Source organism: Zingiber officinale, chromosome 3B (genome assembly GCF_018446385.1).
Source record: "Zingiber officinale cultivar Zhangliang chromosome 3B, Zo_v1.1, whole genome shotgun sequence".
Lineage (NCBI taxonomy): Eukaryota > Viridiplantae > Streptophyta > Magnoliopsida > Zingiberales > Zingiberaceae > Zingiber > Zingiber officinale.
Window position 1 is genome coordinate 46,262,157 of NC_055991.1, and position 144,179 is coordinate 46,406,335.

Here is a 144,179-nt window from a genome sequence, read left to right on the forward strand (position 1 = left end):
ACAGGGTCTCCTCTGGGAGCTTGACAGGCCTGGTGTAAGGGGTTTGGCATAACACAAGCCTTCACCTCAGTGGCATACCCGCAAAGCAACGGCCATACCGAGGTGGTCAATCGTGAAATAGTACGAGGCCTGAAGGTTAAGCTGGATCATATGGGAGGTAACTAGGTGGAAGAGCTGTCGAACATCCTATGGGCCTATCGTACAACACCCCGAGAAAGTACAGGTCTGACACCATTCCATCTAGTTTTTGGGAACGAAGCGATAGTACCTATAGAGATTGGAGTGCCGTCAGTTAGGAGGACGCTATACGATGAAGGAAATGCAGAGCGGCGACTGGCTGAGCTGGATCTCATTAGTGAAACCTGCGAAAGGACAGCAGCCCGACTGGAGGCTTACAGACAAAGAATGAGGCAAAATTATAACAGAAGAGTAATTCCTTGATTCTTTGGAGAGGGAGACCTGGTCTGGAAGCAAGTAAAACCTGTGGGGGATGTGACTAAGCTAGCACCACAGTGAGATGTGCCTTATAAGGTCATTAAGAAATTGTCATCTGGAACTTACTATTTACAAGATAATCAAGGTAGGAAGTTAGATCGGCCGTGGAGTACTAACTACCTGCGACCTTACTGAGTTTAAAGAAGACCTTACCGAGTTTAAAGAATTGTATAAAGAAGAAGAGTCCAGGCTATAAAATATCTGCCTGGTCGGGGCCAAGCGCTGACCAGATAGCATAGTAAAAGGATATGTCAGAGCGGGGATTGTATATCCTAACATTTCTTTCAATAGACAAAAATATTTCTGCAAATTAAAACTCGAAGAGCAAGTGGTTGTGTAGGAAGTAAAGTAATAAAATATTCTACATGACATCGTTAAGTCATTGTCATAATGTGCGTAGACATTCAGTATCAATCATTTAAAGGGAGCAAAAATATTATCCGGAATCTCTTTAATGATTCGATCATGATCCAGAAACTCAGCAGGAGGAGCGGATTTCAAGTAGCCCTGTTCGTAGAGTTGTCGCAGAGCCCCAGCCGCACCATAAATAACAGCTACAGAGAAACGTTGTCCCGCTTGTGTATAAAACTTTGGAGAGCGCAGGTACAAGTCGCGGCTCTGCTTGCAGCAATCATTCTCCCCTTCCTTATAGACGGGCAGGGCTGTGAATATCCCCTCTGCAGTAGCGCGAGCCTGCAATAGTTCAGCCCGGACGACCAGAAGTTATGCTGCTTGAGAAGCCAGTTGGGCCGCCTGGGACTCTAATCTTTTGCTCTGCTCTTGTACTAGGGTTTCTACGGAACGTAGTTTCTGGGTTAACTGGTCAATAGCTCATTGATGCACCAAAGCTTGTTGATCCACGTGTTGCTGGTGCACGACATTAATCTGGCTCTTTTCTGTTTGGAGGCCTTTAAGCTTATGGTTAGCCTGCGCCAGAGATACTTCCAGATGGGTATTCCTTCTGGTCAGGTCTTTTATTTCATCTCTCAGGGTATAATTAGCTTGTGCGGGGTCATTTAATTGAAGCTCCAATTCTATTATCATGTCTCGCAACACCTTATTCTGGTAATGAGCGACATGAAAGGATTGATTTATTATCAGGGATTCTACACAAGCCTGGGACACAAAGGAAATATCTAATAAGAACAAGGAGGATAATAGGTGTTGGGATCACTGAATCTTACCTTGATATACAGCTCTGAGAATCTATCCATTTGGGCAGGTGGCGGCAAGAGTTCCATCTGCTGCATACTTTCTTCCCATAAAGTGGCCAAACGACCTTTCATTGTGAAGGAGCTGGTGGGAATGTCTTGTCGTGACCTTAACCCAACCTCAGAAGGGGCAGTGGTACGATAATGGTGATGAGCAGGTGGTGGTGGTTGTGAAGGCCCAACAGCTGAGCTAGAGGGAGCTGAAGGGGGCACACGGGAAGGCTCTGGAGGTGAGGTAGTTAGTGAAGGGCGAGGGGAGGGGCCAACTTCAGTGCTCTAGTGCTGTTGCAAGGTTGAAGGTTGAGCTAGTGGAGGCTCGGTCGGAACCTTGGGTGGATTAGGAGGAGCATCTGCCTGGCTCGGGATAGGAGTAGTGGTTGCAACACGAGGCGAAGGATGAGGAACAGCGGAAGGGCCCGAGTCTTGGCTAGGATTGGGGGCTCTGCGACGAAGTCTGTGAACCAAAGGCCGATCATCCGAGTCAGAATCCTCAAAAGGTAGCCGAGCCCTACGTCGAGAAGAGGAAAGTGTACCCCAACTCGAGTGGTCATTTGTAGAACATGCCCGATGAGCCGTCTGAGATGCCTCTCTGAAGGCAAGGCTGGCATAAGTCACGTTGGCTGATCTTCGACCACGGTCGTGACCCAGGCTAGAAGTCGGTCGGGAAGGATCAGCTGATTGGATATGAACAGAGGCGGTAGGCCGGGATGTAGGCGAGGTCCGGGGATGAACAAAGGCGGTAGGCTGGGATGTAGGCGAGGCCCGGGGATGAACAGAGGCGGTAGGCTGGGATGCAGGCGAGGTCCTGGGATGAGTAGAGGAGGCAGATCTGGAAGTAGATGAGGCTCTGGGAGGAAGACGGGGTTGGGGGTTTGCAGAGGCAGCCATACCGACCTAGGTTAAAGTCGAGTAGGGGAGCGACCTCCTCTCTAGAATGACTCGACCGCGTCGCATTATCTCCATATCACTTAAAGGAAGAGGTTGGATATATGAGGCACAGGTTAAAACATCAGCTGTACAAGACAAAGTATGAAGTCAGCTACAGTGGGTAAAATAAAATGTATGAAGTCATAAAAGAACCAAAAGAGAAGCTTACCCAGGGAGTGAGGTGTTTCAGAAGTAAGGTGGCTCAGTCAGAAATAGGACAATAATTCCTCAGACAATAATCGCGTTAAGTTCAGCTGCTATCCTACTAAGCGAGATGAAGCCTCTATATAGGAGGTATTGAGATGAAACTCTCCTAGTTGCGGGGTCGGGGGAAGTAGCGGTTGCCATTCTACTTCATGAGGGAATTGAATGAAGAAGAACTTGCTCCTCCAGTTCGTTTCAGGAGGCTGTAGGGGTGAGAAAAAAGTAGTTCGAATGCGTGGCTGGAAGCGGAATAAGCCTTCTTCCTGCCGTCGAAGGGTAAAGAAGCAGTGGAACAAAGAGGCAGACCAGGATAGCTCGCATACTTCGCAGAGTACTACGAATCCACAGAGGAGCCTTATAGAATTGGGCGTCAGTTGACCCAGGGGAATTTTGAAGTAGCGACACACATCAGAAAAGAAGGGGTGAAGAGGGAGACGAAGACCGACCGTAAATTGCTTTTTAAAGAAGGTGCAATAGCCGTTGGGAGGGGCGAAAAATTGGTGCACTCTTGTTGGGATGATCACATGTGTGTTAGCAGCAACTCCGTAGGTATATTGTAGATCATCCAGGTCTAATTCATCGAAGGTGGATGAGCTAGGAAAATACATTGCCGCCAGAGAAGACAGATGAGAGGAGGATGCCATGTGAAAAAAAACAGAAGGAGAAAAAAATTAAGCAAGAAGCTACTGAAGTAAAAATAGAGGTTTAAGAGCAGCAATGGATTCAGGTGGGAGGAAGAAGAAGGCGAGGAAAAGGTGGGAGGTAAAGATGAGGGGGAAGTATGTATAGCCGCTGGGCGGAGAGGCAATTTAGTCAGTTATCATCCACCGGTCCACAACAATTGGCGGGAGCAAAGAGGGTCAATGGATCGTTTTAGAAAATAACGCCTAAGGGTATATCTAGAAAAGTGTCAGTGCGAAGTATGAGGAGATAAACTTTGGGAAAAGACGCAACAGTTATAAGTGTCCTATGAACTCTTAACCCTCGCTTTCCTGCTCTGGTATTATCTGGTACTGGATTAAGATGGAAAAAGCAGATCAGGGTGTTTGGCTAACCCAAGGCGGTCAGCGGGTAAAGGAGAGTGAAACAGAGCGGGGAAAGGAGAGTGAAACAGGTCAGGGTAAGGAAGTGAGTCTCAACCGGGACCAGTTGAAACCTAAACCAGAAACCAGAAGGTTGAAGTATACATCCATAACACCATAGTTCATACCGGTCTGAAAATACACAAGATAATGTCAGGAAATTGACGAGCCAAGGGAAGATCGAAAACGGGTAGTTATATCATAACATATCATGAAAAGGTTAAGTAGTTCGAGACAGCAGCAAATTTGAAATTACATGCAAATAATATTGGCAAAGGTTTGGCCGTGTCATTGTTATATCAAAGTTCAACATCAGTAGGAGACACGAGGAGGAGAAAGAGGTCGTCGTCGTCTTTAAAGGTAGGATACGACCCTGTGGGAAGTTCACGCATCAGGCGGGCCACGCCCAGAAAGTTCTTTGAAGGTGCAGAGTGGAGTAGGCCCTGCTTAAATAGTTGATGAGCCCCGCCGGCCGCTCCGTAACATAACATAAGGTTCATCAAATCCCCCATCTTCCTCAAGAAGAAAGGGGAGGTGACGTAGGATAGCCTGTACGCTCTGAAACGACCGGCTTCACCTGCCTAATAATCCGCCAGCTCTGCCTGGGCCTTCTCAACATCGGCTCAGACAAAAGTCAACTCTTTTTGACCCTGGGAAGCAGTCTCCTGGGCCTTCAGAAGATCGGCCTGCAGTGATTTGAGTGTAGTTTGTTTGACCTCCCAATGACTTTGGATGACTTTCTCCCGGTCGGCACTAGAAGCTAGTTGACCCTGAACATCTGTTAAGCTTTTCTGAAGAGTCTCTTGTGTTTCTTGTAAACTCTTCATATCTGAAGATAAAGAGGTCAACTTGGCATCTTTCTCCTCTAATTCAGCCACGAGCGAGCGACGACGCTCCCCCTCCGAAGCCAACTTGGACTCGCTATTCTTCAGAACCGCCTCCAAGGTCTTTATTTTGTCAAAAGCTGCATGGGAGATGTTTCGGGTAGACTCGGCAGACTCCCCAATCAACCAAAGATACCCCGCCAAGTCACCGGGCGTTGGGTTGAGCGGATCGCGGGGAGTAAGCGGTAGCTCCAATTCTTGAAGATGAGCTTTCAACACCTCATGCTCCCTCTGTAAATTGGCAGCATATTGGATCACGCTCAGGCTGGTGGAGCAGACCTGCATAAGACACGGAAGGAAGGATTATAAGGAGTTCCAGAGGAAGAGCCCTGATAAAAGAAAACTCACGAAGGTAGTCGAAGCGCTAAGACGACGACGGCGGACTGCCTTTAGGGCTTATAAAGGGGACTTTCCTGGAGAGTATCGAAAGATGAGTCGAGTATATTTTTGGGTAAAGCGCCCAATGTCGTCCGATCATAGAACGATATACTCTTATGGGAAGTCGTGTACAAAAATGAGTCAAGTCGGCGGCGTCATACGACGTAAGCAATAGAGGCGTGGGACATGTGTCATCCCCCTAGGAAGCGTATTAATGATAAATATGATAAAGAAATCATGAGAGGAAGCGGGCGTACGGAAGCGTCTGTCATGCATCTTCTCGGAAAGCGGCGAAGAAAATTGGCGTGATATAAATTCGAATGTTGCAAGGCTACATGGCGTCATTTTCCCGAGGGCTGAGTAAGATTTTAATATTTTTTATCTTCACAGTACGTCTGATACTGTATATTTCTTGACTGCAGACGGGGTCACAGTGGTCCCTTCAAGCAATCCCTGGTCGAGAACTCACCCCCAGGTCGGCAACATCTGTTCCCGAACGGGCTTTCTTAAGAAATCTCGGTCGATTGTCCTAGACTCTCGCCCCAGTGTGAGTTATAAGTGAGCATGACTCTCACGCCCAATGACCTTCCAAGTCGCTGTCCCAGACTCTCGCCCTAGTGTGAGTTATAAGTGAGCTATGATCTCACGCCCAATGACCTTCCAGGTCGGGTCCCAGACTCTCACCCCAATGCGAGTTATAAGTGAGCTATGCTCTCACGCCCAACGACCTTCCAGGTCGGCTGCCCCAGACTCTCACCCCAATGCGAGTTATAAGTGAGCTATGCTCTCACGCCCAACGACCTTTCAGGTCGGCTATCCCAGACTCTCGCCCCAGTGCGAGTTATAAGTGACATGTGCTCTCATGCCCAAAGACCTTCCAGGTCGGGTCCCAGACTCTCGCCCCAGTGCGAGTTATAAGTGAGCTTGCTCTTATGCCCAACGACCTTTCAGGTCGGCTGTCCCAGACTCTCGCCCCAGTGTGAGTTATAAGTGAGCTATGCTCTCACGCCTAACGACCTTCCAGGTCGGGTCCCAAACTCTCGCCCCAGTGCGAGTTATAAGTGAGTTATGCTCTCACGCCCAACGACCTTCCAGGTTGGTTGTCCCAGACTCTCCCCCCAGTGCGAGTTATAAGTGAGCTATGCTCTCACGCTTAACGACTTTCCAGGTCGGCTGTCCTAGACTCTCGCCCCAGTGCGAGTTGTAAGTGAGCTATGCTCTCACGCCCAACGACCTTCCAGGTCGGCTGTTCAAGACTCTCGCCCCAGTGCGAGTTATAAGTGAGTTATGCTCTCACGCCCAACGACCTTCCAGGTCGGGTCCCAGACTCCCGCCCCAGTGCGAGTTATAAGTGAGCTATGTTCTCACGCCCAACGACCTTCCAGGTCGGCTGTCCTAGACTCTCCCCCCACCGCGAGTTATAAGTGAGCTATGCTCTCACACCCAACGATCTTTCAGGTCAACTATCCCAGACTCTTGCCCCAGTGCGAGTTATAAGTGAGCTATGCTTTCACGCCCAACGACCTTCCAGGTCGGCTGCCCCAGACTCTTGTCCCAGTGCGAGTTATAAGTGAGCTATGCTCTCATGCCCAACGACCTTCTAGGTCGGGTCCCAAACTCTCGTCCAAGTGCGAGTTATAAGTGAGCTATGCTCTCACGCCCAACGACCTTCCAGGTCGGCTGTCCCAGACTCTCGCCCCAATGCGAGTTATAAGTGAGTTATGCTCTCACACCCAACGACCTTCCAGGTCGGCTGTCCCAGACTCTCGCCCCAGTACGAGTTATAAGTGAGCTATGCTCTCACGTCCAACGACCTTCTAGGTCGAGTCCCAGACTCTCATCCCAGTGTGAGTTATAAGTGAGCTATACTCTCACGCTCAACGATCTTCTAGGTCGGCTGTCCCAGACTCTCGCCCCAGTGCGAGTTATAAGTGAGCTATGCTCTTATGCCCAACGACCTTCCAGGTCGGGTCCCAAACTCTCGCCCCAATGCGAGTTATAAGTGAGCTATTCTCTCACGCCCAACGACCATCCAGGTCGGCTGTCCCAGACTCTCGCCCTAGTGCGAGTTATAAGTGAGCTATGCTCTCACGCCCAACGACCTTCCAGGTCGGCTGTCCCAGACTCTCGCCCTAGTGCGAGTTATAAGTGAGCTATGCTCTCACGCTCAACGATCTTCCCGGTCGGTGTAATAACTATCCCGGGCGATACCCTTTATATTCTCCGAGGTAAAATACAACAAACCATGTTCTCGTGCTTAACCGGTCAGTAAGTCATATATCCATTGTTTCTGCTAAAATATGTAAATTGACAGGCATATTCTCAAGCGTCTTAGCTCCTCAAGCCTGGGGAACTTCTGGTGAGAGGTAAGAGGAAGGTAGGGTAAGCAGGTTATCCTTATTATTTTTGCTAGAAATGTTAGAGGAATGCAGGTGTTTTATAGAAACACAACGATACCAGAGCAAGAAGACATGGTGCTACACCATAAACGGAGTTCGAGAAACATGGTTTATTTCGTTAACAAGGTGGGCCACCTCGTCTTCATGTTTCATCTTCAAATAAATAATTTAGTGAACCTGGCTCTGGAAGTCCGATTGAGCTTTAAACTTGAGAGCAATTTTGGCCCGGGTTCTGGATTTGGTGGCCAGCCAGAGGTTTTCCATTTCATGAGTAAGGGACACTTGAAGATCTTTGCTCGCAGTCATCTCCAGCAAGGCTTCTTCTTTCTGAGCAAATAACTCCGTCGGATGGGCAATTTGCTGACGTAAAGAAGCAAGTTCGCTGGATTCCATTGCAAGTTCCATGGATGCTTGATGCTCTATTAACAAGAGGATAGCTTGAGGAAAAGAGGAGAAAGGTATACTCGGACCTTTTATAAGGAAGGAGAAGGTGAAGGGATTTGCTCGGAACTTGAGTTGACACTTGGAAAATAGTGTAACATTTATAGGAGAAGAGTATGCTCAGAAATTGAAGAATCAATATACACACAGAACAATCCCATTTATCTCCTAGGAAGACGAGAAATTCTGAAGGAGATAGACGGAAAACAGGGTAGTAGAAGATGCGAGAACCAGGTCAGGTAATAAAGGGACTTGGGTCTAGTCAGTCGAACTAGAGCCTCCTTCGACTAGACTTGAGGGGGAGGCTTGTGATACGGTGCATGAGAAGGGGGTCAGGCGGATGATGTAGCCAAAAGTCAAGCACATGGAATGGTCAGAAGTCTAGCCCCTGTAGAGGTCAGAAGTCAAGCTTGCATGGCCATAGTCAGAAGTCAAGCTTGCGTGGCCATGGTCAGAGTCTTAGCTGACGGGGCAGTCAAAGGATAGGATCGCAAGTTGGACAAGATCCAACCTGGATAACAGTCAAGGGTAAGGCCCACAGTCTAGGTACAGCTAAGGACTGAGCCCACAGGTCAGGCAAAGGCGCGAAAGGAAGGGCCTCCGGTGCAATACAGACCTGACGTATAGGTCAGGACGCACAACCCTTGGATAGCAGAGGACAGAAGCAGGTTGGAATACAGACCTGGCGTACATGTCGGGACGTACAAGCCATGGATAACAGAGGACAAAAGCAGGTCGGAATACAGACCTGGCGTACAGGTCGGGACGTACAAGTCATTGATAACAAAGGACAGAAGCAGGTCGGAATACAGACCTGGCGTACAGGTCGGGACGTACAAGCCATAGATAACAGAGGACAGAAGCAGGTCGGAATACAGACCTGGCGTACAGGTCGGGACGTACAAGTCATGGATAATAGAGGACAGAAGCAGGTTGGAATACAGACTTGGCGTACAGGTCAGGACATACGAGCCATGGATAAGAGAGGACAGAAGCAAGTCGTACAAGCCATGGATAACAGCAGACAGAAGCAGGTCGGAATACAAACCTGGCGTACAGACCGGGATGTACAAGCCATGGATAACAGAGGACAGAAGCAGGTCGGAATACAGACCTGACGTACAAGTCGGGACATACGAGCCATGGATAATAGAGGACAGAAGCAGGTCGGAATACAGACCTGGCTTACAAGTCGGGAGGTACAAATCATGGATTACGGAGGACCGAAGCAGTTCGGTATATAGACTTGATGAATGCGTACCGAGGATACAGGTCGGGACTTACATCCTCACGGCATGGGATAAAGGGATCAAAGAGTACAGGTCAGAACTCAAGATTAGCGGAAGCAGACTGAGGCACACAGATCAGGATTTATAGCCTTAAGGCTCAGGATACTTGGATCGATAAAACATACAGGTTGGGATGTGTTAGCCAAGGATACAGGTTAGAATTTATATCCTCATGGTCCAAGTTAAGCAAAGTTGGAGGCAGACATACAGGTCAGGTTAGATGAAGTCAGACGTACATCTTGGGAGTAGGGATAAACAGAACCAAACTAAGGTATACAGGGCGCGCCACGTAATGCCAATAAGAGGCAAGATCGGTCGGGATCTGCAATATGAGATGCATAGGACAAAGTTAGAAGCACAGGTCTGGAGGCGATATCAGATCGGGGTTAGCAAGATATCAGAACGGGGTTAGCAATCATGAGCAGAGGATACCAGGCACTACATGACAAGCAAGCAAGGGAATCATAACTATCTGACAGAGAATAATCAGAGTATCAGGGAATATGCTAGCAGTTGGGGCTCATTACCCCTTTGGTTTTACCGCCTGCCTATGAGAAGGTGTCGCGTGTCATTCACGGCCAGACAAAGCTTGACAACCGACATTCCCTGACATCCGTCAGACCCAGAAACATCCGTTACAGTATAAAAAGGGATGCTTTGTCACTTATGCAGATACGCTCACTTGTCATTTCTTACTGGTCTTTACTTTTCGTCCTTTCTCTGTGCTTCTGGGGAAAAAGTACTTGACTTGAGCGTCGGAGGGCCTGACCCAGGGACTTTTTCCTTGGTTTATGGTCTTTAACGACTCGTGGGCTCGTCTGAGTGTGCACAGGGTCCTCGCGTCATCATCCTGATCATCCTCCTTTGTTAACTGCCCGTGTGAACACTTCCGGAGAGCGCTAGATAGACCGGACTCCGCAGCGACTTTCCCTCAACCCCCAGTACATCGAGGCCAACCTTCATCCGACTCAGCTTCCGGACGGGATCACACAGTAAATGTGAATCTCGATAAATCTCGACGAACAGGGAAGGAGCCTGTTCAGTCGATCGAACAGAGGGATCGGTCGATCGAACCCTTAATAATCATTAATTGTCGAAGATCAAATTATTGTTGAATCTCAGTCAGGAAGGAAGGGAGATGGTTCGGTCTACCGAACATTGATGATTCTTATAAAAGAGAACTCGAGGTCCGAGGCTGAAAATAACGCTGATTGGTTCGAAGTTCATCTCTATTTAAAGCTGCGACTTGTGCTACGACTACTCGTCTACTGCTTCAAGAAGTGCCAACCGAGCCTCAACTTTTACATACTGTCGGTATATAACTTAGTTTTGCTTGCATTGTACTTAATTCAAGTAAGATAGTAGGTTATTACTATCTTACTCATCTTGTTGTACACACTATTTTTTTCTGAGGCTTTCGAAAAGAAGAGACTTAGTGGATTTCCCATCGGTGCGGTCAAGGATCGCGAGCCTTGGAGTAGGAGTCGACCTAGGCTCCGAACCAAGTAACCGAACTGTGTCTTTTACTTTCCGCTGCACGACTTTGTTTTTAACGAGTAAAAGAAAGGTTTTAAAAGCGTGATATTCCCCCCCCCCCCCCCCCCCCTTTATCGCACTCATTCGATCCAACATCATGTTCCTTCCTTCATTCATAGCCTTCAGTTGATCTTGTTTCACAGCATCCACCAACCTAAAGCCCATGCATCTTCCCCAGCTCCTGCAATTTCAACGCCTGAGCACTTACGCCCGAGTCGTGTCCTGAACATCTCTATAAGTACTTAAGCACCCTAGAGGCTAGGGCCACCCCATCACTCCTTTCCAAATCGAACCATGTCTTGTGCACCACAGTAGTCAAATTTTATGACCACCTCTTGAGTACCCAAGTAGCCAGGGTCGCCCAAGCAGTATTCAACCTGGTTCATAAGCAACCTATTAGTTCCAGTGCAACCGAAAAGAGAGGATGAATTATCTATAGAAATAAAACAACCTTTTTCTCGTTCTTTGGATTTTGATTAGTAAGTACAATTAATTTAAATAAAAATAAACTGAACAACTAAAATAAAGAAGAGACGAGGAATTATTTGGTTACAATCTAGGTAGTTATTAATCTAAGACTTTGAAAAAGCTCCACTAAAAAAACTCCTTTGTTGAAGATGGAGTAGCCTCTTACAGACATTGATAGCTCACAAGAAAGATTAGGAAGTGACTACAAGACTTGTAGTTCAGTTGTTGTTAAATTCTTTGCTCTAGGAGTCTTTTAATAGACCCTGGAAAAACCTATCCATTGCTCGGAGACGCCTCCAATAAGATAAGTTTTATCAGCTGAAAATAAAACATTATCTTCAGCTAACGGCTATTGAAGGCGCCACCAATAGTCTTGAAGGCGTCTTCCATGAGCTTGAGAGTGCCTTCTATATCATCGAAGGCATCTTCCATGACCGGATATTAAAAGCTCTTCTACCTCCTTTAAAGCGCCTCCAACAACTAGTATCAGACTTTAAAGTCAACTTAGGAGTTGACTTTTCTTTAAGTGGTTAATAATCCAGCCGTCCGGAGTTGAACTCATCCGAATCTAACTCCGACCTTCTCCTTGAGCAGGCTTCCTCCCAACTTCTCATCCCTCGAACGTCATGCATGTCATTCTCATCCACTAATGTACTCTTCCGCAGCACCTCATCCTTCAGATGCACCACCGAGTCCGTTGACTCACTCCCTATGTCATCCTTCTTGCTAGCTACGTGTTCTGCTTCATTTCTTGTGCTCCTAAATTCCTGCACACTTAGACACAAGACATCAAACACAAATAGGACCTAACTTAACTCGGTTGACCACATCAAAACTACCACGGGATACTTATAATCTCTTCCTTTTTGATGTGCATCAACCCGTGTTAAAGTTAGGGTTAACCAAAAATAAAATGATTGATACTAAGAAAATGAATTACAATTATAATAAGAATTTACAAATAAGTATTGAAAAAAAACCTCCCCTTAACTGACTCCCTATTTCTCTCTCTTTTATCACAAAAAAATAGTAAAAAATAGTTAGAAAAATTTGAAAAAAAAAATCTAAGGGTTTGTGGACAGAATTAACAGTAAACTAATATTTTTTAAAAAAAAATTAAAAAACTTCTCAATTTTACTAATTAATTTTCTATTTTGATAAAAATTATTTAGGTGTTCGAAAAAATTTTGTCAAAGACAAATAGTAGAAGTTAGATCAGTTGAGAATTTTGCACGATAAAAAAAAAATGACTAGAATAATATTTTTAAGCAGAAATATTCATTGTAACAATTAATGTTTAAAAATAGAATATAATTACAAAAAATTATGATAATTTTTCTAAACATGTAAAATTTAATGTTTATCCATAGAAAAAAAATTAAAGTTTTCAAAAATAATGTTCGATAATTTTTAATAGTAAAAATTTTATTTTTGAAAAAATTATAATAATTTAGATAATATTTGAAAAATGTCAAAAATTTTAATGATGATATAGAACATTATGTTTTATCGCAAAAAAGTTCAAAAGTAAGTCTACAAAATATTTTTAATTTTCAAAATATGATTTTCATTGAAAAATTCATAGAAAATAACTTAACGATTAAAATATTTTGAAAATTTTACTGTTTATAGATAATATTTCTATTTTGTACAAGAAAAATTTTGAGTAGAAAATATGACCAGAAAGTTGATGAGATAATTGATTTTATCAAAAATAATAAATTATGCAAATTAATTTTCTAGTATGCAATGACATTAATTTATTGAGCTAAGCATGATTTTAGTATAAAAATAAATTATTTTCTACTGGATTAATAAAAAAATTCATGGTATATGATTTCTAGAGATTTTTCTAATTTGACCCCTATGAAATCTAAAATACTAATTAAGCCTTTCATAATTCTTAACTTTTGAATTTCGATGAATATTCAAATTTTCACATGCATAATTATTTTCAAATTTTTATTTATGCTTTCATTTTTTTTAATTATTAAACATTAATAGAGGAGATGAATTTGCTAAGTTTAATTTTAACTTAACATTTTTATTTTCTAATTTTAGCATGTTTTCTTAAAGCATTTTATTAAATTTAAAATATTCTTCAGGAAGTAAGGCACATACCTCACTTACCTCATGGTTTGATGCTTCGTATTCATTATTGCTTTTTTCTAAAGGTCCTCCCCCTTCGTCGATACTTATTTCTAAGGAACTTTCGTAGTTCCTCCCGTAGTATGCCATCATGGCTAATCCAATGTATCTTCTAACTTTGATTCTGATGATGATGATTCATCCCATATCACCTTCAGGTTCTTATGCTTCGATCTTATTGATCTTTTACCCTTGTCTTTCTCCTTCTTCTTTAATTTAGGACAGTCATCTTTGATGTGTCTTTCTTCTTGACAGCTATAGTATCAAACTTTCCTTGTGCTCCGAATGTGCTTCTTTGTTTGCTACTTATTAAATTTATTAGTTTTAAGAAAATTACTAAAATTTGTTACCATTAAGACTGCCTCGTCTTCATTGATTGATGCTTCAGAGTCAGGATCGTCCGTTCTTACTTGTAGGATAATTGTCTGATTTGGCTCCTTCTTTAATTTTGCACATCTAAAATCATGAGTCAAAAATAAATTTTTTTTAATGAACTGACCTCTAGATCCTTAGAAATATAGTAGGAGTCAACTATGAACATCGTTGTTATGTTCTAGGAAAAGCATTCAAAGCGTACCTTAATGAATCTCGGTTTGTTATCTTTTTCCGAGATTCATGAGTTCAGTGATTATCTCCTTTAGTTTGGTGTGCAGTTATGCTACTGACTCTCCTTTCAGCTAGAGGTTCGTTAGTTTATTCCGAAACATGTTCCGTCTCGCAAGTTTTGCTTCGGACGTTTCTTCGTGTAACTTCAGGAACTTCTCCTAAAGTTCTTTTGTTGATTTGTAAGCGTGATCCTGCTGACTTCTTGAGGTGGCAACACACTTAGTAGGTGGAATTCAGCTCATATATTTGTCACAAAGTCCATTTGCTCCTTCTTTGTCCAAAGGTATTCTTTTTTTCTTCACCTTTTTGATCTTTTGGAACTACAAAATTGTATTTAATTATTATTGAAACCTTAAAGTCGATTTTAAAAAATACCTCCATTCGCTTTTTGTATAGGGCGAACTCCCCCTTGAACTTTTGGGTGTCTCTAAGTAAAATCCGATAACCTCTTTTCATTTCTATATAATTTTGGTTTATTTTTCTAACAAGTGTTTATTAGTTAAAGTCGAAAGTTGTGAGAAGAGTGTATTTGCAATTTCAAGTAAGTCACTCCCTCTTGCCGGCCGCACTGGGACCAACACAGGGTGCCTCTAAGAGAGGCACGAGGGTGCCTTTAAGAGAGGCACGATGGTGCCTCCAAGAGAGCTCCAGGGTGCTTCGAGCACTGTTCATCCGAGAATGAACAACTCCAATTGCTTAGGTGATGCTCCAATCATCCAGAGTTGAGTTCACCTGAACTTAACTCTGATATTCTCTTTGAGCAAGTTCCCTCCCCGACTTCTCATCCCTCGAATACTCTACACACGCCATTCTCATCAGCTGGTGTACTCTTCCACGGCTTTTCTTCCCTAGGATGCACCGAACCTGTTGACCCGTTTTCCGTGCCACCATTCTCACTCGCCTCGTCTTCCACTAGACTTTTTGTTCCTAAGTTCTTGCACACTTTGACACAAGACATCAAAAAAAAATATAGGACCTAACTTAACTCAGTTGATCACATCAAAATCAACCTAGGATACTTACAGTTCCATCTGATTTTGGGTGGATAAAATTGTATTCACAAAGGAATCAACGGATGGATTTATAAATCCATCCATCCGTTATTTTAGATAAAGTAAACAATAGAAAAGATATAAAATCAATTCTCTTATATGAAATAAACGGAGAAAATTATTTTTGCATGGAAAACTTTCTTTAGTTTCTAAATCCATCCTCCGAAGTAAACAAAGCCTAAGAGACGCAAGCACCCTAGTAATTAAGCACGATCGCTTGAGCACTAGTCCCAAGTCAAAGAACATCCAGGGTCTCATAGCAATCGTGGTCAACTCTCAAGTACCCAAGCACTTTAACAGTTATGCCTATCCGAGCTCTGTGTCCTGAGCCCTGAGGCGAATCCTAGCAGTAGACAAGGGAGGGTCACCCAATCATTATTGTTGGGGTTAGTTCTTGTCTCGAGTACTACTGGGGTAGATAATTGATTAACATTAATTTAGAACCATTGGGAGAGCTTATCCATGACCATTTAGATGGATTTAAAAGGAGGTGCAAGGGAGCTCCAAATGTAACAAGAATATAATAACTCTCTAAAAAGCTCTCTATCTTTTTTGTCCATAACAAATTATTTTTATTGTACTTTTGAGCTTAACTTCTTTACCGTTAAGCTCTATTTTTTTTTAAATTCTTTTATTGCACTTATTTTATATCTCTTGTTAGAATTTTGTAAAAGATTTTCTCCCCTTCTAAAAGGTTCAATTAAGAGTGAAAGTTTTGACCTATGCGAACGGTTGAGTTTTCTATTACTTTGTTTACTTATTGTGCATTTACTTTTGTTTTTGTTATTAATCTAATAAATTATTACTTTAGAAAAAATATTATGTTTTCCACTTCTTCCTTTAATACCATATTCGATCTTACATAAAGTTGTAACATAGAGGTATTCAATCTTATAAAATTGTAATATAGAGGTCATAGACCCAAGAACATGCATTAAAAAAATTTAGTTCAAAGATTGACAATAATCTTATCTGATTGCATATATTTATCAATGGAGTTGTTGCTGCGTGCTGCATATTATAATTACATGTGAAGTTGGAAAACCTATGCCCAAGAGTGAAATACAAAATCTGAAGCAACAATAACTTAAACATGAGAGCCAACAACCCCCATAATCATAAAAAGTATAAGCTCAATAAGAGCTGAGGTTAATCATGCCAAAATTAATTGATCATTTTTTTATCCAAACATTAAATTGGATGCAAGTCAATAGGGCTATAAATAAATCGAATGTTTATGAATAAATTTAGTATTTAACTTGGTAAGAGCTTGTTCATGTTCATTTAATATATACAAGATCAATTAAATAAATAAATTTGAATAACTCATCAAATTAAATGAATAAGTTTGAACACATATGTGTTCAACTCATTAATATTAATGAATAATGTTCATGAATAAAACTTTTATAAACATACTAAATAAAGAAAACTCATTTGTCGGTGCAATTATCCTCGGGTCAAGATAACCAGTTTGACTAAGCTTGAGTTGGCTCGAGCTTGAGTTTTGATGTTTAACAATACGTGAGAGAGAAGTCAAGTAGGTCAAGAGAAGACCAGATACTTGTCTGGAAAAGCCCTAACTAGAGGTTAGGTAATGGAAAATCCTAATTGGAGGTTAGACAATAAAAATTCTTAATTGGAGATTAGGCAATGGGAAATCTTAACTAGAGGTTAGACAATGAAAAGACCTGTAAGTACTCCAGGTTAGTTTTGATGTGGTCAACCTAGTCAAGATAGGTCATGTTGTATTTGATCCTTATGTCTAAGTATGCAGGAGCTTAAGAATATGAGAAGTCGAGTAGAAGACGCAGTTGACGAGAAGGATGGCACAGGAAGGGAGTCGATGGACTTGGTGCATCCAAGAGACAAGAAGTTGCAGAAGAGTATATCAACGGATGAGATGGATGCACGCGATGTAACCTGAGGGACGAGAAGCCAGGGAGGAAGTTTGCTCAAGGAGAAGGTCAGAATTGAGTTCGAGTGAGCTCAATTCTGGAAGCCGAAGTATCACTCACGAAGAGCAAGCAGAGGGCTGAAAAACCCTCTCGCAAGTGCCTCCATAGGGGTCAAAGGCGCTGTAATGCCTCCTGATGGAGGCACACTGCCTTGGAGGCACCTCAAGGAGGCCTGAAGGCGCCTTCAAGGGAGGCTCCTTCGGCAGTTGGAGGCGCCCTTGCGCCTCCAAATTTAAATAAACAACCGTTTAAGCAACCATTGTGAAGGGATAAAATCTTATCTACTTAGAGGTGATGGAGGCACCTCCCACCAATGATAACTAATCCCAGAGGCTATAAAAAGCCCTCTAGGGCTAGGAAATAAATAACAACTTGAATAACAACTCTTGTATCCATTTCCTAATCTTTTCTGAGCTTTTCAAAGTGTGTAAGAGGCTTCTCTGCCTTCAACGAAGGAGAATTTTAGTGTACTTTCATCTTCCTTAAATTAGCAACCACCTAGGTTGTAATCAAGTAATTTTTGTGCCTATTTTTATTTTATGAGTTTTTTATTTTATTTTATTTAATGTAGTTTATTTTGATTAATTAAATTGTGCATTATTGCTAAGCAAAAAAGCAAGAGATATTTTTCTAACTCTGATTTCAGGCTATTCACCCCCCTCTAGCTGGTATACCGAGACCTACAATTGGTATCAGAGTCCAACCGCCTCAGAAGAACTAAGCGCAGACTGAAGCAACAAGACAATAGTTAGACCAAGCATCTACCTGCATAAATTTGAGGGGAAGTTTGGAATGTGGAAAAAGCGAATGGAGGTATTTTTCAAAACTAATTTTAAAATTTTATTAATAATCAAATGCAATTTTGTAGCTCCCAAAGATCAACAAGGAGAAGAAAAATAAGAATATCTATGAACCAAGAAGGAATAAGCAAACTTTGTAACAAATGGTCGAGCAAAATTCTACCTCCTAAGTGTGCTACTGCTGTAGGAAGTCAATAAAATAGGTGCCTATGGATCAACAAAAGATCTCTAGGAGAAGAACTGCACAAAGGGTCTTTTGAAGCCAAACTTGTGAAATGGGACTTATTCTGGAATCAACTAATGAACCTTTCGCTAAAAGAAGGAGAGTCGGTTGCTCAACTACACGCCAAACTAAAGGAGTTGATCACTAGACCCACGAATCTTGGAGAAAAGGTAACAAATCAAGATTCACTAAGGTATGCACTAAACACTTTCCTAAGAACACTTGAATGGACATCCATAATTGACTCCTATTATATCTTTAAGGATCTAGAGGTAAGTTCGTTAGAAAGTTCATTTTCTATTTTAGAACATCACGAATGTAAATGTGTAGAACTAAAGAAGGAGCCGAATTAGAATATTGTCTTAAAAATAAAAATGGACAAAACAGACTCTAAGGCTTCTATCGACGAAGATGAAGCTGCCTTCATGCTAAGAAACTTTAGTAAATTTCTTAAATCTAACAAATTTCACAAGTTATAGGCAAAGAAACACCTTCAAAGGAAACTTGTGAAACGAGACCTATTCAGGAATCAACTAACAAACCTTTGGCTAAAAGAAGGAGAGTCGGTCGCTCAATTACATGCCAAACTATAGGAGTTGATCGCCAGAATCACGAATCTTGGAGAAAAGGTAACAAATCAAGATTCACTAAGGTATGCACCAAACACTTTCCCAAGAACACTTGAATGGACGCCGATAATCGACTCCTATTACATCTTTAAGAATCTAGAGGTAAGTTCGTTAGAAAGTTTATTTTCTACTTTAGAACTTTACGAATGTAAATGTGCAGAAATAAAGAAGGAGCTGAAATAGAATATTGTCCTAAAAATAAAAATGGACAAACCAGACTCTAAAGCTTCTATTGACGAAGATGAAGCTGCATTCATTGTAAGAAACTTTAGTAAATTTCTTAAATCTAACAAATTTCACAAGTTGTAGGCAAAGAAATACCTTTAAAGGAAAAGGAAAGTTTGATGCTACAATTGTCAGGAAGAAGGGCGCATCAAGGACAACTGCCATAAACTAAAGAAGAAGGAGAAAGAAAAAGAAAAAGTGCCAAGATGAACGAAGTAGAGAAACCTAAATGCTGCATGGGATGAATTGTCATCTTTTGAGTCTGAGATCAAGGCCTATGTCAGACTGGCACTAATGGTGAACCATCAGAGGGATGAAGAAAGTACCTCATAAATGAGCATTATTGAACGGGGACGTCAACAGACGAAAGAAATGATAAAGGAACGTCAAATCACGAGGTAAGTGAGATGCATTCCCTATTTCCTGAACAATCATACAATTTTATTAAAATACTTTCTAGAAATATGTGCAAATTAGAAAAAGGAAATATAGAGTTGAAATTAACCCTAGCAAATGCATGTGCCCTAGAAAATTTTGATAAACTGAAATTGAAAATGATAAGCTAAGAGAGCAAATGGAATAACTGAAAAAGAATGATGCATGCTCAAAATTTTCAATTTCAAAATTTAGAAATAATTATAGAGGATTAAATTAGTACTTTAAATTTCACATGGGTCAAATTAAAATGTAGCTCAAAAATTTATCTTGTTAATACAGTCAAATTAAAAAGTGACTCAAAAATTTATCTTGTTAATCCAGTAGATAAAAACTTATTTTGGGTGCTCAAATCATATTTAGTTTAATTAATTTCATATGTATGCTAGAAAATTAATTTACTTGATTTATTTCTATTTTGGTAAAATCAATTATTTTATCAACTTTCTATTCACATCTTGCCTAATTTTTTTGTCTGTGCTAAATGGAAATATTATCTGCTAACAAAAAAATTAAAATTATTTTACCATTATATTATTTTTTGTAATTTTTTTCACTAAAATCATATTTTTAAAATGGAAAATATTTTGTAAATAAAAAAGGGGGGAAATTATAATTACCCCGAGTAGGTTTTAATGTGGTCAACCAAGTCAAGTTAGGTCCTATTATGTTTGATCCTTGTGTTTAAGTGTACAGGAGATTAGAAACACAAGAAGTTGAGTCGAAGACGCAGCGGACAAGAAGGATGACACAGGAAGGGAGTCGATGGGCTCAGTGCATTCAAGGAACGAGAAGTTGTGGAAGAGTACATGGACAAATGAGAATGATGTGCGTGACGTAATCTGAGTGATGAGAAGTCAGGGAGGAAGCTTGCTCAAGGAGAATGTCAGAATTAGGTTCAGGTGAGCACAATTCCGGAAGCTGGAGTATCACCCACAGAGAGCAAGCAAAGGGATGAAAAACCCTCTTGGAGGCGCCTCTATAGGGGTCGGAGGCGCCCTAGCGCCTCTTGATGGAGGCACTCTGACGCCTCCTGTAGGGATATTGAGCACAAAAATAATACAAGCACAGCAGAATAAATACATGATCCTATTAGAGGATCTATGTGAAGGTAACCATCACTACAAGAAAATTGAAATTTTACAGCACTCAAAAGACAATGTTTTTTATAAAAAGCGTTGTCTTTTTTTTTACAACGTTGTTAGCGAAAAGCGTTGTCTTTGAACATTTTAATTTAACCAAAGACAACGATTTATGAAAAAACATTGTCTATGAGTAATTTTTTAGGGCTACAATAATACGTTTTTGAAAATTGTTATCTTTGATTAGTTTGTCAAAATAACAGTTTTTTTCCTTCGACAAATTTTTTCCTTTTTGCCGTATTTTTTCCATCAACTTTTCTCCTTCTCCTACATTGAAATTTTTATGTCAACCCTAAAAAGTCTTCCCTTCCTGAATCCCTCTCCGTGAATCTCTCCTTCGAACTCCTCTCCGTCCAACCCCTCTCCGTGAATCTCTCCTCCGAACACCTTCAAACAATGAGCTTTTTTAAGACCAGTCGTGCCTTACCTTGAAAGCCTTCACTGCCATCCGAAGCGAGCAGTGGTACCATGTTGATCTCAACCTCTACGCGTCTTCACCTTGTACAAGCACAGATCGCCGCACGAGATCGATACCCTAGTTACCAATCTAATGGAGGAGGAGGGATGGCTCTCCGAGGACACTGCAAGGGGGTTCCCTAGCTCGTCAGGGCTCTTATGGTCGATCGGTGGTGAGGAGAAGAGCCAATTGGTGAGTCGATCAGCGGCAGCGTAGAAGGTCAAGATTGGATTTTACTTCACCACGTGGTGGGCGCTGAACGTGGTGTTCAATATCTACAACAAGAAGGTTCTCAATGCCTTCCCCTACCCTTGGCTGACCTCCATGCTCTCCCTCGCTGCCGGCTAGCTCCCTCATCTTTTAGGTCAAGTTTGACTTAACCTCTTCAAAGCACACTTTGAAATGACAAAAAAGATTCATGGCAATGCAAATGTCCGTTACGCATGGCTTGCTTCCTCCAAGGATGCGGTGGACGGGATGATGTTTCATGGGGTTCTGAAGCAACCTGTGCAAAAATGACTTTATGGAAATGGATTTCATCTTGCCCCTGCAAATTTCTCTAATATCTACAAATGTGACTACATTCTTCATGTATCTTTATCTTGAGGATTAACACTAATTTTTCTTTGTAAAAGCTGCTAATTGTTTCTTAGTGTATCACCAAGTGCTTCCTCTATTTAGATTTTTTTTCTTTAATAATATCCCATTATAAACAATAGCTCACTTGTGTATGCTGTCTACCGTGCTATTTATGATGATGTCGATGAAAATGGTGTTATCCATCTTATGTTGTGCCGCATAATATGGGGAACGTGGAACTCATTCATCCTGGATCTAAACAGTCTCTTTTCACTAATGATAATTTTGACACTGGCATAGATAATCTTCACAAGACAAAGCATTATATCATATGGGATACTAATATGAATACCCATATCTATGCCGAATATATAGTGACATTTAAAATGACCGACGAACATAAAGGTATTCACATAACTAGTAAATGATTGTGAAATATTTTCCATTGATCTTCTTTTGGCGAACCTGTAATGTTTGACTGTTAATGTGATTTCAGCATTTTTGAATTGGAAAGAAAGTGAATCTCATGCTTTCCAGAATTCTAGTTCATCCAACTGCTTATTACAGGTACCTCTCAATGATTATGCAAGATGTTTAAGTAGAAGATCGATGTTGAGGAATTGTTATACATGATCACATGGGTAATTTCACACTTTATGACATCTATATTATATATGATATTGTCAATATTGGTTACATTGCTGTGACATCCATCGTTTATACATTGTTCATACTTTACAAACACTGCACAGAAAATTTTGTTTTGATTTTTGTTGATCGTTGACTTTCACATGTTACTTTGACATATTTAATTTGTATATGCAATAGAATTTAGGATAATAGATGAATACTAATTGTTACATTTTTTTTTTTTGTAAAATCCATCATAATGTGATAATTGCTACTGGTCTTCTTTCGATTGTTGAGGCGCATGCAGCAACCTTTATCTCTTGTATTCTATATGATCTCTAATTTTAAGTACAATGTGATTGATATTTTTTTATCTAATAAGTAGGAGCTAGGAGAATTAATTAATTAATTATTCTTTATTGATCAGTTTGGGATATGCCAAGCTTGAGGCTTGCTTGAATCTCAAGCATCTCTCAAGCTTGAAATTAGGCATATAATCTGTCTATCAATATGATACAATGTATGTATTATGAATGTATTTATTATGATAAGAATTTTTTTTTGCCATTGTTAATGTTTATACTTCAATTTGTGCTCTAAATTAGTTTTGTAATTTTCCCAAACTTAATTGTCTTGATCTGCTACTACAAGAAACACAGTTAGACATTAGTTACGTAATAGGAAAATTGAAAATATTCATTTTTTAGAAAATGATAAACCTACTATTTTTTTTTTTGGATTTTTATGGAACTAAGTGCCACCTTTATGGGCCAATATATTTGTGGTTTCTTTTCACTGATCCCTAGGTTACCACTGTCACACAGCAAAATATATAAGTCTTCCCTTCTTGATTCTTTTTTACCGAAAATTTATTCCATCTCATTTTTGGTTGCTTGCTACTTATCTTTGATGATCTTGTTGAACCAAAAAAATCTTTGCAGCTGTGAATGCTACATAGGATAACACAAAATCTTTGTACAAAGTGAGGGCAGAAATGCGAAGTGCATTGAACAGTATTTGAAGGTGCTTCTCTAGATTTTACCATTCAAATAATTTTTGAATAGCCTATAAAATACTAGTGATAATCATGTCATTTCTTCTTTGCTTATGAATGCTCTTTAGATTGTGAAAATTTCACATGCCATTTACTTATTCATGTTGCCTTTCATTAGATGTTGAGATTGTGAAAATTTCACATGCAGTGCCTTTTTAGATATTTTGAAGATGAATATAGGTATTCAGAAACTCCAACTAAACAGCTCGAGTATGGATGATTACAGAAGCAGCAACTACATGCTATATGACATTGCCTCTAAACCCCAAGGGTGTGACTAGGAAGTACTTCGATGAAGAACTATCAAGAAGGCTTTGGGATTTAAGCGAGAAGATGGTTAAAGCCAATGAGTAAAGAACATTAAGTCAAGAGGATAAGTAGCATCTATCAAGATCCTTTAAGTTCATGCAATAAGATATAGTCGAGAAAAGTAGTTTTGAGTGTCTCTATATTAAAATTTCTTTATATGCAAGTAATTATGTTTGTTATAGAAGTGTAAGGATGATAATTTATATATTTATCTTGGTTGTTTATCTAATAATATGTTGTTGATTGAACTAGATTCATTTTTATTTATCTTTTATTTGTCTTTGGTATTAAAAGACAACAGTTTAAAAACTCTGGTCTTTGCTAAAAATGATGATGCTTTTTATGCGTTGTGAAACTGTTGTCTTTGCTAAAAAATATAATATTTTTATATACGTTGTCCTTAAAAAAGATAACGCTTTTTATGCGTTATCTTTGCAAAAAAACGACAACGCTTTTAAAGCGTTGCACAAGCATTGAACGACGACACTTTTAAAGTGTTGTCTTTGAGTAGACTTTTAACAACAATACTTTTAATAATGCTTTTTCAGCCACATAGATAACACTTTTAAAGTGTTGTTTATCAGCTTTTTTCTTGTAGTGCATATACTAGTAATGATGAGAGTTATACCTGTCATGCTTCGGGGAAGTCCCTGTCCGAAGAAATTTCGGCAGCACCTCCCCTGTACGGGTGACAATCTGAAACATTTCTACAGACACAATATACATCAGCCATAGGCGGCTGGAACATACACACAACCACGCAGTTTATATACAAATCTAACAACCCACTCAGCTGTACCAAAACCAATCACAGCGGAAATCCAATAGACAACACATACAACTATAAACGAAGACTGCTAGCTGGCTAGGCTTACACCACACAACAACACAACACTCCGGAAACAAAACTGGAACACAAAACCAAATACACACATATCATGTACCAAGATAAAAATAAACAAAAAATACGGAGGCTAGTCTTCTAATGTGACGTGGGGAACGGCAGATAGGATACTCCAAGCAACTCCATAAACAAGCAGGTACATGAAAAAGATAGTGTCCACGCGGGTGAGTTCAATAACTCAGCAGATACCAGTTGATATGTATAGTAAGATATAACAAATAGAAATAACTATAGAGTACAGTCTCTTAGACAAAAACTGGAAATGCACAATAGGAAAGGGCTAAAGAGAACTGTACTCACCGGTGCCTCTTATCAGAATGGTTAGGTCGTCAGACCGAGAGTATCATAAATCTTGTATGTATGTCAAACATATGCATCCATCCAAATGTAGCATATAAGTGCAACAAACACAATCAATATAATGCATATGATGTCAATGACATGGTCACCCCTGATGCTAGTCAGCCATCTCACACACAATGGTGAAACCGAGTGGGTAGGGCTGTGACAACCGTGCACTCTGACGTCACTGCTCCTGATGAGTGACCGAGTGGACGAGATGCTGTCGGAGTACACCTATCCTCCTACCCCAAATCATAAATGGGGGAGTGCAATGCTCTCATCTCCCGGTTCACAAGGGATCCCGGCGTGCTACCACGCTGCAGTACACTACCCATGAGCGTCCCAGAAGAGCACCACCGAGCAAACTGATGTGCTACCACGCTGCGTCACGCTACCCATGAGCGGATTAACGGAGCACTGACAGTGATGAAACTGGCGATGTGCTTAACAACAATGGAGCAGACTATCGCGCAGCATGCAATCATGTGAATGGTGCATGACACTAAGCATGACAATATCCCGAACCAATCCATATATATAAAAATGTGTACCCTAGTATCAATAAGTCAAATCCACAAATCTAGGGTATACAGGTCTGCTATGGTATAAATAAAAACCTAGGTCCTGAACATCATAAGGCAGGGTATGTCACTACCTCTATGAACAAATATATAATCATGTGAGTACTAACATAAAATGCATAATAGGTGAGCTAACAAACATATAACAGGTATCCGGTAGCGACATATCAAAACAAGGACAAACATAATTATTACTAAAGGCTATAACATACTAAACATATCAACATGACATTATCAAAGATAAGTTAAGGTACCCGCCTCCGATAAGAGGATCGTATCCGGTCCAACCCGACGTCGAGATGCTCGTCTCGCGTCAAAGTCCTGTGTCACCAATATATATATTTTTATTTAGCTAAAATTCAATAAATAGCTAAATAAAATCCCTACGACTAATTTAGGGTAAAACACTAATCACATCATCCAACTACAATACGTATCCAAATTCCTACACCATACCTCAAGCTCAACCGCTGTTGACCACAGAACAAGGTGAGCTGATTGCTGTTGGAAACAAGGTATACCACAGCAAGACCTCCTTGCTGAAGTTTTCCCCACAACGCACAACACTTGGCTGGAATCCTACCTACTCAACAGATCAAGATGAGATCAACAGGAAGATCACAGATCAGAACAAGACTAGAGATCATTAATTCAAGCAACAGCCTAATTCCAATAATAACCTGTTCTCACCACCTCTTCCTCTTCAGCAGCTACCAAGGGCCATGGATCGGGCGGAGTCAACAACAAGCTACTGATGCAATGGTAGCCGGAACCAACCTAGGTCACTGCCTTCCAGATAATGAGCTCACGTCAACACCATAACTAGACTTAATACCCAGATAAACGGCTAGGGTAGAACACCTACCTTTCCGCTTAAAATGTAGCAATTGATTACCCCCTGCTCGGCCGTCGATCCACTGGAGAAAAGGTAGGCCGGCGGTGAAGACCAAACTAGGAACAGAAAGATTTTGATCAGGCACCTGAGATGCTAGCCGTCGATGATCGAAAATTTGGGCAGAGCGGGGCACGTTGGGTCTGATCTGGTGGCCGACACTGCTCTATGCGACGGTGGTTCTCGGCTCCCGGCGATCTACGGCAATGGCAGAAGAGGAAGCTCCTCAAATCAGGGAGCTAGGGCATAGAGGAGGGGGCCGGCAGTGTCGGGCAGTAGCGATGTCGCGATGGAGAAGAAGCAATCAGCTTCCCTTGGCTCTCGTCGGCCGGCGAAGATGGATTGGCCGAGAGGAGGCACTAGCGTCGCGGGATCGGGGAGGAAAGTCGACAGTCGGCGTCGCTAGGGCACGACCAAGGCCGAAGAGAAGAGGAAAATCTAAAGGAGGCGGCGTTTGAGATCAACGAAGAGAAAGAGAAGAAATAGGAGGAGAAGAAACCGTCGCATGCGGTTTTGGGGAGGAGACGGCGTCGAGAGATAAGGCACGGGGAAAGGAAACGGGGAAAAGAGGAAAAGAAGAAAAAAAGAAAGAAAAGAAAATAAGAAAATCAACATTTCCTCACTTAAAACGGGGTAGCACAAACAGGCTTTCCCGGACCCCGTTTTTATCCCCGTAACCTGAGCCATACAATCTTCGAAAAATTCCAGAAATTTTTTTAAAAATTCCGAAAAATTCCCTTATCATTATTCGTCATTTTTCGGTATTTTACAATACCTTTGTTGCATAAATATGAACTCCCGATAGCAACTTTATCTTCGTTGGATCTCAGCACGATCAAGTGTTCACGCCTCTTTTGGTATCCACACGAACACATTCCGTCGTCTCACGAACTCACAAACTTGGAGAAGGAAAATAACCTAAGGTTGTGCTACCAACCAAAACTAGGAGGTTTTGGCCAAAGAGGAAGAAGGAGAAGAAGAGGAGGAGGAACACAAGTGTCGTTGTACACAAAATGAATCAAAACCCTCTTTTATATTCATTTAATCAATTGTCTTAATTGGTATTAGTTCTCCATTAATCCAATAAAGTCTTTTGGTTTTTATCGAATGAATTAAAAATTGACCTTTCCTCTTCCTTAGTGAATTTGAGATCACCTAATGAGTCTAGATCATTAATCAATTCAAAATTGACATTCCCTCTTCCTTGGTGAATTCAAGTTCACTCAATGAGTCTAACTCATTGATCCTCATCAATCTAAATTGACTCCATGATTCTAATTCGAATTAGAGTTAATCCAATAGTTGGATCTAGTTGAATCTAACTCAATAAGTCTAATTCGGATTAGACTTAATCCAATGATCTATCATATGAACCCATCTCCAAATTGATATGTTCTTTGTGTGTGTGACCCAATAGTTTCTCGTAATGTTGGCAATGTCTCTAATTTCATTTTAGATACATATGAAATGAGTAACATCTAGCAAGACATCATTGCTATTTGAGTGACGATAATGTCTAGATTTGACCTTACCTTTCTGTGTCTATTATCTTGTAAGACTCAATCCTTCTATCCTTAATATCTAGATTGATTAATGATGCATAGACCGTGTCATCCTCTTATCAATCTTTGTGTTTCTTGATCTCTAAGTAGACACACTTAATCAAATAAGCTCAATATCTTATATTGACTCATTTGAGTATGATCATACATTCTTGTATCCAACCAATCAAGGAACCCACAACTATCACTTCCGTCATATAGAAGAGATATATCTCATCTACACCACTCACATCCCTCCGCATAACTTATTGTATACTCAGTGATCGACTTTATAGTCCACCTTGTTACAAGTGACGTTTGTCATACCAAAATACACAACTTCTTATGTAGGAAACCGTAGTGACTTTAGGTCTAAGGACTATTCATACTAATAGTTTCTATGAGAATATTTATGACACTCATATAACGATTCATAAAATATTTTCATAGTAGATCCTTTAGTACATATTATCTAATATATACTCATGTGTCAACCTGATATTTCATATTTATGACTTGTGAGATTAAGTCATCCGTTAACCTACATGCTAGTCTCAATACATTAATATTATCCTTGTATATTAATATTTGACTAGGAATAGTTAAGAGTAGCATTCTATATATGTATTTATAATATCTCATATCAATTTAACCAATTGATATGTTGTTGACAATAACCTACTGTCCTAGGATATTATTATACTTATTCATTCTACACTGAACTGAAGTAAATATAATAACCAACTTTGTCTTTTATTAATTAATGAAATATAATGCAAAAAATGTTCTTGTTAATCATCTCATAATTGGTACTAGGACTAATACTAACACCTCCCTTGGAGGTACCTCAAGGAGGCCTGAAGGCACCTTCAAGGGAGGCACCTCTAGCCGCTGGAGGTGCCCTCACATCTCCAAATTTGAAAAATAACCATTTGAGCGACCATTGCGAAGGAAAAAAACCTTATCTACTTGGAGGCGCCCTGGACCCACTTGGAGGCGTCTCCCACCAATAGTAACTAATCCCAGGAGGCTATAAAAAGCCCCTTAGAGTTAGAAAATAAATAACAACTCTTGTATTTATTTTCTAATCTTTTTTGAGCTTTCAAAGTGTGTAAGAGGTTTCCTCGCCTTCAATGAAGGAGAATTTTAGCGTGCTTTCATCTGCCTTGGATTAATAACTACCTAAGTTGTAACCAAGTAATTCCTGTGTCTCTTTTTATTTTATGAGTTGTTTATTTTATTTAATGCGGTTTATTTTGATTAATTAAATTGTGCATCCTTGCTAAGCAAAAAGTAAGAGATATTTTTTCTAACTCTAATTTCAGGCTATTCACTCCCTCTAACCGATCTACTGGGACCTACAAAACCCTGGTGAGTGAAGCTAGACAATGAAAGTCTAGTGGGGCTAGGCAGTAAAGACCTAGTTGGGAACTAAGTAATTGAAGTCCTAGCATGACTAAGAAGTGAAGACCTAGTTATGAACTAGGCAGTGAAATTCCTAGCGAGGCTAGGCAAGAGAAACATCTAAGTGAATCAAAGATTGATCGGACACTTGGTGTTCGAAAGTCCAACAGGAGTTGGCACAAGATGGAAAGTCAAAGTAGGTTAAGGGTTAACTGGACATTTAGTGCAGAAGCCCTAGCAGGTCAAGGTTGATTAGATGTTAGGCAATAAAAAATCCTAGCAAATCATGGTTGACTGAATGTTAGGCAAAGGAACCCTTAACTCTGATTCCGGGTGTTGGGTTGGATAATTGATTAGGGTATTTGATTGGTCCTAAGCTAATCAATTAGGGTAATTGATTGGGAGGCTATTTCGCTAAAAACAAAAAGTGTTAAATCGATTTGACAAATTGCTTAATCGATTGGTAACTATTCTAATGATTAGGCTTATTGGAGATTATTTTCATGAAGCATAAAAAGGTGCTAAATTGATTAGACTAATCGATTCAGTACAACCCAATCGATTAGGGTAATCGATTGAGATTTTTGTCGCAATAACATAGAAGGTGTTGGGATCGATTGAGAAACTGATTAAGACCAAAACAATCGATTAGGGTAATCAATTGAGGGCCTTTTCACAATAACACAAAAAGTTTCAGAATCAATTGTCTTAATTGATTAGAGGTTTCCTAATCAATTGGTATGACTCACCAATCAATTAAGCATTAGAAAAAGAGCTATTATTATGTAGGCTTTTGAATGGCCGTCTGCCGTGACAATCAATTAGGGATAAACCTAATCAATTAGAAAATATTTTCAGCTCGGGAGAAACCCTAGAAAAGGGGATTTTACGAGGTGTTTGAGGGACCAGTTTTGGTGGTTCTAGAGCGAAGTGCTGCTATATTTCCGATTCAACAAGAGGCATTTCCTCGTAACAAGAGATCAAGAGCAAGATGTTCATTATATTTGTATTTATTTCCTTATTCTTATTGTATTCTCATGTTCACTTTTTATATTCTCGTATTTGAGCTTGTACGAGGCTTCTCCGCCTCCAGAAAGGAGATTTTCATAGTACATCTATGAGAGTGAGGAGTAGATCCTTTGATTAGTAATCTCAATGAGATAGATACCAAGTAAAATGAGAGGTGTTAGCATTGATTCAAGTTTTTCACTGTAAATCAAGTTCAAAGAAATAATTGAAGCTATTCATCCCCCCTCTAGTTCTCTATATGCCCTAACATCATTAATGTTAATGAATAATATTCATGAATAAAACTCTTATAAACATACTAAATAAAAAAGGAAAATGAATCAATAAGTTTGCATTATCAAGTTTAATAACCAACAAAAAAAGGTAAAATATAAAAAATTTAAACAATCAAACAAACTTAAATTAAGAGCTCGATAACATCTAAATGAACCAATCTCAAACCAAGTTTTAATCAAGGTCAAGTTCATAAAAAAGAAACCAAGTTAAGCCTGAACAATCATTTTAATGACTTGATTCATTTTAAACTCAAACTCATTTTAAACCAATCTATCAAACTAACTTGAACACAATAAAATTTAACTTGGCTTAACTTATTTACAACCCTTTAAGTCGACTCAAGTGTGTGTTAAAAGTTTTATTATCGATCTAGACATAAAGTGTTAAGACAATAAAGTTTTTAACAAAAAATATTCCCACTTTATATTCTTATAAAATTTATTTTAAAAGCTATAGCTATTGCGAGGACCAAATCTAAATGAGATAAATTAAGTTGGCTAAGATAGGGGTGGAAATTTGAGTTCAGGTATTACCTAATGGGTCGGGTAATTAAAAAGTTAGGTTCGAATAATACCATAATCCAAATTTCTTATTGTCGGGTCGGACTCGGGTAGGATTTTTCCTACTTGAAACTCGATCGGGTACCCATCTAGGGATGACAATAAATATGATTTATATTGGGTTGCAATGGTTGCAAACAAAATTCTATATCGAAAATACATGGAAATGATCATGAACTTATAAGGGAAAAATATCTCCATTAGTATGAGGCCTTTTGGATAAAGTCCAAAAATAAAAATCATGAGGGCTTAAGGTCAAAATGGATAATATCATACAATGGGATTGTCACGCCCGAAAAGGAGTCCCTGCCCAACAAACGGACAACATTTCCCATGTAATAGTAACAATATGAATCATATATATAATGTCACACGGCTACTCATAAGCTATAATCAACAGCCCACATGGCTGGAACATACACAACCACACAGTTATATGCACAGTCCACTCGGTTGGAATAAAATGATCATAACTACGTAGTTGTATAATAAACAGTCCATACGACTGTACTAAAAACACAGCGAAAAACGAAAGGAAAGCTCATAAATCAATAACAACAAACTCCTAGTCGACTAGGCTTTACACATAACCATGACAAGACAAATACAAGATACCAACATAGCAAAACTCTAAAACAAAATTGAAGTAATATAATACCAAGCTCACAAATTCGTAAAACAAGTAAAGTAAGAAGCAAAACCCAAAACCATCCTCAGATGTGACGTGGGATCGGCAGACAGAATACTCCAAGCTACTCCACAATCATCTACCTGTTACCTGAGAAAAAGAAAATACACAAATACGGTGGTGAGTGTGGGTCACTCAGCGGGTAATAGATAAGATAGTGCATGGTCTATATAAAACATGGAGATCAAAATATATAGTCTCATCAGGGAAATAAGAACATGATCACAAACTGACATAATGAATGTAACCATGCACTAAGTCTTGTAATTATATAGAGGTCAAGAAAGAAATACCCACCTTTATCTGTAGATCGTGAAAAACCAATCCCACGTCGAGATGCTCGTCTCGAATCAAAGTCCTGTAATTATATGATATACAGATTTAACTAATTACATATGAATTAAATAGCTAAATCAAATTCCCAAACCTATTTAGGGTAACCCTATTCGAAATACGATCAATAATTAACCCCGATTAATAATTAATTTCGATTGCTCTATCCATGAATCTTTTAATCTCTCCAATCATAATTCACAATTCATTAATCAATCCAATACAACTTAATCAATTTTCAATAATCAATTAACCCACCATTCAATCCACAATCCAAATATACAATTCAATCACTTCTCAACAATCCTCAACTAACACAATCATCCTTTAGATTTAATCAATACTAACTTACTACTCAAACCCACCAATTAAATTCGTAATTAAAATTAGATTCAACGATCCCAACAACTACACTATATAATCTGAATCTACATTCATGCATGAATCAAAACACAACTTATCCAAATTTGAGTATCCTTCTGTCAACTCATGGCTAGAGATCTTGCTGTTAGAAATTTATAGTCGGAGCTTAGTGGAAGTTGCAGATGTCTGAACCAAAAATCCTACATTACAAGTATCACAGTAACATCTAAAAATTAGACTCAATTATGGCACAATATCCTCCTTAAACTAGAGATCTTACCTAATCAGATCCATAATGGCTCGGTGAAGAATAAGGATGAAACAGTGAAGAAATAGAACTCTCCTCATCAAATCCAAAGGAAGCATGGCATCACTGATGGTTGTTTTTTCCTCATGATCTGGAGATGCAGGAGAATAAAACTGTGGCCAACGGTATCTCTAGTGACGTGGGGAGCCCATTGGAACATCGAGTGACAAATCCGTACGAGAATGACACACAAGCGCGAGCCTCTGGACAGTGTGGTATCTAGCAACAGTAAGGTCCCAACCATGTGTGGCGACAAAGCGAGTAGGGAATTGGATCGGGATAAGGCTCGCAAAACCATCGGCCCCCCCATCGCCGACTCGAGTGTTTACTGGAAGTGGTGGCTGCTCAACCTACAATGGGTTGGATGAGGCTGATGTCATTGAGATCTGGTGGCGATACACCCGTCGATGCAATGAGGGAGAGATCGGGGGTGGAAAAGGTGCTCAGATTCGACTATCGAAGGTGGATCAATTGCAAGAGAGAGGGAAGAAGGGAATCGAACTTGAAGGGGAACTCGACAGAAATCGGAGACAATCGGCAACGACCGATCTATGGCACAGTGGGGGCAGCGATGGAGAGATCTCGATCAGGCAGAGAAGGAGTGGGAGAGGATTGGGTAGAAATGAAAAGGGATCGACGACATTAAATTTGGGAGGAGAAGAAAGAGGAAAGGTTCGAAAGATTAAAACCTAGGTTAAACCATTAAAACCTAAGTTTATATTTCAATCAACTCCCAACTGAATTGGGTATTCCAAACAGGCTTTCTCTAAGCCCAATATATCCATCCCCTTAAAACATAATCATACGGACTCCGTTTAAATTCAATTTTTTTAAAAAAATTCTAGAAAAATCTAATAAGATTATTTCTCAAATAACCGTATTATTTAATTTATCGTATCTTATAGGGATATCTTAATTCTTTTGGTTCTAACAATTGATATCAGAGCTCGTACTACCAGAAGGACTAATCGCCAACTGCGCAGAAGAGTCATGGTCTAATCGAGTCATGTAGGTGGAATATTGACCTCTAACGAAGGAAATGAAGGCTTCCATGTCTAGATTAAGACTATCATACACCAGGTAGAGAAGTCCTAGTTGTAGCTAGGCAAGGAACACCTACTAAGTCAGTTGGACTAAGGGGCAGGAAAGCCCCAGCAGGCCAATTGGACCGAGGGATAGGAAAGTCCTGATGGGTCAAGGATCAGATGACATCAAACAAGTAGGCTTGAGGAGGAGGTCGTTCATTTGAGGAGGGATTGTTGGATTGTAATGGTTGCAAACAAAGTTACACATTGAAAACACATGAAAATGATCATGGACTTATAAGGGAAATATATCTACATTGGTATGAGACATTTTAGATATAGCTCAAAAATAAAAACCATGAGGACATAAACTTAAAGTGGACAATATCATACAATGAAATATCTTAATTCTCTTAGTCCTAACAATTGGTATCAAAGCATTTGTTGTGTTCAAAGGATATTCTCATATTTCCACAATGACATGATATGGTCCACTTTGGACATAAACTCTCATGACTTTATTTTTGGGTTCTACTTAAAAGGTTTCATCTCAATGGAGATATCTTACATTTTTTAAACTTATGATCTTTTCCATATCTTTCTAACGTGGGACTTTGATTGTATCCCCAATAATCCTCCCCTCAAATGAAGTACCACCATTACTCTTATGGTCCATGCCTTTCCACAAGTATCCGGTCACTCTTGATCTGCTTTAGGCTTCCCCGTGAGCATCCAATCATTTTGACCTGGTAAGGGTCTCCCCGCAAGCATCCACGTCTAGTCACTATTGACTTATTCCGGGCCTCCCTGTGACATCCAATTACTCTTGACCTGCTTTAAGCCTCCCTATGAGCATCCGATCACCTTGACCTACTCTGGGTTTCCCCACAACTTCGTTCAAAGTCATCCCACATGCTATCTGATCTGAACCATGACTCTGATACCATTTGTTGTATTAAAAGGATATTTATATATCTCCATAATGACATAATATTGTCCACTTTAGACTTAGGCTCTCAAGGTTTTATTTTTGGGAACTATCCAAAAGGTCTTATTTCAATATCTTATATTTTTTAAACTCATGATCTTTTTCATATATTTCCAATGTAGTAGGACTTTGATTGTATCCCGAACAGGATTTAGGTCAGAGTTCATAGCTCTCGTACTCATCCTCATTTATTATATCCATTCTTATAGTCATCTCTATACCCATCGGGTATTTAACTTTCATCCTCATTCTTATATCCATCGGAGGATCAGGTATCTATACCTTACCCATTATCTTATTACTACCTATAATTCACTTTTTAAAAAAAAAACAAATTCACTTATAAATATTTATTAAATTTTTTAAAAATAACATTGAGTGAGGATCCTAAGAAAAAAAAAGTCTCTCGCAAAAGGGGTTACTAGATCTCTTATTGAGCATATGGTACATTCAAGTAGCAGCTTAATGAGTAGGTATTGGGTAAGGTATAAATAGGATTTTATCACATATGATTCTATGTTTGAACCTGAAAATATCCATATTTAAATATTTGATTATTTAATAGGGTCTAAAATTTCCTTCCATATCCTCCTTCATTCGAGTTGGATATTAAATTTCCCATCGGATTAGGTGAAAATTATCATCCCTATCCGGGGCTATTATTATATATGAATTAAAATGATGTTGTTTTTTATTTCACATGAAACAAATGTTGTAAGTTGATGATTTTCGTGTGTGTGTATATATATATATATATACACACGTTTATACTTTTATTTAAAATCAAATATAAATTTTATAATTTTTTCTCTTTTTACTTATTTTACCATCCCAATTTTTTTATTTAAATTTTATTATGTTATAAAGTTCTTCTTATTTATTTTAGTTTTTTTTAAAAAAAATATATCAACTACCTTACATCGTTTCTCGATCCAACTTATTGAGTATTCGACCTCATAAGTAATGAACGATTTTTTTCCCTGTCATATGTTAAATATCTAATTAAAATTATCCTAATCCAATAAAATTCAATCCGCACCCGCCGTAGATAAGATCATCCATTCTTATCCAGAGTTGATCATGATTCAAAATATTCATCCTAGTTCAAAATTATTATTATATTTTTAAAATTAAAATTTTTATAAATTAACTAACAAAATTCTTTCAATTAATTAATAATTTATAAATTATTATTATTTACCCTATTAGAAAAAAACTTAATTATTAAAAAAAGTAACTAATAATTATCGATGTCATGTGAATAGGACTTGTGGCTTTGGATTTCACCCCAAAAAAAAATCTAAGTTCAAATCTCTGCATTATTATTATTTTTAATAAATCTCTAAACCGACGGTTCTGATTAATTTACCCGTAAACTATAACCGACTCAAACCCCTAATCGCGCCGTTACGATTCCGATCCGATTATGGGCCGGATCCGATTCAAATCCGGCCCGTGGAAAGATCAATTCCCATCCAACAGCCTGGTCACCTCTTTTTGATTTTGATTTTTAATTTTGTATTTTGGCATTTTCTATATAAATATTTTAATTCAATTCTTGACTATTTAGACTGTTGAAGAGTCAGAGATTCAGAAAGAGTCCCCAAATGAACCACGTCAATGCTCACGTCCACATCACACTGTACGTGCTTACTTCGGGACCACTCATCCGCCGCTTCGTCCCTCCTTCGACACAGTCTCAAGAGTCACCCCCTTCTGGGAAGCATCTCCCCCTCTTCAATTTTCTGATATAAATAAGGCCTCCACAGCCCCTTTTTCTACTCAGACGCCTTACTCTCCCTCTCTTATCTCCTTCCATGGCTTCTGCAGCTGACTGCTTCACCCTCGATTCCATCACCCAATATCTTCTCAGCGACGACGATTCCTCCCATAAGCTGCCGCCGCTCGATCGTTGCCCTCGCCTCACCGTGTCCGTCCCTCCTCGTGTTGTTGCTGCCTTCCCGACCGCCTGCGGGAGCCACGAAGACGACGCGCGGCGGTACCGCGGGGTCCGCCAGAGGCCGTGGGGAAAGTTCGCGGCGGAGATCCGCGACCCCGCCCGGCGGGGCGCACGGCTTTGGCTCGGCACCTTCGACAGCGCCGTCGAGGCTGCTAGGGCCTACGACCGCGCCGCCTTCCAGATGCGTGGCCACAAGGCGATCCTCAACTTCCCTCACGAGATCGGCGGCGGCGGCGGCTGGGTCCCGCCGCCTCCGGTTGCCGAGACGAAGAGGAAGCGAGAGACGGAGGGGGAAGGAGGGGCGGCGGGGTGGAGGGCTGTCAAGAGGGAGCGGTCGCCGGAGACCGAGGGCAGCAGCGATGGGCAAGTTCCGCTGGCGTGCCCCCTGACGCCGTCTAGTTGGAAGGGGGTGTGGGATGGTGAGACGGCGGGCATCTTCAACCTTCCGCCGTTATCGCCGCCGCCTTCTCTGCGATTTCCTCAACTCACCGTCAATTGAAATTGATCTGAGCCGTCGCTCGACGTACGACCTAGTTTTGTTACACGGCGGTCACGGATCAAAATCGGCGGTCCGTGAAGACCGGAAAGTATAGGATTTAAGTTATTATTTTAGTTTTTAATTATTTCATTGCGGAGAAGGAGTAGTTGGCCGTTGTGTAGATATGAGAAAGCAATGACGGCTACCACTTATTTATTTATTATTTTATTTATTGAATAGCCATTTGGTATAAGTAATTGTATAATAAAATAGCATAAGTTGATGTTTATCTCTCCTTATAAATCTTTGGAACGTCTGACGTAATCATCTTTCTCCGATATATAATAAAATATTAAAATACGAAAGTACATATGCATATATATTTGGGTAGGATTTCTTGGATCATTTTTTATAATTCAAGAGATATGTCATTTGTATTTATAATTGGATTATGATTCGATCATAAATGATTGTGATCCCTGCTTAGATTCACCGTCTCCATCAGATTATAGTTTTTGTTTGGAGCGGGCAGTCGGAGGTCGCCCGAAGGGCATCCTCGTCAGATGCCCAGTAACCTGGTCACTTATCCACCACCGAAGGCCTTCGAGCGGTCTCCGATCGTCCGTTCCGAATAAAAATTATAACCTGGTGGGGACGGTGAACCCAGGAAGGGATCGTAATAATTTACGGTTGGATCGCGGTCACAATCCGTCCGTAAATATGAGTGGTACATCCCCTAAATCATAAAAAAGTGATCCAGAAGATCTGTGCTCATAAAATTTACCTTCACTGAATAAAAATTTAAACATTTAAATATTTTTAAACGTCTAAATTTACTTCAGTCGCTTATATGTGCGTAGAATAAAAATATACAAATATAATAAAAAAAATTACTAGATATATTATCAAGATTATTATATTAACTCTTAAATATATGTTTTGATAATCAAGACTTATAGTAATCCACAAAGCTTGAAGATCAGTTCTGTTTCTCTACTAAAGATAAATTTGATCACATTCAAAATTATCTTCTTCATACCATTGACACATTCTCAACAAATCTAACAACTAAGGACATAAAATTATTGTCATTAATGTACTTTCAAACTATTTCTTTACTACCATATAAAAACTCGTCGGTAAGAAATTCTCTTACTATGTAGTTTTCTTCGGCTCTCATACAGAAATATACTTTACTTGAGAAGAAACAAATGTAGTCATACAGGGCTTGAAACATCTTTACTTTAAAGGTTTCTACTCTTTAGAAAAAACTTTTACAACGACCCAAGCACAGCTAAATCCACATTTCTTTGTTAGCACTCTACTTAAAACTCAGAATACCAAGCCAGTTATTTATAGTCCCGATGCTCCACAAATTTATGCTTAAATACTTGGTTCTGGTTCTGACCATACATCAGAAGTTACTAAAAAAATTTCTCACAAGTCAGAATACTTAACTCTAGCTCAACTCAAAGAACAGAATAAAACTAAAACATTACAAAGGGCATCTTAGACCCACTTAGCAGGTTTCCCTAACATGCCCCCAAGACATTACTGCTTATGTACGCAGTTTGGTAGAAAAATCCACTTTACAAACTTCCATGGAACTATGTGAGGCTCTCAAGGCTTTTCACAAAAATCCCCCTAAAGGTCTGATAATAGTCTATGAAGCTGAGTTCAGCTCAAACTTAAGTGTCAAAAGAAAGGTGGCCTTGTATTGACTCCAAGAAGTATGGCGGTCAATGTCTGCTTCTTTACTCATTTTGCAAAGCTAACGTGGATTATGAATCCTATACTATCACTGCCTATAAAGATAGACTTATTACTCCCTTCACATTAATAGACTATGATCTCCTATATAAATTATGGATTCATGATCTAGATTTTGTTAAGAATTTCCAAAGTAACTGTGAGACATTATTTCAACAACATTGGAAGAAGAAGAAAATTTTGTGGTTTGTACGATTTACAGTATTCCACCAGAATGGTTAGAACTTAAAATAGAACCTACCAGGTATTTAGTCAAAATTGATATCAATGAAGTCGGTGGCTATCAGGCTGAACTTAAAGACTATCCTTACGATCCCGACTTTGTTTGGGAAGCTCCTCCCTCTTTCCCAGATCAACTCAAACATTAGCGAGCCTCTGTCCAAGGTACCAACTGGGGATGGGACCCCATTGAAGACCCAGGTACTTACGTCCTTGCAGGTGAATCTTACACTGAGAAGATTTATTAGCCCAAAGAAATAGGTACCAGATTCTTTCCTTTTACCTTTACAACACAACATACTACCCTCTTTCAATACTATCAAAGGAATACTGAACAAATGAGTAATAAGAGATTAGCAAACTCAGCACTTTCTTCCAGGACCTACAAAGCTGTTCTCTATGGGCACGGAGCCCCAACCTAAGCATCTAGCTCTCAAGCACCATCTTTAGATTCCACAAGAGAACAGAATGTGGATAACATGCTAGATCCCTAAAGCATACTTTGCAGTACCCTTAATACCATCTAATAGTATCTTCACTTATTAAAACAACCATCTGTCCAATTCTACAGTACCTCTACTTATTAAAACAAACACCTGTCAAAGATATCGTTCTCTCTACCAAACCCTCCTTTTCCTCCCGCTATCTCCAATTCCTACTCTCTCTCTCTCTCTCTCTCTCTCTCTCTCTCTCTCTCTCTCTCTCGCACACAACACCATGCCAGCAAACATGATCATTTTCCTTCTCCCCTAAGAAATCCTTTCCTTGCCTATAAGAAGCCTTCCTCTTCTACTTCCATGGGCATCGAGCAACCTCTTCTCTCCTCAGCAACAAAACGAGTGTTCTCAGTCTTAGTTCTGTAAGCTTTCTTATAAAATTTCTTTCTATAAACATCTATGTAAGATCTATATGTAAATTGCTGCTTGCTAGTTTTCCTTTATCTGTAAATCATGGCGTGCTAGTTTTTATTGTGTTGTAAAATTTCTATGTTATAAGACACTTTGTTTATATGAAGAACTAAACCTTCTTGCTAGGTCTAAGAAGGCTCTGTCTTATTTTTTTTTATCTTCTTCTTTACTTTGGAAACCTCCTCAGTCCATTTCTAAGTAACCAGAGGTGAACAGTAACTGTAAAAAAATAAGTAGACCAAGGTAAGACCTGTAAAGGCTAAGAAAGGAAGGCGTATCATCGTTGTATTCCTAGTTCATAACTAGGGCATTGGTTTTCTTCTAGGTCTTTTATAGGTGAGGTTTCTTGGATGAAACCAGATAAAAGAAGTAAGCAAGGAAATACAAGATAACCTATCTTTAACCTAGTATCCTTCCTTAAAAGACCTTAAAACAAACCCGGATTACCTTAAACTATCATCCTAAGCATCCCAATTCATCCACAAACCCTAGAACAACCAAAATAGGCACTTGTGTTGAAAATACTCAACAGAAACATCCTTGGACATTTTAACTCCTATAGGAGTGCATAAAAATTTAGCATATAAGAATGATATAATGTAAACTTACCCTGCACAATTATGGATGGCATCCTATGTAAATGCTCTGACATGGCCAAGAGTGATTTTTTTATTTCCCTCTCTCATCTCCATGCAGTTCTCTTCTCTCTCCTGTATTTAAGTATCTCTCTTACATGTAAGGTGGTACTGGTCTTTAAATATTAGCACTTCTTTCATGCAAGTTTCTCTCCTACCTACAAGGTGGTGTTGGTCGTTAAAGATTAACACCAGTATTGGTGCAGTACTGGTTTGAAACCAGCACCAGCTAGCATCACGTTAGTACTGGTCTTTAAAGACCAATACCAACGTAGGTTTAAAACTAGCACTAGCCAAGGTTGGTGTTGATTTACGCAAAGAAGCACCAACATTGGTGTTGCTTTGCACATGTTGATGTTAGTTTGCGCAAACTAGTACCAATGTGTGTAAATCAGTACCACGTTGGTGCTTGTTTGAGCAAATCAACACCAACATATGCAAACTAGTACCATGTCGGTGCTGCTTTGCGCTCATGCTGCTTTGCTCAAACCATCACCAACATGTACAAAGCAGTACTAAGTGTTGGTTTGTGCAAATCAGCATTAACATGGTGTCGGCTAAGTGTTGGTCTTTCAAGACCAACACCAACACTGGTGCTGATATTTAAAGACCAGCACCAATGCTGATTTTTACAAGCCAACACCAACGTTTGGTGCTGATTTGGGCAAATTAGCACCAACGTGCACAAATTTATACATGTTGGTACTGATTTGCACAAAGTAGTACCATTCACACATGTTGGTGTTGATTTACATAAAGCAACACTAACGTAGTGCTGATTTATACACACTGGTGCTGATTTACATAAATCAACACCAATTATTGATGTTGATTTACGCAAATCAGCACCAACTGTTGGTGCTAGTTTGCACACGTTGGTGCTGATTTACGTAATCTAGCACCAACGTGCGCTAGTTTGCATAAACCAAGACCAACGTGTGCAAAGCAGCACTAACTTTGATGTTGATTTACACAAACTAGTGGTGCTGGTTTGTGTAAACCAACACCAACAATGGTGTTGGTCTTTAAGGACCAACACCAATAATGGTGTTGGTTAGCACCAGCCTTGGCTGGTGCTGGTTTCAAACTAGCATTGATGTTAGTCTTTAAGACCAGTACTAACGTGATACTAGCTGGTGCTGGTTTTAAACCAGCGACGATGCTCATCTTTAAAGTCCAACACCAATGCTGGTGTTGATCTTTAAAGACCAGCACATTAAATACCAACACCAACACTAGTGTTGATCTTTAAAGACCCGCACCACCTTTATGTAGGACAGAGACTTGTATATAGGAGAGAGAAGATAATTACATGTAAATGAGAGAGGGAAATAAAAAAAATCATTCTTAACTGTGTCAGAGTATTCACGTTGGATGTCACCCATAGTTGTGTAGAGTAAGTTGTACAAGGTATTATATATATATATATATAAAGAGAGAGAGAGAGAGGAAATTTACCCTGCACGCTCATGCATGACTAAGTGTAAATCCGAGCGCTCGAAAATCCGTCTGGGCATCTCGATTCACTTTTATTGATTAAGGCACCCAGATGGACTTTCGGGTGGTAGGATTTACACTCAATCACCAATAAGTGTGTAGGATATCAAACATCCACACTATATGTGTGTGTGTGTGAGAGAGAGAGAGAGGAAATTTACCCATGCACGCTCATGAGTGACTGAGCGTAAATCCGAGCATCCAAAAATCCTTCTGGGTGTCACGATTCACTTTTATCGATTGGGGTGCCCGGATAGACTTTCGGGCGGTAAGATTTACACGTAGTTGCCCATAAGCGTCACTGATACACTTCCATATCCATATCAAACTACTGGCTAAATTACTTGAGAATAAGTATTGCACTAAACATGATTTTAGAAATCTGATTCAACATTCTTTTCAAGCTTAAATTCCAGAAGAACAATGGTTTAAATTGTGCTTTACAAATTCTGTATTCCCTCTGTTTACTAGCAATACAGTGAAGCTATACAGTTTATAAATCTATAAATTAAGGTAGTTCATATCCAGGCGAATTCTAGAGCTATGAAGCAACTACAATTTTGATAAAAAATAGCATCAATATATGGCACAAAACAGTTCCGGAATCCATTGGCTAAATTGTAGCTACTGCTTTTCTTTCTACAGATTTTTCTATCTTTTTTCTCTGTATATTTGAATTCATCATAACAGAGGCAAGTTGTGGAGTGGTTCCTGCAAGAATCTTCTTTCTTATCCGATTCCCCACAAAACATTTGCTGCAATTTCCAAATTCTGAGCAAAAGCCAACAACTGCATTCTTCCAAGCTTCTGATCAGGTTCCGAAAATAGGATTAGTCACTATCCAAGAGGTTCATAAGAGAAGGTGACACCAACTAGTATTGATATGCCAAGTTCAGATTCTAAATTATGCTCTTCAAAATTCAGATTTTGGATTCATTGGAATTACATGCTCTTATGCTAGCACTTGTTCCCTCAACTTCTTAAAAGGTGAATCCACTTCACATTAGTTAAGAACTAAAATGAAATTTACAAACATTACAACAGCTTGATCATAGAATCCAAATCTGCCTGATAAATTCTGTACTCAATTTCAAATTGAAGTTCTAGCTACAGAAATTCAAATTTTCTAGAATTGCAAATCTGAATTGTTTCATCTTCAATAATTTTACCAACAACAACTATAAGGTTTCTAAAATAGAAACTAGGCCAAAGAACTTAGAATTAAAGCTGCCTTTTTTTACTTCTGAATTTTTGAACCTTAGTTTCAGAGGCTGAAATTCAAGGAAATCTGGGCCTGATTCATAAAGAGTAAACATCTTTTAGCACTGTATTTATAGCAATTGAATTCACTTTATTCCTGATTAGAAAATGGGTACCAACGTGCACATCTCCTGTATTTTTTTTTCTCATTGCCGTAGTTTACATTTTTCTTCATTTCTGTAGGTTTTCTTTTCCTTCTGTTCTAGCCATTTTTCTGGTAGCATCAATAAAGATATTCATCTCTATTGCATTGTTGGAAAACCAATTCAAATTCCATTAATCACCAATAGCAGCTTTGATCACAAAATTCAAAATTTCATTATAAATCCTATACTTCAATTGGCACTGAGATATGAACTCCAGTTCTGATCATACTATTAGGTTGCTGAATATTCTTGGAATCTGAAATTTCTGCAAGAGTACACTTCAAAAACATTTAATTTCTTAAGAGTTCATAAATTCAGAATTATGCATTAACTCTTGATTCCTAATGATCAATAAAATATCTTAAAGATTCATGAATTTGATTCCAAGAGATTTCAAAGAGCTATGAATAGGATTTGGTATGCAACTGAATCATGAAATTTAGTTTTCTTCCTCTACAGTTTTTATACTTGAACTTAAGCTGTTGTCTAGAATTTCATTCAAAAATCTGAATTCAGAATTCAAGTTCCTGGAGTTGACAAATCGTGAATTAAATCTCATAATGAGCATCCAACAAGTTCTTCATCAACTTTTTCCTTAACCATCAATATCAAACTTCTTATTTCTGAAAAACATGGTTTTAAAATTTCTGCATTTACAGGTGTTAACCTAAATGAGGCCAGTTTTTAAATTATGTAACTTTAATCTTCAATTTAAAAATTGGAATTCCAGTGCAACTTCAACTCAATTCATTACAACTTCAACTGGAAAGTAGGTATCATTAAGCATTGAGATGATAAGTAGATGAATTCAGATTGGTGCATGTCATAACAACATGAATATTTGGCACAAACAGTTTAGATGCCCAGCATGAATATTCTCCAAAAGTCAGCTTCCTAGACAAGCTACTTTACTGATTTCTTGTAAACTGAATACTTTCAGAAAACTAATTCATTGGAGTTGCATATTTGGATCCATGGTAAGCTCGGAAAAGGAGCATCAAATGAAAATATAAAACTGATCAGAAATTAGTGTCAACAACATGGCACAGGGTTTCATTAGGCTATGAAATGATTAAAATTTTAACAACAATCAGTACAACAACCTTGCTCACAGAATTAGAACGTCGTGACGAAGGAAACCCAGCTCACGACCTCGGCGAACACTATCATCTCCTACACACCACGCAACTAATCAACTAGACGTCAGTGACCTAAGATCGGGATGGGAATCCTTGGCTAGACCCTTCGACGCTTAAGTTAGTCCTCTCTGCTCCAGGTGGAAGGAAGAAAATACAGTGAAATTGGAATGAAAACTAGGGTTCCAGTGATGGTCTTGCGCGTACCTGGCTAACGGAGGAGATTCCCCTTTTTATACCACTTCATATAACCTCCGTAGTTATGAAGTGGACCCCGGTTAGTTAGAGTTTGTTATGAGATGATGTAAGTACCTGCAATAATAGTTTAAGAAATCTTTTTCATACTCCATATGTACCTTCTTTGTCGTCTAGCACATTTACAGGAGTTTCTAGAAGTCGTTTCCCGCCAAACTGTCATATGATTGTATATTATTCAAACATCACCTATATTTGGTTGTAATACTCCTTGCTATGTTCACGAGATTTAATGATTGTGCGTGTTTTTATGTCCGACCAGATTTTGTCAAGTTGATTTTATACTAATAGCCTTCTAAAGGTGTGTATTGGTATACTCGCCCGATATCACATTACCGAGAGAATTATGAGTATGCTCATCCGAACTTATTCTACCGACCGTGATAAGTTGAGTCCCTTCTGGCGACTTAAGTTCGCACACCTGCTTGGTCGCCTGAACTCACATTACCGAGCAAGTTATGTATATGTTTGTCCGGGGTTATTCTACCGACCGTGTTAAGTCGAGTCCCTTCTAGTGACTTAAGTTTGCACACCTGCGTGGTCGCCCGAGCTCACATTACCGAGCGAGTTATGTATATGTTCGTCCGAGGTTATTCTACCGACCGTGTTAAGTTGAGCCCCTTCTGGTGACTTAAGTTCGAACGCATGCTTGGTCGCCCGAGCTCACATTACCGAGCGAGTTATGTATATGTTGGTCCGGCGTTATTCTACCGACCGTGTTAAGCCGAGTCCCTTCTGGCGACTAAAGTTCATACGCCTGCTTGGTCATCCGAGCTTACATTATCGATCAATTTTATACCACCAAGCATATCAACACGTGCTAATCCTTCGTTCGTCATAATTCGATCTGGCTTATACTCTCGAACAGTCCCACTTTCCCGATCGATTTTTCCTACTTGATCAAGACTTCCTCGTTGGGCGTGGGAGCGTTTGCTAGTATTTCACCCATTTGGATTTATCTGATCTCATATACCTATTCATATCATGTGCTCGGTTATTTCTATCCCGACTAGTTTAAGGTGGACAACCGATATTGGCTTACCGAGCGCATTTGTCTCGACCAAACCTCCTTACTTCCTATTCCTTCTCATATTTCTTTTCACATTATTATACGGACCTTACTCCTTATACCCCATATCAACTCGCTTCTGCTATGCTCTGTTCTATACGTGCAAGTGTTGATACGCCAAAGCTCTCCGAAAACCTATGCTAAGTTCTATTCATTTGTTGTTAGTAACTTTTCATTATATACTTACATTTATTACTATTAAAGTGATAGTAGTTTGTTATTATCACCTTCATCTTTGTACGCTCTTCTCATTCTCTGAAAGCTTTTCAAAGAGGAGATTTTAGTGATTGCCCATTTGAAATTGTCCAAGGGATCTGGATCTTGGAATAGTAGTTGCTACACTACGAAATAAGTAAATCACCTGAGTTTTTATTGTCTTGTTTTACTTTTTGCTGCCTATTTTTGTTTTCACAAAAGAAAGGTTTTTCGATGAGCATTATTCAACCCCACTTTTATCGTGCTTTTCAGTTCTACACCTCTCTAATACGGTCACTTAGACCTTTTAAAATCCCTTCGTAGAGAGTTATCATCAGTCAATCGCCCCGGGCTCCATTAGGTTGTCTGAAATCGTCGAATATGCTTCCCTGTGATGGTTACAGTAATAAGTAGGATATAAAATTTAAAGTTAGTCGCACTTACGTTGAGTTTAGATGCTTGATGGCCTAAAATATATTAAATGTCACGAATAGGCTTATCAAATTAACAAATGTATATTCCATGAACCCCTTAACTACACAATAATGTTGTAATAACGAGCCCAGGATCGAACCTCGAGGAACCAACGGTAGGATGTAATCTAGGATTATATTTTATTCCTATTTTTGGGGGGTTTAATATAAAATGGGGGAGTTTAAGCCTTGAATCTAAATCTAAAAAATGACAAACAAGTAAAAAAGAAACTGATATAATGCATAAATGAAACCTAACTAGGTGTCAATGATTAGTCCAATACGCATTGTCACACTACGTAATGAATTTCATCATCAACACACTTAAACTAAGGTATAAAACAGCAAGACAATAAGGAAACCTGATATAAGCAACCATGTATTAAGCTAAAGCAAGATGAACAACTACTTCAAAAGCAATTAAAACTAAATTACCCAATGCACTTGAATTCCAACAATTAATCTTAAAAGAACTATGGTTACTGAATCTAATCTAACCTATAAACAAGCAGTAAACAGAATTGTAGATTCAAAATGAACAAGAATTGCAAACAATCAAGTAGCTGCACAAAACTTGGATTGTAAAACTCAAATAAAATTGAAATTGCAAAAGAGAAAATCAGATCTGAAGATCTGAGCTAATTTAAAAACAAATCAAAAGAAAACTAAACAAAACAAAAGCATTCCACAATCCAAACCCGTATCCTCAATCCTTCCTCTCTACCGTAAAGCAGATTTGCCTCCGGGAACACCCTTCGGGCCATCACTAACAAAGAATCAAACTCACAACTTCATTCAGGAGAAATCCAAGCTACTGAGAACGCCCTAACCAGCTCAGATTCATCCGAATGCTCCAGCCGACGAAGAAACAGAGCACTCTCGCCAATCAGCAAACGTGAGGTGAAGATGAAGATCGATTGTACTCTGGAGAACCGGGGAACACCCTCAACAACTCTAGAGTGAATGGCAGAAGCTCAAATCGGGGAACACCCTCAAATCTGGCTTGGATGAAGCTTACGGATAGCAAAATTAGGACCGGGGAACACCCTCAAGTCGCTCCTCTGTGCTTCGTTTGCTGGTCGCCGGATCAATAGAAGTTCGCCGGAGATTAGTAGGGATGAAAATCGGATCTAGAAATGGAATGGGAAGCTACGGCGAGGACGAAGAAGAAGGGTGAACAGTGGTGGTGTCGCAGAATCGCCGAGTTCCCAAGAAACATTATAGCTTCTCAAAGCCTTTATGCCCTTTTCAAATCTGATCGGACGACTGAAATTGATTTGGATCTTGATCAACGGTAAAACGTCACTAAAAATCTGATCCGATGGTACTGATCTTGATCTAGGGTCTGGATCTACTCTCCCTTAGGTCGGATGGACCAGATCTTCACTGGATGACTTAGTGTTGGTTGCTACTCGGAAAGCCTAGAGGTTCCACTGTACAAAAATTTTGTACAAAGGTCTGAACCTTTTCCTAGCTACCATGTGTTCTTTTAAATTAAATTTTGGATCGCCTGCGGAACTTAACACGTTTGATCCAAAACTTAATCTATTTGTTCTTTTAGGTTCTGACTTGGATCTCCTGCGGAACTTAACACGTTCGACCCAAATCACCTTAAGTTATTAATTCCATTAAATATTAATTTCCATAATTGGTTCCCAGTACTGACGTGGCGAGGCACATGACCTTCTTGGATATGGGAGCAACCACCACCGACTAGACAAAACCTTTTATAGAAAGGTAATATTTAATTTCCTAAAATAACTTTAGGTTAACCGAAAAGAACAATCAAATCACAAGGAAAAGAAAAAACAAAAGAACACAACATCGAAAAACATATTCGAAATTCTAGAATCGTAAGCCTCTTGTATTTAGTATTATTTCCATAAATAACTAGCATGATGCGGAAAGGAAAAATTACTAGTTATACCTTCTAAAAGACCTCTTGATCTTCTACCGTATTCCTCTTCTATCCTCGGACGTTGTGTGGACAACGATCTTCCGAGATGAGAACCACCAAGCACCTTCTTCTTCCTTACAAGTTTCGGCCACCATAATTCTCCAAGAGAAGTAGAGGTCCGGCCACCACCACCAAGCTCCAAGGGATACAAGAAACAAAACCATCTTTCTCTCCTTCTTCTCCTAGCTAGAACCGGCCACCATCAAGAGCTCCAAGAGAGGTTGCCGCCGGCCATAAGAAGAAGAGAAGAGGAAGAAGCTAGGGCCGGCCACCAAGGAGGAAAAGAGAGGAGAAGAATAATAGAGTTGATCACCCATGAAGGCACCTCTACCCCCTCTTTTATAATCCTTGGTCTTGGCAAATAAGGAAATTTAATTAAAAACTTCCTTAATTATTTTGTCATGAAAAAGAAAATTTTATTTAATTAAAAATAATTTCCTTTTTACAAATACAATGGCCGGCCACACCATTCCACAAATCAAGGAAATTTTAATTCACACAAGAATTAAAACTTCCTAATTTGCTTTCGGAAATTTATAAAAATTTCTCAAATAATTTTTCCCTTCATGGTGGTTAATAAAAAGGAATTTTTATAAATTAAAATATTTCTTTTAAACATGTGGATAAAAAGAAAGTTATCTCTAAAAATTAAAATCTCTTTTAATCTACAAATAAGGAAAGATATCAAATCTTTTCTTAATCTTTTGTAGAAACTTATAAAAGAGAATATTTAATTTTAAACTCTCTTTTAAATCATGAACATGATTAAAATTGAAAGTTTTCTTAAAATTTAAAATCCTCCTTTAATCAACAAATAAGGAAAGATTTCAAATTTTAAACTCTCTTTTAAACATGTAGATGATTTACAAATAAGGAGAGTTTTTTCCAAAAATTAAAACCATCCTTTTAAACTACAAATAAGGAAAGAGATTAATCACTTCTCTTAATCTTTTGTAGAAAACTATAAAAGGAAATTTTTTATTTTTAAACTCTCTTTTAAAATCATAATATCCACATAAGAAATAATTTTAATAAAATCCTTTTTAATATTCTAGTGGTCGGCCACCTAAGCTTGGGACCCAAGCTTTGGCCGGCCACCTACATGGCTCATCCACTTGGTCTTGGCCGGCCCTAGCTTGGGTTCCAAGCTAGCTTGGCCGGCCCCATTGGATGGGTAAGAAGGTGGGTATGCGGTGGGTATAAATCTCTATATACTAGAGGCTACGATAGGGACCGAGAGGAGGAATTGGTTTTGGTCTCCCGATGAAATTAAGCATCCCGTGTTCGCCCCGAACACACAACTTAATTTCATCAATAATAATTCATTCCACTAAAGAACTATTATTGAACTACCGCACCAATCCCAAATTACATTTTGGGCTCCTTCTTATTATGAGTGTGTTAGTCTCCCTGTGTTTAAGATGTCAAATGTCCACTAATTAAGCGAGTTACTGACAACTCATTTAATTAATATCTTTGTCCAAGAGTAGTACCACTCAACCTTATCGTCATGTCGGACTAAGTCCACCTGCAGGGTTTAACATGACAATCCTTATGAGCTCCTCTTGAGGACATTCTCAACCTAGATCACTAGGACACAGTTTCCTTCTATAATCAACAATACACACTATAAGTGATATCATTTCCCAAGTTATCGGGCTTATTGATTCATCGAACTAAATCTCACCCATTGATAAATTAAAGAAATAAATATCAAATATATGTGCTTGTTATTATATTAGGATTAAGAGCACACACTTCCATAATAACTGAGGTCTTTGTTTCTTTATAAAGTCAGTATAAAAGAAACGACCTCAGATGGTCCTACTCAATACACTCTAAGTGTACTAGTGTAATTATATAGTTAAGATAAACTAATACCTAATTACACTATGACCTTCCAATGGTTTGTTCCTTTCCATTATGGTCGTGAGTTACTGTTTATAATTTATAAGGTACTGATAACATGATCCTCTGTGTGTGACACCACACACCATGTTATCTACAATATAAATTAATTGAACAACTACATTTATCATAAATATAGACATTTGACCAATGTGATTCTTATTTCTAGATAAATGTTTATACCAAAAGCTAGGCTTTTAGTATACACTCTAACACTTAGATCTATCAAATCTTTGATGAATGACCCATAATGCACTGTAGCTTGATCTTCTCGTTTAAACTCTTATTCGAGCACAAATTTGGTTCAAATAGATCCAAATCCAAGATCCTTTGATGCCTACAAAATAAGAATCAAATATTAACATCAAATAACATGAAAGTAAAATAATTTACAATTAGGTCCAAAATCGATACAATGCATAAAATGTGATATAACCATGATTTAAACTTATGAAATTAACATCAAACCATGCATATATAAATCAAAATAATACAGTAAAGTCATGATTATCAAATCTCCCACACTTAGTCTTGAACGTCTCATGCAAGTAAAGAAAGCTAAAAATCATCTCCACACAAATTCCCTAGCAATATCTAAAAGATAGTAAAAAGGATTTAACTAAGACCATCTAAAGATCACAAACAATCATGAATACAATCAAAACAATAATCAATAGGTATGATAGTTTCAACCCAATTGAAAAATTAAGCAAGTTGCAATCTCACAAGGTATTTACCTATTCTATCTCTCACACTCAAAAATACATATAAGTGGAGCTCACTCAATGCAACTCATAACATTTCACTACCATAAGCTTGCTTATTTTCTAATTCTCCACCACTATAAACATAGCATACATGAATAAAAAGGAATTTATCATCAAGAATTGAAGTGGAATAAAAAAGAACAATGAAAGTGAATAGAATAGGCAAAAGAAAAGAATTCAATGAAAAATTGAGAGAATTAGAGTATTGGAGGAATATACTTGATGAGTTGACCATTTTGATGTGTAAAGAGATGAATACCATTTGTTTTTATCAATTCAAAAGGCCAAGCTAACCTCCCCTTCAATTTAATGGACATCCAAAATCTTGATACTCTATCTCTATACTTGATACTTTTGATTTGCCAAAAAAAAATTTCTTCACTGTTTTTCCACGTTTCACTTCCAGCACTTTGAAACTAAAAAAAAAAAAATCTCAAATCATGAGGAATAATTCTCTCCCCCACACTTAAAATATTGGTCGTCTCGGACAATAAAAACACAACATGTATCAAATTATTTGACACACTTTAAATTGTTATATTCCTTTTCTGCTACAGAATTTGTTCTCTATTTCTATCATTGGCAGATTCAATAAAGATGTGCATCTCTATTGCATTGGTAGAAGACCAAATCAAATTCCATTAACCATCAATTGCAGCTTTAATCATAAAATTCAACAACTTAGTCTCATAAATTTAGCATCCTGCAGATTCAGCTTCTGGAAATTCTGTGCTCACTGCTTTAAAATCAGAAATCCATCCCAGAATTTCAGTGATTGAATCTTGACTCCTTTCATTGACTCCCTTCTGCTCAGAAGCTTTTGGCACCCAAATAAATCAAAAGTAAATGCTGAATTCTGGTTTTCTAGACTTCAGTTCAGCAATTGGAAAAGTGCTGCTGTATCAGTAAATGGAATATGGATTCTAACATCTACTGCAACAAATTCTGTAAAGAAGATCTTAAAAGACTACAAGGGCAATACCAAATCAAAACTCCATTGATATTTCAATTTCAGAAATGATAGATGCTGTAATTGAGTTGCAGTTTCTGCACTTCAAAATTCAAAACCTCACTAATCTGATTCTGAATTTTGCACTTCAAAATTCAAAACCTCCAAAAATTTCTAGGTTTTAAAAACTCTAACTTGTTATAACTCATTTCTAAAATGGCACGGAAATGCTTCATTTGCAGAAATTTTTTCATTTTCTTCTTTTCTGATCTACTTGGAAATTCCGGCCAAACATTAAAGCTTTAACCTCCAAAAGACTATCTTCATAGCATTCAATCACAATTAACTTTCCCTTCAATTCCTTCCAATCGAAAAGTTCATTACATACATCTAGTACATTCCTGCACATTAACTTACATGCATTTCTGCTCATTTTTCCAAATTTTATAACTTCTGCATTTCTGCCCAGCATTATCACACACTTAAAAGGTTCAGATTTAATGATATTTATGAATTTTAGTGGTCTCCATTAGCATTCCATCACTGCACAATAGCAATAATCAGATTGAAAAGCTTCTGAAATTACTACACAATACCAGCAAACAAGTTTCTGCATTTCTGATATATATATCCCTAACTCAATAAAAGATCACCATATTGAATCGATCTCTGTAATTCTTAAATTTATAGATCAAGTTCAGCAATCCAGCAAAAAGAATCTAAAAATGAACTGTTCAAATATTATTGCTGAATTAAGAAACTGTTTCAGAATTATGAAAAGCAGTTGCTTCAGTATTCGAATTCAAGTAGGGAAAATGGTAGCATTGCTAGAATTCTGGAGCAAAAACAATAGGACAGAATTAAGAGTCTTGAAACTATCTTTTGGAAGCTGATTGTTGAGTTAGGAATGCAGAAATTGTGATAAACAGGAAAGAATTTGTTATCTGAACTTCAGCTTCAGAAATCTGATTCTAGTTTCAGGAATTTCAATGGTAGGATTTAAATTCTAATTATTGCTGATCATCATCAATCCTTAAATGTTGGCACAATGCAGATGTTTTCTTAAAGCAGATACAAACATTACTGATTTGTAATAGAACCCTGGCACACAATTAATGGTAACTGATACATCAATTTCAGAAATGATTTTTGCTGTAATTGAATTTCAGTTTTACAGAAATTCTTATTCAATTCAAGCTGCTACAATCAACAATTCCACATTTACAAAGTTCATCACCCAACCTATCCAATTAACATACAAGTCACTAAAAATTCATACTTCAGTCTGATCAGAAATTAGCAGGCGTCTAAGTCACTAAATTTCTTAAGCTTCTCCTTTCTTAGCTAGGTTTCATTGAATGAACTTCCAAAGGTTCCATAGTTATCTAATTTCAGATTCAATGAAACTGAATTCTGGAATTTAATTGTTCAACAGCTTTAGTCTCAAAATTCAACTCCTTCCTTCTCTTTAACATTCTTCAATATATCTTATACATTTATTCCAATTCCAAAATCACTTCATAGAATTACAGCTCATGAATAGATAGAAATTGCTTCCAGGAAATAGTTTCTGAATTCTATGCTGTAACAATGTGCAGCTCATAACATAGCTCACTCACCTTTCAGTTTCGATTCCATAAATTTCCTTCACTGTTTCCTGCAGAACAGAATTTTTGCAGCTGCATTCCTGGTACGGTTCTTTGTGCAATACATTGAGCTTCTCACTGGCTAGGAATAAGCTCAGAATTACCACTCCTTCTTTGATCACAGAGTTCAGCATCATATTCTGATTGTAGAAATGGAATTCTGAGATTTTTTTTTCTTCTTCTTGTATCAGAATTCCAGTGATTCTTATATCTCAACTGCCTGTCTACAGATTACCAAATGACAATGAGATGTCAAATGCTCCACTTATGTGTTTCACTGGTATGTAATTCCTAAATTCAAAAACAGATTCAGATAGAAATGACACTGATTACATGAATTTGGAACTTGGTAGCAACAGTGTATCAATTTTAAATGTGCCATTTCAGATCTCAACTTAAGGATTCAGCTTCAATGAAATTGCAGAAGTTACAAAGCATAAAATAGTCATGCAGCATTTAGTGGTGTTTCCAAATTCAATGGTCTTCATTATCTTTCCATTCCTGCACAGCAGGAATATTCAGATTTGAGCATGTTTCTGCAGATTGAACATCATTCTGTTGTACACAAATTCCAGCATTTGTTACTACAGCTTGTAACACTTCTTTTGAACTTCTCCCTTTTTTAAAGGTTACTTCAAATTTTCGGCACAACATTAATACTAAGCTCTTCATTTACCTATTCCTGCACAATACAATGTCTAGAATTCAGCCATTCCAATCTGCACAGCTTTAAAAAAATTTTAGACTTGCACAGTTTTGCATCTCACAGAATACTGAATTTCAGATTGGTGCACTTGATATCCTCATCTGATGTTACTGCTTTCTCACTTCAAGCTTCAACAATTTATTCACATAGAACTTACAATCCTTTAATCAAATCATAGCTTGATTCCCATCTTGTTTCAGCTTATAACATTAATCAGAAAACTTGATGCAATTTCAGAATTCCAGCAAATTGATACTATCAAATCCTGAATTTAGATTTTCCTCTTATTCGAATTCAAACTTTATCAAGTACTTCGATCTTAACAAATTCAAACATTCAATTTAGAAGGATTACAACAAATCAAAAATGGCAAAGAATTCTGCACTTGTACTTAAATGCATCACATCAACATTTCAAATATAAACTTCACCATTCTAATAGATTCAAAAATAACACTGCTTAATAAACAGTTTAAGCTGCTGTTGAAAAACAACTTCAGTAAGAACTCCATTTAATCCTTCAAAAACTCCATCATTGGCTTGAATTTCTTAATGATTTGAGAATTATAAGAGAAAGTTGGCACACAATTAACACAAATTAGTGTACACAATTTTTAGCTTCAAAATTTCACTAAACAACTCATAATCAAGTGAATGTGCCAATATTTCGTGAATCCTTGCAACATTCTTCAATATTTTCAGAAATTATCATCTCATCATCTCTCCCCCACACTTAAATTTGGGCATCCTAACTCATCAAGGATATTATCCACACTCTCAATAAAAGAATGACAAGCAAAGACGATCAAAAGTTAGAATGCTTAAAGAAAATTGTGAGAAAGAAATTAGAATTTATGAGGGAACAAAAACAAGAATGACAAATATCCTTCCTTTCCATGCATACATATGCTATTGTGACTTTGAAAAGAAGCTAAGCAAGTTCTAGAGTTTCAATTCCTATGAGTGCATGTCACGCAAAAGAGAATAATAGAGTATAGGCTTGTAGTGGTCCTCACTAGATAATTTTCATGCAATCATGCTCAATTGATCAGAATGGAATCCACCACCAAATTAACCAACATCATGTAAGAAAAGCATCCAATCATGTCACATGACCTAAAATTGATGGTCCAATTTAAGAAACTTTTACCATCTTGAAAGTATTACTTAGAAAATTCTCATGAAGGATTTTATTCAAAATGAGGTGCTATGTATATTAAACAAAATACAAAGTGTAGAAGCAAAATGCAAATGTAAGAAAAATATAAAACTAAAGAAAGTCACTCACAAAGAATTTATTAAAGCAAAAACTAAGCACAAGCATGAATTAAAAGGCAAAAGAAAACTAAATTAGAACCAACTCCCCTTTCATTTCCCGGTGGTTGAAAAAGATTCAAAAGAAGAAGCCACCCCGGAAGTGAAGTAATCATGGTTCTACTCAAATTCTTCCTATTAATCCTTTTTCCCTTTCACCATTCTTTTTGGAGGTATGAGGCGGTTCAGTTCAAGTACCCACTCCGGAAGTTTTATTTCTCCTACAACATCAATAAAAGAAAACACATCCCACACACATGTGAGATACAAAGAAAATAGGAGAATATTAGTGTGGGTTAAAGATATTTCAAGAAATGAATCACATCTAATAAAGTCAACATTTGGTATCTCTATTAAGTTTTCTGAAAAATCACAAAAAATGTTCACCTTGTCATGTTGAAAGGTACCTGGAGTGGTGTTTATTACCTCCTCCTCATCAACTAATGGCTCAAACTCCAGTTCTGGTGAATGTTCAGCTTCATGTAGTGATTCTTGGGTGCTTGGCTCCATAGCACAAGTCCCTACACTTACATCCTAATGATCATCAAATCCAGGTGATTCTTGAGGTAATGCTTCCAATAAGCATTCCCTTACACTTAACTTTTCTTCATCAATTAAATCTTCATTTCCTGCATCTTCAACAACATCTAAAGCAACTCTATTAGTAGAATCAGAAATTTTAACAACTACATCATCATCACAAATTAAACTAGAAAATTCTTATGAATAAATGAGAGTAGGGTTAGGCCTGACAGAATCTCTACTATCCATCTCCTCACTGGAGTTCTGTGCTTGTAACTGATTGATGGATGACACAATTTGATCTAATTGACTCTAAATATTTTGTATCCTTACAAATTGTTGCTCCTGATAGTCTCTCATTTGTTGCATAATTCCATTGAATTTCCAAACTGACTCTGTAAATTGTTCTTGTACAACCTCATACTGATATTCAGGCGTATAAATTTCAGTCTGAGGCTGATAATAATAACTCTGACTGCAATATCCAAAATGCTGATAATATGGATCCATTGTAAAGAGAATTTCTTGTTCTTACACTGAAATACTAGCAAATAAAATCGGAAGACTCTGGAACAAATAAAATCAAACACATGGATATATAAGCATGAAAGCAATCAAACAACACAAATTTTTTAAAGTTTTCCAAAATAAAGAACAATCCTAAATTATCAAACACCGTTGTCCCCGACAACGACGCCAAAATTTGATAGCCTAAAATATATTAAATGTCACGAATAGGCTTATCAAATTAACAAATGTATATTACATGAACGCCTTAACTACACAATAATGTTGTAATAACGAGCCCAGGATCGAACCTCGAGGAACCAACGGTAGGATGTAATCTAGGATTATATTTTATTCCTATTTTTGGGGGTTTTAATATAAAATGGAGGAGTTTAAGCCTTGAACCTAAATCTAACAAATGACAAACAAGTAAATAAGAAACTGATCTAATGCATAAATGAAACCTAACTAGGTGCCAATGATTAGTCCAATACGCATTGTCACACTACGTAATAAATTTCATCATCAACACACTTAAACTAAGGTATAAAACAGTAAGACAATAAGGAAACCTGATCTAAGCAACCATGTATTAAGCTAAAGCAAGATGAACAACTACTTCAAAAGCAATTGAAACTAAATTACCCAATGCACTTGAATTCGAACAATTAATCTTAAAAGAACTATGGTTACTGAATCCAATCTAACCTACAAACAAGCAGTAAACAGAATTGTAGATTCAAAATGAACAAGAATTGCAAACAATCAAGTAGTTGCACAAAACTCGGATTGTAAAACTCAAATAAAATTGAAATTGCAAAAGAGAAAATCAGATCTGAAGATCTGAGCTAATTCAAAAACAAATCAAAAGAAAACTAAACAAAACAAAAGCATTCCACAATCCAAACCCGTATCCTCAATCCTTCCTCTCTACCGTAAAGCAGATCTGCCTCCGGGAACACCCTTCGGGCCATCACTGACAAAGAATCAAACTCACAACTTCATTCAGGAGAAATCCAAGCTACTGAGAACGCCCTAACCAGCTCAGATTCATCCGAATGCTCCAGTCGACGAAGAAACAGAGCACTCTCGCCAATTCGCAAACACGAGGTGAAGATGAAGATGGATTGTACTCTAGAGAATCGGGGAACACCCTCAACAACTCTAGAGTGAATGACAGAAGCTCAGATCGAGGAACACCCTCAAATCTGGCTTGGATGAAGCTCACGGACAGCAAAATCACGACCAGGGAACGCCCTCAAGTCGCTCCTCTATGCTTTGTTTGTTGGTCGCCGGATCAATAGAAGTTCGCCGGAGATGAGTAGGGATGAAAATCGGATCTAGAAATGGAATGGGAAGCTGCAGCGGGGATGAAGAAGAAGGCTGAACAGTGGCGGTGTCGCGGAATCGCCGAGCTCCCAAGAAACCCTGTAACTTCTCAAAGCCTTTATACTCTTTTCAAATCTGACCGGACGACTGAAATTGATTTGGAGCTTGATCAACGATAAAAATTCACTAAAAATCAGATTTGAAGGTACTGATCTTGATATAGGGTCTGGATCTACTCTCCCTTAGGTCGGATAGACCAGATCTTCACTGGATGACTTAGATCTATCAAATCTTTGATGAACGACCCATAATGCACTGTAGCTTGATCTTCTCGTTTAAACTATGATTTGAGCACAAATTTGATTCAAATAGATCCAAATCTAAGATCCTTTGATGCCTACGAAATAAGAATCATATATTAGCATCAAATAACACGAAAGTAAAATAATTTACAATTAGGTCCAAAATCGATACAATGCATAAAATGTGATATAACCATGATTTAAACCTATGAAATCAACATCAAACCATGCATATATAAATCAAAATAATACAGTAAAATAATGGTTATCAATGCTCAGCCTCTATCTAACTCATCTAAACTAAGTTGTCAAACTACAACTCCCTCCACTTGAACTTATTTGTCAAGCCTTTTGCTCCGAACTAACTCTACCTGGACTTGATTCACTTATCATCTAGTTAGGATTTTTGTTTGTCAAGCCTTAATCACTTGGACTTGATTCACCAAGCATCTAGGTAGAAATTTGTCTATCAAGTCTAACTTGGACTTCATTCACCTAGCCTTTAATCAAGACTTAGCTCATGTCTGCTTCTTAATTAGGACTTTAGATGTATAGTTCTACTAGGACTTGGTCACTGCTTGGTACTTAACTAGTACTTTATCACGTTTCAAGCAACTTACACCTGCATATTTGATATAATTTGTTAGATTACAATTAACTTAATTTTAACCTTAGTTATACATCGAAAACTCTAAATTAAATGTTGTGTACCTAGCATTAACAAAACTGAGGGAATTTGAACCATATAAAAATTAGGTGTTGTATATGTGTTCTATTTTTATGTTTGTTTTTGTTATTTTTCGCTATACATTAACCTTTTGTAGACGAGCATGCAATCAATAAAATAATTACCGGTTCCAACAATCACTAGTGCCTTGTAGATCCAGTAGGGTCTCCTTGGGACGGCTTAGTGACTAGCGCATGAGGTGTTGTCACCATGAGATATGAGGTTCAAATCTCGATAAAGTCGAGGTAAATATATTTCTTATGTACTAGTCATTATTCTAAAGGTTAATAGTCACCCGTAATTTACTTTCTTCATGTTGGCCCTTGGACGAATTGATAGGAATATTGGGAACGAGCGTATTCACCTTTTGTCACTATTATAGATCCAGTAGAAACCAATAAACTTTCAGTCTCAAAGAACAAAATTATTGAAAAGTTTGGGGGTGTGACAATAAAAAAGTGGTTAGTTTATCCTTAACATTTTTGCACATCTAGAATTTTATATTTCAAATTGCATTATATATATTTTTTACTTGCATTACATCTCATTAGAATACAAGATTGAACTTCTCTGTATAATTAGAAAATAAGTAAGATGTTAGAAAAATATATCGGTTCAGCTACTTTGATTGTCATGCTAAAAATAATGCTAGAAAAATATTGTATGTTTTTTTTTATTTATTAAAATAGGATACACGTTCAATCAGATTAATGATAATTTTCTATTATTTTTGTTAATTCATTTATGGTTTTTTAATCTGATTGGAATATCTATCAATCACCTAATCAAGAGACACAACTAATCAAGAGACCCAACAGTCAAATTTGAATTGTCGACTTATCAATTGATGGAAGTCGCTTAATCTATCGATTGAAGGTGTCAGATTTACATAAGAAGTTTAGGGTTTTAGTTGATTCATATCATTCCTCTTCTTTTTCAATGGCCCTGCCTTAGTATCGATCAACTCAACTTGTACACATAATAATCAATTGATTGAATAAACAATTCATTTGACTCAATTTGTTCACATCTTCAATTAATTGGGTAATGGAAATGAATTTACCATTTAATTGAATAGAAAGGTTTTTCTTTTATTCTAGTTGATTGTTTTTTCCTCTCAAATTTTAACATTTTTTTAAAAAAATGGTAGTTGCTATTCTATCAACTAAAATAGAAACAGTGAATAATGTGTTTATTATTTATTTACTATATTGTTAATTTTATAAGTTAATGAAACAAATATAATTATTTTATACTAAATTTTACTATTTATTTTATGAATATTCTGCATTTTGACTAACTAATTTTGATGAAATTTAAAATAAAATCATGTTAATATTTTTTTTCACACCGAAAATAATTTCAAGATTTATTATTAATTTCTACAAACACATCAATAAGAGATTTAGAGTTCAAAACTCAGCTGCGTGCATATATATATATCCTCTCTGATTCGATCCGATTAACCTCTTCGATTTCTGGCACTCTCCTCTGTTCTACTCTTCGATTTCTAGCACCGTCGCACTGGCACACATCCCATCTATATGCTCGATCCTTTCCCTTATCCTCTCTTTGTTATGGTTTGGCGGCGGCCTCGTAGCGAGGTCTCGCCTTAACCGCGACCTTACAGTGAGTTTGGGGGGCTAGGCGCAACCTCATAAATGTGCCCTAGTAGACTTGAATTCACCATCTAATTGAAAATTTTGACTATGCCACTACATGTGTGTGTATATACACACACATATGGGACGGAGTAAATACATCCATTATGTGCTAGTCACTATACTAAAGACTAGTAACCGCCCGTGATTTACCTCCTCCGTGTTGGCCCTGGGACGACGGATTGACGGGGGCGCTGTGGGCGAGCGTATTCACCTTTTTACCACAATATATACACACATATAAGATTGATATGCTACCCAACTCCTATGCCTTGATTGAGTGTGTACTCGGATGTCTATGAGAGTCGCGGATGGGAGTTGCAGATGGGAGTCGCGCATGAGAGTCGAGTAGCATAATAAATAAATAAATAAATAAATAAATAAATAAATAAATATATATATATATATATATAAATAAAATAGAACGCCCTTTTAAGAAAAAAAAATCAAAATAAAATACATCTTTAATAATTTGAAAAACATGTGTCCTTAACTTTTGCCATATTAAATTTCTATCAAACTGCTCAATAAAAATTGTTATTACTAGGTCAATATTGAATTTTTATAATTGATGGATATCTATTCACATTTTTTTTTATTAAATCTTAATTACAAATTTTAATTGATTATGGAAGTGGAAGAAGATAAAGAGTTTTTAGGAAAACAGAAAACGCGCGAGGAAGGGTAATTTAGGAAAAAAGCATGGGCCGAATTCCAATACTCCCGAACTTTTTAATTGTATATTATATTTTAAAAATATATTTTACCGAATTACAATACTGCCCTCCTTTTGCCAATTCTTCTTTTCAAAATCGCTTGAGCATTTGGACAACTTTTGCTTTGCTGCGTCTCCTTTTACGGATTCCATTCGGTCTTCTTCCAGCGGAGCGATCACTCGAGTTCAAGAATTGGAAACAAAGCGAAAGACAATCTAAACTTTGCTATTCCAAAGATTGCTGCTGGCTTTGTGATCACTCTCTATCAGGTTTTTCTTGTCATCGCGCTTTCTTGCAGGATAATCTTTTATCGTGCAGTGTTGTTGGGGTTTATGTCGCATTGTTCGTTCGGCTCTGTATTTGCTGTTCGCCATCTTTTATTCGTTTTTTTTTTGTTTTGATCGATATTGGGAGTTTATGAGTCTTCTTCAGTGCGCCTTTTGTTTGTGTTTTTTTTTCTCCAAAGATTTCTTTTGTTGCTATGAGGGTTTAAGTGTTGCTTACTACTAATCTATTGTGGAGTGAGACGACGGTCCTCGGTAGGTGAGCAATCTTGCCGACGACACGGAACAATTGCAATCTTTGGAGACGTCCAATAAAATAATTGTGTAAGGTGATAGTGGATTTCTTGTACCCTAAGTGCATTACGAATGAGTTTTGGTTCAAAAATCTTTCTTGCATACGCTCAGGAATTGTTGTCCAAGTATTAAGATGTAAAGGCTTCTTGTTGCTCATCTGATCCAGTTCCTTTCTGTTTAATGATCAAGGGCAGAAGATTGTAACTGGAACTATGGGATTGAGGGTGCTCTTCGGTATGACTTTACTTCTGGCTCTGTCTTTGTTGCTTTACATGCCAACTTGCAGAGGTTACACAAACGGACAAGATGGTAATTCGTTTTATTGCGATATCTTATGCTTATCTGAACGAGTTATTCTGTTGAGGTTGCTACTAATTCTAAGTATGTACTGAATTGACACATTGTTTTCCTTCTTTTCCTGCTACAATCTCATTCAGTTTTTGCTATAAATTCCCTGTATTTCACATTGGACTTCCCTCCTCTTCCTGGATGGGGAGCATTTGGTGGAGACCCCTGCGGTGAGGGCTGGCAAGGAGTTGAGTGTGTTGACTCAAGCATTACTGCAATGTAAAATTCCAAACTCTCCAACTATATTTTTTGTTATCATTGTTTGCTTCATCTAATTAATTTCTATTATGATAGAGTGCTTAATGGTGCAAATTTGGCCGGACAATTGGGCGATGAGCTTTCATATTTTACTTCACTTATAACCTTGTGAGTGTGAATGCTAAAAGTGTACATATTTTATAATAATGGAAAGACATTTTTTCCTTTTTTTTTTTTTGCTGTTTGCAAGTGAATTTCACAAGAGACACCATATTCTGCATAACAATGGCTGATAACTTCTTGGTATTAACATCTATCTTAGGGATCTGAGTGATAACCATATTAGTGGCAGCATACCAGGAAGTTTACCTGTAACATTAAGGAGATTGTATGTTGCTATTTACCTTGTGTAATTGTTTCATATAAATGCATGAAATGAATGACATTTCCCTTTTTGTCAGTTTTCTTTCAGACAATCAGTTCACAGGAAGCATTCCAGGTTCACTATCCAATCTGACTCTTTTATCAGACATGTGAGTTCATCAGTGTTTGCATGCGTACTTAAGTGTAACAAGGTTTGTTATTAATGTGGTACTAATTCTTTCCCGTTGCACTTTCAGGTCATTGAATAACAATATGTTGTCTGCAGAGTTGCCTGATGCTTTCCGGGCTCTCACTGGATTGATAAACTTGTAGGTGTCTCTCATTTCACTGCAAACTAAGGCGTGCCATGTCCACATTGTTATTCTTTTTTGCTGAAATAGGGACATCTCACATAATAATTTGAGTGGCCAACTTCCACCTTCTATGAAGGGCTTGTCTTCTCTCACTACATTGTAAGTTTTCTCACTCTCGTTAGGATTACTTTCGTATTTATTTATGAACATAATACTTAAAAGATTCCTTTATAGTGCAGGCATATCCAAAATAATCGAATATCTGGGATTCTTGATGTTTTGCAAGATCTTCCTCTCCAAGATTTGTAATTTCTGCATACACCTCTCTTTTATTTCCATAATAAAATTAAGAATGAGCAAGAAGAAAACATACAAATAACAATAAATATCTTGTTTATTTATACAGGAACCTAGGTGGATATTACTAGGAAGAAAGAAATCGATATCATTTATCTAGTTGTGATCCATTCATATAATCACCATTTGTTGTGGTTTGCTTTTCTTTTCTATGGTCAATTGCATAATGGAGTATTATGCTAGTTATTACCATACAATGTTCTTGGATATGTTCTACAAGACATATTGTGGGAATTTTCTCCTTGCATGCTTTTCGGCTGTAATATTAGCATCAATTTCAAATGAGATTGTATTTTTTTTTCTTTTCACATTGTTTTTACTTTGAAGGACGGAAAAGTGAGTGAAGGGAAGGAGAGAAATAAAAGAGGAAAAAGATAACTTCAGTTGTTAATTTCCAAGGAAAGCAGAATTGATATAAACAGAGAGGAAATAACACTTTTTGTTAGCTTTTGTTCTGCTCATAATGAGCAAATGAGAAACTTAAGAAAAAAGAGGATTTGTTGGTTGCAACCAATCACTGACCAATGATCAGCAATTGTTTATTCTTTATTTTTTCCTTACCTGTATTTCCTTCCTCTCTTTCCTCATAGTTCAGATGTTTATTTCCCCTCCTCATTGCACTTTCTCCTCATTTATTTTCTTTATTTATCCTTCCCTTCAAGTAAAAACTTTATTATTAATGCCGGAGCACTTTGGAAGTCTTTGCTATTAGAGAAAAATAATCTTCTTTTAGCCATTGATGTTCTTGACAAATTTCTTCTGTTACTAGGATTTATTTTATTCTAGGATCTGAGCAGTAATTCAAAATTTGGTTTTAGATTAAAAGTCATTGCACGCTCAAAATAGTATTGTAGGGTTCTAAAAAAGGGCATGGATGATAATGAAAGTTTTATACAAATTTGATAGTCAATAGACAGTGAACTAACCAGTGAGATTATATGTTGATTTGGATCGAACACTCCTAAATATATGAATACTCCAAGCCTCTAACATTTTCCATTCCATTTGTAGCACTGAAATGACCACTCTTAACCTTAGTATTATTTTTTTTAAATTGATTTGTGAAATAAACCTAGGTTTCTGACAATATTTTTTGTTTATTAACCCAGGATGCATTAAAAATTTATGTTTAAAAAATTGCTAAAACTCTTAAGATAAGGTCTTAATTTCCTTTAAATCTTTATAATATAATTCATAATTACAATTTGAATATCCTTAAATTTTTTTCAATGCCTAAGTTCTCATGTGCCATGTACACTGCAACAGATTTGAAATTTTACTGATTATTTGACTTGGACTTGATATGTGACAGAAATGTAGAAAACAATTTGTTCTCAGGATCAATCCCACCAAAGCTGCTTAATGTTCCTAATTTCAAGTGAGTGACCTATGTTTTTTGTCTTGTTTTTACTTGGTATTTCAATATTATTTCTTGTTCAAATGTAAGTTTTAGGCATATAATTCTATCGCAACATTCTTAGATATGATCGCATTGCTTGGATGCCCTTTTATTGTTGGAGGGATTGAAGGAAAATTTATCAAATTACATGTGTGTCTAATGTTTGAAAATACTAACTATAACTCTACAATTGGATCCTTGCTACAGGAAGAATGGTAACCTATTTGATGCCAATGTTATTCCACCAGTCATGGCCCCACCAATGGTATCACCTTTTCCTCAACCACCAAATGTCGCAATGGCCCCTTTCCCCTCTTCTGAGGCTCCTATTCAGAGTGGTGGTCAGTTTTCAAGGCATAGTAAAATTTCAACAGCAGAATTGGTTGGATATTCATGCATGGCAGTGGTTGTACTAGTCATTATTATAGCAATAGTAAAACTGTGTATATCAAAATGCAAAACAAGAAAACCCAAAGATGGAGCAACTTGCAAATGGCATGATGCTAGTAGAATTGGACAGCCGAAGGATGCTCAGATAAGTTCTGAATTTATCAGATCACATAAAGAGGGAGGTAAAATCTTGAATTTCATTTTGAAACTGTTGTTTATCAGGTAATTTGGTTCCTAATACATAATTTAAATTGCTGACATTGTTAACAGCATTTAGAAAGCCAATTCGAAGGCCCGAGTATAATTCAAATGGCCGGTCTAATGTTTCACTTCCCATGCCACCAGTGACTCGTTTTGACACAGAGAAACTTGGTATTATAGGTGAAAAGAGTCTGAGAAATCGGACTGAAACTTCGACTCCAATTTCTGCTAGATGGTTTCATGTTGCCACACTTCAACAGTACACAAACAGTTTCAGCGAAGATAATTTGATCCAAGATGGAAGATTTGGCCGACTATATTTGGCAGAATTACCTCAGGGAAAGGTTTGAAATATCATGATTTTTTCTTGTTATTGACAAATCTAGAGAATATAATTGTAGGTCTTTTCTTATCATTAAAATGATAGAAAAACTTGTATGTCTTGTTATATTTAACTAAAAGAATGAATTGTTCATACCTCATCATGTTTCTTGGAAAATGATAGTTTTGACAACTACCTCCAAATTTAATGTGTAGCTTTTATCATAGATTGGGGTGCCGATTACCACCCAAAACATGTGATTTTTTACCAATACTCATCTGGCATTGGCACTGGCCGTGGAGGCCTCCATGAGGTCATGAGGCCGTTGCAATTGTGCATGGCCTTCGCTAGGTTGCGTGGCCGCTATGACCTCACAGCGGTCACACAGACTTATTTATATGTAATTTGAGGGGGGTAGAAAGAAAGGAGGTGGATCGAAAGGAAAAGCCTAAATAAGCCCTTAACTTCTTCCTTGTAATGGGGAGGTGGGTTGTGGGTGTTGACATCTTGTGCATGCTCAAAGAAGTTGAGATGCTTGAGTCGAGCTTGAATCCTTTGAGCGTGACCTCCATCAAGATCATTTTCCATTGAGTTCACTACAAGAAGCTACAAAAAATGTGGATTCAGATTACACAATCAAGATCCTAGTCTGTGCGAAGGACTCCTATGACCAAGTCAATCGAGTTGTCATCTCGTCTTTGCCTTGATCTCAATACCATTTCCATCCTAAAATCAACCTTATTACTAGTTTTGCTCTTACATCAATGCCTCATTGGAACCAAGAAGTTTTTTTTGGGTTTTACTCAGATCGTTCCATCATTTTTGCTCAGGTTTGGGATGAAGCATTTTTGTGCAATTTGTCTTCCTTGGAACGACCCACAAGTCTCTTCTTTCATGCTTTGTGCTCTGTTAAATAGTGGAGCCAAAACACATTGCTTTGGAAGCTAAGCTTCTACAGAGCAAGCTTCTTTCCTCAGCATAAATTGACCCTTATTATTCTTCGGCTATATAGGAAACAAGGCAAAGGTTTCTTTTCAAAATTCCTTCTCCTTAATGGTAATTGGATTATACCATAATGTTTTGAGTTTTTCCACTTATTTTATATCTTGAAGATAATATGTTTCACACATGTATCTTTAAGTTCTAGGATTAATAAATCTTCCTGTACATGTCCTTTACAATGTGAAATAGTTTCTTGTTAAAAAATTATTATGGAAAACTTGTTTTTCTGTTGTGTCTTCATTGTTTTGAAAACTTTTAACAAAAAGTAAACAAAGTTTTTGAATGGTGTAGTGTTATAATAACTAATATAAAAGAAATGAGAAATATGCTGTGAATTTGGTTAATGTAGCAAGTGTTGTTCATGCAATGTTTTGATTCACTTCCTTCTGTGTTAATTATGGTAGTTTTTCCTGTTTTTAATATGGATCTTCATATATATTGTGTCCCTCTCCATACTTCTGCTGGGACAAGTTTCTCCTACTTAAAACATCATAACCAGTGCTTTATCTTCCTATTCTTTTGTATCAGTATATGCACATGCAATATGTAGATAAAAATTGTCATTTTGAATCTGAATATATAATTAGCCTTCAAATGTACAGATGTTGGCTGTTTTGAAGCTTGAGAATAGAGATTCAAACCCCTCGGAAGATAACTTTCTGAAGATTGTCGAGCGCATCTCAAGGGTTCAACATCCAAACATTGTCAATCTTGTTGGTTATAGTGATGGCTATGGCCAACGGTTACTTGTTTACAATTACTTCAACTGTACAACTCTATATGAAATGCTACACAGTAACGACTCTATCAAGAAGAAATTATCATGGAATGCTCGCATCAAGATTGCAATTGGAGCTGCTAAAGCTCTAGAGTATGTGCATTCTAGTTTATATTTAGCTGGATCTAAGTATGCATCTCAACATAAAAATATAATATATTTGGTTCAATGCTGAAGGTATCTCCATGATGGTTGTCAACCACCTTTAGTGCATCAAAGATTTGATTCTGGAAACATTCTCATCAATGATGATCTAGAAGTACGTGTGTCTGAATGTGGTCTTGCATCATTGCTATCATTATTCCCAGCTACTCAGGTAAGTGAAGCTGTTGAAACTTGAAAGCTCAGCTATCATTGTTTTAACATGACATCATTATATAACTGAAAATTAAGGATTATCAAGCTTTCTTATTGTTGGCCGGTTGGTAAAAATTCCCTAATACTTTGATAGATGTTCCCCTAATAGGTAATGTGTAGGTTAAGTGACATTTATATTATCATTTCTACCTCGTTAATTTTGGGAGCTATTTCCAGGTGGAATCTTGCAAAGAGAATATCTTTCATATAATCTACATTTGATGTACATAATATGCATATCAGGTCTTGAAACACTTCTTTCCACTTTATTTTCAATTAGCTAAATGCCATCAAGCTTCACAATAGAGTGATAACATTAAGATTATTTTAAAATGTTTTTAAGATTGAAGAGTGAAGTTTATTATCTACAGAGTTATGTGATTTCAAATGCATCTTGTGCTTGTTTCACAGCTTGTCATTTGAATGCACCTGATGAAATGAGAGAAATTTGCTAAGTTTAGCAGTTATGCCAGTGACTAAATTCAAACATTATTGATGGAAATTATTCAGTAAAATATCTGCACACAAGGCACAACAAATACCCTATGTATTCAATCTTCAAAAGACAAACAAAGTGAATCCAAACACTTCTTTGAACCCAGAATATGAGGATAACTTTGAGATGATCTTTAAAATCTGAAAGACTGGAGACTGAAGTTTAATTATATATAGATTTTTATGGTTTTCAAATATGCGTATTTCACATCTCACCATTTGAATTTATCCCGACAAAAACGAAAGAAATTTGATTAGTTTAGCAATTATGTCAAGTATTGGAACTCAAATAGTTCAGTAAAATATCTGCAGATTAGAGTTTGAGTTGGTTATGGTCTTATGAAAAATAATTGTTTGGTTTTCTCTTAGTTATCAGGAATGGAACCTGCCTTTTTCAGTTATGATGCTCCTGAAGTCAGTGAATCTGGGTCATATAGTGTGCAAAGTGATGTTTACAGTTTTGGAATTGTCATGTTAGAACTCCTCACAGGGCACAAGTCATTTGATAGGTATGTTTGGTTATCTTTCGGTCATTTCCTTATAGGGAGTTTACTTATATTAAATATTTGAATTTTCTGTTGGTCGCAGCTCACGTCCTTGGGGTGAGCAACATTTGGTGAGGTGGGCTAGTTCACAACTTTATGATATGAATGCATTGACAAAAATGGTGGATCCTTCAGTTGGTGGGCAGTTTGTTGTAAAATCAATCTCAAGATTTGCGGACATCATTAGTCGTTGCATACAGGTAGAATTTTTCATGAACTTATATACTAGCTTAACAATATGCATATGGACTGTTGGATCATGTCATCCGATTATTTTAGTCTCACAGGCTGCTTGACATGCTATAGATATTTTATGCACTAATGAGGAAAGCGGAAATAAGACCAATCTGATTAAATCAAGCTTCCTGATTGGAAATTAATTTGCATCACATTCAGGTAGGAATGGCAAAGTGATAAGCATTAATGGGTACTCGTGACAACCTTACATAGGTTTGAGTATGTTAAATTGGTATTTAATTAATTTCACTAAAATAGTAGATCTCATGAAGGGTGTGAGATGAAATTGGGTTTAAAAACTCAGGTAGCAAGAGTTTGAATAAATCTATTTGATTTTATAATAAATATATAAGTAGATACTTAAGGTCCTTAATGTTTCATTATTGGGTTAAGTTTTGACAAATACTCGAGGTTAGATGACCCATTTGATTGTTTATATTAGGATAATAGGATGAGTACAACCGGAGAAATGAATGCTTGTGACACATATGGATACTAAGTATTAAGTGTCTTAGACATGTGTGCGTTATATGCAATGTTTTTTCATATGTATGAGCAGTGCATTTTTCAAATATCCAATGGCAGAAGGAAGTATTAGTGCAACCGACTTCTAAGTAATTGAGATCACCCATAAATTTTGATATTTAGGCAAAGAGTTTAAGTTAGGATTGCCTATGTATTTGATATGTGTATTTTAGTGATGCGTGATTTGGTGAAATGCACATGAGACAACTTGGCACAACTAAGGTCAATGGATACCCGATGGCTTGAGGTCCATGGAGATTGGAGAAGGATGATGTGTGACATTTAAAGGTAGATCCGCTACCTTAGCGGCCCTATAGTGCCGACCCCACGGATATGGAGGGAGGTACATGCAGGTACACAGGCCATAGGAGCATGGTGGGGTAAACCCCAGGTCGTCATTTCTTGAGAATCGACCCCTGGCCATTACGCCAGAGATGTCATGTGCCCACCGTTTGCGCTACGCCCTAGGGGTATGATGTGTGACATTTAAGGTACTATAGGATGAGGAGCATTGGAGTACAGTTTTGCTTGTGTAGGCAAATTATGTAGGTAGTGTGAAGGATGACAAGTGGAGAGAGTTGAGGGATCAAGTGCATTCGAGGGACAACATGCTTGATCGAAGATGGCCTCGTAGCGAAGGAGTTGCAAAGGTATAACACTTAGCGAGTTAAGAGTTGAGACCTATACTCATGGGAGAGAGTTGATCTCAACATAGGCAGACTCAACTATTGGGATGGTCGTAATGGACGATCTAGTAGGTTAAAGGGCATCTCTAGTTGATTGGTGGTTAAATCGAGTAGTGGACTTATTTACTCTAGCTAACAAATAGACATTCTGTTCAGGGCTGGAACTCAAGTGTCAACTGTTGGGTTGATCTAGTTGACCACTGGTGGTTAAATCAATTGAATAGTGGACTTATTTACTTTAGCTAACAAACAGACATTTGGTTCTGGGCTGGAACTCAAGTGTCAACTGTTAGGTTGATCTAGTTAGGTAGTTAACTCAATCTTATCACCCACAAATTGAATGTTTCTATTTGTGCTTGAGACTATTAGGAAGTTAACTGATGGAAGCACCTAGTCAAATCAATTGAAGCTCAATCAAAATAGCTAAAGAATGTTGTTGATGAGAAAAATATGCATGACAATGGTTGGATCTGGTAATGGCGACAATGCATTTGTTGACTGATTGACGTTCGCACGATAGGATGATAGCAATAGTTGAAGACATTAGAGGGCTATTTGACGTGGCAAAGATAGACGAGTTTGGCTATTGATTATAACTACATCTTTATTACCAATCGAGCTTATAGTAATTTCTTCCTCTATTTTGTAAAGCCTCCTTGTAACCATTGGAAGCTTTTAAGAGGTTTTACCTCCTTCGGAAGAATATTTTTTGATAAGGAGAAAGTATAGAGGGGATTTCGGAAGTGACTCACCGAAGGATCATAGTCTGTGGAGTAGGAGCCTTAGGTGTTGTTGAATCATATAAATGCATGTGTTAGCATTGGTAAATTTTTTTTATTTTAATTTTGCTGCATACTCATACTTTTAATCTATCATCACAGTTACAAATACTATTCACCCCCTCCCCTATACCTATTGTCCATCTCATTGCATTGGTTGCAACTAGTGGTATTAGAATTAAGAAGCTCTTCTTTAGACTAATCGTCGGGGAAAGTATAAAAATGATGACCGACTCAAACATCCATTCACCAAAATTTGAAGGTGAATTCTACGTGTAGAAGCGACGAATGGTGGTATTTTTTAAAAGCAATTTTGATATAATGCTTATTTTGAAAGACAGATTTGAGATGCCTAGGGATGTTGAAGGAAAAGAATTGGAGGAGAATTAGTGGATGAAGAAGCAAAAAAGAAGAGTACAAGACTAATGGAAAGACATAGTATCATCTCTTAAGTGTAGGTATAGGGGGAGTTTAGCTCAGGTCCCTATTTCTATTACATTATTTACCTAACGTAAACATTGCTAAACATTAAAAAGGAGGAGACATTATTAGTGCAATTGACCCCTAAGTGATCACGATTGGTTATAGGTTTTGATGTTTCAATAAAGAGTTTAAGTTAGGATTGACCTTGTATTTGATATGTGTATTTGAATCATGTAGGATGTGGTGAAATACACATGATGACGACTTGGCATGATTAAGGTTGATGGATACCAGATAACTCGAGGTTTGTGGAGATCGAAGAAGGATGGTGTGGAACTTTTAAAGGTAGAACGAGGAGCATCAGAGTCTAGTTATGCCTATGGAGGTAAATTATGTAGGTAGGGCATGAAGGATGGCATGCGGAGTAAGTCGAGGGCTCAAGTGCATCCAAGTGATGAGAAGCATGGTCCAAGATGGCCTTGTGGTGGAGTTGTAAAGGTATAACTGATGGTGCGTTGATAGTCAAGAGACCAATACTCATGGGAGAGGGTTGATTCTAACGCATCCGGACTTAACCATTAGGATGGTTGTAATTGACAATCCAATCAATTGAAGGGTGTCTCTAGTCAATTGGTGGTTAAGTCAACTCTTTTGCAAAATGTTTCACTTTGGGGCTATTGTTGTGTTGATCGAGTTGACTATTGGTGATTGAGTTGACTAGGCATTTGAATCAAACTCAGTAGTTAGTAAATAAAATACTGTTCATAGTTAAGTTGACTTGGAAGTTAAGGGATCAATCAATTGATGGAAGCAATCTGTCAACTAAAGTTGAACTAGAAAAGCTGGAGAGAAAAAAGTTGCGCTATAATGGTCATATTGGGTAATGGCTATAATGCATCATTTGATTGATGGTGGTGTTTTAATCAATTGATTAACAACTTTAGAGGGCTATTTGAATGGGCGAAGATGGACAATTTTGAGCTAATATTCCGTAATATTCTTGTAACCAACTGAACTTATTATAATCTCTTCGTCTCTTTTGTAAAGGGTCCTTGTAACCATTGAAAACTTGTAAGAAGTTTATCCATCTTCGGAAGAATTTGGAGAAGGAGAAAGTGAAGGATCATAGGTCTTAGAGGAGCTGTGGGTACTGTTGAACTAGGTAAATGCATGTGCTAGCATTGGGTAATTGTCTTTATTTTAATTTTATTGCGTATTTGTACTTGTGAGCCGACTCCACCTAGTGGGATAAAGCTTGGTTGTTATTGTTGTATTCGTACTTGTGACCTAACATCACAGGTAGAAACGATATTGTCCCCTTCTCACTCTACTCGCTCTCATCTCATCACATTAGTCGCAATAATATCTTCTACATACTAACCATTGAGAAAAGCATACAATGATAGTTTACTCAAACATCCATCCACCAAAATTCGAAAGTGATTCTCCATGTGAAAGCGATGAATAGAGGTGTTCTTTAAAATCAATTTTCATATAAAGCTTATTATGAAAAATGATTTTGAGATGCCTAGAGATTTTGCCGGAAAAGAATTGGAGGAGAATTAGTGAACAAAGAAGTAAAAAAGAAGAGTAAACGACTAATGGAAATGCCTAGTATCATCTCTTAAATGTAGGTGTAGGAACTCATCAACTAATGAATTGAATATTTCTATTTGTGGCTAAATTGACTGCGAAGTCGACTGATTAGGGATAAGTTAATTAATAGAAGTTACCAATTAATTGAAGATGAACCAGAAAAGCTAGAGACAATAATTAATGAGAAAAAACTGCACTACAATGGTTCGAATGGCTATAGTGCAATAGTTGATCGATGGTGGTATTTAGTTAAATGATATGTGAAGATGGATGCTTTTGAGCTAATGTCCAATGCTATATTCTTGTAATCAATAACTCTTCTTCCTCTCTTTTATAAAGTCTTCTTTAACCATCAAAAGCTTGTAAGAGGTGTCTCCACCTTTAGAAGCATTTTAAGGAGAAATTATAAAGGGCATTTTAAGAGTAATCTATCGAAGGATCATAGACCATGGAGTAGGACCCTTGGGTATTGCCGAGTCACGTAAATACATGTGTTAGCATCGGTGAATTATTTTTATTTTAATTACATTGTGTATTCATACTTGTAGGCAAACATCATGGGGAGAAATGACCAACGATTTAAATTTTGTGTTGTGTTGATTGACTGGCAGAATTTACTATTCCGCTCGCTGATCTACACCGTACCGACATGGCGAGGCCGTCACGACCTCGCGGAGGGTGTTGCCCCCTATGGTGACCCCTTGAGGTTGCGACACTCGCGACAACAACTGTTATTTATTATTTATTTAATTTTAGAGGTTAAAATTTTTATTTTTTAGATGGATATTTCTTTTTTCCCACTTGATCTTTTTCTCTTTTATGCATTAATTTTTTATTTTTATTATTTTTTTCATCTTTCATTTATTTTTTCCTCCATCAAATAAAGAAAAGAGAAAAAAATATACCTCTTAAGGTAAATAGAGGAAAATCAAAATCTCTTTAAAAATAATTTTCCTTTTCCCTTCTTTATTGATTCACGAGATAAACATAGAGAATTTTTTTTAAGGAAATAAATTATTAAGAAAGATAAAAAAAATATAATATAATTTATAACTTTATAAAATATAGTACTACTAATGAACTAAATTATTATATATATAAATTGGATTTAATCTTAAACTAATTAAAATAAATCTAAATTAAATATATCTTAAGCCTACATGATGGACTCAACTTTTACTGAATAAGTATCAAGTATTCCACCAGCTAATATCAAAACATATACTCAACATTCGACATCTCAAGTATAACTCAATAATAAACATCTACAACGATCAAATATTAATAAAAATATTTTTGATTAATATGTTTTCTATTTAAAAAAGTATCAAAATAGTATTGACACAGTATGATACAGTATCAAAACTGTATCATTCCGGTTATAAACCGAAACTCTAGCACAACTTGAAATTTAAACCTTGGATATTCACTCCTCTTTAACCTTTAGCCACCTCTTCTCATTGTTTGTAACAAGAACTTTGGAAGAGCTTGATGATATAGATGTTATATGGACTATGATGGTAAGGACAAAAACAAAGCTATATCCATTATTTTTTTTTTATAAGTAAAATGTTTATATCAATGCAAGTCTAGAATACAATACCTTGTAATCTGCAGCGCTATGATATAATATCCGATCAGAAAACACTCATAATGACTAAACATGGATTTGTGCATTTCTAAAGATCCTCTCACTTTTCAACCATCCTTCATTAAAGGTACAACTATTCCTAGCTCTATACAAAATGTATCAAAGTAGACATCGCTACAATCTCCTCCGAAGAAACACCCGAAGACTTGCAACATCCGCCGATAGGTAGACATCTCTTGCCCTATATGTAGCCACTCTCGGATCCTCTGCCATAAGACCACAACAGGAAAGCACCCAAAGAAGGTTAGGTAGTGATGATGAAGGAATGTTTTCAATTTCAAGTTGAAAAGTCATGGCTCATTATGATACTTTCATCCATATAGCTGATAAGGATTAAGGAGCTTGCATTTTTTTAGTTTTGATGCACTTCTAATCATCTTGAGTTGAAGAAGGCCAAAGTTGCATTTACCAAACCAATCTCTAGGTGGTTGCTTCAGGTTATAAAGACTTCTTCAACTTGCATATAAGACCACTCTCCTAAGAAAGAGCTTGTATTCTTTTTTTGAAAAATGTTTAATATCCAGCTAGTCAAGTGATTAGTGACTGCTGAAACATCATTGCCAAGGTGATGAAAAGCTAGTATAAGTAATTTTAGTCATTGGTGAGAAGGTGCCTAGGTAATCCACTCAAAGAATTTGAGTGTATCACTTACCATCTAGGTCAACTTAGAATGTTCAGCCAATTTACAATGCCAATAGGGAATATCATTATTGTGAATACCCATTGACAACCCACTATTGACTTGGCAAGAGATAGAGTAACTCTCAAGTATCATTAGAATGTATGGCTTCTATTGTTTCAATGATAACTAGTCTCCACCTTGGATTCAAGAGTGCCTTTAAAATAATGTTACAAAAAATGTGAGGTCTAAGAGGAATTAAATACAAAATAGCTATCCCGTAAAAATGGAATGAGAAACAAAAAAAATGTGACTATCTTTTGAAAGAGCAATGGAAATATTCAAAAATAGATGCTAGATCCACAACAACAGACCATGTTGGCTGAGTTGCAGAGTCTTGTTAGATCTAAGAGGAAATAAAAAGACAAAATAGTTTGTGATAATGTAAGATAGATAACAAAAAATGGAATGAGAAGTAGAACACTTGTGAATACCTTTTTGAAGAATAATAGAAAAATCCAAAAATAGGTGTTGCATCCAAATAAGAGATTGTGTTGTGTGAGCTGTAGAGTCTTGTGAGGTCTAAGAGGAAATGAAGACAAAATAACTAGTGATAATGGAAGATAGGTAAAGTTGAATGAGAAGTAAAGCAATTGTAAATACCTTTTGGAAGTGCAATGAAAAGACTCAAAAGTATATGTTGTAACTAAAACAAGAGATTGAGTTGTGTGAGTTATAGAGTTTTGTGGCCGTCAATTATAGGCTGTTAACGGTGGAGGCCTAGTTGTGGTGAGGTAATGCAAACAAGGAAACATATTGGCATAAAAATGATAATGATTAAAGGATAAAATCATCAATTGCTTGATTTGGCTAAAAAGACACCTCCATTTCACAACTATTCTACCTTTCCACTCGACAAAATAAGCAAACACATCGACATTAAAAGGTAATGTTTGAAGAAATAAACCAGCAACCGTTTGGTTTGGCTAAAAGGCTCCTTTGCTTTGTAACAACTCCACCTTCCCACTTGGAGTCAAGTTCTCTTCGTTTGAGGAGAATAACGTAGTCAACAACAACAACAACCAAACTTTATCCCATTAGGTGGGGTTGGCTATATGAATCCTTTTATGCTATTAAGCTTTATCCCCTACTATATTATCATTTATATTTAAATAAATTTTATGGTATTTTACTGTTGCTGTCAAATCTTCTTTGGTCTTTTTCTTCCTTGTTTGATGTACACACTTCTCATAGTTTCACATCGCCTAACTAAGGGCATCTATTGGTCGTTTACATTTGAGGAGAATAATGTAGTCAAGAGTTTAATTTTATTAAAAGTTATCTAAGTCGTTATTTTTTATAATTAATTGGAACTTTTAAAAAGTTTAGTTTTTCTAGAAAAGTTTGTTAGGTTTTTATTAGGATAATTAAGATTTTATTTAAAAAGTTTATTGTTTTATAAAGAATAGGTTGTGTTATCAAATTATAAAAGGGCTTAGGATGCCATGTAATAGACAAGTTTTTGGAGTTAATACAATTTACAATTTCGTTTTCTTTAGGTAAGAATCAACAACTTTCCTATAGGTGAGGACGTATCTTTATCCTTCGCTATGCTGCGTCATGAGGTCCTCAATGGTGAAGGCTCTCATGCTAGTGATTCTGCAAAAGTATAAGATGAGATGATATTGGCGCAAAGATTACAAACACCACCATATTCATATACTTGAAAGTTGGATGAATTTGAAAAAGAAGGAATAGATTCAAAATAGCTTAGGAAAATAATACTAAATAATACTTAGATGCAAAGAAGATGATAATACTCCTCAATAGCTATTCTGATAATAGAGTCGGAGTGATCGGGATTTGAGTAGATGAATGCTTATAAGAGATTCCTTATAAGCATCAACATTATATTTAACATTATATTGATATAACCACTTGAAGATGGGATAACCAAATGAGAAAAAGAATTTATTTGTAAAATATTTTTTAATAATAAAAGAATTTAAGATGATATTTAGATGCTAGTAAATAAGAATAATTTATTAATAGACATTATCTACTCATATATAAGACTTAATTTTTCTCATTTATCTTACAAATGAGTGATGGCTATAATATAGAGGATTGACTCTAAATTTGAAAAATGATTGCAATATGGATTCTATTATATAGATGACAGTTTCAAGTGTTTGCAGAAGAAATTGGCTCACTTTCATATCATACTAAAGTGAAAAATTACCTTATCATTGTTTGTAGAAGATGATTTATGTATACTATAATATGTGTTTTCAATTAAGGTCATAATAGAAGAGAAAGAAAAATAGGAGTTGAGTGATGTAGACTCATTTCATATTGGCTTTATTGAGAATGAGGACAATCTAATGAAAGATTGGTGGAGCACTGTCGAGGTTGAGAATCCATTATTTAATGAAATAGAAGATCCACCACAACCATTTCAATTCCTTATCCAACAGATTGAAGAAGTGTAAGGTAGATGGGATGCTAATGGGGAAGATGATGACGATGTAGTTTTCGATTGGGAAATTTTATTGTTTGGATCTCATCTCAAACATTTTCAAATATTTCAACCTTAAACACAACCAAAAGTAACAAAAGGAAAGAAAAAGCTCTTGTAGTCTCTAGTAAATGAAAGAAAAATCTGCTAAATATATTTTATAGAAATTAGCTGACAAGAGAGGAAAAATTGATGGTTGATCACAATCCACTCTATATAGTCGATGAGTAAGAACTTCAATGAGAGTGATGAAACATCATCATTTTTAATACTATACTTTGTCGAGAAGTTTGAAATGATGATTACAATACACCTACTGATGTAGGAAATGATAATGGAGATACACCATGCAGATGTTAAACTTATGTTTCCTTGATTCCAATACTCCTAACTCCCAGACATGTGAGAAAAGTTATATTTATGCACCTAGGATGGTTATCATGACGCTAGAACTACCAAGACAATATGCTAATGGACTTGATATAGGGGTGATAGACAAAATGAAGTTAATGAATATCAAGATATATAGGAGAGTTTAGTCAAAATTCATTCTGATCAAGGTTCATAGTACTCTCAACGTTTTTAGGGGGTGTTTGGTTGATGGGTTTGGGAATGAGGGAATGGAATGATAGTAAAAGATAGTGTTTGGTTTGTGGATTTGGGAATGATTTCTAGATTTTTGGGAATCAACAAAACCCATATAACTAGGTGGGTTTCATTTCCATTCTCATTCCCATTCCACCTTACTATCAAACCTATACCCATAGTCATTCCCATCATTTAACCAAACGTCACCTTATTGTACCTCTAATGCACCATATAATGATTCATCATGTGAGAACTTGGAGACATTTGTGTATTCTTATCTTGTTCTTGTACTAGTTCCAATTTTAAGGCTGCCATTCTAAATCCTAATGCCTGATGGTGAATCAAGAGTTTAAAGAACATATTGAGAAACCAATATTAGTACCACAGGTTCTAAAAGAATTATTTAATTTGGGTATTTAAGAATTATGAAGTTGATCCCACAAGGATGCTACAAGAATCAATGCTCTCATAAGATGCATGACACTTCTTTTGATATTAATAAGATGGTTGTGAATTTTATAATAACTCATTGCAGTGTTCTCAGATGTTAATGGAAATAATTTCTTTTATTGGTATAAACACAGTCAATTTTTTAATACCCATATCGTATCGACACAACATAATATGATCCTAAAATTGTATCATTCTGGTCAAACACCTAAACTCTGACATGACTCGAGATTGAAACCTTGAACCTATTTATTGTAGGATACCGGGATTAGATGCTAGTATGAATGTAGTAGGTGCTTTGAACATTTTCATGTTAAACATTTGATATGGCATGGAATGTGAAATGAAGGTGTCTTCTAAAATCTGAGTTCTCATACGCTCCAACTCAGGTAAATTGTGTGCAAAAATATATATATATAATGAAGAGGAGCTTGTCGAAGTGGTTTTGCGTAAAAATAACATCTGATTTGATTGTGAAGATATCTCGATCAGTAGCAAAGACTCAGAATTAGCTCTCAGAATTAGCTAATGTGTGATCATCTTGGTGCTGAATTGTTGCAGTTGGAAGAGTTCAAATGTGAATCACATTATTGGTTGTAGAGATATCACTTTACAGATTTTGATTGTGTGTTCAAATCTTGTGGCAATTGAAGAAGCAACCAAATTGGACAAATCATTGAACACAAACTCAAAATCTGGACCTGTGGTAATGAAATTGGACAATTTGGTTGCTTCTTCATTAGTCCAATTTCATTACCACACCCTATCACATGGGAAAGTTAGTGTGCATCAATATCCCATGAATCTCTTCAGAGTTAGAAATCTTGGTAGCCTAGGTGGTGATGTTTTCCAACTAACTTTGACCAATGAATCAAACTCGAATTGCCATGACCCATGAAACATAATTCTTCCAGTTCAACTTTTCCTAGTAATTGTTATGGATCTGGAGAGGACAATAGTAGTGGTACAAGGCAATTGTGAAGTGGTTGATGAGCATTCCATTTGAATCGAGTGGCTCTATAGAGGGTTCACCAAACAGGGTATAATGAAAAACACTCTTAGTGGCTATGGAGAGATATAAATCCGTTGTAAAAAGGTCATTGCCATTGGAAGATGCTAATAATTGAGGTTGTTGAACTACTCTAGTTTGTGCTACATGGACCAATTACTCGAGATTGCATTGGAAGAAATCCAATGGCATAGGCACTCGCATAAATACAGTTTGGTTGAGGGGTGTCTGATACTCTAGAACACCAAGTAGGCATCAGGGAAGATTGTGAGATGTCTCTAATTGTGTTTGAATGTCATGGGTGTTGTGTGGGAGCAGCTTCAAGATCGTGCATAGTCAACTCTAATGGAGTAGAAGTTATGGAGTTAGGCTAAGGAAAATTGTGTTGGACTATTAGGAAATAACATTGGAAATAATTGATATAGCAAACATGAAAATGCTAAAATGAATTTATAGAGTACTAGTAGGATAAAATAAAAATACTAATATTGGAGAGTAGTTAGTTTAGCTTTAGTAGATGATGAGATTAGTTAAAATATATTGAGATTGTACAAACATGTTAAAATATGACTTTTAGATTCTATTTTAGTAAGAAGAGTCAATCTATCACAGTAAAGTGGAAGGTGGAAGGGGCACAAAGAATCAAAGAAAATTTTTTTTAGTTAATGCAAAAGAAAATCTAATTTAAATATTATTAGTGATATTGTTAGACAGATGAAGCCATGTAGCCCATGACTCTTATTATCTCTGCTTCCAAAAGGAAAGAATTTATATATTTATTTTTGTTTGTTTTTGTGTTTTCCTTAGTTTTCAAAATGATCCTATAATATAATGGTTATTTTGACAATACTTAACATCCAATAGAAAAGTAAACAGAATGTATACAGTTTATGAATCCTGTTCAATTTGCCATTTTAGCCCTAACATGGATTTGGTTCTCTCAGGGGAAAGTAGAAGTTTATACTTGAGGGTCTATTTTGATAATATTCAACAGTAGGGTGAAGTGGATAGGATTAACTACATAGGATGGGCTATTTTGACATTATTGAAACCCTATGGGGGTACTTCATTGTACTTAATCTATATATATATATACTAATTGGTGAGTTCCTTATTCATGATTCTTGTTTGCAGGAAGTGCCGGAGTTCAGGCCTCCAATGTCAGAGGTTGTCCAAGACCTTGCTTCTGTTATTTGATGTGCAAATTTTAGAGGTGGCTTGGTATCAAAACTATTTGCAAAAGTACTGTTGCTCTTGGAAACATATTAATTTAAAGAAATTAATTAGTTATCTGCAAACCTGTAAATGGAAGATAATTATTTTATTGTTGTTGCAAAATTTTTATTTGTTGCTGTCCATGAAATTGTCAATTATGTATCTTGTTGCCTTGCATATAGTTTATGCCTCAAGTCTGAAAGTGGTAGTGTTCGACTGGTCTATAAACGCCCAGAATCCTTTAACAAGAAAATTTTCCTTATTAATTATTTGACCGGTCTCTGTTTTGTCACCATTTATTTTCTTTTTCAAATTGTAAAATTTAAAATCTTTATTATCTTACCTTTTTCTCTATACAATTTAACATTTATTTAATTGGGAAGTGATATGATACAGTTAAATTAGTTACATTGTTAATTTTTAAATGAATTAATGCCCTAATAATTAGGGAGGTAAAATAGTAAGAGTCAAAACTTAAAAAAAAACAATGTTTTTAAATCTTAAAATATGTTTTATTTTTCAATATTAAAACTATAACAGTGCCTATTTTTAGGAATAGTTAAGAGATTTATTTATCTTTTCTCTACCATAATGGGCTACTCATATTGAATAACTACAATGAATTACAAGGTAGGAAGATACAAGCATTATAATTTTTTTTTTGGGGTACAATTTTAGAGTAATGATCAACGTGCTAGGGAAGTATGTAATATGCTAATAATTAGTTGTTCCTTTTTTGAATGAACATTATAAAGACAAAGGCTTAAAGTTAGGTTTATATTGTTATATTCTTATTAGTATCAAAATACCAAGTTTATAATTTAGAATGTAAGTTGAGAGAGATTATGAGCTACCTGTAATTTTGGATGTTGGGTAGTTCTTTCTCATAAGCGAAGATTTGATTGATATACAATTACTTCAAGATCAAAATCAATGATATAGTCGGTTGTTTGTCAATAGGGAATTTATTAAGACAGAAAACTCACAATAGAAAGTTTCTATTCGGGTTGAGTCAAACAGTCAATTGAAACATAGTTAGTCAATTAGTTAGTCATCTATTCATTTTAAATTTGAATTATTATATCATTAAATAATATATTACATAAGAAGTCAATTGATGAGGATTAATCAATTGTTTGATAAAATAATTATTAGAAGATTTATTCACGAACATATTTAGATTTAGTTATTAATTGACGATATAAAACCAATTGAGATCTCGATGAATCAATCATTATTTAAAGGAAATGATCTCGAGTCAATAAACCATGTCGAAGGTTAACCGAAAGGAGTCAGTTGGAAGGCAATTGAGTCGATTGAAGATCAAACATTCCACTGCCAATAGGATTGAGTTGACTTGATGAAGTAACGGTCGAATAATAATTGTTACTGATAGTTGATGACAGAGATATGAGGATAGTTGATGATGACTGATTTCAGTTTATGATAGTAAAAAAGTAATTTCGTTTATTTCAGATGTCCTTTGTAATCCATCCCCAAATTATAAGATGAGAAGTAAATTTTGTGATCAATTTACGGTTGACTGTCAAATTAATTAGGGATAATTTTTTTTTATGAGAATATACGCTCACCAATTTCACTTTATAAATCTTAAGAAAATGTATTTCAAATTCACAACTATCGCAAGGTGTTTTAGCAAGTCTTTGCCTTTGGAATGATGACATCGCTAGGAGGAGCATCCCAGAGGAGTGTTCTTGCTTCAACTTTGACTTGCAAGAGAGAAAGGCCTAGGCAGGACCATAAATGAATCATTTATGTTTGATATTTAGTTTGATAAGTTTATTTTTTTTTCATTCAATATATATAAGGTTAATTTATAGATAAAATTTATGAATCATCCCAAGAATCATGGATATTAAAATAAATTTCTGATAATGCTGTTGATCCTTCTATCAATAATATTGATATTAGTGGACTCTTGACTACTTTTTATGATGATGTGGTGGATAAAAGTGTAGGGACATGTACTATGGAGGAAACGTCCTAAGAATCACCTCCTTTGATCATAGATACTATGGAATTTGTAAGAATGGAATTGGTTGATGATAAATGTGTAAGGACTTGTGCAATGAAAGCAAAGCCCCAAGAATCACTACTTTTAGAGGCACCACCACTCGAACCAGAGTTAAAACCACTACAAAATTCTGAAGATGTCACATCCACTTGTTTAGAACTTTCAGGTACTTCTCAACACTACAAGTTTAGTATTCTTAGTGATCTTTTAGGAAATTTTATGGAGGTACCTATGATTGATTTTGTTAGATGCGATTCCATTTCTTATAACTGCTTAACTAAACTTGATATGATTCTAGTTCTTACTTATTTAACATGTATGTGGGAGGTATGTTTTTCTTTTGGGTGTGTAGGTTTTCATGGGGTCGATAATTGGAAGCTCAATCTGAACCGTCTTCTACCGCCGAAAAGGACTTTTAAGGAGACGAAGATGAAGAGAGCGGTGATACACTACATTATTCTTATAATGACAACTCTTTTCATAATAAATTGGGCCATTGGAAGAAAAGTCCAAAAGTTTCTCACTCCGGCAAGATCGTTATTCCGATGAGCCTAATAAGGGGTTGAGCTAATGACCTTAAACAAAAGCTTCTTGGGAGGCAACCCAAGTTCAATCTTACTTTTATTTTAGTTTTAGTTTCTTTCTGGTTTCATTACTTCATTTATAATAACACTAGTCCCTTTACTTAATTTTTCTTGTCTATTTATTTTTGTAGAATTCAAAGTTGTGGAGAAATGTGAGCACTAGATAGAGGAGTATCTTCAAGTACCTGAATGTCAACCATTTGGAGCTCATCACTTGGTAACTTCTCTAACTTCAAATACCTCCTCCATATTTTATTTCTAGTTTTTATTAGGACAATGAAAAGTTTAAGTCTGGGGGGATGCATTAGATGCATTTGGTTTAGTTTAGTTTTTCTTATTTCTTTTTGCATAATAATTTTTTCTCAGTTGCATCACTCATCATGTCATTGTTGTTTGTTCCTTAATGCAAAATTCTAGCACATTTTATCTAGATATTTATGTTATGTGATTTGGTATGCTAGTATGTCTATTGATCTATGTTTTCCTATCCAAAGTAGCATGAAGTGAGCATTGTAATTACTAAAAGAATTTGAATGTTGGCCTAGTTTTATGATCTCTTCACATTATACTTGACTTTGATGGTAGATATTTTTGAAAATAGTCATTATTCATAGAACCGGACTAGTACTCTTGCTTCTATGGTGACCTCTCAACTACATTTTGGTTACTGGATAAACTCAGATCATGTAAACTCATTTGAAAAAAATCAATTCCCCCCCTAAAAAAAAATGAAGGTTTGTTCAAGTTTGATACTTTGCAAACATTCAAAGAAAGAAGAAAAAAATTAATAAGGGATAAAAAAATAGTTATCGTGAGTGGAAACTAGCAATTCACCCCTTTGAGACTGAGTTAGGTTACCGGGGAAATGAATGCTATGTTTCTCTTGATACTGAGTATTCCTTTGAGACCTTGTGTAGATGATACATAGCATTTTTTGTGGGGGATGAACCTTACGTGTAGCAGGTGAGTACCTATCGCCAGAAGTATGAGGAACACGGTTAAATGAAAAATTGACTAGGCTTAGAGATTGACACTTGAGAAAGTTAAGCCACTTTTACACAGAGCACGAAGAACTTCTACTTAGGCCACACTTAAATAATTTTTGTATCATGCTCATCAATGATGATTGATTAGGGATTATTACATGTCATCTACGCACATAAATCTAGATTGCAGGTTTTGCTTGAGGATAAACAAAGATTTAAGTCTGGGGGTGTGATATATAGATTATATATACTTTTATGCATACTTTGACGCACATCTACTTGTACTTCATGCATATAATATATGCTTATTGCACCCTATTTCATTATAATGTCATACTTCCATTACATTTTATTCGGAGATATACTCTTTGCATATTTTGATTGATAAGACGTGATTTGGAGCAAAAACGGAGCTTAAATGGAGTCTAGAGCTTCCAAAATACTTGGGCCATGCTTATGAGGCATGGATGTGTGAAAATATGGCACAAAAGAAGGTCCACATGGCCTAGCCGTGTCAATTCCACACGACCTGTCATTTTCAGCACTGTAGATCAAAAGTAAAATGACCATAACTTTCTATTTGGTTGGAGTTATGAGCCATTCCAGATATCAAAATGTAGATAACTTCAAGATATACAACGCTTATGAAGACTTAAACCAGAGAAAACCACGTCATGAAGGTCTAAAATACATTTCTATGAGACACGGCCTTATCACACGGTCGTGTCAAATCCTGCACTGCACACCAAGAGTAAAATGGGCATAACTTTGTGCTCGGTTAAAGTTTCGGGCTGTTCTTTATACTGAATTGTAACTAATTTCAAGATCTACAACTTTACTAGATCAAAACTCAAGAATACCAAGATAAGAGGTGCTAAAATGGCCTACAAGTGTACACATCCGTGACACACAGCCAAAAATAGCTAGGCCGTGTGAGTCACACGGTCGTGTCACTCCACCAGCACAACCAGAGCATTGTTGTGTGAGCCACATCCGCGCAATATTTTCAGAGAGTAAGTAGTGGTGGGCCATGTGAGCCACATGACCGTGCAGCATTTCCAGAGGTAAAAAAGAGCTAGGTCGTGTGAGCCGCATGGCCGTGTGAGCCGCATTGCCATGTGAGCCACATGGTCGTGTAGCCTATCCAGAACTAAAGCAGAACATGGCCGTGTGAGCCACACGACTGTGTCACCTTGGCCGAAAGTAAGATGTATGAGGTAGTATGGATCCACACAGTCGTGTCACGGGCCGTGTGGTGCTCATGCCCTGCTCTATAAAAGAGGTTTTTCTCTCCTTTTCACTAATCTTTGGCTTAGGGCTCATCCTCATTCCTTGGGGAAGGGTTCTCCCCTTTGGGGATGCCCTAGATCTCCTTCATCTTTGTTGATCCGTCCTCATTCAGAGCAAGGGAGCACTTCCAAAGACGCTACGCTTCAAAGATAAGCATTCTCTTTTCTCTATCTCCATGTATTGAGTCGTGGTTTGCTTTACTTATTGTCTTTGGTTGTAATTCCCTAGTAATGGAGTATATCTCTAGATATAGGATGTAGGAAGTAGTTGTGATGTGTGAACTATGTATTTGGATATTTTTCTATGCAATGAAGTGTTTACATTATCATCTATGTGTGTTGTGCCTTGTATGCATTTGACGAAATGTGTGTGAGGTAAATCTATGTAGATGTAGGGTTAGATCACCATGTAGAGGAAGGGCTTTGGAATGTAAGATCATGGGACCTTGTAACAGAAGGTATCCCTTACTTTCTATGATAATTCCTTGAAACGGGGATCGACTGTCTACTAGGAAAACTAATTAGAGGTTAAAGGGTTCTCCCAAATTAATGTTAGGAAGTGACTTGTGTAATCTAGGAACGTGGACCATGGGCCCTTGTGTGAGAAGGATGTGTTGGTGCAATCAACCTAGGTTTTGATGTGTATGTCAAAGGGTTTAAGTTAGGCTTTCATATGTATTTGATATGTGTTTGAGTCTTGCAGGACTTGGTGAAACACATGAGAACTTGGTGCGGCCAAGTGTGGGAAACTCATCCAAGGGCTCGGATCCTTGAGTTGGTGAGGGATGGTGTGGAAGACATCCGAGGGACCGCCGGACGAGAAGCAATGGAGTGGAGCCGAGGGAAGTGGACTTCAAGGCAACGTGAAGGATGACACGGAGAGGAGCCGCGGGCTCGAGTGCATCTGAGGGATGAAGACCGAGGAAGAGGACTTCAAAGACGACTCCGAGGATGAGTGTGTGAGAATGTACTAGGACCAGTCGACTGATCCTATTTCACAGAATGCACAGAATGATTCTGTGCGTGTCGACTACAAGGGACCAGTCAACTGGTCATGGGACCAGTCGACTGGTACATAGCCGTTGGCAGAAATTGGCTTTCTGCAAAGAGTCGTTGGCTGAGTCCAACTACACACCAGTCGACTAGTGCTTGGACCAGTCGACTGATGTTGGGGTTTGAGTTAATATCTTGATCAACTCTCTCCTATTATTTATAGGAAGCTTGGAGCATTAGAGAAGGTTACTAGTGCTGATTGTAAACTCTCTTAGTCTTGCCCAAAAGCTTCCAAATCTTCTCTTCCTCCAATCTTAAGTTTCATCTTGTAAAGAGGAAGAGATTCTTGTGAGAGGTTTGCTCCACCGAGAAGAAGACGCTCTAGCCGGAGATTGTCGGGGACTGATCCACCGAAGGATCAAGGGCTCGTCCACCTTAAGGACACGTCGTGGAGTAGGAGGAAGCAATATCTGAACCACGTTACATCGAGCGTGTTAGCGTTTGTATTCTTGTTTGATTTTTCATTGTCTTAGTTTTTGTATTTCCGCTACGCATTAACCTTTTGTAGAGAAGAAATCAATTTGGGGGTGACCTAGCTATCCAAACCCCCTTAAAGCCGGCCACCGATCCTCCTACAATTGGTATTAGAGTGAGGATGCCCTTCAACGGACTAATCGCCAAGAAGAGCACTTCATCAAAATGGCCGGCTCAAACATTCATCCACCCAAATTCGAAGGGGACTTCTCTTGGTGGAAGAAGAGGATGGAGGTATTTTTTGAAACCGATTTTGACATAATGCTAATTATGAAAAATGGTTTTGAAGTGCCTAGGGATCAAGACAATAAGATACTTGAGAAAACAAGGCGGAGCAAGAAGCAAAGGGAAGAACAATTAGCGAATTCTAAAGCCATACATCATCTACTAAATGTCCTTCCCCAATAAGAAGTAACAAGGGTTGGAACCTACTCAAGCGCCAAGGAGTTATGGGAAAAGCAAGTGGAGCTTCATGAAGTCACATCGGAGACTAAATTGACAAGAAGAGACCTCCTCCGAACTCAACTCAACGATGTAAAGCTTGACAAGGGAGATAAGGTATCTACACTTCATGCTAAAATTAAAGAAATTTTAAATGGACTAACAAGTGTAGGTGAGAAACTCTCCAATCGGGACATTATAATGAAAGCTATCAATGCTTTTCCAAGAACCTCGACATGGAGCTCCATTGTAGATTCATTCTACATTTCAAAGGATCTAGAGAAGAGCTCTCTAGATGAATTCTTCTCAATAATGGAGCTTCACGAAACAAGAGTTGAAGGATTAGAAGAAGAAGCAAATAGATAAAGAGGAGTAGCCCTTGTGGCAAACAAGGGAAAGGAGAAGAAGAAGAAATCTCCATCTCCATCATCTTCCGATTCCGAGGAGTCAAGTGCCTCAATGGATAGCGATCAGGAGGCATATATGGTAAGAAAAATGAGAAGAGCATTTAAAAATTTTCCATCTAACAAATCTCGTGCTAGGAAAAGTTCAAGAAGCAAAAGTAGGACAAGGAAGGTCATTTGCTACAATTATCAAGGAGAAGGACACATAAGAGATAATTGTCCTCTCTTGAAGAAGAAAGAAGGAAAGAAGAAGGAAGAGAAGAAGACAAAAGAAAAGGGGAAGAAGGTAAAAAATCTAAAGGCGACATGGGATGATCCATCTTCATCGGAGGAAGAAGAGCACCATGTAGTCAATTTTGCTTTAATGGGAATTGATGATGTAGCCTCCACCTCATCCGAAAATGAAGAGGGAAAGAGCTCAAGTGAAGATAAAGAAGGGAGCTCAAGTGAAGGGGGAGGTCAAACATCATATTCGGACGTCTCGGTAAGTGAGGTATACAATCTTCCTCCTCATGTTTTAATTAAAATTATTCAAAGTACAAATGATGATTTGTTTAAGGTCAAACGGGAAAAAAAATCTTTGAAAAGTGATATTTGCATGCTTAAGAAGAAATTAGAATCCATGTCTATTAAGGAAAATGATTTGCATGCTTCTTCCTCTTTTAGTTCAAATGATTCATGTTTAGAAGAGGAAAATAGGAAATTAAGGGAAAAGGTAGAGTATCTTACCAATGCCCTTAGGAAATTTGAAATTGGCTCTAAAACCCTAAACATGATTATTGGGAGCCAAAGGGAAAGTTTTAGGAAAAATGGGTTAGGATACAATGAACCCAACAATGAAAAGACCTATCATTGTCTACTTGCTAGGGGACAATCAAAGACCAAGACCATAGATAGAAAATGGATCCCCAAGAAATATTTGGTTAACCCAATTAGAAAGAATTTCTATTGGGTACCAAAGTCAATCCTCAAGGGTTAGGGGATTTTGGGTCAAGTCAATCATGAAAATCATAATTCAAATCTTTGAAAAATGGTTGACTTGAAACCTTAAGGGGGAGCACTTAGCCTTGAAAGAGATTCATGATCAAGAGGGCTAAGTAGAGGCTACCTTTATCTCACAATGATTTGCATTATTTTCTAACCATAAATATGAGATATTAGGATGATACAAATAATTCACTTATGCTTATGACATTTTGATGAGTTATGATATGTATCAAATTGTTAGTGATCATAGGCCAACTATGGGGAAAGCAAATGTTTAATTAATGGACATCTTGGCAATAGATCACAATTGGACATTTTAAATGTTTTGAAAACATTTCTATGTTTTATTTACTATGGTATAGCTATATTGAAATATAAGATTGCAAAGCTTGGTGTTAATTTGATACAAAACTTGCATATTTTTTATACTTTTGAGATTTGGTCAAAATTTTAAAAATACTTTGACTTTTCATGAAAATATATTTTTCCTAGTTAAAGGACATTTCAAGAAATATGTTGTCCAAATTTCATGATTTTTTGAATTTTCTGGATTTTTCTATGAATTTCTGAATGTGGTTTCAGAAAGCTGAAAATTGATTTCAGAATGTACCAGTCGACTGTGACAGGTACCAGTCGACTGTGACAGGTACCAGTCGACTGGTACCAACTTTTCAGCATTCTGATGGTTTTTAAAATTAATTTTGTGGTCCAAATTTTGTTAGGTTTGATACCATAGAATGTGTATGTGTTTGGTACAATATTTTGATAGTGTCAAAAGGGGAGAAATGAGTAGGTTTAAGTTAGAAACCTTTATTCCCATACTTGTGTATAAAATTTTGAAAATTAAGGATTGAGAGCATATGTTAAGGGGGAGTTTGGTTTTATGCTTCATGTTTACATATTGCTTCTAATTTTCAAAGTTGTTATTTATGCCTAACTTAAACATATTGTCACACATCAAAAAAGGGGATATTGTTGGTGCAATCGACCTAGGTTTTGATGTGTGTGTCAAAGGGTTTAAGTTAGACTTTCATATGTATTTGATATGTGTTTGAGTCTTGCAGGACTTGGTGAAACACATGAGAACTTGGTGTGGCCAAGTGTGGGAAACTCATTCAAGGGCTCGGATCCTTGAATCGGTGAGGGATGGTGTGGAAGACATCCGAGGGACCGCCGGACGAGAAGCACTGGAGTGGAGCCGAGGGAAGTGGACTTTAAGACAACGTGAAGGATGGCACGGAGAGGAGTCGCGGGCTTGGGTGCATCTGAGGGACGAGGCCTGAGGAAGAGGACTTCAAAGGCGACTCCGAGGATGAGTGTGTGAGAATGTACTGGGACCAGTCGACTGATCCTATTTCACAGAATGCACAGAATGATTCTGTGCGTGTCGACTATGGGGACTAGTCGACTGGTCATGGGACCAGTCGACTGGTACATAGTCGTTGGTAGAAATTGGCTTTCTGTAAAGAGTCGTTGGCTGGGTCTAATGGCACACCAATCAACTGGTGCTTGGACCAGTCGATTGGTGTCGGGGTTTGAGTTGATATCTTGATCAATTCTCTCCTCTTATTTATAGGAAGCTTGGGGCATTAGAGAAGGTTACTGGTGCTTATTGTAAAAACTCTTAGTCTTGCCCAAAAGCTTCCAAATCTTCTCTTCCTCCAATCTTAAGTTTCATCTTGTAAAGAGGAAGAGATTCTTGTGAGAGGTTTGCTCCACCGAGAAGGAGACGCTCTAGCCGGAGATTGTCGGGGACTGATCCACCGAAGGATCAAGGGCTCGTCCACCTTAAGGACACGTCGTGGAGTAGGAGCAAGCAATTTCCGAACCACGTTGCATCGAGCGTGTTAGCATTTGTATTCTTGTTTGATTTTTCATTGTCTTAGTTTTTGTATTTTCGCTACGCATTAACCTTTTATAGAGAAGAAATCAATTTAGGGGTGGCCTAGCTATCCAACCCCCCTTCAAGCCGGCCACCGATCCTCCTACAGGATGTTCCCTATAATCGGACTTCCTAAATTTCCTCTTCTACTTAATTGCATTAATCTACCGTTAGGAAGTGATCTGCGTAATCTAGGAACATGGACCGTGGGTTCTGGTGACAGAAGGATGTTCCCTATAATCGAATTTCCTAAATTATCTCTTCTACTTAATAGCGGTAGAACTTGGGTAAACTCTTTGATGCGATCTTCGCGGGATAGTACCAGACTTTAGTTAGAAGTCCTACATGAGTGTAAGCATGGAGTTAGGTAGATGAACAATGCATAGAGACATTAACTAGCATCGCAACGAAACCCAAATCCAAGCATCTATCATTCATCCTCTTACCCTTCTCTCACTCCTTTCCCTTATTCTCTCTCTTCTCTTTTCTCTTTCTCTTACTCTCTTTTCCAACCAATCTTACGTTTGCCTAGATAATTCACCGTGCAAAGTTAACTAGTGCTTAATCAACAGTCCCTGTGGGTTCGATATCTTTTGTATTACTGACGACGTAATCGTGCACTTGCGGTGACGTAATAGACCTCCCGGCCGAACATAATTTCTCTTCCTAGCTCGCTTCCTCAAGATGTCGCTGGGCATTACGGAGGAGCAAAGGGCAAAAGCTTAGAACATTATGACTTTTGCAAGTAAAGGAAAATACCTCAATTAGTGAAGACATGAAAGGGGAGTCATTTAATCTTACCAAAAGGTGCAGTCAGAGGTGTCTGGATGGGGTTCAGCCCGAAGGTGTATAACACACTTTCCTATAGTAAGAATGAGAGTCGAAGTTGCACCCCATCCAATTTTCCAGAAGCAGTGAAACAATTTGGCTGGTGCTGATGGTCACTTAACTCAAAAGGAGAGGGAAGATTAGGACGCAATTCAACAAGCCAAGTCACAGACTCAGGCAACTGTACATAGAAGAAACGGGACTTTCAGCCTTTATTAGAAGAAGACATCCCTTCGAAGAACTTATACCTAGTCCTAGATTGCACCATAAAAATACTCAGCTCTGATTGTTTGAGAGAATAGAAATGATAAAAGAGTTGAGGAGTTAAGGGAATCTTGTACAGACAACACAGAATTACCATTTCGCACATGGAACGAAATGCATTGGGGGTGAATTGAGATAAAGGGATACCAAAATACTGACTCAACGATGAAAAGAATGAAGGGATAGGAAAGCACAGACCGCCAAGAAAATGGTCCTTAAAGAAAGTCACAAAGCTAGGGGAGAGGACAAGGATGGTCATCAGGCTCAGGAAGGCAAAGCTTGTATTCTTCCGAAAGCTGTAAGCTAGAGTGTGCCGACTTAAGGTCACTTGTATCAAAATCAGAACGAAAGTACACATACCAGGGGACTACCATTTCTCAAGCCATTACCAAATTGAAAAACACAGGAGTAGAAGATGAGGGAGAAGAAACACTTACAAAGGAGATGCACAAAGGACAAGTAGAGAAAGAAAGGTCGAAGGAAGATGAAGCATTGATGAACATCCGCTTGAGGCCTTTAGGGTTTTCAAATTAAAACCCTTAATAGACATAGGGATTCGAGCCTGGCAATCAAAATAGCGTGACACATGGTAGTCGTCAGATCAAGGGAAGAGAAGCGCCATCGGGTCACGTGAAGAAAACGTGCATCAGATGTTGTATTGAAAGGAATAAGTGGGACACGTGGTGATTTTCTATGAAACGACATTTATGATGGAAATGATAGGCAAATCATAGTGCTGATATGAGAGCATTAACACCATGTCTCGGGGAAACCATGTCTCGAGGACCGAAAATTCCATGCACGAGAAAAGGAATAGAAGGTGGCGGGAGTCATTGATCAAAATTTGGCGCGTCACCCCAACCTCGAAATCAAAGGAAGATTCAAATTTGGTCAAAGCTTAATTGCGAGGGAGTGAGGTAGAAGTCATGATTGCATATTGCTTCAAGGGTCGCGGAGGCTAGGTCCATGGGCTCATTTCCCTTGATCATCCATGACCTCTCGGTCGGTGTTCTAGACTCTAACCTAGCGCGAGTTATAAGTGAGCATGCTCTCACGACCAATGACCTCTCGGTCGGCATTCTAGACTCTTGTCCCAGCACGAGTTATATGTGAGCAAGCTCTCACGAAAAATGACCTCTCGGTCGACTTTGTAGACTCTCGCTCCAACGCGAGTTATAAGTGAGCATGCTCTCATAACCAACGACCTCTGGGTCGGCGTTCCAGACTCTCGCTCCAGCATGAGTTATAAGTGAGCATGCTCTCACGACCAATAACCTCTTGGTCAGCATTCCAGACTCTCACCCTAACTCGAGTTATAAGTGAGCATGATCTCACAACCAACGACCTCTCGATCAGCGTTCCAAACTCTCACCCCAGCGCGAGTTATAAGTGATCATGCTCTCACAACCAACGACCTCTCGATCAGTGTTCCAGACTCTCGCACCAGGGCGAGTTACAAGTTATAAGTGAGCATGCTCTCACGACCAATGATCTCTCGGTCGGTGTTCCAGACTCTCGCCCTAGCGCGAGTTATAAGTGAGCATGCTCTCACGACCAACGACCTCTCGGTCGGCATTCCAGACTCTCGTCCCAGCGCGAGTTATAAGTGAGCATTCTCTCATGACCAACGACCTCTCTGTCGATATTCCAGACTCTCGCCCTAGCACGAGTTATAATGAGCATGCTCTCACGACCAACGACCACTCGGTCGGCATTCCAGAATCTCGCCTCAGCGCGAGTTATAAATGAGCATGCTCTCACGACAAATGACCTCTCGATCGGCATTCCAGACTCTTGCTCCAGCGCGAGTTATAAGTGAGCATGCTCTCACGACCAATGACATCTCGGTTGGTATTCCAGACTCTAGCCCTAGTGCGAGTTATAAGTGAGCATGCTCTCACGACCAACGACCTCTCGGTCGGTATTCCAGACTATTTCCCTAGAGCGAGATATAAGTGAGCATGCTCTCACGACCAATGACCTCTCGGTCGATGTTTCAGACTCTCGCCCCAGCACGAGTTATAAGTGAGCATGCTCTCACGACCAACGACCTCTCGGTAGACATTCTAGACTTTCGCCCGAGCGCGAGTTACAAGTGGGCCTGCTCTCACTACCAACGACCTCTCGGTCGGTGCTCCAGGCTCTCGCCCCAGCGCGAGTTATAAGTGGACATGCTCTCACGACCAACGACCTCTCGGTCGGCATTCTAGACTCTTGCCCGAGCGCAAGTTATAAGTGAGCATGCTCTCACGACCAAGGACCTCTCGGTCGGTGTTCCAGACTCTCACCCCAACGTGAGTTATAAGTGAGCATGCTCTCACGACCAACGACCTCTCGGTCGGCATTCCAGACTCTCGCCCCAGCGCGAGTTATAAGTGAGCATTCTCACATAGCCAACGACCTCTCGGTCGACGTTCCAGACTCTCGCCCTAGCACGAATTATAATGAGCATGCTCTCATGACCAACAACCTCTCTGTCTATTAGAATGTATACTAAAAGCCTAGTTTTTTGTATAAATATTTATTTTGAAATAAGAATCACGTTGGTCAAATATCTTCATTTATGTTAAATGTAGTTGTTCATTTAATTTATATTGTAGATAACATGGTGTGTGGTGTCACACAGAAGATCATGTTATCAGTTCCTTATAAATTATAAATAGTAGCTCACGACCAAAATGGATAGGGACAAACCATTGGAACGGTCGTAGTGTGATTTAGTATTAGTTTATCTTGACTATAAAATTATACTAGTATGCTCTGAGTGTATTAAGCAGGACCATTTAAGGTTGTTCTTTTTATATTAATTGCATAAAAGAACAGAAACTCTGTTATTATGGAAGTGCGTACTCTTAATCCCGATATAATGACAAACACATATATTTAGTATTTATTTCTTTAATTTATCAATGGGTGAGATTTAGTTCATTAAATCAATAGGTCCGATAAGTTGGGAAATAATATTATTTATATGATGTGATGTTGATTATAGAAGGAAACTGTGTCCTAGTTATCTAGGTTGATGATGTTCCCTTGAGTAGCTCATAAGGATTGTCATGTAAACCCTGCAAGTGGACTTAGTCCCACATGACAATAAAGTTGAGTGGTACTACTCTTGGAGCTAGATGTTAATTAAGTGAGAGTCAGTAACTCGGTTAATTAATGGACATTCGATATCTTAAATATAGGGAGATTAATGCATTCATGATAAGAAGGAGTCATAATATAATTTGGGATTGGTGCGGTAGTTCAATAATATCTCTTTAGTGGTATGAGTTATTATTGATGAATTTGAGTTGGGTGTTCGGGGCGAACACAGGAAGCTCAAGCTCATTGAGAGACCAAAGTCAATTCCTCCTCTAGGTCCCTATTGTAGCCTCTTATATAAAGCCTTATATCCACCTAAAGCCCAGCTTCTTAGCCTAAGCTAGGGCCGACCAAGCCTTGCTTGGTGTCCAAGCAAGGGGCCGGCCAAGCCAAACTTGGAGCCCAAGCTAGGGTCGGCCAAGCCTTGCTTGGTGCCCAAGCAAGGGGCCGGCCACACATAAATTAGAAAAGGAAGTTTTATTTTTTGTTAAATCTTTTCTTTATAGAGATCCATAAAAAAGGATTTAAAAGAATGATTTTAATTATAAAACTTTCTTTTTTTAGATCAGTCACAAAAGGAAATAAAAGGAGTTTTTATCTTGTTAAAATCTTTCCTTTTATAGAGATCCATAAAATGGATTTAAAAGAGAGATTTTATTTATTGAAATCTTTCATTTTATAGTAATCCACAAAAGGATTTAAAAGAGATATTTTAATTTTATAAAATATTCCTTTTATAGCTATCCACAAAAGGGATTTTAAAAGAGATATTTTAATTTTTGTTTAAAATATTTCCTTGTTTGATGAAAAGGGTGTGGCCGGCCATGATAGAGGATTAAAAGAAAGTTTTAATTTTGTTTTAAAACTTTCTTTTTTTGCATTCATCAAGGATTATAAAAGAAGAGGAGGTGGTGCCTTGTGGTTTAACACATCTTCTATTTCCTCTTCCTTTGCTTAGTGGTCGGCCCTTCATCTTCTTCTTTTCTTCTTCTTCTTTGTGGCTGGCGGCATCAAGCTTGGAGTTCCATTGGTGGCCGGATACTTGGAGGTTTTAACGCCCCGCTCCTTCCTGCTCAAGCTGACGGGGGTTACTTATCTTTTTCTTCTTATCTTATCTTACTTACTTGCTTGTTAATAATCTTTTCTACTTAAAACAGCGGAATTCTTGTTTATAGTATATTTTTTTTCTTTTTAAAACTTTTCTTTTACTTTTCAAATCATCATCACTAACTACCTATCATATAAAGTCACATAGCATGCTTAACATAAATTTAAGCCATAATACTAATAAGCATGATGAAATGTCATGGAGTCATGAAATAACGACATAAGCATAATTCTTATTAAATAAAAGCAGGTCTTTCTCTTTTAGCCGAGCCACTACTACACACGTCCTTCTTGCCCCTCCTGCTGTTCCCTTAGTACATCCATTCCTTGCCTTTATCTGTGGTACAAGGAAAGTAAGTTATGAGCACACAAGGCTCAGTAAGATCCTTCCTACTCACAAAAACCGTAAAGCATAGCATATTCATAAGGCATACAACATAAAGACAACTCATCATATCATGTATAGAAGCATTATATCGTAACATAATCGTAAGGTATCATGACATATCATGACAAAATCATAAAGTGCATTCTAGCATAACATAACATAATCATAAGTATCATGACATATCATGACATAATCATAAAGTGCATCCTAGCATAACATAACATAATCATAAGTATCATGACATATCATGGCATAATCATAAAGTGTATCCTAGCATAACATAACATAATCATAAGTATCATGGCATATCATGGCATAATCATAAAGTGCGTCCTGGCATATCATAACATAGTCATAAGTATCATGCGAGATGACTTTCAAAAACATGTATCATGAAAAATATATGCAACATGTCTTTTGAAAACTTATTACATACATACTTAAACATAATCTCAACATGATTAGGGCCTCGGCTTGTACCATATACATAAATGTGCGCGTCCTATGTAGGTCCAAGGTAGCAAGTCTTGAACCCTACAAGGCATACATACTAGGCCCGTTTCTTAGTCCATCGACCTAGGGGCACTTAGGAGCCCATCCCTGACGAAGCCCATTTCTTAGTCCATCGACCCCGGGGCGTTTATGGAGCCCACCCTTGGTACAAGCCATATAAAGTAAAGTAGCATGTCATACATATCATGGTTCTTATTATTACATGCATATCATATTTCTTAATGTATCATATCATACAAAATTTGGGCACACAACTCATCATAATAGCATGCATAATTTGGGCACACAGCACATCATAAATACATGCATAGTTTGGGCACACAACTCCTCATAATAGCATGCATAATTTGGGCACACAGCACATCATAAGGGTTATCAACATGCATAGATCATAAGCATACATAATTAAACATAGAAGCATAGCAAGCTCTTATCATATCATGAAACATTGCATGTGAGACACATGGGAATCATATTTAGGTCTCTAACCCTAATATCATATAGTGGTCGAAACATATGGTTGTGACTTAGGTTAAAAATCAACATACAAGCATGTGAACCCTAAACCAATATCATATCATGTATCACAAGGAACATCATGAGCATTGTTTAGTTTAGGTTCTAGGTTTCCTAAGCTTAGAAATCTTGTCATGGCCGAATCTTATCAAGCATTACATTGGGTTAAAAGCAACATACAAGCATGTGAACCCTAAACCAATTTCATATTATATATCATGAGGAACATCATAAGCATGTTTAGTTTAGGTTCTAGGTTTCCTAAGCTTATAAACTTGTCATGGCCGAATACCATCAAGCATCACATTTGGTTAAAAATCAACATACAAGCATATGAACCCTAACCCAATATCATATCATATATCATAAGGAACCTCATAAGCATGTTTAGTTTAGGTTCTAGGTTTCCTAAGCTTATAAACCTACCATGGCCGAAACTTGTTAATCATGGGACTAGGTTTCATGTGGCATAAAAGCATGAAAAAACCCTAAACCAATTTCATATTATTTATTACAAGGAACATCATAAGCATAGTTAGGTTGGGTTCTTCGTTTCCTAGGCCTTTAAACTAGTTGTGGCCGAAAGTTCATAAAGCATGAAAAGTTCTAATCAACCCTACAAGCATGAGCATGTCATGTTAACTTCATATTTTGTCTTAAGGAACATCATGGCATGCTTAGTTTAGGTTTAAAGTTCTTCTAGACCCTAAAACCTACCATGGCCGAATATTCATAAGCATGGAATAAAATTCTAATCAACATACAAGCATGAGCATATCATGTTAACTACATATCTTGTCTTAAGGAACATCATGACATGCTTAGTTTAGGTTTAAAGTTCTTCTAGACCCTAAAACCTACCATGGCCGAATATTCATGAGCATGGAATAAAATTCAAATCAACATACAAGCATGAGCATATTATGTTAACTCCTTATCTTATCTTAGGTAAAAATCATGGAATGCTTGGATTAGGTTTAACAATTTCCTAGGCCCCTAATCCCATCATGACCGAATGCTTATGAGCATGGAATGAAGTTCAACCCAACATATAAACATGAGCATATCATATCAACTTCATAACGTATCTTAAGAAAGATCATGGCATGCTTGGTTTGAGTCTTAACTTACCTATTTCCTTTATTCATGCTTGGCCGAGAGTCTAGGGACATGACTCTAAGTTCTAACCAAACATTCTAGCATATGAACATTAGATAAATCCTCTACCATAAGATACATGTTACAAGAAACATATTGAGCATGTCAAATTTGTGTCTTTACATTTCCTAGGTCCTTCTTGTCTTGGACGAAAATTCCATGAAGGTATCCTAGGTTTTTAGGCAACCAAATCTCATAGAAAATACACAATCTATTGTACCACAGGTGAGGGAAACTTACATCCTTTCGCTTGTGGTTTTTCTTAAGGAAAAAGGTACCCTAGGTGCAAAGGAAGGAGAGAGCTTCTTCTTCTCGCACTTCCTTTTTGTTCCTCTTGCTTGGAAGGGGTAGATCTTGAAGGCTTCTTCTTGTAAGTTAGTTTTATTGGAGAGGAACCTTAGCTTAGCTTTTGGAATTAGGAGAGGGAGGGCTCTTGGTTTCGGTGGAGAATGAAGAAGGAGAAGGAAGGAGGAAGAAGAAGAATTTAATCCCTTGTTTTTCTTCTCCCAATCCTATTTATTCCTATGTAAATTAAGCATGTCTTCATTCATTCCCTCAACTCCTCTTATCCTCATTCCTTTAATCCCACGAAAATAGAGAGAGGGAGGGAAGTAGGCAATTTATCTTTTGCTTGCTTCTTCTCTTAACCAAGAGGAAGAGAAGGTAAGCAACTTGGTTTTCTCTTGCTCTTTTACTTAACCATCTTCTCTCCTGTAACTACCATTTCCATTCTCTTTTATTCACTTATCATTCATTACTCTAGTGGTTCCATCCATTAATTTAACTCTATTACTTGTGGGAGGTTCAAGGTTCAATCCTTGACCTCACCTCTTCTTATTCTATTTTTTGTTTCTATTTTCCTTCTATTTTATTTTTTTTATTTTTTTATTTTAAAGAAAATACTCCTAGACATAGCTTAGCATTTCGTGGGTGTTACAGAGGTGAAGAAGAAGAGAAAGGAGGTTCTCTAGTTGTGATATCCCTTTGGTGGCCAAAAGCTTGGAAGGAAGAAGAAGGTTTGGGTGGATTTCATCTTAGTAGATCATCGCTCACACGACGTCCAAGAGGAGGAGAGGAATACAATAGAAGATCAAGAGGTTATTAAATCTTAAAAGAAAGGTATAACTAATTATTAGTTTCCGCTTCATAATTAGTTCATATTCTTTGAATGGATCCTGAAATACCAACACAAGAGGCTATAGATTTTAGGCTATCGATTTTGTGTTATTGATTTTGTGTTTCGATTTCATGTTTCGATCTTGTGCTTCAATTGAGGTATCTTTAGTTAAACCGAGAGTTACTGTAAGAAGTTTAAACATTGAATTTCTTTGAAAGGCTTTGTCTAGGAATTGGTGGATGATCCTATATCCAAGAAGGCCTAGTGCCTCGCCATGTTTAACCTGGAAGTCAATCTTTGAAATAAATGTTTAATTATCTTCTGTAATATGGTTTAACTTATGAAGAACACATCAGTTGAACTTGGAGTAAAAATGTTAAGCTTCGTTTCTAATTCAAGTTTAACTTCTGAAGAGCAACTTGGATTAATAATGTTAAACATCGTTTGCAATCCAAGTTTAACTTCAGTAGAGCACATGGGTAGTTAGGAAAAGTTTTGTGCTTGTACAAAATTTTTTGTACAAGGGAACAAAACGGAATCCAGGTGTAGCAACCAACACTGTCGGCATTCCAGATCTCTCTCCAGCACGAGTTATAAGTGAGCATGCTTTCATGACCAACGACCTCTCGGTCGATATTCTAGTCTCTCGCCCTAGGGCAAGTTATAAGTGAGCATGTTCTCATGACCAACGACCTCTCGGTCGACATTCCAGACTCTAGCCCCAATGCGAGTTATAAGTGAGCATGCTCTCATGGTCAACAACCTCTCAGTCAACGTTATTGACTCTCGTCCTAGCGTGAGTTATAAGTGAGCATGCTCTCACGACCAACGACCTCTCAGTCGGCATTCTAGATTTTCGTCCCAGCGCGAGTTATAAGTGAGCATGTTCTCACGACCAACGACCTCTCGGTCGTCATTCTAGACTCTTGCCCCAGCGTGAGTTATAAGTGAGCATGCTCTCATGACCAACGACCTCTCAGTCAGCGTTCCTGACTCTCACCTCAACGCGAGTTATAAGTGAGCATGTTCTCACGACCAACGACCTCTCGGTCGGTGTTCCAGACTCTCGCCCTAGCACGAGTGAGCATGCTCTCACGACCAACGACCTCTCTGTCGACATTTCAGACTCTCACCCCAGCGCGAGTTATAAGTGAGCATGCTCTCATGACCAATGACTCTCGCTTGACATTCTATACTCTCGCCCCAGCGCGAGTTATAAGTGAGCATACTCTCACGACCAACGACCTCTTGGTTGGCATTTCAGACTCTCGCCTCAGCACGAGTTATAAGTGAGCATGCTCTCACGACCAACGACCTCTCGGTTGACATTTCAGACTCTCGTCCCAGCACGAGTTATAAGTGAGCATGCTCTCATAATCAACGACTTCTCGGTCGGTATTCCACACTCTCGCCCCAATGCGGGTTATAAACGAGCAAGGCCTTCATGACCAACGACCTCTCGGTCGACATTCCAGACTCTCCCCCCAGCGCGAGTTATAAATGAGCATGCTCTCACGACCAAGGATCTCTCGGTCAGTGTTCCAGATTCTCGCCCCAACGTGAGTTATAAGTGAGCATGTTCTCATGACCAACGACCTCTCGGTTGATATTCCAGACTCTCACCCCAGCGCGAGTTATAAATGAGCATTCTCTCATGACCAACGACATCTCTGTCGACATTCCATACTCTCGCCCTAGCACAAATTATAATGAGCATGCTCTCATGACCAACGACCTCTCTGTCGGCATTCCAGATCTCGCCCCAGCGCGAGTTATAAGTGAGCATGCTTTCATGACCAACGACCTCTCGGTCGGCATTCTAGACTCTCGCCCCAGCGCAAGTTATAAGTGAGCATGCTCTCATAACCAACGACCTCTCGGTCGGCATTCCAGACTCTAGCCCTAGCGCGAGTTATAAGTGAGGATGCTCTCACGGCCAATGACCTCTCGGTCGGTGTTATTGACTCTCACCCTAGCGTGAGTTATAAGTGAGTATGTTCTCACGACCAACAACCTCTCAGTCGGCGTTCTAGACTCTTGCCCCAGCGCGAGTTACAAGTGAACATGTTCTCACGACCAACGACCTCTCGGTCGGCGTTCCAGACTCTCGCCCTAGTGCGAGTGAGCATGCTCTCATGACTAACGATCTCTCGGTCGGCGCTTCAGACTCTCACCCCAGCGCGAGTTATAAGTGAGCATGCTTTCATGACCAACGACTATCGCTCGGCATTCCAGACTCTCGCCCCATCCTGAGTTATAAGTGAGCATGCTCTTGTAGGTGCAGCGGAGGCCGGCAAGAGGGGGGGGGGGTGAATTGCCCGTAAATAAAAATTATACCCTCCTCGTGCTTTCAACTCAAATAGTGCAATAGTAAATAAACTGATAAAAGCAATAAAGAAATAAGAAGACATGAATTTAACCTGGTTACAACCAAGAGGGTTGTTAATCCAGGGTAGTAAGAAAAGCGCAGTAGAAAGATCTCCTTTGTTGAAGGCGGAGAAGCCTTTTACACACTAACGACTCAGAACTATTGCTAGGAAGTTGTTACAGAGTTGAATGAATAATCGTTATTGAATTCCTAACTCCAGGGGCCTTTAAATAGCTATTGGAAATATGATCTTGAGGGTCTAGGGCGCCTCCAACAGGGGTCCAAGGCGCCTCCATCGAGTGGGTGGATAAAACTTTATCCAAAAGCTCAACGTTCAATTCTGCCGGGTCCGAGGCGCCTCCAAGCTGGCTGGCAGCTTTTCCATCTTGGTTGCTTCTTTACTTTGTCTTCCGAAGTTTCATTCTTTTGGTTGATTCCGGCCAACCGAAATAGGGCTCACCCGAACCCAATTTCCGGCCTTCTCCTCGAGTAGGCTTCCGTCCGGCTTCTCGTCCCTCGAATGCCGCGCACATTTTTCTCGTCCACCGGAGTACTCTTCCGCAGCTATCTCGTCCTTCAGACGCACCGAGCCCGTCGGCTATCTTCCCATGCCGTCCTTCTCGCTAGCTGCGTCTTCCGCTCGACTTCCTGCGCTCCTAAGCTTCTGCACACTCAGACACAGGGATCAAACACACAGCATGACCTAACCAACTTGGTTGATTACATCAAAACACCCACGGGGACCAACAATCTCCCCCTTTTTGATGTGCATCCACCCAAGTTCAAGTTAGGGTAAAAATAGACAGAAAAGTAATTTTAAAAAATCACTTAAACTAACATGTTAAGCATCAGTTTGCAATAAATAAAATTGCAACTACTTAATTAAGAGTAAAAAAAATATATTTTGTAATTTTTTTTAAAAAATACTCTCAAAAAAATACTCTCCCCCTAAACTTGTACTTCTCTCTCCCCCTTTGATCACAGCAAAAACGGGGTAACAGAAAATATTTTAGCAAAAGTTTTCAAAAATAGAAAAAAATATTTCTAAGTAAAATGAAATTTTTGAAAAAAATCTAAGTAAAATTTCTAAGTGATAAAAGAATTCTAACTAAAATGAATTGTTTGCATTTTTTAAAATAATTCTAAGTCAAAAAATAATTTTAAAGATAATTTCCAAAACAAATTGTAAAGAATTTCTAAGGCAATATTTAAAAAACTTTTCAAGACATTATTTAATTCCAATTTTAATGCTTTTATCAGAAAGTTAATTAAACATTTTTATTTCGATATTTCGGCTTCCAGGTCGTGGCGAGGCACTAGGTCTTCTTGGTTATTGGAGCAACAACCACTTCCTTAGACAAAGCTTCCATAAAGAAACTCAAAGTTTAATTTCTCACTGTAAGCTTTTAACTAAAAGAGCAAATTAAACTAGCAAAGATTTTGGAACCCAATAAAGGTTCCTTCCTACAGGGTTGGTTAAAAATCTAGGGGGTACATTAGTTTTAGGAATTTTCCTAAGTTGACCTTGATGCTTTCTAATATACCAGTTTAATTTCCTATAAATTCTAACTTTTGATTTTGGAAATCTATTTAAGCATGCATCATTATCTTTCAATTTCTTAATTTCAACTTTTAATTTTTCATTTTCTAATTTTAGATTATCATACATTTCTAGTGGGCATGCTTTTGCTAGGTTTAATTTCAATTCAGCATTTTCTTTTTCTAATTTGAATAAATCTCTAGAAAGACATTTAATAAATTGAAAGTTCTGAGTCGGGGTTAGGTTACGTACCTTACTTACCTGACTCGATGATTCTCCCCCTTCATCGTCGCTTTCTTCTTCTGATGATCCTCCCCTTCATCTATGCTCATCTCTGAACTTGAGCCATCTTCAGGAAGATGGTTGGCTCCCAGCGCTAATCCGGAGAAGACTTCGATGTCTGATTCGGAAGAAGACGAATCTGACCAGGTGGCCTTCAGATTCTTGTGCTTGGAGGATTCTGGTTTCTTGTACTTTGTCTTTTCTTTCTCTTTCCCCTTTTTCTTCAAGTCCGGGCAGTCATCTTTGATGTGCCCTTCTTCATTGCAGTTGTAGCAACGAACCGTCCTTTTTCTTTGCTGATGCCTCTTTGTCTGCGATATAAATTTATTAGATTTAAAAAATTTATTGAAGCGTCTTACCAGTAGTGCCGCTTCGGATTCGTCGACCGAGGCTTCGGAGTCAGAACCGTTTATTCTTGCCTTTAAGGCAATGTTCTGACTAGTCTTTTCTACTCCATTGGGCTCTGCAACTCGAGATTCGTGAAGTTCAAAAGTAGAAAACAGTTGTTCTACTTACCTCGAAGTCCTTAGAGATGTAGTACACATCTACTAAGGACGCCCACTCTGGAGTTCTGGGGAAGGCGTTGAGCGCGTACCGGATCGAGTCCTGATTCTTTACTTCTTCTCCAAGGTTGCTTAATTGCGTGATCAACTCTTTAATCCTCGCTTGGAGTTGCGCTACCTTCTCGCCTTGGTTCATCCGGAGGTTCGTCAACTGGGTCCGGAGGATGTCGCGCCTTGCTAGCTTCGCTTCGGAGGTACCTTCGTGAAGCTCCAGGAATTTTTCCCAGAGATCTTTCGCAGAGTCGTAGCTTCTGATCCGATTTACCTCCTGAGGTGGCAGAACGCTGAGCAGGTGGAACTCAGCTTTTCCGTTGGCGACAAAATCGGCTTGCTCCTTCTTGCTCCACGTGTTTTCTTCTTTATCTTTCGGCGCTGCATATCCATATTTCATTATTAAAAGTATATCAAATTCAATTTTAAAAAACACCTCCATTTTTTGCTTCCATGTAGCGAAATCTCCGTCGAACTTTGGAGGATGAATATTTGCTCTGGCCATCGTCTTGATTGTTGTGCTTCAGTCGGCAGTTAGTCCTTCTGAGGCGGTCTGGCTCTGATACCAATTGTAGGTGCAGTGGAGGCCAGCAAGAGGGGGGTGAATTGCCCGCAAATAAAAATTATACCCTCCTCGTGCTTTCAACTCAAATTGTGCAATAGTAAATAAACTGATAAAAGCAATAAAGAAATAAGAAGACAGGAATTTAACCTGGTTACAACCAAGAGGGTTGTTAATCCAGGGTAGTAAGAAAAGTGCAGTAGAAAGATCTCCTTTGCTGAAGGCGGAGAAGCCTTTTACACACTAACGGCTCAGAGCTATTGCTAGGAAGTTGTTACAGAGTTGAATGAATAATCGTTATTGAATTCCTAGCTCCAGGGGCCTTTAAATAGCCTTTGGAAATATGATCTTGAGGGTCCAGGGCGCCTCCAATAGGGGTCCAAGGCGCCTCCATCGAGTGGGTGGATAAAACTTTATCCAAAAGCTCAACGTTCAATTCTGCCGGGTCCGAGGCGCCTTCAACAGGGGTTGAAGGCGCCCTCAAGCTGGAGGCGCCTCCAAGCCTAATAGAGGCACCTCCAAGCTGGCTGGCAGCTTTTCCAGCTTGGTTGCTTCTTTGCTTCGTCTTCCGAAGTCTCGTTCTTTTGGGTGATTCCAGCCAACCGAAATAGGGCTCACCCGAACCCAATTTCCGGCCTTCTCCTAGAGCAGGCTTTCGTCCGGCTTCTCGTCCCTCGAAGGCCGTGCACATTTTTCTCGTCCACCGGAGTACTCTTCCGCAGCTGTCTCGTCCTTCGGACGCACCGAGCTCGTCGGCTCCCTTCCCGTGCCGTCCTTCTCGCTAGCTGTGTCTTTCGCTCGACTTCCTGCGCTCCTAAGCTCCTGCACACTCAGACACAGGGATCAAACACACAGCAGGACCTAACTAACTTGGTTGATCACATCAAAACACCCACGGGGACCAACAGCTCTCACGACCAACGACCTCTTGGTCGGCGTTTCAGACTCTCGCCCCAGCGCGAGTTATAAGTGAGCAGGCTCTCACGACCAACGACCTCTCGGTCTGTATTCCAGACTCTCGCCCCGACGCGAGTTATAAGTGAGCATGCTCTCATGACCAACGACCTCTTGGTCGGTGTTCCAGACTCTCGCCCCAGCGCTAGTTATAAGTGAGCATGCTCTCACAACCAATGATCTCTCTGTCAGTGTTCCAAACTCTCGCCCCAGCGTGAGTTATAAGTGAGCATGCTCTCACGACCAATGACCTTTCGGTCAGCATTCCAGACTCTCGCCCCAGTGCGAGTTATAAGTGAGCATGCTCTCACAACCAACAACCTCTCGGTTGGTATTCCACACTTTCGCCCCAATGCGAGTTATAAACGAGCAAGGCCTTCATGACCAACTATCTCTCGGTCAGTATTTTAAACTCACCATAGCATGGGTGATAGATGAGAAGGGCCCTCGCTATGGCTTAGAGAAGTAGTTTCTCTGATGAGATAGCTTCCTCAATCATGGTCTTGCTCGGCACCCACCTCTTTTGTCAACACATCATGTGTTCATTTTTAAACCGAGGGTGATTAATGTCGCTACCGTCACGTAATTCGTGGAGTATCTTCTATTCTAAAATGCCTTTTTGTTAAAGGTGTTTGCATGATGCAAGGGAGTTTTAGTGGGAAAAAGGTAAAAGGGTGGAATAAAGACTGAAACATGATCAGATCTGTATTTAATTGATAAATTATAGAGGAGCGCCCCTCAAAATCTCATTCTTAAATTAGTAAAAACATAAAGGTCATCTAAGTGCTTAAGATTCTCTTCCGGTGACAACTGTGAGTTGGCCTCCAGGCAAAAGCATGCTGCTTGAACAGCTTTTTCGAGACGGATTCGAGCATGTTCTAGCTCAACTTGAGTCGACTGAAGAGTGCGACGTTGTTGAGCGATTGTTTCATATTTAATCTTTGCTTCTTGCTGCATAAGAGACACAGAAGAGGCATGTTTCTCTTTCAAATAGATCATGAATTGAGCTTAACTCTCCAAATCTGAATAGGATTTTTGTTTCAATGCTACCTCATCACGTGCCCACGATTTAGCGACTAGCCAGAGTTCTTCAATTTCCCCGTGAAGAGAAGACTGAAGATCCCTCTCCTGCGTCATCTCAGCTAAAGACGTGTCTTTCTGGGCAAGTAGTTGGGTCATATGAGCCAGTTGCTGGTGAAGGTGCTGTAGTTCATCAAACTCGGAGTTCAACACCATGATTAGTGAACGTCTGTTAAAGGAAAGTATGTATCTATGGGTGGGGTCAACCTCTTTTAAAGAGGAGGATGGGAAAAGTTGACTTTTGCAGAGATTAAAGTGGCCCTTCACCCGAGGTTGATTGAGCAATTAAACAGGTTACTATACTGACGGTTTGAGAAAAGAAACAACATTTATAGTAATAAAACTGAAGTAAATAAAACTCGAGTTTGGGTCTAGTCAGTCAGACTTAAGCCTCCTTTGACTAGACTTGGAGGGGAGACTTATGATACGGTGCATAAAGGTGGGGCCTGATAAGCCCAGACAGTTAAAAGTCAAGGAGAAGTGGCAGTCAAGGGCAACCAAAAGTCAAGGGGACATGACAGTCAACGGTTAGGAGAACGAGCGAGTTAGACCGCCTCATGTCATCAGTCGCATAATTTCTGGTCTGGCACAAGCAGGGCAAGTCCTTAGATCTGAGATGTAAGTGGCACCCTGGATTAGTTCCTAACCTCCCCTCGACTGATCGAACTTTTCCAACTCGGGTCGTGTGAGCAGGTCGAGTACTTTCACTAAAACAACTTCCAGTTATCCCTACAGCCATTAAGGTGTGAAGGATGGGTCCCTCGCCACAGTCTCAGATGTAGATAATAGATAAAGCCCAGGCAAATCGCCACGGCTCAACCTCTTCAGTAAGACTCAAGTCAGGTAGTGCCTCTGAACGATCATCTCGAGCTGTCTGTAGCTAAACCCGGGTGGGATGGAAAGCGCTAAGCGACAAACAATGTCAGGGAATCGTAACCTCCTGTCAGAGAATAACTGCCATGCATTAGGGAATATTCCAGTGGTTTGCTATCACCTGCGAATGGAACATTCCTTCCATCAATAGAAGGCCACCATACATCTTCTCTCACCCGACATGCCCTGACACCTGACATTCTCTGACAACATACATGCTCTGAAGGTATGCAGCGTCATATAAAAAGGGAGGTTCTCTCCCTTATCTAGGTACACGCGCGCACATTCGCACTCGTCTTCTATAATTTTTTTTCCTTCGCATACTGTTCTTCTGGGAAAAAAATACCTGACTTGAGTATCGGAGGGTCTGCATCGGGGACTTTTCCCTTTATTTCTGGTGTTTAACGCTCCGTGTGCTTGTCTGAGTGTGCGCAGAGCCTAAGTACCACTGGTCTCGTTACCATCATCCCCGAGTACCACATGGGGGTTCACTTTTCCGGTGCACATATGCTAATTGGGTCAAAGTTGTATCTCCGCTATTACCAGTACCATCTCAGCCAACCTTCGTATGACTCAAATTCTAAACATGATCAACAATCATATATCACACTCGATGAAGCAGGATCAAGGGATGAAATGTAATTGTAAGCTGCTATTTCAAGACTACTTTTAGCATCAAGCTTTTTGCTTCCCACTTTGCTAGCTTTTTTACTCAGCTTGTTGTCAGAAATTGGATGAGGTTTTCTTTTTGTCTAATTCGTTGATATAGTTACAATTCTGAACATTAAGTTGACTAATCCAAGATGCAATCCGCCTAATATTAAAATTTTCAGGACTTGACCCATCCAAATTTTCAACAGAAGGTTCTTTAACACCAAAAGTCACTGCACTATCAGATTGATCAGTGCAATCAGGGTAATTCTCGTTAGTCGATGAAACATCAAAAATTATCTTTTCTGAACAACTTTCCCCCTCTCTTCCTGATCATCAATCTTCTTGGAATCAAGATTATAGTTGGAATGGTGCCATGTCTCTTCAGAATCCACATCACAAGGTAAACCCATGATGTCGACCAACTGATTACCACTATTAGACTTCATAATCGAGCATTTACCATCTTTGTCTGAATCTGAAGCTCATTACTCTGACAACAATCAGAAATGTAATGTAATTCAGCTTTTGCACAAGCCTAGAGACAGTTGCTGCATTACCACTATTATGCATGGTCACCGTGTTGTCCTTCTCGTGGAGGATCCTGTAAAAGAGATAAAAGATAATTATCAAAATTGATCGGATCAAATCATCAAATCAAATTAAATTAGTTTTAAGATTATTCTAATAATTCTGTTATAATTATTAGAATAATTATTAGAATAATTCTCAGAATAATTTTTAGAATTATTCTGTTATTTATTAGTTGATTAATTGATCGAGTACTTGTTTAAACCCTATATATTGTATTGTCTTGAGGGCAAGTATCAATGAATAATAAGATTAATTATTACTCTCATATTTTTATCTTCTTTCTATTATTCTTTTATCATGGTATCATAGCCATGATCCTTCGTTCCTTCTCTTTATCTTAATTCTCCCACCATAACCGTGTCTGCCTCCTTTCACCGCTTACATTATCACGTTTCTATTTCCATTCTCTTATTATTATTATTTCTCATTTAATTAATCTTTTCTTTCCTCTTTCCTGTTTCTCTTCTCTCTCCCTCACAAATCCTCTTCCCTTCCTTTTTCTGTCGCCGCCCAAGACAAAAGAGGAGTTTCTTTTTTTTTTTTAAACTGCAAAACAAGACGACAAAAGGGCTTCTCCTTTTGTGCTATCGCCACTGTCCACCGAACGCTGGCCAAACCTCGACGTCAACAACAAGTGGTTGCTCCAGCCAAGGCTTCTATTTCCTCCAAGGGGAGTTTCTCCAGGCGAAAGGCCCCCTTTCCGGCGATCCAGTCTCTCTACAAGATAAGTTATTTTACTTTAAGTATCAAATACTCAACACTATCAAGGAGGCCAAAAACAAAATTCAGTCCGATGTCAAATTTGTCGCATCATTGGTTATACTGGAAATCTATGCCCTAAAAGACTTGATTGCTCTCGGGTAAAATGTCAAATTTGTCACATCATTGGTCATCCGGGAAATCTATGCCCAAAAAGATTTGCCTCAAATTTCATTGGTGGTTCTACAACCTCAAGACAACCGTCTATTTCACAAGCATATCCTAAAGCTCTCTCATCTGTGCCTACTTGCGGTAAAACCCCAGAGTTTTTATCTACTGATTGATATATTGACACTGGAGCAACTCATCATGTCACATCGGATTACAATATCCTTACAGATGTAATGTCATATTATGGCTCAGATACGGTTCAAGTAGGCGATGGCTCAGGTTTGCAAATTGCTAATCTTGGAAACACATATATTCATTTATCTAATCGAACTTTTCACATGCGCAATGTCTTTTATGTTCCATCTATCACTAAAAATTTACTTTCTACTCGTCAGTTTTGTCTTGATAACAATGCCATTTTTGAGTTTCATTATAATCATTATCTTATAAAAGATAAAGGAACAAATGCTATTGTGTTTCATGGGAGAATCAAAAATGGCCTCTACTATCTTCAAGGTTTTTCAATCAAAGCTTTTGTTGGTGAACGCACAAATAAACCAGCTTGGCATGCTCGACTTAGTCATCCTTCTCTTCATATTGTCCAGTCAATCATCAATAGGTATGATTTACCTACTTCCATTACCTCCTCTCCATCTCATTCATGTAGGGCCTGCATGGAATCTAAAAGTCATAAGCTACTTTTCTATTCATCCGATTATGTTTCTAATTTCCCAGTTGAATTAATTCATTCTGATGTTTGGGGCCCTGCACCTGTTTTATCTAACCAAGGTTTCCAATATTATGTTACCTTTATTGATCATTTTAGTAAATATACTTGGCTGTATCCTATGAAAAGAAAATTTGATTTATTGGATATATTCTATAAATTTGAAAATCAAGTTGAACGATATTTTAATCGTAAAATACTTTCTTTTCATTCTGATTGGGGAGGTGAATATCAAGCTCTCTGTCGTCATCTTGTCTCTTGTGGAATTGTTATTCATCGAGTCTCTTCTCCTTATACTCCAGAACAAAATGGCTCTGCTGAGAGAAAACATAGACACATAGTCGAAACTGCCTTAGCTCTTCTTCATCATGCATCAGTTCCACGTAAATTTTGGGATGAAGTTGTTACCATTACTGTATATCTCATAAATCGACTCCCTACTCCATTGCTCAATCATAAATGTCCTTTTGAAACATTTTATAATCAAACTCCTAATTACACTTTCCTTCGAATTTTTGGTTGCGCATGTTATCCATAGTTACGCCCCTACTCTAAACACAAACTTGACTCTCATTCACTACAATGTGTTTTCCTTGGTTACAACAATTTGCACCATGGTTATCGTTGCTTACATATACCAACAGGTCGAATTTATATTTTACGACATGTTACTTTTGATGAGACTCTATTCCCTTTTTCAGTATCTTCTTCGATCTCTCCTCCAGATACAGGTGTCACCTTCTTAATACCACCTAATATTGTTAGAAATGATGGCATCCTAGGTCCTGCTCTGCTCTCTAATAACTCCCCTATACCATCAGAATCACCTCAGGATACTGCTCCAATCTTGGAAGCCTCGTCGGTCGAAGATAATATGTTCTCTAGTTCTGGATCCTCGGATAATACAAGTCTGTCGTCTACATCACCATGTCAGCCTACTTCCTCATCACCATCAACAAGTGATTCAGATGATAATGCTCCTTGTCACATGCTTCCCATTAGTGACATTTATGAACGTTGCCCACCAAATGCGACTCGATATCCTCTTCCACAGGCTCTAGTGGTCTCTTCAAAATCTATTGAACCAACTTGTTTTACGCAAGCAAACAAGGATCCAAATTGGCGTAGTGTAATGGCTACAGAATTTGATGCACTTCTTCGCAATGGAACATGGAGTCTAGTTCCGCGCACTTCCTCAATGAATGTTGTGGGTTTTAAATGGGTATTCTGTCTTAAGTATCGAGCTGATGGTTCTCTTGAACGACACAAAACTTGACTTGTAGCCAAAGATTTTAGTCAGCAACCAGGTATTGACTTCAATGACACTTTTAGTCTAGTCATCAAGATTACATATGTCAGACTATTATTATCGATAGCTGTTAGTTCCAATTGGCCTGTACACCAATTGGACATCTCAAATGCATTTTTCCATGGTCATCTTGAGGAAACTGTATTTATGGAGCAACCACATGGGTTCATTCATCCACAATTTTCATCTCATGTTTGCCAACTTAAGAAATCCTTACATAGTCTTCGACAAGCTCCTCGTGCATGGTTTCATCGACTATCCAATTGGTTACAAGCTTAAGGATTTTCTGGATCAAAGACTGACTCGTCTCTATTTCACAAATATAATTGATCCGGCGGTAAGAATGGGGGACCCACTTCCTGAAGGGTCCCAGCTTGAGGACAGATGGAGGGCTGACTAAGCGGTTAATGGCCGCGCCGAGCAGTTGAGTAGGTCCGAGCGGAGCCAAAGATAACCCAGCCATGGGCTTGGGTTTCTGACGCCAAGGCGGGAAGACTGAATGGCCGAGCAGGTGTCCGCCCGGCTGGGACCGAAGGGCCGAGCGGGTGGTCCGCTCGGCCAGGATAAGGGCGAGGATACAAAGATTAGCCGAGCGGCCTATTCGTTCGGCTCAGGATATGGGATGTCAGCAAAGGCATGTCTGATGATTACGCCGTACACAAGAGTGCACGATGGAGGATCTCGCCGTCACATCATGGAGAGGTTGATACAGTAGCGGTATGGCCTTATGGATGCCCTTCTGACAAACTCATACCTGAGCATGGTCGAAAGCAGGTGATTGCTTTGATTGGCGCGCCCAGGCTCCTTCGAGAGGTCTATATAAGGCCTCCATTTCTTCATCGGAGGTACGCGGGTCTTAATCTCTGAAGCCACCTCTTTGTTATTCCTCGCCTGACTTGAGCGTCGGAGGGCCGTCGCCGGGACACCCCTCCCGGCTTGGTTGTTGCAGGTTCGCCGGAGCACTCGAGGGTCCAGCAGGGAGCGCCACGTCCCAGCGTCCGTTGACTTCTGATTCGGACAGGATCAATTTGGCGCCGTCTGTGGGAACGCACCTGCATCCGAACAGGAACGATGGACGAGGCTGGACGACAACACATGGTGGCGCTTTCAACAGAAGAACTCGACGCTTTGGTCGAGATGAGGGCCGCCAAACTTGTGGAGCAAAAACAGAAAGCAGCAGCCGAGCGGCCGGAGCAACAAGCAACATCTGCGTCGGGTGGCCGAGCGGAAGCACCTCCAGCCACCGTCGCATTCCATCGAGCCTTATTTCGCACCCCTGAAGCCGCACCAGCTCGAAGAGATAGAGGATCTTCTTCAGACGAGATGCCTAGGCGAGATGACAGAAAGGGGAAAGCCCCCCGAGCGGACTCATCTCCCGAGCGGATCAATCGCCAATTCTCGGAGGCTATTCTACGAGACCCTCTGCCCAAGCACTACGTGCCTCCGACGATCGGCGAGTACAATGGAACAACATACCCGGATGATCATCTGGGTAAGTTTGATAACACGGCTACACTCCATCAATACACAGATGGAGTAAAATGCCGAGTTTTTCTTAACACTCTCTCGGGATCGGCTCAATGGTGGTTTCGGAGGCTGCCGGACGGATCCATCACAAGCTTCAAGGACTTCCGAACGGCCTTCCTCCACCACTTTGCCAGCAGTCGACGTTATCAGAAGACAAGTGTCAGCTTGTTCGCCATCAAGCAAGAGCCGAGAGAATCGCTTCGAACTTACATCCAGCGGTTCAACAAGGTGGCAATGGATATTCCAACGGCCACATCGGAGACCATGATGAATGCCTTCACACAAGGCCTAGTGGATGGGGACTTCTTCCGGTCGCTCATCCGAAAGCCGCCCCGAGATTATGATCACATGCTACATCGGGCCAACGAATACATAAACGTGGAAGAAGCGCAAGCCGCCCGGAAAAAGGACACTCCAACCGAGAGGGCGCCTATTCATGCCGAACGGAGACAGCATGCCGCTCATCAACCGCCTAGAGGACCAAGGGCCGAAGCAATCCGCTCCCCTCGTGTGAAGTCCCAAGTGCAAGAAGTAGCTGTCGCTCGGATCAAGCCAAAGAAGAGATGGACCCCTATGTTATGCTCCTTCCACCGGACGGATACGCACAACGCGAGGGATTGTCGAAGTCTTCCCTTTGTGGCTAATCCCGTTCCCAGGAAGGCCGAAAGACGGTCTCCTTCCATCGACCGGAGACAAAGGACCCATGAAACCGACCGGACCCGCACCGAGAGGCGACATCAACAGACGCCCGATCGGCACCGATCTCCAAGACAGAAGAATCGCCGAGCGTCCAGAGAACGGTCCCGACCGTCCACTTGGGAAGAGGAAAATAGGAGCAATACTTCCCGGGGCGAGATCAACGTTATTGCTGGCGGACCGTCCAACCGAGCCAGGAAGGCGGGCGTCCGGCAGCTCAGATCCACGCAATCGGTTGTAGCCTAGAGCGGGCAAGTGGACCGAAGTCAGACACGGGGACTTAGAAGGAGTTGAAGTGCCCCACGACGCTCTGCTCATTAAAGCGGTAATAGCAAATTACACTATTCATCGCATATTTGTTGACACAGGAGCTTGGTCAACATCATATTCAAGAAGGCGTCGATCACCGCAAATTGATCGAGCCGAGTAATTCTATGACGACCCGCTTACGGGTTTACGAACGAAGTCCAGTTGGGCGATTCTACTGCTACCTCGCTAGGAGAAGAGCGTCGGAGGACAAGAACAATAAACTGTGGTGGTTGATTCTCCTCGTCCTCAACGTTATTTTGGGACGACCGGTAATTCCGAGCGGTCGTCTCAACCTTCCACCAGAAGATGAAGTTCCCCGTCGAAGACAAGGTGGGAGAAGTACGGGGAGATCAGTTAGCGGCTCGGCGATGCTACATCGAGATGATCCGAGCAAAATCCAACTCCGCTCGGAAGGCGCCTCGAATCGAGGTAAACGCCATCACCGAAAAGCCACCCACTTTAATTTATGAGGAAAAAGAGGAAGTGTAGATTCATCCAACCCGATCGGAGGCCACCACTTTTATTGCCTCTGATCTGGAGGAGAAGCAGAAGGAGGAGCTGATCCAATGCCTCCGACGAAACCATGATGTATTTGTCTGGTCGACACATGAGTTGCCCGGAATTTTGCCGAGCATAGCGCAGCATGAGTTGCATGTCCGACCGGACGCTCGACCGATAAAGCAGAGAAAAAGAGATTTCAGTGCCGAGCAGAACTCCATCATCTAAGAGGCCGGCCATATACGCGAGGTGCAGTTCCCGAGCTGGCTGGCTAACGTAGTATTAGTCTCCAAGCCGGGCGGCAAGTGGAGAGTCTGCATCGACTTTGGGACTTAAACAAAGCATGCCCCGGATAGATCAGCTGGTGGACTCTACGGCCGGCTGCGAATTAATTTGTATGCTCGACGCCTACCAAGGATATCATCAAGTGCCGCTCGCCCGGGAAGATCAGGAAAAAGTAAGCTTTGTAACGGCCGACGACACATATTGCTATAATGTGATGCCGTTCGGATTGAAGAACGCCGGGGCCACCTATCAGTGTTTGATGAACAAAGTGTTCAGGGAGCAGATCGGGTGGAATCTGGAAGTCTATGTGGACGACATTCTTATCAAATCCGTCCGAGCGGCCGATCTCTTCAAGGACATGGAAGAAACCTTCCGAACGCTACGCAAATATGGAGTCAAGCTAAATCCCCAGAAGTGCCTGTTCGGAGCAAAAGGAGGGCGTTTCTTGGGGTACATAGTGACCGAGCGGGGAATTGAAGCAAATCCCAGCAAGGTGAAAGCTCTACAAGACATGCCGCCTCCAAGAAATACGAGGGAAGTGCAGCGGTTGACCGGTCGGATAACCGCATTGTCCAGATTCATCTCCAAAACGGCTGACCGGAGCCTCCCTTTCTTCAAAATTTTGCGCAAGGCCACTAAATTTCACTGGGACGAGGAATGCGACCGAGCATTCGAAGAATTGAAGACATATCTTAATTCCCTGCCTGTACTAGCCAAGCCGATCGGGGGTGAGTCACTTTATATTTATCTGTCTTCAACTGAGCACTTATGAGGGCGAGCGGCGAAGAGCAGCCGGTGTATTTTCTGAGCCACATTTTAAAAGATGCTGAATCTCGTTACACCGGGCTCGAGAAGTTGGCCTTTGCTTTGGTTCTAGCCGCTCGGCGCCTTCGACCGTATTTCTTGGCTCACACCATCATTGTCCGGACGAACAGTCCACTAGGAAGAGTACTGTTGAATCCAGAAGCGTCCGGACGGCTCATCAAGTGGACGACAGAATTAAGTGAATTTGACATCCAATACAAGCCCCGCTCGGCGATCAAAGCGCAATCCTTGACTGATTTTGTGACCGAAGTGCAAAGGCCAGAGCCGGAAGCTACGTGGAGAATATATGTGGATGGGTCTTCCACTCGGCTCGGAAGTGGGATTGGAATATTGCTGCTCTCACCTCAAGAAGAAAAGATGCACCTATCCGTCCGGCTAGATTACAAAGCTACCAACAATGAAGCAGAGTATGAGGCCCTCATAGCCGGATTGAAGGCAGCACGGCATGTGGGAGCCGGTCGGGTGACACTTTATTCGGATTCACAGTTGGCCGCTCAGCAACTTTCTGGCACCTTTGAAATCAACAGCGTTCGGCTTAAACTCTACGCTGAGGCCTTTGAAAAACTCAAAGCTACTTTCTGAGAGGTGCTTATCCAGAAGATTCCCCGAACGGAGAACCAGGCAGCCGATGAGTTAGCCAAACTCGCAAGCTCAATAACGCCTGTCGCCATCCAGCAACCCATTGAAAAAGTACTGCTGGTGGCGCACGTCGACCGGATGCAAGGCCTCACGTTTCCAAGCGACTGGAGGACACCCATCATAGAGTTCCTCCGCTCGGGAGCCACACCGGCCGATCGGGATGAAGCCCAGCTGCTCAGAAGGAGGGCCGGTCGGTTCACACTCATTGGCGATCAGCTCTACAAGAAGGCTTTCTCTCTCCCGCTGTTGAAATGCATTAGCTCGGAGGACTCGGCTTACATCCTCGAAGAGGTACATCAAGGATCGTGCGGAGGACATCCGGGCAGACGATCACTAGGTAAGAAGATCCTGCTAGCTGGATACTTTTGGCCGACCTTACAAATAGACGCCGCTCGGACAGTAGCTACGTGCCTTTCGTGCCAGAAGTATCACAACTTCTCCCACCGACCGACAGAGGAGATGAAGGCATCAACCGTCTCATGTCCGTTCGATCAATGGGGAATGGATATTGTGGGTCCATTTCCGATGGCGACCGGGCAGAGGAAACCGGTGGCGGTCGATTATTTTTCCAAGTGGGTGGAGGCCGAGCCACTAGCCAAGATCACCGAACAGATGGTCAAAAAATTCATCTGGCAACACATCATCTGTAGGTTCGGTATCCCTCGCCGATTGGTTTCCGACAATGGGCGGCAATTCACAGGGAAGGTGCTAGAAGATTGGTGCAAAAGCTATGGCATCGAGCAACACTTCACGTCCGTGGCTTACCCCCAAAGCAACGGTTAAGCCGAGGTGGCCAATCGGGAAATTCTCCGTATTCTGCGCGCTCGGCTCGACCACTTGGGAGGAAGTTGGCCGGATGAAGTGTCGGGCGTTTTATGGGCCATCCGAACGACTCCTAAGGAAGGAACGGGCGTCACACCTTTTCATCTGGTGTACGGCGGTGAAGCGGTCATTCCACTTGAAGTCGGCGTCGAGTCCGTCCGGGTCCAATGTTACGATGAAGGCAACGCCGAGCGAAGGAACATGGAGCTGGATTTGGTTGACGAGGAGCGAGCCAAGGCATCCGTTCGGCTAATGGCATACCGTCAACGGATGAAGCAAAGCTAAAACCGGTGCGTCATTCCCAGATCATTCCAGGTCGGCGACCTGGTATGGAAGAAAGTCAAGCCGGTCGGCGACGTCGGCAAGCTTGAAGCTCCGTGGGCAGGTCCCTTCAAAATCATAGAGAAGCTCCGCTCGGGCGCGTATTATTTGGAGGATGAGGAAGGTCGGCAGCTAGATAGGCCGTGGAGCGCGAACCACCTCCAGCCTTACCGGGCGGGGTGAAAGGTGTGCCTATGTAAATCATCCTGTGTACTTTTTTCGACTGAATACTTGAAATGCAGAAATGAAAAATCAAGAGAACAAATAAGGCATCGCCAACAAAGGAACGAAGGCCCCGTACCATTCGGACGGAGGTAAATTATCTGAGCCAAAATGCTCAATGCTGAAGACCCCGTGCCGTTCGGCCGGGCGTACGATACCCAAGCATTGACACAAAAACCGAAGGCCACGTGCGGGAAGAAAAGTGGTGTAATATGGCGCTAATTCTTCGTATATTTTCGGTTAGCCTATAGCCTCATAACGTCGGAAGCAAAAGTGATAAAAAAGAGGGCAAAAAGCTTTGCCGAACGGAAGAATCAAAATTAGCCTGAGGCCGTCTAGCCCAGACGTTAAACCGTAGAGCCGCGCCGATCGGCTATAAATATCCGCGCCGACGAGCTCCGTCGTTAAAGATCGAGAGCCGCGCCGATCGGCTATAAATATCCGCGCCGACGAGCTCCGTCGTTAAAGATCGAGAGCCGTCCCAATCGGTTATATATATCCGCGCCGACGAGCTCTGTTTTTAAAGATCGAGAGTCGCGCCGATCGGCTATAAATATCCGCGCCGACGAGCTCCGTCGTTAAAGATCGAGAGCCGCGCCGATCGGCTATAAATATCCGCGCCGACGAGCTCCGTCGTTAAAGATCGAGAGCCGCGCCGATCGGCTATAAATATCCGCGCCGACGAGCTCCGTCGTTAAAGATCGAGAGCCGCGCCGACCGGCTATAAATATCCATGCCGGACCCGCAACTGTGAACTTACTGGACGGAACTAAGGACGCCGAATAACGAGCGTTCGCAAGTACTAAATTGATTAAGTCCGATCGGCCATCAGTTTGCCAATACTTCGCATTCACTGAATACAAATAGTGCAGCCAATCGCTAAACGATTTCGAGGAAAACAAGCCAATTGATTAACCTGATCGGTCGTCCAGTGGGAAACACGTGGAGCTTAACTGATTCTACGAATAAGCACCAAACAGAGTAAAAAAGGGGCAATGAAGGGCAAACAAAAATACAGGCAAAGGAACACAATTTGGCCGATCGGCACATGCAAAAATTTACATCAGCAGAGTGGATGAAATACAAGAAGTACTTGGAAGAACTCGCCTCACTCCGGGTCCTCAAAATTAAAAAAGGCGTCTGGGATATCGTCTATCATGGCCGCCAGGTCGGAGGCGGGAATGTGCATTCCCGCAGGAAGGTGGCCACCCTTCTTCAAGTACGCCATGGTGACCTTGACCGCCTCGGCAAAAGTTGAGGAGACGTTGCCACCGAATTTTGTGCCGAACCGCTCCGAGCGGAGGTATTCTTGGCGCGCTGCTGCTAGGCGACTCGGCTCTCCCTCCTTATATTTTCTGAGCGCCGCCCGGGAGGCAATAAGTGAATCTTGGAGAACTTTCTGGTCGACCTCCGCTTTAGTACGTTCAGCCGAGCGCCCCTCCCGTTCAGCAGTTAGTTGGGCTTCCAGTTTCTTAGATTGCTGATCTAGGGCTCGGACTTCAACTTTCATCTTGTCCAGATCAGCAATCGCCCGCCTCTTCCGGCTACTGGCGCGCTTCTTCACCAAGTCTTCGAGTCGAGCCACCTCTGTAGCTAGGTCGGCGGCCTTCTTCTGTTCGGCCTCGAGGGCTTGTTTCTCCTGCTCGGCTGATGGACCCCCCGAGACTTGGAGTTTTTCCCAATGCTGTAAGGAAAATAATAAAATCAGGAACCGAACAGTAGCAGGGCACAAGAAGAAAAATGAACTTACCTGAGTGGCCTGCTGCATGTTGTTATCGCCTAGCTGCTTAGGCGTCATGAGGGCCACCCGAATCTGGGCGTCCTCGAAAAGCTTGGCGAGCGGACCCGTCAAGGTTATTTCATGAACGGGGTTTGATGGCCGACCGGCTGACAATAAATATTCCTCCGAGGGGAATCGAAGGGTAGTCTTGATGCTAGGGTGGCCGGCCAGCACTTCCTCAGACGCAGTCGCCTGGCCCGAGGACTCCCCTATGGTTGAAGTTTCGGCCAACCGTCGTAAGCGACGACGAGTCCGTGGAGGAGAGCCAGAGGGCTGTGCGGTGGGCGAGGCCACTGGGGTCCCGATCTGCGATGGCGTGCGATCTGGCGAAGCGACCCCGATCGGCGCCTGGGGCTCGCCCTCTTGGGCGAACTTCCAGTGGTGAATCCCCGGCCTGGGGGACTCCCAGCTCTGCTGGAGCAGAGGAAACAGGATCCGCCTCAACCTCCGTTGAAGCGGATTGGGTAACTTCTGTTTCAGGGGCGGACTGCGCTCCCCCCTCTCCTGCATCTGCCGGGATGAGACCCCGCTCGGCGAGTTCTTTTGGTAGCCGCCTCGATTTCCACGGCCCTTGGATGATCGATAGCCTTGGGCGCCACATGACTTCACCGCAGGTGGAAAAATTAAAATCGATTAGATAAAAAGGCGAAGGAGTAAAGAGTCCTTACTCATGCGGTGGGGAGATTGGCCCGAACGGGAGATAGTCCAAAATGTACAACACCCCTTGAGAAGCAATCGGTCGATTTTGTATCACCGTGGGGACAACGGCCGCATGAAGGTAATTGCTTCGAATTTGCCGAGCCCTACAGTGATCCGCCATTTGGTTACAATCGCTTTCGGGAAGTCGATATAGAAGAAGAACTCCTTCCAGTGCTTGTTGGAGGTCGGCATATTCTCAAAAAATTTGAAGCCTATTCTACTTTGGAAAATAAAAGTACCCAACTCGGATTGTTTGGGGTAGAAGAAGTAGTGGAATATTTGGGGGTCGAGTGAGATACTGTGCAGCCTAAAGAGGACGACCACCCCGCTCAGCAGCCTGAAGGAATTCGGCACAAGTTGGCCGAGTGGGATGCGGAAATAATTACAAACCTCCAAAATAAAGGGATGGGTAGGAAATCTAAGGCCGCCCTGGAATTGGTCTAGAAAAAAACAAACGGTGCCGATCGGAGAGTCATGGGGCCGGTTGGTCGAGTCGGCTATAACTATTTCATGGTCATCAGGAATCCCGTACGTCCGAACAAGGCGCCGAGCGCCCTCTTCATCAAATCGACTCTCCATGGTCAGATACCAAGGGCCATGAACATCAATAGTGGGTACGGAAGTGCTTGCCATGACTAAAGTACCAAGAAAAAGAAAGAAGGAAGCCGAAAGAAACTCGGAAACGGAGGACAGATAAAAGTTCGCAAGCAAGGGAACGAAAGAAGTCCCACGCGAAAGGGAAAGGCCGAACGAAAGGAAGGGAGAAGCTTACTGAGGGAAGATGAGCGGAGAAGATCACCAGAAAGCCGAAAACCACCAAGAGGCAAGAACTAGGACAGCCGGAATGAGGCAGCCGCGGGCACCTTCGACGAAAGACGCGGAATGAAACAGAGACTGCAGCGTAAAGGCGAAGATGAAGGCTTTATGCGAACGAGGCTGGTCGGCCTCGTCCGTCGGATGCAGGTCACGAGAGGCGAGGTCATCATCTAACCGTCCATTTCAAAGTAATCGGCGTCCCATCGTACGGATCATCACTGCCACGCAAGAAGAGCCACGTGGCGCTCTGTCACCAGGCGCAATTAATGCGCCCATACCGCGCATGCTTCGGCTTAATGAAGAGGATTTGCGTGATTTTCGAGAAGATTTAGACAAGCAAACATCCATGTTGAGCGACAAGACAACCAAAACGAAGAGCCGAGCGGCTGAATTTGGCATAAGGGCCGAACGACTCAAGGGATATTATAAGCGACGGTAAGGCGACGACCGCCCGCTCGGACACATAGTCGGACTCGCGCCTCCTTGACTAGACTTGAAGGAAGGCAAGTGATCCGTGAAGAATGGGGACCCACTCGAAGGGTCCCGCTTGAGGAGATGGAGGGCGACTAAGCGGTTAATGGCAAGCGCTTGAGTAGGTCGGCGGGCAAAGATAACCCACCATGGGCTTGGGTTTAAGATTGAATGGCGAGCGGGTGTCCGCCTACTGGGACAAGGGCCGGCGGGTGGTCCGCCACCGAGATAAGCGAGGATACAAAGATTAGCCGAGCGGCCTATTCGTTCGGCTCAGGATATGGGATGTCAGAAAAGGCATGTCTGATGATTACGCCGTACACAAGAGTGCACGATGAAGGATCTCGCCGTCACATCATGGAGAGGTTGATACAGTAGCGGTATGGCCTTATGGATGCCCTTCTGACAAACTCATACCTGAGCATGGTCGAAAGCAGGTGATTGCTTTGATTGGCGCGCCCAGGCTCCTTCGAGAGGTCTATATAAGCCTCCATTTCTTCATCGGAGGTACGCGGGTCTTAATCTCTGAAGCCACCTCTTTGTTATTCCTCGCCTGACTTGAGCGTCGGAGGGCCGTCGCCGGGACACCCCTCCCGGCTCGGTTTGTTGCAGGTTCGCCGGAGCACCCGAGGGTCCAGCAGGGAGCGCCACGTCCCCAGCGTCCGCTGACTTCTGATTCGGACAGGATCAATAATGATGGGTCCATGATATTTTTTCTTATTTATGTGGATGACATCCTGATAACCGGTAATGATCACAAGGGCATCATAACTTTATTAAGTCTTCTCAATCAAGAATTTCTTACCCAAGATTTAGGCATTGCTCATTTTTTTCTTGGTATTGAGCTTATTCCACATGAGGATGACTATCTTCTCTCTCAGAGCAAATACATTATTGGACTTCTTCAAAGAGCCAAAATGGATGGAGCACGTCCGATCTTTACACCAATTGCTATAAACAACTCTTCATCTTCATCCTCTCCTGCTCTGTCTGATCCACAGATTTATCGAAGCATGATTGGAGCCTTACAATATGTCACTATCAAACGCACTGATATTACTTTTGCAGTAAATCATGCTTGTCAATTCATGCATGCTCCAACTGAACAAAATTGGGATAATATAAAAAGAATACTTTGCTATCTCAAAGGTACTATTCTACATGGTCTTCTTTTATATCGTCAATCATCTCGAGATTTACATGCCTATAGTGATGCGGATTGGGCAAGTTCTCCTGAAGATAGACGCTCTACTAGTGGATATGCAATATTTCTTGGACGAAATCTTATCTCATGGAATTCGAAGAAGTAACCTACGGTATCTCATTCAAGTACTGAGGCAGAATATAAAGCTATAGCAAATACAACGTCTGAAATTATTTGGCTTCATGCAATCACTTCTTTCTGAACTTCATCTTGCATCAAATATTGCACCAAAAATTTGGTGCGACAATATTGGAGCAACATATCTCACAACAAATCCAATCTTTCATGCTCGTACAAAACATGTGGAAATTGATTTTCATTTTGTTCGTGAACGTGTGACAACTAAACAATTATCCGTTTCTTATATCTCTACTGAGGATCAAATTGATGATATCTTTACTAAGCCTTAATCCAGACAACGTTTCAACAAGTTAGCAAGCAAATTCAACGTCAAAGATCTCCCGTTAAGTTTGCCGAGGGGTAAAAGAGATAAAAGAGAATTACCAGAATTGACCGGATTAAATCATCAAATTAATTTTAGGATTATTCTAATAATTCTATTATAATTGTTAGAATAATTCTCAGAATAATGTTTAGAATTATTCTGTTATTTATTAGTTGGTTAATTGACCGAGTACTTGTTTAAATCCTATATATTGTATTATCTTGAGGGCAAATATCAATGAACAATAAAATTAATTATTATTCTTATATTTTTATCTTATTTCTATTTTTCTTTTATCATCCTGAGCGGGTACGCCACAGCTCTTGCATATGCTCTCGGACGCCAAGAATCAACCCAAGATGGACGCAGAAGGTACGGATGTAGGTGCCAGCCTGAGATGAGATCCAGAAGTCGACAAGTGGCGCTCGAGATCATACGTGGAGTCGGTCGTATTTCTTAAGGTACGTGGATCAACCATGCGGAGGTGTCAGCAGAAGAGGTGAAAATTTGGGGCTTGATGAAAAGGGAGGTGAGGAAGGACAATATCATGGGCGGCAATTTTCTTGTCGTCCCTCTTCTTGTCTTTTTATTTTTCTTTACTTCTCAGTTGATTTCTTTTCGTAAGAATCAACTCCAGTTGTATTTTTAATGTTATTTTCCTTCCCTTTTTTTCCCTCTTTACTTTGTTACCAATGATTTTGTCACCAATACTTATTGATTTTTTTTTTTTTTTTGAAAGTCCGTATCCTTAACTTTTTCATCATGCTCGCTAATCATCTCGATTTTATTTTCCATGTCTTCCTCTTCCATGTAAACATCGATCGATCTTACACCTTACTCGATCTTATAACAGAAGGGAAGAAAATGACTTTTTATATATATATTTTTTCAATCCTTGATCTTCGCCTTGTCTTGTCAATCTCGTGAGATGCTGGATTAAATTTACAACTTACGTTTGTAAATCCTTAATCCTCAACTATCTTTCACGGTGCTCGACTTACTCAATCTGAATCTGCTTGTTGTTGCGATCATGACCACAACCATTACGATCTTCCATTGGATATGACTTTCGATTTTCTCAATCAGAACCTATTAGCTCTGATATCAACTAACGTTGGATAAGATAACGATTATTCTGTGGACTGACGATAAAATGATTTCAAGAGAAGGTAAGAAGAAATAATTATTATCCTTCATACTTTTCCGAAAAAAGAAAAATTTATTTAATATTTGATCCTCGCTAAATACATATTTATATAGACTACATATATAAAATCTAAATAAAGAAAAGAAATCATAATATATAAATTACAATTTCTATATTGTAAAGAGAGGAGGAAAATTACGAAAGAAAGGAAAAATTATTAATTTAGATATCCAATTTCGGGAGATCGTCAATGGATGTCTAGAATCGATTGAGGGACAAATCATCTCTCACTAGTAACATATAGACGGTCAGAATCACTTGCTCTCATAGTAGAGTCGGGAGCAACACACGAGTAGATGCTAGATATTCTGCGAGGCTAACATCGCTCTCCCTCTTTTGATTTGAATTAACTTAGTTGACTAGGTCCATTTTATTATCTTGAGTTAGTCAAAGCTAACCTCACTTAGTACGTCTATCTATGTTTACTGTTTTACTTGACTCGACTTATTGACTTGGAACTCACGTTTAATTAAGCAAGAATTTGATGATACTACTTATTATACATATTCAATTGTTTAGCATGCATGCTTGAACTATCCAGTTTTTTGCTTACTTTATAAAGTGCTCTAGCAAATTATTACAAGTCCATGGGATTATGATAGTACAGTATGATATCTAAATTATTGTTTAGATATTCATGATTTAATCTCTAGTAATGATGTATTTATAAAAAAAAAATTTTCAAATGAAATGTGTAATCAAATGATGTTAGACTTCTGGACTACCCATCATGTACGCTTCTTGATTTATCTTGATGATCGATAGAAAATTTTCATAGAAATAAATTGATCACTACCAAAATTAAAGGCTAAATAGATTTCCCATTATTTCTATCAAATTATTACACGCATTAATGTTTTTATCTTTTCAAAATTTCACACAATATTACATTCTTTTAATAAGTTAATTCCTGTAATTTCTTGATTTTTTTCGTTTTCTATAGACTTAAATTTTTAAATATCTTTTGAAAATAAAAATAATTTTTGAAAAAATAGTTATTAAAATCCATAAGTACACTCAACCGTAAACTCTCTAGCACCCGATTTATAATCTGATCACCAACTATAAACATCAACCTGTGAACATCATACATGACACTCACTATGTCACCATCACCGACAACCCAAATATAGATCATCAAAATAGTTATCTACTAATAGATCATTAAAACAAATATCTAGTAATAGATCATCAGACAACCACATAACATTTACTCTCATAAATCATTAGAAATCAACATATCACAATATCTGATCTCATAATATCCCTCAACCTCAAACCATTCTCAACAATGATCAAGCATGGTAACTCCCCAATGAATAATTTTCCATCGTATCGGGTACTCTAATATCCAAAAGATATGAGTATAAAAACTCTGTTGGCTAAGTCAACAGGAATAGGTAAATGTCATCCACTACCCAACTAACAATAGCAGAGGCTGGTATGTGCCTCCATCTCCTACTAGTAGTAACAGAAGCTAAAACTACTGATGGTATGATCTGAAAAATCACCAGAGACTATAATCCTTGATCTCTATTAGGTCAATCATGCTCAATGGCTAACCCATCACATGTAATATGTGTTACAACAACCAGACAGGTATTACATAAAGAATGCTAATACATGTCATAAACTATAAAATTAAACATCATACCTATATGCCGTCTGGAGATGTTCTGTCGCTGTCCTGTCCCCAACTTCTGACCTCAAAATTTCGAACGAGAAAATCACCGGAAATTCAAATAAATCCGAAACGAAAATCCGAAACATAACCATGTCGAAAATCCGAAAATGCTCAGTTTGACTCGCAAACCTGGCTAACCCAAATATCCAGAATACCAACAACAGGTATCCGATAAATCTCCAGAACACCAAAAGCAGGTACCATAACCTGGCTCTGATACCAAATAAATTGGTATCAGATAAATCCCGAAAATCCAAAATACAAACATCCAACAAGTATCGCCAAACTTGGCGCTCTGATACCAAGTAAATAAATTGGTATCAAGTTATCCCAAACATCCAAAATACGAAAACAAAAGATCGTATAACTTAAGCTCTGATACCACTAAATTGTCACGCCCCGGAGGAGTCCCTGTCCGAAGAAATTTCGGCAACATCTCCCTTGTACGATTGACAATCTGAAACTTTTCTACATCTCATATACCTCAGCCACAGGCGGCTGGAATAATAACAATAAATAAAAACATTCACCACGCAGTATATAATAGTAACATCACAATACTACACTGACTCGAAATCCACCCTACTCCACTACACTCGTAGAAACTCAAATCCGACGAAACTAACCTCTTCTGCCGTCCAGGCAGGCATGTAGTAAAAACATATCGAATAGAACATCCATCAATATCAAAATAAAAAAAACATACGATGTCCAAGTATCCAAATAACCAAGTACACACATAAGCAAACAAAAACCAAACCAAATGGTAAATAAATCCTCGAGGTCTGCAAGGATCTAGCACTACGTGCAGTGAGGACTAGCGACTGAAACTCCCTCCTGACAGCATCAACTTGAAAATAACAACAATGGAGGCGGGGTGAGTCCAACACTCAGCAGGTACAATTGATATGCAAAGTAAAGAAATAACACCTAGCACTAATCATGCGTACAGTCTCCACTTAAAGATAAAGGTAAATGCAAACCGAAAAAGACAGGAGAGAATCTGTACTAACCAGGACCCGGTATAAGGACAAACAGTCCGAAAGGTATAGAATACCTGTATGCATGTCAAACATAGGTATCCAAACAATATGCAGCATATAAATGCAGCAAACACAATCACAAACAATAAATGCATCATGCATATGATGTCAATGTCATGGTCACCCCTGACGCCAGTCAGCCAACTCACAACAAAAGTGGGACCAAGTGGGTAGGGCTGTGACAACCGTGCACTCTGCAACACTACTCCTGATGAGTGATCGAGTGGACGAGATGCTGTCGGAGTACATACATACTCCTACCCCAAATCATAAATGGGGGAGCGCAATGCTCTCATCTCCCGGTACACTATGACGGGGAGGAATCTCTAACGTGCTACACGCTGCGTCACACTACCCCTGAGCGGATTAAAGGAGCACCGGAAGAGTCAAACTGACGTGCTACCACGCTGTGAGCGTCACAACGGAGCACCGAACAGTGATGAAAACTGGCAAAGTGCTCGACAATAATGGAGCAATCTATCGCACAGCTGCGATCATGCAAATGGTGCATGTCACTAAGCATGGTAATATACTAAACCAACCTCTGGACATATAACAATGGGCACCATAGTGAATAGATCAAATCAAGATATACTGATCAATAAGGTATCAAACCTAGGTCCTGAACATGTGAAACATGGTTATATCACTACCCATGAGCATGTGAAATCAGATAGGTATCAACACGAAATGCCAACAAACAATCAATCAAACAGGTAACATGTATCGGGCAGTGATTAACCGAAACAAATAAGAAAACACAATTAATGCAAATTGTTAATTTCATTACTAAGCATATCAAAGACAATAAGTCAAAAGTACCCACCTCCAAAAATAGAAAGGTCCAATCTGACTCCGAGATACTCGTCTCGCGTCAAAGTCCTGTGTTAAATCGCACAGTTTAGCTAATTTAATTATAAACAAACAGCTAAACTAATTTCTAATCCACTGACCAGTTGGGGTTAGTTTCATTAACTCCAACTACACCGTTATACAACTTCTAAACCGAAATCAATAATTATTGCTAACACAACTAGCAATAATCTAACACAAAGATCAAAATCATAAACCTTACCTCAATTCAACGGCTGCTGGAAGTCACAAAGTTGTTGCCCAATTAGGATTGTTTACAGCCAGCAAAGATAAATTGCTGCTGGAACAAAACGAATAAACCAAAACAGTAATTAATCCACATTCTTAAACATACAGAATTTCCAACCAAGCTACACCTCACCGTGGATTTGACCAAGGCAGAGAGCACTAGGGCAGTGGCGTCGGCTGGCACAGAAGCAGTAGCAACCGGCGCTAGGGTAGAAGCGATCGGGAAACTAAGGCTTGGCTGTACTAGCTTCGTGCGGAAAGTAGGAACTCGGCCGGCGGCAGATTAGGGCAGAGAGGAGTACACTGAGTGAGAACCAAGGGAAGCAACAAACTCGCACTCGGAAGTGGCACACCAAGGAAGAATTCGGCACCTAGGTCTCGGCTAGGGCTACACTGGCGATAACAAGAAGAAGAAGAACTGAGGAAGAAGGCACAATCTAGGGCACCAATCATAGATCAGAATAGAGAAAGGATCGGTAGCTTACCCTCGGAGTCCTAATTGTCCCTTCCACGCCGACGATCTAGGGCACAGCAAGAACAGCAACACCCCTACTCCGGCGTCAGCACTGCTCCGTGCGGGGAAGAGGGCGATCGGCGCGAAGATCAGAGGGAAAGGAAGGTAGAGGCTTCCGGTGGTTGGCGCTAGGGCTCTTTGGACCGGCGGCGCTGGGTCGGAGTGGCGACGACGCGGCTAGGCTCGGCGGCGGGCCGACGCTAGGGCACAAAGGCAGTCGCTGGAGCTCTTGTGGCCGATGCTCGGCGTCGGCTGTGGTGGCGGCAGAGGAGAGGAGTTGGGTCGGCGGCGGTGCTAGGGCACGGCGACGGCGGTGCTAGGGCACGTTGGAGAGGCGCCGGGCGAGGCGGCTCGGGTGCGTGAGGGAGAGGCACGCACGGGTTCCGGGGGGGGGGGGGGGGGGAAAGAGGAATAAAGAAAATAAAAAGAAATAAAAGAAAAGGAATAAGGAATTTATAAAAGAAACAATTCCTCGCTTAAATGGGTCGCCTAAACAGGCTTTTTCCCCGGCTCGTTCTTGTCCCCGTTAACTCGTCCATACGAGCTCCGAAAAATTCCCGAAAAATATCCAAAAATTCCGGAAAATTCCCTTATTCATATTTGCCTATTTCCGGTATTTTACACAACTTATCTTTGGATACATATCTCAGTAGATCAAGTATTTGCACCTCTACGGTATCCACAGGAACACGCTCTTTCGTTCGTCTCATGCTCACGATTCAGAGAGAAACCACCTTCGTGGTGTTATCCACTCTAGGAGGTTTAACCAAGAGAGGATCAAGAGGAAGAAAAAAAAAAAATCAAATTCCATCTCATGAAAATAATTTCAAAAGCCTTTGTACTCATCCAAAGAATACCAAATGTTTGCCCCTTGTGTCTCCTAGTCTTCTTTTGATTAATGCTGAATTAATTTCTATTAATATTCATTCATCTTAATAGGTTAGATTTAGTATATTGGATTAACCTAATAAGTCATTAACTCAATAAACCAATGAGTCTAACCCATTAATTCAACGAGTCTAATTTGAATTCATTTGAGTCTAACTCAATGTGTCTAATTCAACATGCTCTTTATATGTGATCTAATAGGCTCTCGTAACGTTGGCAATGTATCTAAAACTACTTTAGACACATAAATAATGAGTGACATCTAGTAATACATCACTGCTACCCAAGTGACGAGAATATCGAGATCTGACCTAACCTTTCAGTGTCTATTATCTTATGTGACTCAGTTCTTCTATCCTTGATATCTAAATTGATCAATGAGGCATAGACTGTGTCATCTTCTTATCATGTTTCTTGATCCCTAAGTAGACACACTCAATTAAATAAGCTCAATATCTCATATTGACTAATTTGAGTATGATCATGCATTCTTATATCTACTTAGTTAAGGGGCTCATAGATATCACTTCCGTTATATGGAAGGCATAGATCCCATCTACATCACTTATATTCCTTCGCATAACTTATTACATATCCAATGATCAACTTTATAGTTCACCTTGTTACAGGAGACGCTTGCCGATACCAAAGTACACAACTCCTTATGTAGAGAACCATAGTGACTTCATGTCTAAGGACTATTCATACTAATAGTTACTATGAGAATATTTATGACGCTCATATAGTGATCCATGAAACATTCTTATAGCGGGTCAATTCAGTACATATTTTCTAATATATACTCATGTGTCAACGTGATATCTTATATTCATAACTTATGAGGTTAAGTTATCAATTGATCTACATACTAGTTTCAATGCATTAATATTGTCCTTATATATTAATGCTTGATCAGGAATAGTTATGAGTAGTGTCTATATATATCTACAAGCACCACTATTAATTCAGCCAATTGATATGCTATAGACTAGATCCTACTACCTTAGAACATTATTATATTTATTCATCTGACATAGATCTGAAGTAAATATAATAACCATTATTTTTAATTAATAAAATATGATACAATATGTCCTATGTCAATCAATTCTTGGTTGGCTCTTAGGGCTTACACTAATATCAGTAAGAACTATAGATCAAGTCAGAAAGTCCTAAGGGTTAAGTGATCCGATGTGGAGTAGAGGAAGCTCCAACGAGGTTAGAGGACCAAGGTTTGGTCAATAGCAAATTGAAGTAAGCTCCTAGAGTGGAGTGAGTAAAGATGGGTCCTTTTATAGGGGCATTCTTAGGCGATGATCCAACTAAGAGATTCACTCAAATTCTGAAGTCGAGATCGGACAATTAAACGACTGTTAGAATCTATTTTACCTGATCTTCATATTATTGTGCTAACATTTATTTTACAGGGTCGATAGACCGATCGACAAGATCGGTAGACCCATCGGTAGGATCAGTAGACCGATCGATAGGATTGGTAGACCGATCGACTGGATCGGTAGACCAATCGACTGGATTGGCAGACCAATCGGCTGGATCGATAGACTGATCGACTGGATCGGTAGACTGATCGGCTGGATCGGTAGACCAAACAAATCGATAGACCGATCAGCCTGATTGGTAGATCAAACACTGATGTGTCAACCAAGTCATCCCATGTGACATCTGATATGGATTGGATGAGGCCCAGAATTGTTGACGTGGCACAAGACAAGGACTATACTGCTGACGTGGTGAAGAGATAAAGTTTAACTAGCTGACGTGACAAAGGAATCAATGAAGGATATGGACCGAGATGCTAACGTGGTAGAGGATCTTCATTGACAAGCTGACGTGATGAAAGGGGACTCGCCAAAGCTAGATCAGTAGACCAATCCAGGGGATCGATAGACTGATTGACCGAATTTGGATATGATTTCCAAGGCGATTAGTATACCGATCAGTCAGATTGATATACCGATCAAACGGATCGATAGATCGATCAAAGTCAATAAAAGAAGCCCCTTCATTATTTTTCAAGTGCTTCTATTCTCATCTTGCTCCAAAATTCCAACACAACGTCGACGTGCTGATTCGACAAACCATATTCAACTTATAAGATTTTTTTTATCAATATAACTTGTACTTTCTTACTCATCTTTGTACTTTAACTTCTAAGGGGCGATAGGCTTATTATCGCACCCCGCTTCTTGTAAAAAAGACAAAACTCCACCTCTGAATTTTTATTTAGAGAAAGAGATTTTTTTCGTGAATTGTCTATTGAAAGCGATTAAGAGATCCAGGCCTTAAACTAACAGGCCTAGACTGTGAACCAAGTAAAAATAAAACGTGTTCTTATGTTGTGTTATATTCCGCTGTCTTACTTTGAAAAGATAAAATAAATTTTGAAAAACATGAAAAAATGACATACCTTATTCACCCTCTAGTGCTTTTCCAATCTTACAATTATTCTACAATAGGTAAACAAAGGAAAGGATATACAATCAGGGTGATGTATGGTAAGGTTATTTGACGGCCTGGATGAGGGAAAATTAGAAGTTGCAAGATAAATACACCTACCTAACTTTTCTACCTAAGAAACAAAGTGTAATACAAGCATGTGAATTTAGCCCTATAGCACTTGAGAGTTGTGTTTTAAAGTTGATATTGGAAGTGATAGCTAATCGACTTTAAATGGTCGATAAGGAGATGAAATCTGAAAATCAACATGCATTTGTAAAGGTTAGGAACTCGAAAGGTTGCTTCATGACTGCTTCTGAAGTAGTCAATGCTTTTCACAAAGAAAGACTAGGAACCCCCATGTTGAAACGAGACTCTGGAAAAGATCTTTGGCAGAGTTTGATTAGTATGCTAAAAAATCATAGTTTTGCCCAAAGGTGGATAGAAATCCTCCTATTCCCCTGGTAAATTTGCAGTTCTGGTAAATGGAGTTCCTGGGAAGTGATTTCATGGTTGTTGAAGATTGAAATAAGGAAAAAAGATACCGCGGACAGAAAGGTCATACTGGCATCCTTTGCAATGTGCGCCTTTTTATTATAACGACCCGATCCTCTTGGCCCATTTGGCGACCCTCGGGTCGTCGACCATCGGCCCTTATGTCGTCGGTCCATTTGGCGACCTCTCATGTCATCGACCGACGACCCTTGGCCGTGCCGTTACTCACTAGGACTTTCCACCCATGGCAGTAGATTTTTGCCTTCCCCAGAATTCGAACTCTAAATCTCCAGACTTAAGTATTAGAATTTATGAATCCTGGTAACCAAGTGAGATCAACTAGACTGCACATCATCTACAATAAGTCATCAGTCTCTTTGTTGGGACGAAGGAGGAATAATGGCTTGTCTTTGAGCTATCTATAACAGAATCTACCTACAAGTTATCTGAGGTTGAATCTTGGTATAAAAGACCAACAAAATCCTTTAGAAAGCCTACTATCAATAAGATGGCTAGCAGACTAGGAGTTTCGCAAAGCAAATACCTATATGTTGGCAGAAAGCTTGCGCTTGCCAACAGTGTAACAGCTCATTTGATCCTTTAAGAAGAAATTCAAACCTAGTTGCTCGAAATTTCTTTCAAGCAGAGCTGAAATACAAGTTGGGTGATGGTAGGTCAACTAGAGGAGCTTAGAAGGATAGATGGATGAATGACTGCACCTTGCAACACTTCCTAGTTCACTCTGCCTGCTATACTTTGTCACATGGTGGAATCAGTTTCGATCTGGAAAACCTTCATTTTCAGCAAAGTAAAAACGTTACAGTCTGGTCAAGTATCCATGATAAAATCAGCACAAAGGGAGGCTGGTACGGAAAACAAATTGATCCATCATATATAATACAATTTTGATGAATGAGTAAATGGATTGAAATCATCTATATGTAATCACAATGCAATGCCCGGATCAACAAACAAAATCAGAGTATTGCGAACAGAAATTTTAACTTGTTAAGCTATCAGACTAGTGTGCCATATAGATGAATCTTGTTGTTATGCATGATAAATTGAGTGTCCTAGCCTTGGTGCTAGTGATAAGGAGCTTATATAATTTATGCTAATCATTTAAGCTAACATATTTTCAATACATGTAATTTTTAGGGGATCTATAGTCTAGAGAGCTCTTTTAATTCTTGCACATAATAAACTCAATTTCAAAGTTATATATCAAATCCATGTGTGATTGATAATGAAGTGTGATGTACACTAGGAAAATAAAAATAATCAATCATAATGCTAACAGATGATGCAATATGGTGCGAAGATTGCGATCCTTCTTCATAGCTTGTGACACACCAAGTGTATCACCAATGAACAATTCACAAATACACCCCTTTAAATGATATTATAAGTTAAGCCTCAACAAATATTAACAATACATTGCTAGAGTTTACTACAATAACAAGCTACAGAACACTTGGTATAATTCTTGATTATAGTAACTGCTAGTTGAGATAACTCAGTTTCGAATTGACACTAGATTAAGAAATTCTTGAGTAGAAGTTTAACATTGAATCATCGATACACTGTCATTTCCTGCAACCTATCAAGGTTGTCCTAGGTGAGTTCCCATCTTGCTTGAGACCTTCTAGCTAATCATTAGCTTCCAAAATGCAATAGAAATGCTCCTACATACCCTTTAGAAGTAAACAACCTTTTAAAATGTCAACCTTAACTTAGCTGGTGCAATCATGCGCTAAGCATATAATTGACATGTGATTTTGATGTTTGGAGAAAGTTTAAGTTAGGGAGACATTGTTGATCCCATAAGTGTAACATAAATTGCAAGTGCAACAATGGATATCCATGTAGGTCATCGAGAATTGAATACTGGCATGTGAAAAGTCCAGATAGATCATGGGCCAATCATATGACAACATGAAGTCTCTGGTCAAGGAGACTAGATGCTAAGTAAGGCATGAAGTCCTAATAACTTATGGAGATCGAATGCTAGGCATGATGAAGTCTCAAATGCAAGAAGCTCAGCATGAAAGTCTCGGAAGCAAAGAGCTTCTTGGCACGATAAAATCCCAAAGGTTTGGAGGGCCTCTTAGTATGAAGGTAACTTTGTGAAAAAGAGTTTGAGTGTATATATACACTAGAATAAAGGGATTAGATTTAGGTATGGATTCAGCTTTAGAAATGGTTAGAGTTAGAGTACCAATCGATTTACACATTAGTCAATTAGGACCGCGGAATCGACTCACAACCAAATAGCATACATTGTATCTCCGCCTATTAAGATCATCTCATTTGTCAAAATTTGTTGTACTACCTCATATAGGTATTCCCAAAACCAATATTTTATGTCATCTAATCCTACATGAGGTGTATATATGTTAATTACATTAATAGTTTCTTTTATTGCCACTATCTTGATAGCTATAATCCTATATCCTTTCCTTAATTATTTCTTCTTCGTTCCTTAACAAAGTATCTATTACAATATTATTTCAATTCTCATCTGACTCTTTCTTGTATACTATAATTTAAAACTTGAATTCTCTATCATCTTTGTCTTCTCCACTACACACTTTATTTCTTGTAAATATAAAATATTAATTCTGCTCTTAATCATCATATTTACTACCTTCATTACTTTACTAGTAAGCATTCCTATATTCCATATTTCAAATTTAAGACAATTAATTTTTCTATAATGTTTGTTTGTATCCAACATTAAAGTTGGATACTAGAAACAGCCTTTTGCAAAAAGCAGGGTAAGTCTGTGTACAATGGATCCTTTCCCGGGACCCCGCATGGCGGGAGCTTCGTACACCGAGCTACCTTTTTTGTTTGTTTGTATCCAACCTAGAGTGTGAGAACCCTTACATATTTAATACTACATCCAAATTCTCATGTTGGATTCTGCAACATCTTCCTTCCGAGGAAGAACATAATATTAGTATAATATTTTGATAAATCCATATATAACATTTACCTATGCTTTACATTGGTTGACAACCTAATATAACCCTTCTTTATTTGAGCTTGGGATTGACTATGACGGAATTTATTCACTTAGCCACGAACAAAAATATTCTATCCATTACCTAATTGGCTTCAGTCAACTAGATTAGTTAAACTCAACATTATCAATCTATTGTACCAAACCACGGGTTGGTCCATTCCCCCAAACCTTATTCTCTAAGGGAATGAATCTCAGATATTTGAACGTTGCTCTTATGATATAAATTTACCACCCAAGTACCAACTCAACTAGGCCCGTAGGGGCAGCAATTATGGCTGTAGCTATTACAATATAAAATAAAATTGCTCCATGATAGAGCAACGTTGGAGGAAGGTGAGGGATGACTTTGCATGCACCAGAATATGACATCCTATATTAGGATGTTTCGGATCTTCAAGCATTAGTTCAGAGGGACTACACTTTTGATTAGAGTACGACATTTAGCCATGCCTTGTATGGTTCATCATATTTGGCAGGCTAGAAATAGTAGCCTTTTTGAGGAAGAGACTATTGATGTAGAGAATACTTATAGAAGACTACAAATACGTGTATACCGATCCTTGAACACCATGAAAAGCTGTTTAAGAACTCCCTTCTGCATCATTTTGTTTCGTTAATGATATTTACTTCCTATAAAAAAAATTGCTCCAATTTAGTCAAAATTACAATACATGGAGCATTGTTATATCAAAATAATCTTTACCAACTTGGTAAAAATTGCTCAAGCTTAACCAAAACGGATAAACTTGTTAAAAATAACTTTAATATAGTTATGGTCATAGCTGCTATAATAGTGTGAAAACCATTTTAATTAAATTGGAATGATTTTGATAAGTTTAAGTAATTTGACAAAGTTAATAAAGAATATTTTGATATAACAATGTTTCGTTTGTTGTAATTATGACCAAGTTGGAGCAATTTTTTTATGATTATACATGCTAGAATCTACACTATAGTAGCTGATCCTGTCCGAAAGTCGAAGAGATGAAAAACTGGAGATGTGGCACTCCCGTTGACTTAGGTCAAGGTTGACCTGGTTGACCCGACTCGAGGTGACTTGACTCGAGTTGTATTTTGATGTTTGACTTGGGAAGATTGTCGGTGCAACCTTAGGTCAAGACTGACCTAGTTGAGTTGCATGTTGATGTTTGACACTCGTGAGAGAATTCTATTCTTGATGTGAGACAAGAATAGATGGTTGGGAGTTTATTGGTCCAACCCTAGGTCAAGGATTGACCTGGTTGACCTGAAAAGTCCAAGTATGGAGACTTGGCACTGGGAAAGTCCAAGCAGGGAGCTTGGCACGCAAAAAGTCCAAGTATGGAGACTTGGCACTGGAAAAGTCCAAGCAGGGAGCTTGGCACGGGAAAAGTCCAAGCAGGGAGCTTGGCAAGTGGGAAAGTCCTAACTGGGATGTTAGGCAGTGTGGAAAGTCCTGGTGAGTGAAGTCAGGCAGTGGGAAAGTCCTAACTGGGATGTTAGGCAGTGTGGAAAGTCCTGGTGAGTGAAGCCGGTGAAAATCCTAGTGAGGAAGCTAGGTGAAAGTGGAAGTCCGTGAGTGAAGCAGCGGTGGGAAAGTCACGATGGTGAAGCCAGTTGGAAAGTCTGATGGTGAAGCGAGGCGGTTGGAAAGTCCGGTGAGTGAAGGCCGATTGGAAATCTGGTGAGTGAAGCCGGTAAAACCCTAGTGAGTGAAGCTAGGTGAAAGTCCCGTGAGTGAAGCCGGCAGGAGAAATCCAGATGGATCAAGGGTGATCGGACATCCGGTGTTGAGAAGGTCAAGTAGGTCAAGGGAGTGACCGGACTTGACACGAAGAGAAAAGTCCAAGTGGGTCAAAGGTTGACCGGACACTTGGTAGGAAGTCTTAAGGTCAAGAGTGACCGGATGCTAAGCATGAGATATCAATAGGTCAAGGTTGACCGGATATTGGTTGGAAGACTTGGAACTTGGTTTGGGCAAAACCCAAGCCTCGATCGATCGGTGGATCGATCCGATCTGTTGGTTATCTCGATCGGTCCGGTGACCGATCGATAACGATCGATAACTGTTATGAGGTTTCTTCCGATCGGTGCGGACCGATCGAAAGCGCAACGAAGGCAAAGAAAGGAGGGATCGGTCGTGGACCGATCCACATGCCTCGATCGGTCCACGACCGATTAGAACGATCGAAGAACTTGGGCGAGTTCTCGAAGAGTGCTGATCGGTCCGGGACCGATCAGCACAATCTGATCGGTCCTCGGACCGATCGGAGAAGAATTCGACCGATCGAGCTTCGGCTGATCGGTCACACAGCCGCCGTTGCGTAGCAGCGGCTAGTTCTCTCTTCTTCGCAGTATAAAGAGGGCTACGGGACTTGGTGAGACTCTCTGGCTACTTCTTCTTCTTACGAGTTCTCTCAAGCACTTACGCTTCTTCTTCCTGCTGAGCTTTGTTGAGCTCGTTGGGTGCTAAAGCTTCACGTGAGCTTCTTCCTGTTGCTGGTTTTCTAGCTAGGCTCGGATCCAAGAAGCTGCTGCTTCACCAGGGTTCCTGCTGACTTCAAGAAGGCAAGCAAGTGTTGTTTACATTTCTGTTCTTGTTTTCTTGTTCCTATTTGTACTCCTATTGCTGTTGCAAAGATTGTGGTGAGGTTTCTCCACCCACAAGGAGTATCTATTAGCCGGGTTTCCGGGGACTCATCCACCGACGGATTGGTAGGCTTCGTCCACCTTACGGACACGCCGAGGAGTAGGAGTTCATCTCCGAACCTCGTTATATGGTTTGTCTTTCTTCTCCTGTTTTCTTTCTACGTTGTATTTCCGCTGCACTAACCTAATCATAGGAAGAAACGAGAAAGATTGGGGTCGGCTATTCACACCCCCTTCTCTAGCCGTACGAAGGATCCTAACAAGTGGTATCAGAGCGAGGCCGCTCTTCGACGGATCAACACCCGGGGGAGCACAAGCTAGAGATGGATCTCTATGGAGAAGACATCACCATTCCACCCTTCTACGAATGCGGTGACTTCGCGTATTGGAAGGTAAGGATGAAGTACTTTCTTATGACTAACATAATGAATTGGTTTTGTGTACAAGAAGGTTTTATTCCTCCGGTGGATAAGGAAGGAAAACCACTTGAGAAGAAGGAGTGGACAAGAGAACAAATTCACAAATCCGAAATCAATGAAGAGGTAACGAGAATAATTGAATTTTCATTGCCTTCTAACATCTTGTGTAAGATAGGTTACAACAATGCCAAGGAATTATGGGATAACTTGACCAAGTTCCATGAGGGAAGCTCAAATTCAAGCCATGAAGAGGAGCTAAGTGAGCCAAGTAGCTCACATCATGGAGGAGAGGAATTAGAAGTTGAGGGTTACTCAACATCTAAGGACGAAGAGGAGGAGAGTTCTTCTTCAAGTTCGGAGCAAGAAGAAGAAGCTTCTACCTCCGAAAGGGATGAAGAAGAGAGCTCGCATCCACCCTCAACCCTAGGTAACTCAAGCAATTTAAGTTCAATTAAATTACACATTATGTGCTTTGAGTGTAGGGAACATGGACATTACAAGAGTAAGTGTCCGAAGAGGGTAAGAAAGACTCCACCGGCGCCAAAGGTCAAGGAAGCCGGAGTCCCGAAACGCAAGGGCAAGGAGCACATCGTGTGCTTCCAATGCAAGCAAAGGGGACACTATAGGAGCCATTGTCCGAGGGGGAGGCAACCTCACAAGGGCAAGAGACCGGGCACATCGAGAGGGGGAGCTAAGGCAAACCCTAAGGTAACCTCTAAGGTTCATTATTGCAATTCTAATAAAACTCATGCTAGTAGTTTTGTTGCAATTGTTAATAATGATAAGCATGTTAACTTTAGGAACCAATACATGTGCTTAGGAGCTAAACATGTTAGCCTAGGCAAGGATAACACTAGAAATACCAACCCTAGGATTAACGCTTCTAAAGTTAAGGAAAACCTATGTAGAAATCCCAAGAAGACTAGACACATGCCTAGGAATATCTCAAGAGAAAATGATAAATTAACACTTGAGGTATTAGAAAGGGAAAATCAAGTCTTGAGGTCAAGACTTGATAATTTAGAAGAGGCTCTTAAAAACATGGAGAAGTCATCTCTAGGGTTTAAGAGTCAAAAATCCAAGTCCAAGGACAAGGAAGGTTTGGGTCACAAACCTAAGTCCCAAGTGGTCAAGCCCACTTATCATAGTGTTCCATTCGATTATGGAACAAAACCTAGGGCTAGGAAGACCACTACCAAGGTCACAAGGGGAGTCACCCCTAGAGTTGATCTTGATGAGTCCCAAATGACCAAGGCTTCAAAGCCTAAGAGGGGCATTAGGAGGGTTGCTAGGGAAGTCATCCCTAGTGAATATTTAGTGAACCCAATGAGCTCACATAGATATTGGGTTCCTAGGAGCATCTTCTCTATCCCATAGATGGGTTAGAGAGTATCAACTCCAATTAGAAGGGTAGTTAACCCAACTTTGAGGAAATTGACACTCAAGGAGCATTTTCAAGGTTTTGATAACCTTTGAAAATGAAAAAGAATTATTATTTACTCCTTGAAGAGTAAATTGTGCCATATTTGAAAAATATCGATTTTAATCTTATTTGGCACAATTTAAGAAAACCTAGAGAAATACCATAATTGGGATTTTGGTTTTCTCTTAGGGATATATGGGCAATCTAGGGGTTAGATTTTAAGTTAGCTAAGGCTAAGGATACTTAGATAGGGAATTTAGGTATTTTATTTGTGCTAACTTGCCATGATTGGTTGCCATATGCCATGCCATGACATCATATTCAGTTTATTATCATTTGAAATGTCATGATAATACTTAGGCTAGTTTATATGTCATGCTTTATTTAAGTTTTCAAACTTTATGCCATGACATCATGACATTGGCACATGTTTTTACTTATGATATCATTATATGCCATGTCATCATCTCTTGCATTATAATCAGTGAAATTGATTTGAGGACAAACATATAATTTGATATTGAGATCAAATTGGTGTTTAGAAAATGCATGAGAACTTAGCCTAAGTTGACCTTAACCCATATCTCACATCAAATTGACTTGAATGTGGTTTGATACACCTTAGATGTGTGTGAGATATTAGGATCATGAGTTAGGATCAAGGTGCATTGTCCTTATACCTAGATGACCCTAATTCAAGAAATTAAGGATCATAGGGAAAGCTTGTGTACAAGTCATGTACATCTAGCCCTAAGATCATGGTCCTAAATTCAAATGGTTTTAAAAGTATTTTAAAATTGATTTGAAAAACCTTGATGAAGCTTTCCTAGTGATAGCATTCATCATTGAACATTGTGATACAAAGTTGAGTTAAACTTGAACTATTTCAAAGTTTTTGAACTTTGTATCAAGATTGAAAAATGGAAACTATTTTCATAGAAAACTATTTTTCCTTGATAGTGTATGATATGAGGAATGTATCCTCAAAGTTTCGTAATTTTTGGAATTTTCTGTAATTTTCTGTGAGTTTCTGAACTTCTCCCGGAGAGAAAATCAGAAATCTCTGATTTCAGATGCTGGATCGGTCAGGGGACCGATCCAGAGAAGTCCTGATCGGTCTGGGACCGATCCAGAGAATGTGATCGGTCTGCAGACCGATCCAGTGAGTTCCAGTAGCACGAGTGCGATCTGGTGAAGGGCTGATCGGTCTGGGGACCGATCAGGGCGTGCCGAATTTCTGATTTTTCAGCTGTTGTCTGAAATTTCAGTTATGGAAGTGGTGTTTTTGGATTTCTAAAGATTTGGAACTCTCAAAGACATTGTTGGTGCAATGGTCAAAGGGGGAGTTGATCTTTAGGGGGAGTTGACTTTTAGGGGGAGTTTTTACTCCTTAAGACTTTTGAGGATTAGTGATATGGGATTATCACTAAGTTGATTGTTGAGTTTAGTATCAAGGGGGAAATTAAGAGTTTCAATGAAAGGTATGGGACTTTCATTAGGAAGAAACTTTTGACCTTGATACCCTCTTTTTCCTTTTTGATGTGTGTCAAAAAGGAGAGAGTGTTCATTGGAGAGTTATTGGAGAACCCAAGTTAGGTTATCGGGTTAACCTAAGCTAGGGGAAGAATGTCAAGGAATGTTCGAGGAAGAACATTGGAATTATTCTTGATGTGTGTCAAAAAGGGGAAGAATTATTGGAGAACCCAAGTTAGGTTATCGGGTTAACCTAAGGGGAGAATGTCCAGAGAATGTTCAAGGAAAGAACATTGGACATTGGAAGATGAGTGGAAAACCTAAGTTAGGGTATCGGGTTAACCTAACTTGATTATGGGTTTTGTCAAACATCAAAAAGGGGGAGATTGTTGGTGCAACCTTAGGTCAAGGTTGACCTGGTTGACCCGACTCGAGGTGACTTGACTCGAGTTGTATTTTGATGTTTGACTTGGGAAGATTGTCGGTGCAACCTTAGGTCAAGGCTGACCTAGTTGAGTTGCATGTTGATGTTTGACACTCGTGAGAGAATTCTATTCTTGATGTGAGACAAGAATAGATGGTTGGGAGTTTATTGGTCCAACCCTAGGTCAAGGATTGACCTGGTTGACCTGAAAAGTCCAAGTATGGAGACTTGGCATCGGAAAAGTCCAAGCGGAGCTTGGCACGAAAAAGTCCAAGTATGGAGACTTGGCATGGAAAAGTCCAAGCGGGAGCTGATGGGAAAAGTCCAAGCAGGAGCTTGGCAAGTGGGAAAGTCCTAAGCTGGGATGTTAGGCGGTGTGGAAAGTCCCGGTGAGTGAAGCCGAGCGGAGAAAGTCCTAACTGGGATGTTAGGCGGTGTGGAAAGTCCGGTGAGTGAAGCGGTGAAAATCCTAGTGAGTGAAGCTAGGTGAAAGTGGAAGTCTCGTGAGTGAATCCAGGCGGTGGGAAAGTCCCGTGAGTGAAGCCAGGCGGTTGAAAGTCACGATGAGTGAAGCGAGGCGGTTGGAAAGTCCCGTGAGTGAAGCCGCAGAT

The 144,179-nt window shown here is 39.3% G+C and overlaps 3 protein-coding genes across 8 annotated transcripts; 2 read left to right on the forward strand and 1 right to left on the reverse strand.

Moving 5' to 3' along the window:
- Nucleotides 1-1,982: 1,982 nt before the first annotated feature.
- Nucleotides 1,983-2,594, reverse strand: LOC122054858 (putative uncharacterized protein DDB_G0290521). The gene has a single exon (XM_042616282.1). It carries the CDS (start codon nt 2,592-2,594, stop codon nt 1,983-1,985), a length of 612 nt encoding a protein of 203 aa, XP_042472216.1.
- Nucleotides 2,595-36,564: 33,970 nt separating this feature from the next.
- LOC122056460 (ethylene-responsive transcription factor ERF105-like) lies at nt 36,565-37,521 on the forward strand. The gene has a single exon (XM_042618425.1). The coding sequence runs from the start codon at nt 36,612-36,614 to the stop codon at nt 37,251-37,253; it is 642 nt and encodes a 213-aa protein (XP_042474359.1). The 5' UTR covers nt 36,565-36,611; the 3' UTR covers nt 37,254-37,521.
- A 24,388-nt stretch (nt 37,522-61,909) lies between these two features.
- LOC122056461 (protein STRUBBELIG-RECEPTOR FAMILY 3-like) lies at nt 61,910-81,910 on the forward strand. 6 transcript variants are annotated; one of them, XM_042618430.1, is made up of 18 exons: nt 61,910-62,074; nt 62,349-62,418; nt 62,573-62,692; nt 62,821-62,950; nt 63,026-63,097; nt 63,252-63,317; nt 63,391-63,462; nt 63,550-63,621; nt 63,694-63,765; nt 63,846-63,911; nt 65,276-65,341; nt 65,570-65,934; nt 66,023-66,297; nt 67,880-68,148; nt 68,233-68,371; nt 69,277-69,416; nt 69,496-69,652; nt 81,668-81,910. In XM_042618430.1, exons 3-18 carry the CDS (start codon nt 62,596-62,598, stop codon nt 81,728-81,730), a joined length of 2,121 nt encoding a protein of 706 aa, XP_042474364.1. In that variant the 5' UTR covers nt 61,910-62,074; nt 62,349-62,418; nt 62,573-62,595; the 3' UTR covers nt 81,731-81,910. The 6 variants fall into 6 exon arrangements, with proteins under 6 accessions (XP_042474364.1, XP_042474362.1, XP_042474363.1 ...); XM_042618428.1 differs by having other exon boundaries at nt 61,910-62,418; nt 62,578-62,692; XM_042618429.1 differs by having other exon boundaries at nt 61,910-62,413; nt 62,578-62,692.
- The last annotated feature ends 62,269 nt before the right edge of the window (nt 81,911-144,179 follow it).

Bases quoted from the DNA above. Each gene is read 5' to 3' on its own strand.
- LOC122056461 (XM_042618428.1), top strand. From the start codon at position 62,596: ATGGGATTGAGGGTGCTCTTCGGTATGACTTTACTTCTGGCTCTGTCT. The intron at 63,098-63,251 runs GTGAGTGTGAAT...CATCTATCTTAG, and splicing joins TTTACTTCACTTATAACCTT to GGATCTGAGTGATAACCATA. The intron at 68,149-68,232 runs GTATGTGCATTC...TCAATGCTGAAG, and splicing joins GGAGCTGCTAAAGCTCTAGA to GTATCTCCATGATGGTTGTC.
- LOC122054858 (XM_042616282.1), bottom strand. From the start codon at position 2,594: ATGGCTGCCTCTGCAAACCCCCAACCCCGTCTTCCTCCCAGAGCCTCA.
- LOC122056460 (XM_042618425.1), top strand. From the start codon at position 36,612: ATGGCTTCTGCAGCTGACTGCTTCACCCTCGATTCCATCACCCAATAT.